The sequence below is a fragment of the Bubalus bubalis genome, chromosome 7, assembly GCF_019923935.1.
Source record: "Bubalus bubalis isolate 160015118507 breed Murrah chromosome 7, NDDB_SH_1, whole genome shotgun sequence".
NCBI classification, from domain to species: Eukaryota; Metazoa; Chordata; class Mammalia; order Artiodactyla; family Bovidae; genus Bubalus; species Bubalus bubalis.
In genome coordinates this window covers 115,517,121-115,661,299 of record NC_059163.1, presented here as the reverse complement: position 1 = coordinate 115,661,299, position 144,179 = coordinate 115,517,121, and the positions used below count along the sequence as shown (strand labels likewise).

At 40.7% G+C, this 144,179-nt stretch overlaps 1 protein-coding gene across 1 annotated transcript; it reads right to left on the bottom strand.

Annotated features, from left to right (window-relative positions):
- Nucleotides 1-71,939: 71,939 nt before the first annotated feature.
- QRFPR (pyroglutamylated RFamide peptide receptor) lies at nucleotides 71,940-132,426 on the bottom strand. Its single transcript, XM_006062151.3, has 6 exons — nucleotides 131,696-132,426; nucleotides 83,599-83,757; nucleotides 80,581-80,642; nucleotides 75,980-76,215; nucleotides 73,634-73,731; nucleotides 71,940-72,893 (listed from the first exon to the last, which is right to left on the bottom strand). Exons 1-6 carry the CDS (start codon nucleotides 132,033-132,035, stop codon nucleotides 72,490-72,492), a joined length of 1,299 nt encoding a protein of 432 aa, XP_006062213.1. The 5' UTR covers nucleotides 132,036-132,426; the 3' UTR covers nucleotides 71,940-72,489.
- Between the last annotated feature and the right edge of the window lie 11,753 nt (nucleotides 132,427-144,179).

The window sequence follows — 144,179 nt, the reverse complement described above, 5'->3', positions numbered from 1 at the left end:
CTGTGCAGCCTCTCATCCAGAACACCAGGCATTCCTCGCTCCCCTTGTCTTTTCTGGCCAAGGTGGAGGAAAGCATTTTCCCTGTCTCTTGCAATTTCAGGGGACCTTGTTGGTTTGAACGCAAGCCCACCTCTTTCTAAACTGTTCCGTCATTGAATTTCCACCAGTTCTACCCCATGACTGTGCAATTTGCTTCCTGACAAACAGCAATTCACTGCAAATCAATAAAAACCCACTTGCCAAAAACTAATTTGTGGACTTACTGTAGTGGTTTTCCTCAAGATTTTCTCTCTGCTCTGGTTCTTCCTCCCCTCTTCCTCAATCCCTCTCCAACCCCTGCATCTGCCCAGCCGCTCCCTCTTCTGCATCTTCAGGCTGTCCTAGACTCATCTTAAATTGTCCTTTGGGGGAAAATTAACTTTCAGTTGGCTGGCTTTAAATAAGTTTGCCTTTGGCTAATTGATTTTCAGTGAACTGAGCATTCAGAATCTTGCTCTTTCTGAAAATTAGCTGTCAGTAAATTTGACTTTTTGAGAACTTCCTCTGAACTTGCTTTGAAAAACATTGTAGAAGGTTGATTTTGTAAAAAAAAAAAAAAAAAAAAAAAAAAGATGATGCTGTTGATGACAATCTTTCTCTTTACAAAGCATTCATTTACTTTTGGCTGTACTGGGTCTTTGTGGTGGCACATGGGTGCTCTAGCTGAGGGATCTGGGCTCAGTAGTTGCAGCATGTGGGCTTAACTGTACCACAACATGTATGATCTTAGTCCCCCAACCAGGGATTGAACCCATGTCCCCTTCATTGGAAGGCAGATTAACCACTGCACCACCAGGGAAGTCCCTAACTTCTCTAGAGCCTGCATTCTCCTCTCCATCCTCATTACTGCTTGTCAGTATCCTGACTTATCTCTTGCCTGGCTCAAACCCAGTCCCCCACATGCTAACTACTTCTTTTTAAATACAGATCTAACTATACCTTTTATCTGCTTTAACTATTCCAATGGGTTCTTAATACCTATTGGATAGATGGTAAATGCTCATACTTGGCAATGAACTCTTCTTTGACATTCTGGTTCCTGATAATTCCTGTCTAATCCCACACCACACCCATACCCTGCGTTACCACCTATTGATCGACTTGCAGCGCATAGCAGCATTTACAGAACTGAAGGAACTTTTTTGTGCTGTTCTTTCTGCTTGGAAATCCTTTATACTCTAACTTCCTGATACCCAAGTCTTCCCTCTTTTGATCATGGATCATCGTGGTAGCCAGGTTTTAGTTGCTATAGGCTAGTAATAAAAAATCCACAAATTTTGTTTGATTGCAACTGTTATTTATCTCAAGCTCACAAGTTTGCAGGTCAGCTAGAGAAGCTCTGTTTTGGGCTGTGGCTTACAGCTACCCTTCATGTCCCTCGTTATGGGACCAGGTGGCTATTTTTCTCCTGGTGGATGCCAGGGCAAGAGAAGCAGTCAATCACTAAAGCACATTTAAAGCTCATTAACATTCCATTGTTCAAGGTGAGGCATATTGCCAAGCACAAAGTCAACGGGATGGAAAAGTTTACTTTGCTTATTTCATAGTCAGAGTTACAGTTATGTCCCTGGATGTGTAATTCTGTAAGAGAGAGGTAGTAAAGACCCGGGGATTATAATTCAATTGGTCCTAATTATCTTGGCATGAAGCTTCCTCTAACTACCCCCAGCCCTCAACAGAAGAGCTGCTTCTTTCTCTGTGGATCCACTCCACCATAAATTCTATGATAGCATCTTAACAATAGACACAATTCTGTGATAGCATCTTAACAGTAAATATCTGTCTTCTTCTGTTAGGTGATAAATTCTTATTTTATTCCTCTTTTGTTTTTACAGTTTATCACAAACCCTGGCAGACATTAATAAATTGTTGTTGAATCAATTATTCAATTTTATCACTAAATACATTGAGCAGAAGAGCATAGAGTCTAAATGGATTATGGCAACCTTCGACCAGACACAAACAAGTTGTAGATCATTTAATCAAGCTCATAAAGAGAGGAGGACTTTTATAACCCATCTGTCTTTGAATGATGTTGCTGCAGCTTAGTCACAAAGTCATGTCTGACTCTTTGTGACCCCATGGACTGTAGCCCACCAGGCTCTTTTGTCCATGAAATTCTTCAGGCAAGAATACTGGAGCGGGTTGCCATTTCTTTCTCCAGGGGATCTTCCCAACCCAGGGATCAAACCTGAGTCTCCTGTGTCTCCTGCATTGGCAGACAAACTCTTTGCCACTGAGCTACCTGGGAAGCCCCTGTCTTTGAATACATACAATAAAGATAGGCAAAGCAAAGAGGTGACACTTGGGAGAGTGTGCTTGGTTTCTTGCCAGGAATGGGGCAAATGTTCAAGATTTTTTTAATCCAGACAGTGGGTGGACATAGTGGAAGAGAGGGTCAGGGAAAATGTGGTGAGGGGCTGTCAGGAGGAGGAAAACTCAGATAAGAAAACAGTCTTGAGACTGTATTTATGAGAACATTTTGTGGAGCTCTTTAAATAGGAAAATAGCTACTTTTAAAGCAAAAATCAGTCTGCTGACAAAAGAAAAATGTTCATTGGTTATAAGGTTTTATAGTTAATGCACAACAAACTTAAAAATATCCCAGAAATATTGTACAGTGTTTATTTGTAAGATGAGATTAAATATATTTGTGAAACTACATTTTAATTAACATAACATTATGTTTTCAACAGGCCATAATATGTCTTCACAGGAATGTAATTTTCAGTGTTTACTCAAGCTCTTTAAAGTGAATATTGATTCTAATTTCTGCTTTTTTTACCAAGTAATCACTCATTATGCCTCATTTAGTTAGATTGTGCAAGATGGGGGAAATATTGCCAAATCGAAAAGAAACTAGAGTTTTAAAACTAAAATATCAAACTCTTCTAATTTCTTATTCATCATAAGACTATTTTTTCACTATCTTCCTCCCAGGTCCAGCAAAAGAGGCATAAGAGTAGAATTAACTTACTGTAATTCTCTGGATTCAGCATTTTTTTTTTTTTTTTCATCATCTCTAAACTTGCAGAGTTTTCTCTGTAGAGTTAGGTCCCCTAGAGGCTAAGAAAGACCTCAAAGTAAGAGTTCAGATTGCCTGACAAAAATCTATTTTCCTTTGAGCTTTAATTTTTAATCTTTCCTGTTGGAAGATAAAAACTATCTTAAAGTCCTAAACTTCTACGAAGGGTTTGCTTGCATTTAGTGTCATTTCTTACTGACCTCAACCTGTCTGGATCCAATTTTCACCACCTTCACTTCACCCAATCTGCTTTCATCAGAATCACCAAAAATCTCCCTGGCCTTCTCCAAGGTCAGCACTTAATAATTAGTGATCCTCATTCATCTGGCTTAGCATGTTTTCTCCTCTACACACTATTTTTCTGATGACTTAACTTGACCCTCAACTGTACCCACATGGCTTCTGTTCCCATCTTTTTGCTCCTATCAAATTCATCATGGCAACTAAGACAACCTCACCCCCGGCTGCCCAGTCCCCCAGTCCCAGATCAAGGTACTTACGGCCTACCAGTCATATCCACGTAGTAGTTTCCAATGAGGAGAAGGCAATGGCACCCCACTCCAGTACTCTTGCCTGGAAAATCCCATGGACAGAGGAGCCTGGTGGGCTGCAGTCCATGGGGTCGTTAAGATTCAGGAACGACTGAGCGACTTCACTTTCACTTTTCACTTTCATGCATTGGAGAAGGAAATGGCAACCCACTCCAGTGTTCTTGCCTGGAGAATCCCAGGGACGGCGGGGAGCCTGGTGGGCTGCAATCTATGGGGTCGCACAGAGTCGGACATGACTGAAACGACTTAGCAGCAGCAGCAGTTTCCAGTGAAACTCATATTCAATTTGTTCCACACTTGGTGATATCACCATCCACATACAGGTCAAGTCACAAATGTGAAAATCTTTCTTGACTCCTTTTTTCTCCTTTGCCCATTACTTCCAATCAATGATTAATGAATTTTTGCCCCTTAACATTTCTTGAATAAACCTATATCTTTTTGTCTTAGCTGCCATTGCCCAAGGTCAGGCTCTCATTAACTCTCACCTGACTTGTAAAGATCAACTCATCCCCAAATCATTTTCTATGCTGCAACTGGGATTTTTTTTCTTTAATACAAATATGACTTTATTACATTCCTGCATTAAGCTTTTCCATAGTTCCCTACTGTCCTCACAATAATTCTTAACAGTACAAAAGACTCTCATGCTAACAACTCAAATATGTCCCTGGTCTCATCAGATATTGTGTCCAAGCCATTTCCACAAAAAATTAATTTATCCAGACATAATGAATGGCTTTCCTTTCCTAAAATGCATCGTCCTTTTCTTTCCAGGCTCTAAATGTGCTGCTTCCTTTGTCCTCCAAACATCACCTCTTCTCGCATCAACTCAAAAACCGCCTCCTTAGGTGCACCTTCTTGACTTCTATGAAAGCTCTTTACCTAACCATCTCCAAAAAGTAGCTTATAGAAATCAATCTACCTTTGCTTAAAACAACACAGGTGGTGCTCTTAATGCATCCCTTTACTTTGCCTTCTTCTCTGTAAAATTTTTGCTTTGATTCTAGATGTGAGATCAATCTTGTGCATTTACCTCTAGTACCTAAGTTTCACTACTGTCTGCTTTGAGCTCCTGAAGTCCTTGTGCATAGCGGCCAATTGATGTAGCTAGTTAGGAGCCCAGACCCTGCAATGGGGGTCTCGCCTTCCCCACTATTGATTTGTAACCTTTCACAAGTTGTTTAAATTCCTGTGTTTACTGTCCTCACCTGTGAGATGAAGATAATAGGGCTGTTTAGAGGTTTTAAGTGAGTCACTAGACATAAATACAGAAGAAAAACAACAGAAGCTCGTACCTGGTAACTCTTTACATGCATTGTTATTATTTATGGACAATTCAGTTCAGTTCAGTTCAGTTCAGTCACTCAGTTGTGTCCGACTCTTTGCCACCCCATGAATCGCAGCACACCAGGCCTCCCTGTCCATCACCAACTCCCTGAGTCCACTCAAACTCATGTCCATTGAGTCGGTGATGCCATCCAGCCATCTCATCCTCTGTTGTCCCCTTCTCCTCCTGCCCCCAATCCCTCCCAGCATCAAGGTCTTTTCCAATTAGTCAACTCTTCGCAAGAGGTGGCCAAAGTATTGGAGTTTCAGCTTTAGCATCAGTCCTTCCAAAGAACACCCAGGACTGATCTCCTTTAGGATGGACTGGTTGGATCTCCTTGCAGTCCAAGGGACTCTCAAGAATCTTCTCCAACACCACAGTTCAAAAGGGTCAATTCTTTGGTGCTCAGCTTTCTTCACAGTCCAACTCTCACATCCATACATGACCACTGGAAAAACCATAGCCTTGACTAGATGGACCTTTGTTGGCAAAGTAATGTCTCTGATTTTCAATATGCTATCTGGGTTGGTCATAACTTCCAAGGAGTAAGCGTCCTTTAATTTCATGGCTGCAGTGACTTTGGAACCCAAAAAAGTAAAGCCAGCCACTGTTTCCCCATCTATTTGCCATGAAGTGATGGGACCGGATGCCCTGATCTTAGTTTTCTGAATGTTGAGCTTTAAGCCAACATTTTCACTCTCCTCTTTCACTTTCATCAAGAGGATTTTTAGTTCCTCTTCACTTTCTGCCATAAGGGTGGTGTCATCTGCATATCTGAGGTTATTGATATTTCTCCCAGCAATCTTGACTCCAGCTTGTGCTTCTTCCAGCCCAGCGTTTCTCATGATGTACTCTGCATATAAGTTGAATAAGCAGGCTGACAATATACAGCCTTGATGTACTCCTTTTGCTATTTGGAACCAGTCTGTTGTTCCATGTCCAGTTCTAACTGTTGCTTCCTGACCTGCATATACATTTCTCAAGAGGCAGGTCAGGTGTTCTGGTATTCCCATCTCTTTCAGAATTTTCCACAGTTTGTTGTGATCCACACAGTCAAAGGCTTTGGCATAGTCAATAAAGCAGAAATAGATGTTTTTCTGGAACTCTCTTGCTTTTTCCATGATCCAGCAGATGTTGGCAATTTGATCTCTGGTTCCTCTGCCTTTTCTAAAACCAGCTTGAACATTTGGAAGTTCACAGTTCACGTATTGCTGAAGCCTGGCTCACAGAATTTGAGCATTACTTTACTAGTGTGTGGGATGAGTGTAATTGTGTGGTAGTTTGAGCATTCTTTGGCATTGCCTTTCTTTGGGATTGGAATGAAAACTGATCTTTTCCAGTCCTGTGGCCACTGCTGAGTTTCCCAAATTTGCTGGCATATTGAGTGCAGCACTTTCATAGCATCATCTTTCAGGATTTGAAATAACTCAATTGGAATTCCATCACCTCCACTAGCTTTGTTCATAGTGATGCTTCCTAAGGCCCACTTGACTTCACATTCCAGGATGTTTGGCTCTGGGTGAATGATCACACCATCATGATTATCTTGGTCATGAAGATCTTTTTTGTACAGTTCTTGTGTGTATTCTTGCCACCTCTTCTTAATATCTTCTGCTTCTGTTAGGTCCATCCCATTTCTGTCCTTTATTGAGCCCATCTTTGCATGAAATGTTCCCTTGGTATTTCTAATCTTCTTGAAGAGATCTCTAGTCTTTCCCATTCTGTTTGTTTTCCTCTATTTCTTTGCATTGATTGCTGAGGAAGGCTTTCTTATCTCTCCTTGCTTTTCTTTGGAACTCTGCATTCAGATGCTTATATCTTTCCTTTTCTTCTTTGCTTTTTGTTTCTCCCCCTTAATTCTGCAATATACTCTCTTATTCTTGAACTGCATTGCCTCTCTAATATTCAGCCTTAATAACTCCTTGTGGAGTTACTATAGCCATGAAATTGAAAGACACTTGCTCCTTGGAAGGAAAGCTATGACAAACCTAGACAACATTGTAAAAGCAGAGACATCACTTTGCCAACAAAGGTCTCTATAGTCAGAGCTATGGTTATTCCAGTAGTCAGGTACAGATGTGAGACTTGGACCATAAAGAAGGCTGAGTGGTGAAGAATTGATGCTTTTGAACTATGGTGTTGGAGAAAATGCTTGAGAGTCCCTTGGACTGCAAGGAGATCAAACCAGTCAGTCCTAAAGGAAATCAATCTTGAATATTCATTATAAGAACTGATACTGAAGCTCTATATTTTGGCCACCTGATGTGAAGAGCTGACTCATTGGAAAAGATACTGATTCTGGGAAAGATTGAAGGCAAAAGGAGAAGGAAGCAGTAGAGGATGAGGTGGTTAGATAGCATTACCAACTCAGTGGACATGAATTTGAGCAAACTCTGGGAGGTAGTGGAGGACAGGGGAACCTGATATGTTGCAGTCCATGGGGTCACAAAGAGCCGGACAAGACTTAGAAACTGAACAACAACAATTCTTTGTAGACAGGTACCATGTTTTAAACTTCTTTATACTCCTAAAAGCACCTAGACCAGGACGAGGTGGATAGCAGCTCACTAAGTCTTGATTCTGGTGTGATTATAACTTCGGCGTACTCATTCAACAACTCAGGATACAAATATATTCATACCTCTTAGTTGTGTGCAGTTTATCCAGGCACCTTCTGTTTGCCCTCAGGGACTGTGCCATCCAGAAAGAGTCAGCTCCCCTTCCAGAAACCATGCAGTGGCTGCCCCATGGCTACTCAGACCCTGCACACTCTGGGGCTAGAATTGCTTTAGTATAGGATATCCTTGCTGGCCCAGGTCCCTGTCCGAGGCTCAGTGGAGCCCAAGATGGGCTCCAAGATCAGGCCTATATGCTCAGTTATCATTCCCAAGCACTGTACCCTGCTTGACTCCACAGGGGCTTCTGATCATGAACAAGCCTTGTGCCAGAATCAATTCCAGGCCATGAGTTTTGGGTCCTCAGCTTAAATCAGTCTTCTTTCCCTTAAAGACTCAAAGATGTTTTTATCTGTCCTCAGGTTCCAGTTAGGGCTACCTCATTCCATCTTGGCCTAATTGTCTAACTTCAGGTTTTAAGGCAGTGAGGGTAGTAGGGTTGGGGAGGGAAGTTGACTCTGTCCTTTCCTAAAGACTTTTGGGATCATTATGCTCATTCATCCACTCGTTCCCTAAGCTTTGTACACCAAAGGTCAGGGCCACATTAAAAATCAAATACAGGAAAAAAAAATCAAAATCTCCAAAAAATCAAAATTAGTCAAAAGACCCTGAATCTGAATCATACACTCCAGGGGCAAAGGGGGTCTCTTGTCCATTTAGAAAATTTTCAACTCCCATTTCCAGAAACGCTCCATCAGAGAAGTTCTAGTCAAGATGACTTGGTAGATTTTGGAGTCAGTGAATGGACTAGGTAGCTGCTAGACCTCCTTTAACGGAGAAGGCAATGGCACCCCACTCCAGTACTTTTGCCTGGAAAATCCTATGGACGGAGAAGCCTGGTAGGCTGCAGTCCATGGGGTTGCTAAGAGTTGGATACGACTGAGCGACTTGACTTTCACTTTTCACTTTCATGCATTGGAGAAGGAAATGGCAACCCACTCCAGTGTTCTTGCCTGGAGAATCCCAGGGACGGGGGAGCCTGGTGGGCTGCCATATCTGGGGTCACACAGAGTTGGACACGACTGAAGTGACTTAGCAGCAGCAGCAGCAGCAGCAGACCTCCTTTAAAGGTTATTTTTTAACAGTCACCTTTTGAAAGGCTTAATGGTTCTGATTCTTTCCTATTTTTTTCCTCATTTAGTCTTTAATGCAACACTAAAGCAAGAGAATTAGAAGAGTTTATAAAATGCTAAAAAGCAATACATACAATCCTGTTAGAACAAGCTGGACCTGACAGGCAGTTCTAGTTTTAACAGTGTGAAATTAAAATGTAATTTTACTTCAATTCTGGGTTTTAAATTAGTCATGATGTATACAAATGAGCATTTGGGGGAAAACATGCAAAGCAAGGAGTCTGCCTCAAGCAGCTTCTCATCTGAGAGGGTCAGTGCCATCTTCCACCAAGAAAAGATCCTGAACTACATTCACTCTATTCACTTAGGAGAATTGAAATTATTATTATTATCTGTATACCACTCACGTTTCTCAAGAGGAGAGCATGGCAACCCACCTGAGTATCCATGTCTGGAGAATTCCATGCCTGGTGGACTACAGTGCACGGGGTCGCAAAGAGTCGGCCACGACTGAAGCGACTGAGCACACACGCACGCACCTCTCTCAAACTGCACTGAAGAAATGAGTTTACAATATCATGTTCCAGATTTGATGACAGAGGGAAGAAAAGCATGGGAAGGCTCTGTTTCCTGTTTCTATTTGCATATAAGAAAAAGCAGGAATTTTCCCTCCTAGAGAAAGAAGGGCTTATAAGACGATGCTGTGTGTATGGCTTTCTCCTTGTTAGTCGTGGTTAAGATGGTTCTGAGCTTGTCTGTGGAAAACCACATCATCATTTATTCTTCCCACTCACGTGCTTATCTCCTCACTCCTCGTATTAAAGTTGAAGTCAGGTGTTATGATGTGGGTGCACGTCTAGGCCCCACGAGGAAGCCAGGAAAAGAGGAGGGGGTGGACTGTGAGCTGGCAGAGGGCCTGGCTGGGCCTGGGTACTGAGAGAGGACCCAGAAGAGACCTGGGGAGCTACTTCCTACTCTTAGAGCAGGGATAGTATTTTTAGAAAAATAGAATGATGTATTTTATTTCTGCCTAGTAATCCTGCTCCGTTGAAGCCTGTAGGCTGAGTTCTGAGGCTCTGTAGGAAAGGAGAGAACAGACCCCTCCAAGAACAGAAGGTCTCCCATCAAATCAACCTTGCTTCTTAAAGGTGGATTCTTTTTGGCTAGAGCAAGACAATAGCACGGAAGCACAGACTTTATCAAAATGCAAAGGAATATTGTAATTTACTCTAATTTAGTCTAATCCTGGCCTGGTAGATCTGATCCTCCAGTTTTCAGGAAGGGAATCTTTACCTGAGAGGAAGAGTGGGAAAGTCTGGCTTATGGGAGAAAGATGAGCAGAGAAGACTAGAAATAGGTAAGGTGACACCATCTCTAGGTATCCTGTCTCTGAGCAAAAGTCCTGGATGTAGAAAGCATGCTGAATAATTTAAAGGCCGTGCAACACACACACACGTACAAACATCACCACCACCACCGACAAGAACAACGGGAGAGCCTTTTGCACCTCTCTTCTTTGAGGGTCCACAGACTGTGGGCATATGGTCTGAGTAGAGGGTCTGATTCTCCATCTAACTCATGGCATGAATGTGTTCAAGTCACCTTGAGTTCATGGGGAGGGGTGTGGAGAGCAGGCAATAGTCCTGGTTGACCAGCTGAGGTGAAGGAGGGGTGTCACTGAAGCACAGGCAAAATGCTGGAGGACCTAAGGCCACAAGCTTGTGCTCAAGTTGGAGTTATTGCCTGACCTCAGGAAGAGCAATGGAACCAGTAGTAGTTGAGTAGGGCTGAGTGAGAAGGGAGGGTCCCTGAGAAAGCTGAGTTCATTGCTTGAAGAATTCAGCTTCATATTCCAATAGGTTGCACAGTAATCAGGTAGAAGGGACACTGTGTGAAAGTCGGAAGAGCTGCAGGCCCTGCTAGGGTCTATGCAGGGACCCCTTACCACCTCCCTCATCTGCTGCTATAAGGTTATGCAAACTCTCCACTCCCCACTGTACGTGGCTGCTGAGTCTGTCTGGTGGAGTCTATCTGTCTAGAGCACTGGGGTGAGGGAGGAGGCAATTTCTGGAAGACAGTTACGTAAGAAAATATTTGTATTATTAGATCAAATTTGGTTTTCCAAGTGGGGCTAAATGGTTTTCACTACAGCTCAGATAAGTAGGAGCTCATGAGAAGGATCAGATGCGTACTGGACAAGGAAGAGACTGTATTTTTGTTTGAACATCTGATTTAATCTGCACCTCTGCTACACCCTTGTGGCTCAACTGGTGAAGAATCTGCCTGCAGTGAAGGAGACCTGGGTTTGATCCCTGGGTTGGGAAGATCCCCTGGAGAAGGGAAAGGCTACCCACTCCAGTCTGCTGGCCTGGAGAATTCCATGCACTGTATAGTCCGCGGGGTCACAAAGAGTCGGACACTACTGAGCGACTTTCACTTTCACTTTTCTGCTACACATCTCTGAAAATGCCCAGAAGGCAGTTCATGTGTTCTCTTAAAGTGACTGACTCTCTGCAAGTAACTAAATTTGCCTCCAAAAATGTCAGCTGGTGGATTGGTGGGCCGACTTAACTCCAGAGAGGGTAACTTCCCGACTCTTTACTTCACATGGTCTAGGCTTCTTTCCCTCTCAGGTGCACCCTGTTGGCAAAGGAGTTAGCTGAATTAAGGAGAAAAGGACTGCTTTTAGTACCACTGTTTCTTCAGTTAAAACAATAAAAAATCTTTAGGAAAAAGTCTTTAGCCCCTTATCTGGTGGGAGCTGAAGTGACAGCTCTCACTGGTGAGGCTGATCCTACGCAGGGGTGAGGAGGGCGCGGACGGGGCTGGGGGTCTCAGCGCGGGGCCAGTGAGGTGGAGGAGCCTGCCGGCCGGGCTGGGGCAGTCCACACCGGCTGGAGCCCGGCCCACCTGCAGGAACTTGAGGACCCTGGCTGATTCCTCCTTTAGTGCCTCATGCTTCCTGCTGCTGCCACTTTTAACTTCTGCAGTGTGGAAACAGCAATCTTGAGAGCCATTCAGATACATTGGCAGAGGTGGGCTTTCCTTTCAGATTTTTATCTGAAAGATTTTGGTTTATTAAAACTCAGCTCCCCCAGCAGTTTTCGTTTGACTTTGGTTGGTTAAGGAGTGAAACAAGGTCAAGGCAATAGACTAAATATAGACTTCCATGGTCTTCATTTCTGGATTTGGTTTTTACAACGTATAGAGGGGTTGAGTCATAAAAAAAGCTCACATATTTGGAAAATTATTTTCTGGGAGGACGTGCCCCAGTAATTGCTTGGTTATCACACTTTATCAGGGCTTGTCGTATGTGTCAAACTGTGTGTGTAAAATTTAACAAGCCATTTTCCTTTCCTGTCTTGTCCCAATAGCAAATAATGAATTCTCCTTTGAATATTTACTGAGCATCCACTATATTCCAGGGATGTCATAAGTAATGGACTTGAAGAGGTCAGCAAAACCTAGTTCTAGGCTTCAAACAGTTCACAGTCTCATTAAGGAGAAAAGTCTTCCAGAATGGAAAATGAACATCGTGCATAACTCATTATAACCAAATGGTGAGACATATGTATGCAATATAGCAGCCTGCAGTGAGTGCCATCTGCGTCTGTGAGCCAGAAATTTTCATTCTGAAAAACTTGTACAAAAAGTCCAGAGGCCATATCTGAATCCATGTCATAATCAGTTCAGTTCAATTCAGTCACTCAGTCATGTCTGACTCTTTGCAACCCCATGAACCACAGCACGCCAGGCCTCCCTGTCCATCACCAACTCCCTGAGTCCACCCCAACCCATGTCTGTTGACTCGGTGATGCCATCCAACCATCTTATCCTCTGTCGTCCCCTTTTCCTCCTGCCCTCAATCTTTCCCAGCATCAGGGTCTTTTCAAATAAGTCAGCTTTTCGCATCAGGTGGCCAAAGTATTGGAGTTTCAGCTTCAACATCAGTCCTACCAATGAACACCCAGGACTGATCTCCTTTAGGATGGACTGGTTGGATCTCCTTGCAGTCCAAGGGACTCTCAAGAGTCTTCTCCAAACCACAGTTCAAAAGCATCAATTCTTCAGCACTCAGCTTTCTTGATAGTTCAACTCTCACATCCATACATGACCACTGGAAAAACCATAGCCTTGACTAGATGGACCTCTGTTCGCAAAGTAATGTCTCTGCTTTTCAATATGCTGTCTAGGTTGGCCATAACTTTCCTTCCAAGGAGTGTCTTTTAATTTCATTGCAATCACCATCTGAAGTGATTTTGGAGCTCAAAAAAAATAAATTCAGCCACTGTTTCCATTGTTTCTGCACCTATTTGCCATGAAGTGATGGGACCAGATGCCATGATATTAGTTTTCTGAATGTTCAGCTTTAAGCCAACTTTTTCACTCTCCTCTTTCACCTTCATCAAGAAGCTCTTTAGTTGTTCTTCAGTTTCTGCCATAAGGGTGGTGTCTTCTGGATATCTGAGGTTATTGATATTTCTCCCGGCAATCTTGGTTCCAGCTTGTGCTTCTTCCAGCCCAGCGTTTCTCATGATGTACTCTGCATAAAAGTTAAATAAGCAGGGTGACAATATACAGCCTTGACGTACTCCTTTTCCTATTTGGAACCATGTCATAATGCCACTCCCCAATTTACCCATACCCGAACAAACCTTTTTGACCAATCTACAAGATATTTTTAGATTACACCCAAAAAAGTTGTCAGTGTTGGGGAATAAGTTCCTCTAAAATATCATTGTCATAAGAACAATCCAGGTGACCATGATGCATGGCAAGAATGACCCTAGTTTTGGTGACAAGTGACATGTATACGCTTCCTTTAAAGCTGTTCCTCAATTTAGTCCCCCTATTCGCCACTGCTGTCTGCCCCTTCCTTCCTATCTGTCCTTATTTTCTAATGACATGCTTTCTTCTTCCACTTCCTAGGTTTTCATCTAACTCCATTTCCCAAATTTGGAAGTTCTGTTTAATCTACCTCACTATCTCCCACTTTTGAAATCTCGGATTAATTTTCCCCCTAAGCACTCCTCCCTTAGCCTCCTTCCACTGCCTTGAACAGGGAATCAGGAGAACAAAGTTTTCATACCAGTTCTGCCTCTGCTTAGCTGTGCAACAGCTTTGGATAACTCCCTAACCTCATGGGGTCTCATTAGCTCCATCTGTCAAGGGAGGGGCCTGCATCACTGGTCTCCAGGCTCTTTTCTATTACTATGATCTCATGGTTCCATGAAATTTCCTAGAAAGGTCAAGTCTCAGATGCTTTGTTAATGTTTTTATAGCCATCCTCTGAAGTTCCTAAGCCCTTCTTCCTCTCATTCTTTGGGTGAAACTTGCAAACACAGAACTACATTGATGATCCTTTATCTTTTGGGAATGTTGACACCCCAGAGCTAAGAAAGAGGAATGAGAGGTTTCCTAGATATTCTCAGACACATGGACATATTGAGTACCAAAGCCTATGCTTCTTTCACTGTCATAGTTCCTGCCATTTTCCCTGGCGTTTTCATATTTTCAGAAATACAGGGCCTACTACATGCCAAGAACTACTTACAGATGCAGCCATGTTCTTTCACGGTGGCTTTGAGGAAAGGACTCAAGTGTCTATGTCTGCCTGAGAGTTCCTTTCTTCCCAGATTCCTATCTTGGTTTTATCATGCCTTTTGGTCTCATTAAACAAAAGTACCACCTAGGCCAGGGCTCCTTTGAGGCCCAAACTGTCCCTTTAGATGTATAATACATAGTAATCCAAGTCAGAGCCTTTCTTGCAGTTCAAAAACTTTTTCTGCATACTTGAATGTTGAGTCCATCAACCTGGGGTCTCCTGAGGATCTTCCTGACATCTCTGACTATTCTGTTACAACTTCTTCACACATGGCCCTGCCAGACCTAGTTCATACTCCTGTGATGGTAGATACTCAGATGGGCCTGTGACTGAGGTGAGAACCCTGAAACATCTGGCATAAGCTGAGCCCCAGGTAGGCTCAGATGTTCCAATACAGTCCTGAGAGTGTCCTCAGGGTTCATGCCCAGTACGTAGGTCCTATTGGTAAGTTCATTCACCTCCTCTGTAAAGTTTATTTTCCATAATAGATTGTACTTGTCCAACTAATGTGAAATGTTACCATCTAACTACTTTTAAAAATTACGTATTTATTTGGCTGTGCTGGGTCCTTGTCGCTGTATGGGCCTTTCTCCAGTTGCAGTGAGCAGGGGCTGCTCTCTAGTTGCAGTGCATGGGCTTCATGGTGGTAACTTCTCTTGTTGTGGAGCACAAGCTTTAGAGTTTTTGAGCTCCAGCAGTTGTGGTGTGTGGGATTTGTTGCCCTGTGGCATGTGGGGTCTTCCGGACCAGGGATCAATCTGTGTCTCCTGCATTGGCATGAGTGCGTGCTTAGTCTCTAAGTCATGTCAAATTCTTTGAGACCCCATGAATTATAGCTCACCAGGCTCATTTGCCCATGGGGTTTCCCAGGCAAGAATACTGGAGCAGGTTTCTATTTCCTTCTCCAGGGAATCTTCCTGATCCAGGGATTGAACTTGCATCTCTTGCATTGCAGGTAGATTCTTTACCACTGAGCCACCAGGGAAAGCCACCACCTAACTATTAGCACTATAGTTTGGTCCATCCTTGTATAGGTCTTTGGGATAGTGTGCAATGAAACAAAAGACATTCCATATCTTCCAGTATTTTTTCCAAGCTTTTAGGGGGATTATAGCTAAAGTCTTTATATATCCCAGTTAACTGGGGATGAAACCAAGGATAGTCATCAGCCAGAACCATGAAATTGTAACTTGATTGATAATGAACTGCAACCCATTTCCCCTGATCAAATTTGTTTCAGTTGTTTTTACAAAGCTTGCATATCCTCCAAGGGTCACCTAGGCTAAACAGTAAGATGTTTGTCCAAGTTATTTTCCAGGAATTTGGAGTCACCTGAGTCTATTTTGAGTTCCAGCCTTTTAAGACTGATTAGGACCACCAACCCTCCCTCTGGGCCTGCATGAGTATCTTTGGTGGCCTTTTGATGGCAGAAGGCCAAAAACTCTACCTTCAGGACACGCTAATATGGCAGCCATTTTCTGAATGTGGGTTTGATGAAGGGGCCTGCAACTTACTTGCAAGTGCCCAGAGAATAATTATTTCACCTTTTCTTGTTTCCAATCACCTTTCCCCATCCTCTCCACACCCTGGCGTTATTCCATGAATATCCCTAACCCCTTGCCTTCAGAGAGGAAGATTTGAGATTCATTCTCTTGTCTCCTTGCTTGGCTGCCTCATGAATAAACCCTTTCTCTGCTGCCAGTCTTGGCATCTCAGGGTTTGGCTTGCTGTGCGATTGGTAAGTAAACCTGGTTAGGTAGTAGGTACAGCCCCAGTTTGTGCCTGTTCTCACTTTTTCTTTGTGAATAGAGGCTCCTTTCACTCTCTCAAAGTATCCAAGTTTAATTTGTCTGTGCCCCATGGCATGTCTGAGTTCCCCAACCAAGGGTCAATCAAACCCATGGCCCCAGCATTGTAAGCTCAAAGTCCTAACCACTGGGCAACCAGAGATGTCCCCCTAAAGTGTCCCAGTTTAGATAATACATGATACAGTTTTCCTAGTTCAGGCAATGAGTGGGTTTTCTGTACATGTGTGGCCAAAATCCTGACTCCTCATCTCCATGCTGCTGTCAAGTGGCCCAGTGAATTATCTGTTGAAGCTGAAGAATGACATGGTCACTTGTGTTTCTGAAGCATATCTGACCTATGATAGAAAGAAAATCAATGAAATGAGCCTTGTTAAATTTATTTGATTCTTTACAGTAAAAACAATGGTAGAACTTCTAACAGTATGGAATTAGTTAAAAAGAAGAGATCGTTCGGTTGAATCTATTCATGATAAAATTACAAAGAAAGTTTTCTAAGAGAATGCAAGCATGACCTGCTGTATTTTCCACCGTCCATCACAACCTCACACACACCCCCACCCAACCCCAGGCAGGTTGTCTATTGATTCGTTTGCGTGCGGATAGATAACTTTTCATGGATTCATGGTCCATAGGTGAGCTGCACATTCATTCAGTCTTGGCATATTTCCACATCATGATGAGGTCAGGAGCCAGTTCCACCTTTGTCAACAAAGTGAGCCATTCCACTGAAAAGAAAAGACCAATTTAAGAATGCTGTTTCAACAAACAATGAATCATACATTCAGGAGAGGATAGATTTTGCTTAACTGAGATAATCGAGTTATCATGTGCAGTTTACTTATGCTTTGGAGAAAGATGGCATTTAATTAATGTCTCATGTTTTATCTGCAGAAGAACACATCAATGTCCCGAGAGATATAGCCATATGGATAAAGCACTGCCATAATATTTATAATGAAAATAATAAAGCTAAAGTTGATCAAGTTTCCTGAATGTAGGACATCACACTAAACAGTTTGTGCGCCATTCTTCAATTAATCCCACAGCAACCTGCATCAGAAGTGCTAGAGGGGACTGCCCTGGTGGCAGAGTGGATAGGAATATGCCTGCCAATGCAGGGAACATGGGTTTGATCCCTGGTCCAGGAAGATTCCACGTGCCATGGAACAACTACTGAGGCTGCTTGTTGCAACTCCTGAAGCCCGGGCACTGAGAGCCAGCGATCCACGAGAGAAGCCACTGCGATGAGAAGCCCACACCGCGATGGAGAGTAGCTCTGGTTCACTGCTGCCAGAGACAGTCTGCGCAGAGCAACGAAGACCCAGAGGAGCCAAAAATTAAATAAATAAAAGACATAGACCCCAAAAATAAAATTAGAAAAAAAAAAAAAGTACTAGAAGGACATTGTAGCATCATATTTCTGGGAGGTCTCAATCTATCTACCAGTGATATATTCTAATGATTTTTTTCATGAATTTTCCAGTGATATACTTGAATGAGTCTCTGTTTCAGGGCTGAAAAAATATTCTTATGAATGTGAATGACTGTACATGGAGATTATAAATTATTTGTATCAGTCAGAAGGTACATAGATGAAGTAATAATAGGTAGGCTATATTAAAGTCTCTCTAATCTCTGAAAGATAATATCATAAAGGTTGCTAATTAAAATTTTGTGAATCTTAATCTGATGACTGAAATATTAATCAGAGGAAAATTGTGCATAGTGTTAAATTAGAATTATTTGTCAAGGTATTGTAGCCACACGTTCTGGGAAACAAACTCACTCAGAAGGACAATGCAGATAGTGGAGTGCAGGTTGTTACACTGCCGGGCCCAAGGCAGGGTCTCCTTTTTGCCAAGGACCCCGACCAGTTTTTGTGAAAACCTTATATACCCCAAGTGTACATGCCCAAACCCATCTCCCCAGATTCCCTGAAACCAGACTGTACAAAGGAAAAGAAACATACAATTAAAGTTAACCAGTGATTCATATGCCTTAAGCCTACATAGTTAACAGTGGACAATTATCAATAGGGCTGTGGTCATACCCCAATAAGCATAATGGAATTTATGATTCTATTCAGCTACTCAGATAATTAGGGTATTCTTCTAGGTGACGGAGAGTCTAGGTGTGAGCCCTGGGGTTCTTCCTTCTGGGGCGAGGGGCAGGGCGGGTGGTGGTGGTGTCTGGTTTTCCAGTTGGTATGTCGTTTCCATAGATACTGGGCATAGAGCTCAAAGTCCACAGTCTGGCCCAAGATGGAGTCCTGCTTTCAGGACGGAGCCTGTTCTGTCTGTTTCCTCCTTCAAAGGTAGGGAACCAGGGTTTAAGAAGGTGGATATTACTGGGAACCCTTAGAAAAATCCCCTACATGGGTCTGAGGCCCTCTTGACACTCCCATGTCCAATTTTTCCTTCTAAAATAACAAGTTAGTTTAGGTAGACAATGACTTTTATCTATTATTAAATAAGATGTGCCAAAGGTATCTATATTTTTTTCAAGAGCAAGGTTAAACCAAATCAATCTTTTATTACATGTAATTTTATATTTACAATATTTTCCCCCTATATAGTCCAAATATGACAAAGAATTGTTTGAATATAATTATGGGTTCATAACGTGGCAAGTTAATAAAGAGGGTCAGAAGACTATCAGCTCCAACCATCTGCAGGAACAGACCCCAGTTACCCTAACAGTGAATTGGCTTTAGTCTCTATTGTTATGGATCTGTCTAGATTCACACTGACTGACAAGTGAGTGATGCCCCGGGAAGGACCCAGAAATGTAAGCATCAAAAAAGAATCATCTCCCTTTGTTTAGGACTACATGCAAGGGAATAATGTAAAAATAAAAGAGAGCCCAACCTTTTAAAGAGCCCATACTCCTTGGTATCTTTTATTTTCTAATATATAGCAATAAAAACAGCTGCCAATATAGCCCATAGGATGGAGGCATCCTTAATTTTGGCAGACTCTGCAACAGTGGGCAGCTCCACAGCCCAGACAAAAGGCAGGACTTTCTTCTTAGCCTAAGGGTCAAGCCCTGGAGATGTAAGGTAGATAATTTAAACTACCACCGTTGTACAATCTGATCACTCCCCATTGTGGGACTAAAGGTTTTGTGTAGCACTTCACATTGGAAGCATCCAATTACAACTTCTGTCTTGAAATCCTGAGAATTTTCTCTTCATCTACTCATTCATGGAGCACAGAGATAACCATAGACTCATTTCTCACCAAAGTATAAATCAGGATGGGCCTCTCCCTCTTCTAGACCTTTTGTTCTCTGGGTTCAATTGACACAGAAGGAATGGGCTCAAGAGGATGGATGAAGTCACTTAGAAGATGAAAAATCCCAGCCCATTTTTTCTTTAGTTTTTCTCCTTGAAAAAATTCTAGTTCTAGGTAAAAATCAAAATTAAGGGGGAAATTTAGGGAAATGTTATTAGTTGTCTAAGGCTCTATTCAAATTCAAAGTATAAAAAAGAGTATCGTTCCTATTTTAGATATGAGAAATCTGAAGCTTATAGTTAAGTGGACTTGCTAACCAGACTTTAACCCAAGTCTGCATTTATTCTAAAGTGAGTCCTGCAAAGCACTCACATTTTTGGCTCTTTATGGGTGTATTTGTCACTTCAGACTTGATGGTGATTTTGGCACAGAGAAAACGTGGCAAATGCTCTTTCACTGCCTCATCTACATAATCAGGATAATTCTCCATGTACAAGCTAAAGGCTGGGATTGCCAAGTCCTTTCCTTGAGCACAAAGGCTAATATCATGAAGGACACCTTTTCCAGCATTTAGCTCCTAGTTGCTAATAATATAAATGGCTCATAATCTAAAACAAATTTATATTAATGTATATGACCTAAAAGGGTATAAAGAATAAATAAATCTAGGACTATCATCATCTCCTGGAATTATAGAAGAGAGGGTGCCTTATAGTGAAGGCATATTCCTGTATGAGATATTCTTGATAGTACAGGCTTCATAAAATCTGATGGAAACAAAAGAAAATGAGTCTATTTAAAAATGTATGAGGCTGGTTTAAAATGGGTTCAGGGATTGCATTGTCTTGAATTTCTTAGATTTATTCCCCTTTCTGCCTTAGAATTAAAATCACCTCAGACAATGTTTGATTGAGGGTCTTCTAGTACAAAGCACATGTAACATTCGCATTTCAGCAGAAATTCAGCTCATAGCTAAATAAACCATTCTGGCTTCAGTCTATAAATAAAGAATATTTGTGTAGTTCATATGGCTTTGAAGTAGCTTAAGTAATAAAAAGTTATAGCTAGAACAGAAGATGTGGACTTGATAAATTAGGAAAGGAAAAGGTTTGTATGTGAGCTATAATTTTTGAAAGAAAGAGATAATCTTTTTCATGTTGGAACAAATCTAGAAGATTTTCTTCCCTTTTTTGAAAATAAACAGTAAAATAAACACTTTTCTTGCCACTAGTAATAATGAAGTCACAGAGAGAAATGTAGGCACAGATAAATGAAGCTCCTCCTGACTAGTAAGTGGCAGACCACATTTTGCTGGGTATATTTAGCAAGAATGATCTTTAGATTCTAGCATTTCATCTTCCATGCATATTCCAGACATAGAAATATAGTGCCTTAAAACACTATTCTTAAGGTGTGACTTTTTGTCATCTTTGAGATACAAAGAACTCAGAAGTCTCTGCAATTGGTATTGAAAGCTATGTTACAAAAAAGTTCTTTTCCAACATAGACCTCATGAGAAACAAATGGTATAGGAAGCAGAAGAGAACCTGAAATACTATAAAAACACAAAATAAAGTGGTGGATATCAAGAGACATGAGAGAAAGTAGACAGTAGACACAAGCTTTAAGATTAGGATAATCTGGAAGTTGTAGTTAGCAGGCAGCACTTTAAGTAGATGTGATTAATAATTGCTTATTTTAAATTTATGCATAAAATTAAACAAAATTATATTGTTAGAAGCATATTGTTTAGAGTTATAGAATCTTAATAGCAAAGAGCTCAACTGTTGTTAAATTTTAACAAAATATATATAAATACTTTTTTTTTACAAAGAAAAAATAAGTTAAATAACAGAATGTAGAGGGAAATATGGACAACATGGATGAAAAGATGGAGGGTTTCAATAGAGAATTAGAATCCATAAAAAGGAACTCCAAAATTCTAGAAATGCAAAATACAGAGCAGGCTGAATTAGAAGTCAGTAGTTATAAAAATTGGTTAATAGAAAACATTCGAGAAGTACAGACAGGAAAAAAAAGGAAGGAACAAAATAAAACACAGAGGAGAAGTAAGATCTGACTAAAATGCCTAACCAGCATGTAACTGGAGTCTGTAAAGGAGAGGAGAAAGATTGAGACTAAAGAACTATTTGAAGAAATTTTGGCTGAAAGCTTTTCAAATCTGATGAAAAATAATTCACAGATTCAACTTCAGTGGACTGCAAGCAAGATACATAACAAAGAAAATTTTAGCTCTTATTATTCTAAAAATTAAGAGAAAAATCTTTAAAACAGAAAAAAAACATCACCTTCATAAAAATAACAGTAAGAAATACCACTGACCAAATCTATATACTAGAAGGCATGATTAAAGAACTGAATGAGGAAAACAAAACAAAATGATACCTTCTAATCTAGGATTCTATACAGAGTGAAAATACCCTTCAGAAAATGAGGAAGCAATTTTTCAGATAACCAAAACTGAGAGAATTGTTGCTAGCAGATCTACAATAGAAGAAATACCGAAGAAAAATTTTCATGTCAAAGGATAGAGTTTCCAGATAATGTTATAGAAGTTCAAGAGTTTATAATTTATGCACAAGAAAAAATGTGACAGCTATAGCAAAAATGATAGTAAGGAATAAATGGAATTAAACTATTATAATCTCCTTGACGGAGAAGGCAATGGCACCCCACTCCAGTACTCTTGCCTGGAAAATCCCATGGACGGAGGAGCCTGGTGGGCTGCCGTCTATGGGGTCACACAGAGTCAGACACGACTGAAGTGACTTAGCAGCAGCAGCAATCTCCTTGAAATATTTAGGAAATAGGACAAGTAGGTGAGTCACTGTTAAAGAATCTGCCTGCCAATGCAGGAGAGGTGAGTGCGATTCCTGGGTCAGGAAGACACCCTGGAGAAGGAGATGGAACCCACTCCAGTATCTTGCCTGGGAAATCTCATGGACAGAGGAGCCTGGTAGGTTACAGTCCATGGGTCCCAAAGAGTCAGACGTCACTTAGCAACTAAACAGCAACAAAAGTAGACTGCAGTCATGGTTACATGTTGAAATTTCAGGCTAACTTCTAAAACAGTATTACAAAAATGTCTAACAAAAAAGCTAATGAAGAAGATAAAATCCAATAATAAAATGAGTTTATTATTAAAAATATAGTACCCCTAGTCAGTAAAGAATAAAACAATCATATGACTCTGACTCTTTTTAATGACAAAGCTGAAATATTTAAATTCTACTTTGGGTTTTTCATATTATTTTAAAACACTGATAGGAGCAACACTTACCTTATTGCAGTCTTTATCTTCTGTCCCACTCCTTATCGGTATGCACACAATCTAGGTCTTTGTAAGTTTAAATTATGCATTTGTGTGCCTTAGCTTCCACCACTTTCTCAATTCCAAGTTTATAACACTAAGATGAATAAGATAAGAGTGCAGTCAAAGAAACAAGCTTATTAAGAATCTGGCCAGCACAAAATTTACTATATTTTTTACCAAAATTAATCTTATTCCTCTACTAGATATCAGAAGGTATTATTCTACTCTTAGTATATTAAAAAGAACTTGAGAGAAAAAACAATGTTGATCAAGGGGCCATTGGAAGTCAGAGTAAAAGGATTTAAATTCCAGAGTTTTGAAATCCAAATCTTCACTTCTCACCTTCAGCCCTTCCTTTTATTCATTTCCAAATTTTGTAAGTGTGGAGTGTTTTTTGTTTTGTTTTGTTTTGTTTTAGTATTGTATCACAAATACTGTGAGTGTAGCTATGCTATTCCTGGTGTTTACCATCAATTTTCTTATTCCTTTTGTACAGGCCAAGATTTATCAAATTTTTGGAGTGATTTATAGAGCATTTATGAATATAGATTTTCAAGTATTGCCTTAGAGCTAACCGCATCATAATCTTCACAGGTAGGATTCACTTCCTACCAAACAAATGTGTTTGCGCTGTATAAACTCTTTTCTCTGAAGCACATAGCAGATCAATGTGTAGGAAAGATGGTAGACTTCCCTCAAAAGGGCTGACACAGAGTCATCATTGGGTGGATCTCTACTGAGTGCTTTTATTTTTGATAGGGCTAGCTATCAACCTAAGTATGTTATTAATGCACCTTCATACTTTCACAAATATGTGACTCAAACTTATTTCTAAGTTACTGAGGTTTTCTAGGAATTATTGTTCTTGCACCTATTTTCAAATTTGCTAGAGGATTTCAAGAGTTGAAGGGAATGCAGTTATATTGTCTGGCTCCCTGAATAGGTCACTGAGCCTCAGAATTTATTTTTATTTGGGCTTTATTACTCACATTCATATTCTACTTTATTATTTCTTCCAAAAATAAAGTTTGGAGGGGATAATTTAGTCCATAAAGCAAAAGTCAGAAAGACACCCAATGTTTTGTTACTAAGATAAGAAAGGGCATTTGGACAAGAGGAAGAAAAAGGAGGAGTTTGCATGAAAATGAGGGTATCTCCACTGTCATGTCTTCCTTTCCCAGGGAGCTGTTCTTGCCCACCTTCCCACAAGTGAAGATGGACTCAAGCAAGGTGGCATGTTTTTATTCCGGCCCAGGTGAGCCCTGAAAGGAGCGAAACAAGACATGAACTGGTCTGTCAAGAGCATCCTTCTGAATTGCATCTTCTCTTTTGCTAACAAACTCAAGCTTGTTTTAGCCTTTAATTCCCAGAGTGTACAGGCACCCCACCAACATCTCAGCACAGATAAAACTCGAAAATACTTAGTTCTGACCCAACCACAAGCCAGAGTTCCAAAGGGATCCTTCAAATTAACCTGTTTCCAGTCCTCTTCAAGGCCAGTTCTTTTGCAAATGACCTGGTGCTGTGCAGCAACGGCGCCACCTACAGAACAATGTGTGAAAAAAAAGGACAAAGCATCGAAGGTCTCCTTTAGGGGGAGGGAGAGGAATAACACAACTTTTGTCAAGTGTAGCACTTTACAGTGTTTTTTACATATGCATTTGGTAGGCTAGTGTTATGGTTACATTTAAAGGGAAGCTCTGGATTTTTCATCACTGATTATTTTAAAGTGTGTAAAAGAAGGATAAATAAATAAATAAGGATAAAAGAAGGATAAATAAAAGAAAGATAAATAAATAAAATAAAGAAAACAATGAAGTTGGAATGAATACATCACAATCATTTAGTGCATGCGTGCTTGCTAATTCACTTCAGTTGTGTCTGATTCTTTGCGACCCTATGGACTGTAGTCTACCAGGCTCCTCTGTCCATGGGATTCTCCAGGCAAGAATACTGGAGTGGGTTGCCATGCCCTCCTCCAGGGGATCTTCCTGACCCAGGGATCAAACCTGTGTCTTTGATGTCTCCTACATTGGCAGGTGGGTTCTTTATCACTAGCGCCACCTGGCAAGCCATGGTGCATCAGTTTCAGTTTCAGTTCAGTCGCTCAGTCGTGTCTGACTCTTTGCAACCCCATGAACTGCAGCACACCAGGCCTCCCTGTCCATTACCAACTCCTGGAGTTTACCTAAACTCATGTCCATTGAGTCGGTGATGCCATCCAACCATCTCATCCTCTGTCATCCCCTTCTCCTCCCACCCTCAATCTTTCCCAGCATCAGGGTCTTTTGAAATGAGTCAGCTCTTCACATCAGGTGGCCAAAGTATATGGTGCATGGATCATGGTAAATGAAATGAGTCTTAAGCCAACAATGGTGGTGCTGGTCCTCTGATTCGTCATCTTCCAGACTGCAGCAGAAGAAGCAGCTTCTGGTCAGGCCATTTATATCTTCTGAGAGTAATCCCTGCCAAGCCAGCCTAGAGCCTCTTCCTCCAGTCCTTTCAAAATTGTTGGGAGTCACCTCAAAACTGCTAAGTAACTTCTTTTCTACATAGCCCACCAGAGGTGCTCTCTTGCCTTCAACCTTACCCTAACTCTATGTGATGAGGTACATGGGGGTGAAATAGGTTACTGATGAAAGTGAGGGTGGAGTCAGGGAGCTCGGCTGCAGCTACCACAGAAAACCAAATGCTCCTGTGAGCCAGGTTCCCTGCAGAGGCAGCACAAGCAGCAGAAATGGGGTGTCCTCTTAGGTCTCATGTATGCTCTTAAATGATTATGACGGGACAGTCAGGAAGGTGATAAATAGGTGCAATTGCTGTGTCTCCCATATCCTGGGCTGATGAGAGATCACGGTGGAGCCTGACTGTGACGGCGTGTGGGAAATGCAGTCTTTAGCTTCTAGACTATGGTGTACAGTAAGGTCCATTCCATGCCCGTGGGCATACAGGTAGTGAGGGAGTACTGGTCTCGCATGCTTTCAGCCTAGAACGTCTTAGGATTGACCAAACTCTTCTTTGTTCTCATTTGACAGGCAGTTTTGTTTAGTAAGGGCAGCTGGTGATACACCATGTTTTCCAAATTTTGCTCATCCTTGCACCATGCCCAAGCCTAATATTTGTTTAATATTTTTAGAAGTCTTTGAATATTTTAACATAAGTGTTTTCCTGTGCAAGGATGCCTGAGGAATCACAAGCTTGATATAACCATTATGTTTTTCTAGGACACATTGTGATAAACCACCCCAAATTCATTTGTGTGCCACTGCTGAGCACATCTAGTGCATGGAAAGAGTGCAGGCTTTGGAGCTAGGTCTTATCCTGCTCTTCTAATAACCTCCCTAAACTTCTGCCTCCACCTTCCCGGGAGGATCTGGTCAGAACACTTGTAAATGCTTGCCAGATCAGTTAGCCACTGGCTCTGGAATTGATACTGCTAGGTATTTTTGAATTTTTTTAAAGGTTCTAATATAGTAATTGATCTCTCTGGAAGTTAAAAATAGTCAAGTTTTGAGTTATTTAAATATATACTCTGTGATGGTAACTTTCTATATGATATGCTAGGATTTCACTTAGTAAGAAAGCATGGGGCATAGTTTATAATAAAACCAACATGGTGTCAGCATAAAACATGCTAAAATCACTTTTGTTCATCTTGCTTCATGCTTAAAGCAACTTGTGCATGCTTCTTTATGTACACCAGAGACGGAAAAGAGTTTATAATGAAAAGAGAGAACTGCCAAGACATTTAATTCAAATAAACTTGGACATAGGTGGATTAAGGTACAGAAAGAACATTTTTTTTTTTAACTAAGAATGCATAATGAATGCAGAGTAGATACCTAGGTAGAATGAAGAGAGCAAGAAAAAAATTTATGCAATTGTGTTCTGTCAATTGTACCTGATGTTATTTTTCAAATCCAAGGGCCTTTTATTTCATGCCATAATACAAATGAATTTAAGTCAAAAGAGAACAAATAATTGAAAATTACTCTTCATTCAAGGTTCTAGGTTGGCAATTTTCCCCATTGATTTAAGAAAAGATAATAGTTTGTTGGAGAAGGCAATGGCAACCCACTCCAGTACTCTCGCCTGGAAAATCCCATGGATGGAGGAGCCTGGTAGGCTGCAGTCCATGGGGTCGCGAAGAGTCGGACATGACTGAGCGACTTCACTTTCACTTTTCACTTTCATGCATTGGAGAAGGAAATGGCAACCACTCCAGTGTTCTTGCCTGGAGAATCCCAGGGATGGGAGAGCCTGGTGGGCTGCCGTCTCTGGGGTTGTGTAGAGTCGGACACGACTGAAGCGATGTAGCAGTAGCAGTATAGTTTGTTATTATAGATTTTCCCCTTGTCATATAATTTTTTTTCCTTTTCTTTTGGCTTCAAGTAAATATTTGTTTCTCTAGCATTATATCATCATAGTCACAGACAGTTTAAAGGTAGATAGATATTCTTCTTTCAAATTCTAAGTACTTTCCATCTCAGAAATGTGTAGAGAGTGAATTGAAGTAAACTTTAATTCAAGGAACAAAATATGCAAACATTAGCAGTTATGTAAAGAGTTACATGAAGAGTACAATAGAAATTCTCTAACAATATGTGAAAGCAGAGACAACACATTTTAAAAGGTACCACTGGAGAGAGAGATTTTCATCTAAAGATAAAATTACTCTTAAAGTGTGATTACATTTCTAAGTGGCTCAAGCTGTGGTGACTAAAATGAATTACAGTAAAACCAGTAAGAAGCCAAAGTGTGTCCCGGCAGTATCATCTTGAGAAAGAATAAAAGTAGGGTGGGCCCAAACCTGGATCCTGCTGGCAAAGATAATCACAGAGGCATTTGACTTTCTGAGGCAGCTCTCGCAGGGGTCCTAAAGCAGAGTTCCTCATTCTCCAGTGTTAAACAGAACACAGGACGTCCATTTTCATGGAATGGATCGTGGTGGAAGTGGCATGGTCCTGGAGCCAGCCCAGTCCCCTGTCCATCCATGTGGGGTGCCAAATATCTGACTTTAAAAAAAGACTTGCTTTGCTCAAACACATTAAGCTAGAGGCTATGCATTATGTATTGGTAACTAAATCCCAACTAATACAGGATGACAGTGCAATAAATCAGATTAATAATATAAAATGTAATTATAAAAAAATTTGAGGAAGAATGTGGTTCATTTTCAGAAAATTTAGAATAAGATCAATAATGATGTACTTTTATATTTCAGTGGATTCTTGTCTATGGCTGGGAAACAAGAAAATGTTAGTGTACTTAGTTCTATAGGTTTATGCAGTAGCATGGAAGATGGGATATTACTATGAATTTACAGAAATGGAAAGAATCATAAGGGCATACTATAGAAAGTATATACCTGAAAATTAGCTAACAGTCAGAATTAATGAATTCCTAAAAAGACACAAACTACTGAAACTGACTTCAGAAGAAACAGAGCATCTGAGCAGACCTATAGTAAGTGAACAGATCGAATTAGTAATCAAAGTCCAGGCACAGATGGCTTCATTGATAAATTCTACTAAATGTTTAAAGAGAAATTAACGTATTTGTTAATGCACCCCAAAATAAAATAAAACATAAACATAGGAAGAAGAGCAACTTCCGAATACATTCAATGAGGCCAGTATTGCCCTGACACCAAAACCAGATAGAAACATACAAGAAAAGAAAATTACAGACCAATGTCTCTTATGAATATATATGCAAAAATCATCAACAAAACACTAACAAACTAAATTCAGCACATAAGAATTATTTACTTATAGCTAAGTGAGATATATTGCAGGAATGCAAGATTAGTTCAACATAAGGAAATCAATGTACAGCTTCATATAATTGAAAAAAGGACAAAAACCATATGAACATCTTAAAGATGTTATAAGAATAAAAGAGAACTTATCCATTTTGATAAAGGACATAAATGAAAAACCTATGATTAATATCATACTTCAATGACATTCTCCAAATCATCCCCCCAACACCCCCACAGAGTCCAAAAGACTGTTCTATACATCTGTGTCTCTTTTGCTGTCTTGCGTACAGGGTTATCATTACCATCTTTCTAAATTCCATATATATGCGTTAGTATACTGTATCAGTGTTTTTCTTTCTGGCTTACTTCACTCTGTATAATCAGCTCCAGTTTCATCCACCTCATTAGAACTGATTCAAATGTATTCTTTTTAATGGCTGAGTAATATTCCATTGTGTATATGTACCACAGCTTTCTTATCCATTCATCTGCTGATGGACATCTAGGTTGTTTCCGTGTCTTGGCTATTATAAACAGTGTTGCAATGAACATTGGGGTACATCATATAAGAAATGTATTGGCAGTCCAGGTTCGATGCCAGATACAGGAAGCTTGGGGCTGGTGCACTGGGATGACCCTGAGGGATGGTATGGGGAGGGAGGCAGGAGCGGGGTTCAGGATTGGGAACATGTGTACACCCATGGTGGATTCATGTTGATGTATGGCAAAACCAATACAATATTGTAAAGTAATTAGCCTCTAATGAAAATAAATAAATTTAAATTAAAAAATTAAAAAAAAAACATACTTCATGATGAAATACTGAAAGATTTCCCCCCAAATCAGGAACAAGTCAAGATGCCCATTCTTATCATGTCTATTCAACAGTATTCCAGAGATTCTATCCAGGGAAATTAGACAAGAAAAAGAAATAAAAGGCATCTAGATAGGAAAGGAAAAATAAAATTACTTCTATTTAGAGAAGATGCAGTCTTATACATAAAATATCCTGCTGCTGCTGCTGCTAAGTCGCTTCAGTCATGTCCGACTCTGTGCGACCCCAGAACGGCAGCCCACCAGGCTCCCCCGTCCCTGGGATTCTCCAGGCAAGAACACTGGAGTGGGTTGCCATTTCTTTCTCCAATACATGAAAGTGAAAAGTGAAAGTGAAGTCACTTAGTCGTATCCGACTCTTAGCGACCCCATGGACTGCAGCCCACCAGGCTCCTCCGTCCATAGGATTTTCCAGGCAAGAGTACTGGAGTTGGGTGTCATTGCCTTCTCTGTAAAATATCCTAGGAATCCACAAAAAAATTCTCAAGCTAATAATTCAACAAGATGGCAGGGTGCAAGATCAGTATGCAAAAATCAGTTGAATTTCTATACAGCAGCAATGACCAATCAGAAAAGAAATTAAAAAAAATTCCATTTATAATCACATCAAAGTGTAAAATACTTGGAAAAAATTAATTTAAAAAGTATAAACTAATACACTGAAAACTATAAAACATTGTTCATCAATTAATCTGTTGATGATGCTGCTATGAACATTCATGTATAAGCTTTTTTATATTTAGTTAATGTTTTAATTGAAGGATAATTGCTTTACAGAATTTTGTTGTTCTCTGTCCAATCGCAACATGAATCACCCATCAGTTCAGTTCAGTCGCTCAGTCGTGTCTGACTCTTTGCGACCCCATGAACCTCAGCATGCCAGGCCTCCCTGTCCATCAACAACTCCCGGAGTTTACCCAAACCCATGTCCATTGAGTCGGTGATGCCATCCAACCATCTCATCCTCTGTTCAGTCTTGGAAGATTGAACTTTTCTAAGAATCAGTTCATTTCTTCTACGTTATCCATTTTATTGACATATAGTTGTTCATAATAGTCTCTTATAATCCTTTGCATTTCTGCATTGTCTGTTGTAACTTCTTTTTTATTTCTAATTCTGTTGATTTGATTCTTCTCTCTCTCTCTTTTTTTTTTCTTAATGAGTCTGGCTAAAGGTTTGTCAATTTTGTTAATCTTCTCAAAGAACCAGCTTTTAGTTTTATTAAACTTTTCTATTGTTTCTTTCATTTCTTTTTCATTTATTTCTGCTCTGATCTTTATGATTTATTTCCTTCTGCTAATTTTGGGAGTTTTTTGTTCTTTCTTTTTCCAGTTGTTTTATGTGTAACATTTGGTTGTCTAATCGATGTTTTTCTTGTTTCTTGAGGTAGGATTGTACTGTTATAAACTTCCCTCTCAGAACTGCTTTTGCTGCATCCCATAGGTTTTGAGTTGTGTATTCATTGTCATTTGTTTTTAGAAATTTTTTGATTTCCCTTTTGATTTCTTCAGTAACCTGTTGGTTATTTAGAAACGTATTGTTGAATCTCCATGTGTTTGTGTTTTTTAGTTTTTTTCTTATAATTGATATCTAGTCTCATAGTGCTGTAGTTAGAGAAGATGCTTGATATGATTTCAATTTTCTTAAATTTACTGAGGTTTGATTTGTGACCTAAGATGTTGCCTATCGTGGAGAATGTTCATGTGCAGTTGAGAAGAAAGTATATTCTTCTGCATTTGGATGGAATGTCCTGAAGATGTCAGTGAGATCTATCTTATCTAATGTATCATTGAAGACTTGTGCTTCCTTACTGTTTTCTGTTTTGATGATCTGCCCGTTGGTGTTAAAGTCTCCTACTATTATTGTGTTACTGTCAGTTTCTCCTTTTATGTCTGTTAGTGTTTGTCTATATATCAAGGTGCTCTTATGTTGGGTGCATAGATATTTACAATTGTTATGTCTTTCTCTTGGATTGATCCCTTGATCATTATGTAGTGTCTTTCCTTATTTCTTGTAATATTCTTTATTTTTAGGTCTATTTTATCTGGTTTGAGGTTTGCTACTCCAGCTTTCTTTTGCTTCCCATTTGCATGGAATATATTTTTCTATCTTGTCACTTTCAATCTATATGTGTCTTTAGGTCTGAAGTGGGTTTCTTGTAGACAGGATATATATGGGTCTTGTTTTTGTATCCATTCCACCAGTCTGTGTCTTTTGGTTGGAGCATTTAATCCATTTACATTTAAAGTAATTATTGATATATATGTTCCTATTGCCATTTTCTTAATTGTTCAGGGTTTGATTTTGTAGATACTTTTCTTCTCTTGTATTTCTTGACTGTGTAAGTCCCTTTAACATTTGTTATAATGCTGGTTTGGTGGTACTGAATTCTCTTAACTTTTGCTTGTCTGAAAAGCTTTTGATTTCTCCATCAATTTTGAATGAGATCCTTGCCAGGTACAATGATCTTTGTTGTAGATTTTTCCCTTTCAATACTTTAAATACATCCTGCCATTCTCTTCTGGCCTGCAGAGTTTCTGCTGAAAGATCAGCTGTTAAATGTGTGGGATTTCCCTTGTATGTTACTTGTTGCTTTTCCCTTGCTACTTTTAATATTCTTTTTTTGTGTGTGTTTAATCTTTGTTAATTTGATTAGTATGTGTCTGGGTGTGTTTCTCCTTTGATTTATCCTGTATGGGACTCTTTGTCCCTATTGGAGTTGATTGATTATTTCCTTTTCCATGTTCGGGAAATTTTCAACTATAATCTCTTCAAAAACTTTTTTGTACCCTTTCTTTTCCTCTTCTTCTGGGACCCCTATAATTCGAATGTTGGTCTGTTTGATATTGTCCCAGAGGTTTCAGAGTTCTCAGTTCTTTACATTCTTTTTACTTTATTCTGCTCTTCAGAAGTTATTTCTACCATTTTATCTTCCAGCTCACTGATTCGTTCTTCTGCTTCAGGTATTCTGTTACTGATTCCTTCTAGTGTATTTTTAATTTCAGTAATTTTGTTGTTTGTCTCTGTATATTTATTCTTTAATTCTTCTGGGTCTTTGTTAATTGACTCTTGCAATTCTTCATCCTGTTTTCAAGGTTTTTTTTTTTAATCATCTTTACTATCATTATTCTGAATTCTTTTTCAGGTAGTTTGCCTATTTCCTCTTCATTTATTTGGACTTCTGTGTTTCTAGTTTGTTCCTTCATTTGTGTAGTGTTTCTCTGTATTTTCATTTTTTTTTTTTGAACTTACTGTGTTTGAGGTTTTATTTTTCCAGGCTTCAAGGCTGAATTCTTTCTTCCTTTTGGTTTCTACCCTCCTAAGGTTGACCCAGTGGTTTGTGTAAGCTTTGTGTAGAATGAGATTTGTGCTGAGTTTTTGTTTGGTTTTCCTCTGATGGGTAAGGCTGAGTGAGGTGGTAATCCTGTCTGCTGATGATTGGGTTTGTACTTTTTTTTTGTTTGTAGTTTGGATGAGGCATCCTGCACAGGGTGCTACTGGTGGTTGGGTGATGCTGGGGCTTGTGTTCAAGTGGTTTTCTTTGTGTGAGTTCTCACTATTTGATACTCCCTAGGGACAGTTCTCTGGTAGTCTAGGGTCTTGGAGTCAGTGCTCCCACTCCAAAGGCTCAGGGCTTGATCTCTGAATGTGGTGGTGAAGTGTTTGTGTTGGCAGGCTCATGGCTCCTCTTATGGGTTTATTTGCATGGGGGTGTTTTCCTGGGGTGAACATGCTAACAAGAAGGTGGTAGGAGTTGTCCTGCAGAAAGAGTTCCTTTTTCTCTTGGCACAGGTCTCCACTGTGTGGCTTCAAAATCAAACCCAAGCAATGGCTTCTGAAAGCCTAGGCTCACTTCACTGTTATTACTGACCATTCTAGAAGAAAAGAGCCTCTGCCTGTTGCCCTAACAGGTGCAACTGCCCATGTATAAGTTTTTGTTTGAATATATATTTTCCATTCTCTTGGATATGTATTCATAGGATGGAATTGCTGGGTCAAGGTAACTTTATGTTTAACTTTTGGAAGAACTGCCAAACTATTTCTCAGCATTTAACATTCCCATCAGCAAAGTTCCATTCAATGGAATATTATTTATCCATGAAAAGGAATGAACTAATGTTAATGTGACTACATGATAATCTTCATAAACATTATACTTTATGGAAGAAGCCAGACACAAAGGTCACATGTTATACAACTTCATTTATATGAAATTCCCAGAAAGACAAACCTATTGAAAGTGAACATTAATTAGGGTTTTCCAAAAACTAGAAGAAAGTCACAGTGAAGAATGGCTGCTAACAAGTACAGGATTTCAATTTAGGGTCATGAAAATATTCTGAAATTAGTTAGTGGCAATGATTGTACAACTTTGTGACTATATTGAAAGCTATCAGATTTTATATTTTCAAGTGTCAAATTTTATGGCATGTGAAATACATTGGAATAAAAAATATTCAGGTCTTCTTTAGAAACAAAGGCAAATGCTTTTTGCTAAGCATTAAGAAAAATAGTTTTGAACCAAATCTAACTATTTACATGCCCTTTTAGAGATATTCTTCCCTTTTTCAGCCAGAAAGGAGTTAAATATTTCAAATTTTTCAGTTCCCAGAAATAATCTTTTGGAATAAGTGAGTTCTTAGAAAAATTCAAGGTAGAATTCTGAAGAAAAGAAACTAGTATCAGTGGAATAGCCAAGTGCTTTCATATGGATCATAACATTGGTGTATTCACATAAATGCTTTCTTAATTTTCACAACAGCATGATATGCTGCATTTATTTATTTATATATTATATTACAATCATTATATAATTATTTATACATATTTATTTATAATATTTATTATATTCATGGAGAATATAAGAAAAAGGCTACACAGTAACATGCAATCAGGAGATTTTAATGAAGTAATCCCAATTGGAAAAGTCTCAGTATTAATTAAAGATTGGATAATGATTCTCATGCATAAAACATAAAGACAAAAATTCTTCAGAAAAGCCATGAGACAGAATAAATAGTAAAGTAATAGAAACTGCTGGAAGACAGGAATAAAACGCATCTGGAGACATTTTTAGGGCATAGAAATTCAATATTTCATAAATCAGCTTCTGACTAAAAGCATTAAGTACTTTTAGAAAATACATCTAGTCATTCAAGGCCTTATTCTTTCCATTTATGGTCAATTCTATCACAGGCTTATGCTTGATTGCCATTTATCACCATCTCCAGCATAGCTTCCTCTTCTGATTCCAAACCAGCTGACTTCTTTGTAGCTCTGTATTGTTCTCTTAACTTGCCCATTTTACCTGAAGTTTCTCTCCCTTTCTTACATCAATACAGATTATAAGCTCTGAGGGTGGGCACTTATTTTGTGTTGCATGCCCCGTGTTTAGCCACTGTTGGCACTTAATAAACACATTAAACAAACAGCTGCATACAGGGTAACTCCCCTGCTTTGGTAAAGTAATGAAAACCTCAACATTATGCACAATCACAACACCAAGTACAATTGTGATTTCAATGCACTTGCACTCTACTACTGAGTGTACGTGGGTTTATCTATTTACCCTTTCCACCCTACCTTTCCAAATGTGCGGCAATAAAGAGCTATCATCTGGGAAAAGTAGTACTTCAGTTTCAGTGGACAAAATAAGAATATCTGGGAATTCCCTGGTGGTGCATGGTTAGGACTTCTCCCTCCTACTGAGGAGGGCCCCAGTTCTATCTCTGGTCTGGGAACAAAACTCCCACAAGCTGCATGGCCAAAAAAAAAAAAATTCCTCTTTCTTTTTAGGTCTTGACTTTTATATTCTCAATGATCTGTAAAAGTAAAAACAATTAGCAGGTAAATGACTCTGAACAGCTACTGGAGATTCCTCACATCTCTATTCTTTTTACTAAAAGGAAGTTTATAGTCTGCCTCTTTTTTTTTGTAATTATGTGCCTACTTTGTATTTTTTTTAAAAATCATGTTCCTGGAAAAACTGAATAGGCATTTAAATTCAACCTATACAATAAGACCAGTTCATGGACATGAACTTGAGCAAACTCTGAGAGAGAGAGGGACAGGGAGACCTGGTGTGTTGGAGTTCATGGGATCCCAAACAGTTGGACACAACTTAGTGACTGGACAACAACAACAAGAAGAAACAAATTTCCATAACAGCAAAATATAAATAAATTACTACTTGCAGTACGAGTTCCCAGTGACTCAATGTTTAAACTAAATTTCTACCAACCTGGTAAAATTGAGACTGTGATGAGATTTAATTTTACTAATTTTTACATGTATTTACTTTTATTTAAAGCAGATAGATTAATAACCACACAATCTTGCTGAATCATCATAATTTAACCTCAATATATAAATAAGAAAGTTAAGAGCCAAAGATATCAGGTGACTGACCCACGTCAATTCAGCAAATAAGTGGCAAAGTGGGATTTGAACTCAAGATATCACATTAGCCCATGTTCCTTCACTATTCCACAGATGACTAACTAGAAAAGAAGCAGGGATGGAGTGCAGGGAAGGTATTTCAGGCCATCATGAATGTTCCTCCTCTCAGATTAAAAGCTTTTTTCCTCCTCTTGGAATGAGCAGAAGACCCCAGGTATTATCAACCCTGGATAAAGTCTTCATGATGACCAGTGGATTAACCAAGACTTCTCCATCCTCCAATTCCTCCTATATACCACCTGTGGCAAGAGAATCTACACTCTGACCCAGAACTTATATTCATCTTCTACCTTTTTTATATTCAGCTTCTTACTTTGACTAGCACAAATGTTTCATTATTGGAAAATCAGAGACCTCCCACTAAAATTTTCAAGGATTTCATAACCAAGAAACATAAAATGTTAGGTAAATTGAGAACTTTATTGCATCAACACTGCAGATGGTGACTTCAGCCATGAAAATAAAAGATACTTGCTCCTTGGAAGGAAAGCAATGAAAAACCTAGACAGCATATTAAAAAGCAGAGGCATTACTTTGCTGACAAAGCTCCATCTAGTCAAAGCTATGGTTTTTTCAGTAGTCATGTATGGATGTGAGAGTTTTACCATAAAGAAAGTTGAGCATCAAAGAATTAATGCTTTTGAACTGGGGTGTTTGGACTGCAAGGTCAAACCCAGTCAATCCTGAAGGAAATCAGTCCTGAATATTCATTGGAAGGACTGATGCTGAAGCTGAAACTCCAATTCTTTGGACACCTGGTGTGAAGAACTGACTCATTGGAAAAGACCCTGATTCTGGGAAAGATTGAAGGCAAGAGGAGAAGGGGATGACAGAGGATGAGATGGTTGGATGGCATCACTAACTCAATGGATAGGAGTTTGAGCAAGCTCCAGGAGATGGTGAAGGACAGGGAAGTCTGGCATGCTGCAGTCCATGGGGTCGCAGAGTCAGACACGACTGAGCAACTGAACAGAACTGAACCGAAATTGAGAGCTTATTATAAAGTTCTCAAAAGCAATGATTCAGTATCAGGTTTTATGTACTTGCAATTTTATGTAGAAGAATGCAATTCTCCTACACTGCATTCCTATCTTTAGTAGGGCTTTAATATGTATCACATATCACATGCATTTTAGAACTGCTACATTTCCTCTGTGCCATATGGATCAGGTTGTTGATAAATACAGAATGAAAATAAACTCATGTGATCTATGCTGGAATAAAAGGATGCATATCCATTAAAATAAACAAATAAATATTTCATCACCATGAGGTACAAAGCACTGTGCTTTGTGTATGAAATACATGCATGTGTATATGTGTATATATAATATATATGTGCAAGCATATGTGTGTGCATGTAATACACACATACACATATGTGTTTTTATATATAAAATGTACATACCTATATATGTATGTATACATTAAATGCTTATACATATATATTCCCTTGAAAGGAGTCTATAAAATAAGGCATAAATGCAACTCATACAGTACTGAGCATGAAATAATTAAACATCAATTTCTTAAGCCTTTGGCAAAGAAAATATTTAGTACTTTTACCAATATATTCAACTGGCTTTTTATGATTTCTTGGAAGCTTCAAAAACAACTCAAAATGTCTTAGAGAGGATTTCCATGCTTTTCTCTAGGGTCTTACATCTCATTAAATGATACCACCATCTACTCTTACATTATGTGGGAACCTGGGATCCATCCCCCTATACCTACTCCTCATAACCAATGCACCAATAAATCATGTCTAGTCAGCCTACAAAGTCTCTCTTCAATCTATTTAATTCTTCACATCTTGATTCGATGTGTGTCTTTAATAATGTCTGGCCTCCCCACTGACAGTAAGGTCCACTGATCAGGAACCACATCTCCTTTTGCTCACCAGTTTATTCTCAGAATCCAGCAAAATATCTGATGCTGATTATGACCTCAACCAGGCAAGAGTACTGGAGTAGGGTGCCATCACCTTCTCCAAGTAAACACATAGAAAATATCAAAGCATTAGTAAGTCAGGGATCCATTTTCATTTTGAACTCCAAGCAGTCAGTAATATATTCATTAAATGGTTTTTGAAAATATGTATATACACAAACACCTTCAAATAGATATTTTAAGAAGCTTTACCCATCCATGGCTTATATTTTTTCAGTTGTAAGTGACAAAAAAATGCAAGTAGCTTAAGCAAAATTGAATTTATTGAGACATGTACTTGAGCATTCCAGGGGCTGATTTCTTTCAGTGAGTCTTGACCCAGGTCTGGTTTCTCCTTTTTTTGTTTTGTGCCTTCACTTCCTCAGTGAACATTTTATTCTTAAGTCACCGTTTGTCTTATTCACAGGATGGCTGCACCAGCACTTGCTCTGAGTCCAGCAAGAAAGTCAAAGCTTTTTCTGTTTCACAGTTAGTGAAACTTCCCGTCCTAGGACTGACTCTCATTGGCCAGAATGGGACCGTATGCCCATCCCTAAACTCATCATTGTGGTTAACAGTAGTCATGGAACATTACTGGAGTTGTGAGTAGGGACAATTCCAGTCAAATATCATAATCTAAGCTGGAGAAAGAGTGATTTACCAAAGAATTTTTTTTTCCATAAAAAAGGATGAATATTTTCAATATGGCAAAACCTACAAACAATGAATGCCCACCTCAGGGTTTTTCTATTTTTCAGTTACTGCTGTCACAAGGAAAGAAAAATACTGATATCTATAATATTTCTATATTATAGAAATAATTAATATACTCAGATGGGAGAGAAAGAACAGTAGCATACACCACAACTCTTCAATGGTATAGGTGGCAGGGTAGGGCAGGAATATTAAAATATGGAACTAAGTATTTGTAAAAAATGAAACAAAACAAAGTCCCTAAATATGGGCCTCAAAACCAGACTGGGAAAGCCCTCAGCAGACCCAACCATGAGAACAGAGCACAGGGCAGAGTGCAGGACGCATCTCTTTATCCCCCACAGACAGGGTTCCTACTGGCCGACTGAAGATTTAATGACTTACTGAAAAAAAAAAAAAATAAATAAAGCTGCAATACTTTGGCTACCTGATGCAGAGCTGACTCATTGGAAAAAACCTGATGCTGGGAAAGATTAAGGGCAAGATGATAAGGGGGCGGTGGAGGATGAGGTGGTTGGATGGCATCATTGACTCAATGGACATGAGTTTGAGAAAACTACGGGAGATAGTGAAGGACAGGGAAGCCTGGTGAGCTGCAGCCCGTGGGGTCACAAACAGTTGGACACAACTTAGTGACTGAACAACAGCAACTGAAAAATACTGTCACACTTACTTACATATTTATGGTCATTTAGATTCTGGTATCCAGAGTGGGCAAAACTGGGTAAACAAGCCACCTGCTCCTTACTTTTACAGAAATCTGTCTATATGTATCCATGTTACAGGAGGATGCAGAAACTTAAGTCCTCAGTCAACAACAGAAGGCAGAGCAGGACAAATTGCCAGATAAATGTGTTACAGGCAAAGATGCTTTTAGAGTTGGGAGAGAAATCAATTCAAACTGAGCTCTTCAGAAAGAAATACAGCCAATATTAGTTTGTCCTTCCCATAATGAAGATGACACAGGAAAAATAAAAATATGTGCTTTTACTTCCTTCCTTCCCCTGGTAAACATTTATATGAAATGACTCAACCACATATTTTGACTTTGTCTCTCTTGTGACATAGGCATGTACTGATGAAAGGATACATATGTTATATATAACCATGGAAACACAAAGCTTTAATCAGTTCCCAGGTACTCTTAAGACGTAACATTTCTCCTACGCAGTTCTGAAAGCCTCAGTGAGATTTCATTTTCAGAAGACCTTATTATGAGCAAGGCCAGAGCCCAAAGGGGAGAAGCATCTTTCCCCTTCTCCCCCAAGGCTGGTGGCGAGGGAAAGAGGCTGTCTGGAAGCTCAGCTATATCAAATTGTCAGCTGCAACACTGATGTCAGACAACCCTCAATCTCAGCTGTTCTCAAAAATCTGTCTTACCAATGTTTTTGGGCCACAACTAACACTTCTTAACCTCTAACCTCCTCCTGTATCCACTCTGTCTGTGCTTGATGACAGAGGGTTAACACTTCATACCTACTCATTCCTTTATACATCTTTATCAGTTCTCTGCCTCCTTCCTATCTGTTTTCTTCTGCTTTCTCATCATTTTCTCCATTATTAAAAGTAGAACAGCTGTTCCATTTTCAGGAAAACCCCTCTTAATTTGTTGTTCTTTTTGTTTCACCTTCTCTGCTGATCTGAATTTCCCAGACAACGCTATTTACTCTTTGACCTGGTTAGAAAATGTAACTAGATCCTGCTGCTTCCATTGATCACTAAAACTTGTGTGATTTTGCTTTAATCTGGCCCACTTTGTCACACAGAAACTTTCAATCATTTCCTATTGACACATTCCCCATAGCTGACTATTCTAGCCAATTTCTACACATAGTAGAGGCCTTTCCTTTAAAACCATCTTATTAGAATTTCTACAAAATTCTCCCTCACCACCTCCAGGAACCTAAATTTGCACTACTTTCCTTGTACAGTGTTCCTTCTTCCCCTGGTCATTCCACTCCACATCTGCTCTAAATACTTCAGATGCGAGCTACCGTTTCTCTCCTGTTTCCTTGACTACTCCAAGACCTTCTCCAAATTTCTCTCATTTAACACAGCCTTTGCTGTATAGTGTTGTCTAAACCTCCAGACAGGAATCCTAACTCTTATTTCAGTATCTTACAGTTTACACTTAACTGGGCTGTATAAATTATTTTTTACAGATATAAATATTTTATTTTTGGCAAATTTTATAAATTATGGTTTTATCACATTCTTGGAAATTTAGAAAATGGCCACTAGTAATGTTATGAGCATGTACTTATATTCAAGATGATAAGTTAGTTTTTTTTTTGAAGACCTAGCCTATTTCATGGACAGAGTCAGCAATAACTAGAATTAACTATCTTGAATATGCAAATTTGGCATATAGAAGTCATTCAACAAGTAGATATTGGATAGATACATAAATGGATAAGGTAAAAATGTGTGTGGATTCATCCTCACTGAAAAAAGGAACTCAGCTGACATCATAGTGAGATGGCCAGGTTTGCCTGAGGATAAAAGGAACAACCCAGGATGGCATGTCTAAACTGGGGCACTGATCTGCCCCCTGTAGCACATTCTTTCTGCAAACTCACTAAGAGGGCAGTATTCAGGTCTTTTAAGTTCTCTGCATATTACTAACCAAGATCTCTAATACTTTAAGAGGGAAATAAACTCAAAGGGTAAATTAAGGAGACATCTAAAAAACATAGCTACTATTAAATGAAGATAATAGACTGAACAATCTATGCAGTAATACAAAATAAAAGGAATGAGGAGATGAAGAATTTAAAATGCAGCATCATAAGTATCCTTCAAGAAATGTTAAGGAAGATTTTGGTGACGTGAAAAGGAAATTTAGCAGTTGCAATGAAAAGTCAAGTGGATACACTGCATATAAAAAAAATTTGAAATAAAAGTATTATAAAGCAGAGTAGGTTTAGAGCAAGAATGAATTAAGGAGCAGGAATATTAAGAAACTCTCTGAGAAGGACATCAGAGAAGTTTTAATGGTTGAAAAAAATCATCAATTGAAACTTCAATGAGAAGGAGAATAGAAGTGTCAAATACATACAGTAGAAATCCCAAATGGAAAAATAAATAGAGGAAAGGAAATACTTGAAGAAATAGTAACTGGAACTTTTCAAAAATATAGATTAGAAACCTCAGACTGAAAGTACTCAAATGATATAAAAAAATACACATATAAACACGTGATAGTGAAATTTCATAGGATCAAAGGGTTGAAGAACTAGCCTTAAAATACCAAAGAGAAAGAGGGTATGTCCGACTTATATCAGAATTCTGAACAGCCACACTAGAATCAGAGACAAAACATTATAGGCTTAAATGTATTGAAGGAAATGAACTTAGACCTTAGACCTTTTACATCCGGCAAAGCACCATTTAAATATGAACGTGTGACTATCAAATGTTCAGGGACACATGTACTGGATATCTTGTTTGCCTGCTCTGAATCATCTACCCTGCATTACTTTGCCCAATGCTGGGGTCAAGGGACTCCCTAGGCATTTGATTGTGTTGAAGAACAGAGACCACTTATAGATCAAAGAGACGGGGAATCAGTTCACTTATAAAGAGTCACAGGACCTCCCACGAGGGCAGCATGGACTGGCTTCCTGCTTTTGCCCAAAGTCATAGCTCCAATTCAGTTTCTATTTCCACATAGCTCTCTCCCTCTCTATCTCTCTGTTTCCTCTTTTCCTTCTTCTGCTACTCCTTTTCTCCCTCCTCTTGTTTGTTTTTCTCCTGCTTCTTGTCATCCTTCCAGGCCCAGGGATGGGAAGAGAGCCTTGCTTTTAGCAGCTGGTACTGCACTAATGGAGAAGGCAATGGCACCCCACTCCAGTACTGTTGCCCGGAAAATCCCGTGGATGGAGGAGCCTGGTGGGCTGCAGTCCATGGGGTCGCTAAGAGTCAGACACGACTGAGTGACTTCACTTTCACTTTCCACTTTCATGCATTGGAGAAGGAAATGGCAACCCACTCCAGTGTTCTTGCCTGGAGAATCTCATGGACGGAGAAGCCTGGTAGGCTGCAGTCCATGGGGTCGCACAGCGTCGGACACGACTGAAGCGACTTAGCAGCAGCAGCAGCAACTGCACTAATGCCTCTGTTTTTATGTAGCCCGTTCACTCCTTTGTGAATGGTCCCTTTGTTAATCTCACCTCAAGGTACTTGGTTTGAATGTGCCATCTGTCTCCAAACAGCACTCCAAATGATAAACATGCTCACTGAGGTTGCCATACAAACATCCTTTAGAAAACACTTTTGCAGAGGCTCTTATTAAATATATGGGAAATAAAGATGAGTAAATTATCTGTTTTTAACCTCAGGAATCTATTTCTTAATTTCCCAATGTTTTATGAATCCAATTGTTCTTTTTCACAGCATGCTTGTTTTTTATTTTATAAAAGCAATATTTTCTTAAATCTTTATGAGAATAGTAATTAAATTTATGTCCGAGTTCTCTTTGGTTATGTTGTATTTATTTGATTATTCTAGAGTTAGTTTTCTACTTATCTTAATCTTATTCTTTTACTTTTCAGGTTTTCTTTTTTTTTTTTTTAGAATGTCTAACAGTCCTTTAAGAATGCAGAAATGTGAACTGACCAAGAGCTCTGTGGAACATGGGCTGGTAATTGGGTGTGGATTCAATCATTACAGTTGGCCATTCTGGCATTCCAGAACACTGCAGTTTCTGTCAATATTAACACTAAATGCTGTGGTTCACCTCTAATTTCTCGCAAGAGGAAACCTGTGCACCTGTGCGTGCATGCGTGTGTGTTTGTGGAGGGAGGAAGTGTCGAGGCCTGAGGGGTAAATGCCTTCCTGATGCCCATTCTGTCCATGGTGAGTGCTAGAGTGGACTGGGGGGGCTAACTGTTCTGTAGACAAACCATCAGTGAATCTGCCCTCTTCGCCCATCTCTTTCTCTCACTCTCCAATTCAGATACTATCTAAAATTTCCCGAGTCTCTGTAGGATTCTGCTGAAGAGACTAATTCTTGCTCCTGTGGTCTTCTCTGAGTTTATCCTAATCTCCCACTTCCACTGTTTTTCTTCATAGTTATGTTATTGATCCAGGCTCATTTGCTTGATGTGCAGCAGGCCAAACTCTGAGACACTGAGATTTGCAGCAGTGCACTCTTGTGTGCTCAGTCACTTTGCTCGTGTCTGACACATTGCGACCCCTGGGATTTTTCAGGCAAGAATACTGGAGTGGGTTACCACGCCCTCCTCCAGAGGATCTTCTCGACCAAGGGATCAAATCCACGTCTCCTGTGTCTCCTGCATTTCAAGCGGATTCTTTACCACTGAGCCACCAGGGAAGCCTAAAGTTTGCAGCAGAGAAAGCGTTTATACACAAAGCAGCTGAGTGAGGAGACAGAACAAATCTCAAATCTACCTCCCTGAAGGTGAGAGGCTTAGAACATTCATGGGTAAAGCTGAGGAGTGTGGGGAAAGCTGACTGGAAACAAGAAAAAGGTGAGGTGATCATCCTTCTATGCAGGGGCAACTAAGCTAAATGCTTCTCTATAGGGTGCATGTTCAGAAAAATGTCCTGAAGATGGAGTTTTGGCCCTCTGATGTTCAAAGGTCACCGAGGACACTCACACATGCCCAGATGGAGGGCTGGTGGCCCAGTCTTAACTGGCTGGAGCTCAAACTAGACACAGCTGGCTCCAAGTCCCTGGAAAATAACTCAGGCAAACATCTAACTGTTTAGGTTAGGGGACATTTGGAGGATATGCAAGCTTTATAAAAACAATTACAGCAAGCTTGATCAGGGAAGACAGTTACAGTTTGTTATTAATTAAGCAAGTTACAGTAAATGGATCTAACTGATGACTACTCTCAGCTTCAACATGATGTTCATAATCAGCAGCCCATTTTTGTTTTCAAGAAATGTATAGAAAATTCTCATTCACTGTGACTATTCTCTTTTTCTTTATTGTTGTGGATTTATACACTTTGTTTTCTTTCATTGTCACTCTGGTAGGATCTTGGGAGAAAAAATAAATGTTTGGACAGTCTACTATCTTAAGAAATTATTCCTTAATTAGTTTTTAAACCACTCATGTTGGTGGAGTCTAGAGTTTGTCACACTGAAATGCCCACTCCCTACAGAGAAGGAATATAAATTGAAGTTTCTTGGATGCTCTTTTCCCTTGTGATGTCCCCTTTTAATTGCCTTTGCCAATTCATTAAAAGTTAATTTTAAAAATAGCTTCTTCATATCTATTTTCTAGGTTTTGCCAAGGTAACATCATTTTATAAGCATATCAGTAGTCAAGAGATCTGGCAGAGTGACCAGAAGCCAAAGGAGTCGGAACAGTAGCATTTCCCCATACCATCTCATGGGGTGTTGCATTCATATAGCAGCATTTTGATCTTATTTTATCTCATTTCTTTCAGATTTTCTTCTTATATACAGAACTCATATTCTGTTCTGGAAAATGAGGTTTTGCTGAGCAAGAGGAAAAGGAATTTGAGATCTAAGCTAGTAAAACTCTGTATGTTTTTAAAAAGTATAGATTCAACTGATTTTTATGACTCTCTCCACCCACCCCACCCCCCATTCTCTAATTTGCCACCCAACTCTTTTCAGCCTCATCTGATTCAGAATAGAAATGCTTTTGCTGATCCCAAAATGGAAAGAAGGTGTCTAGCTCTGACACTCAGTAGGAGATCCAAAAATATTTGTTGACTCTGTTCTCTGGTGGTGAACAACACTTTTTGATAGGTGGGTCTGTTTTGTTTCAACATTTCGAGTCATAGCTTACAGTGTCGGATTCTTGATCTCTGAAGAAGACTTAGCTTTGGGACCAAGGACCAGTTTTGATCACTCAAGAGCTTTTGTGTGGCGGAGTTTTATTAAAGTGTGAAAAGGGAGAGGGAAAGGTTCTGGCATGGACATCAGAAGGGGGATGGAGAGTGCCCCCCTCTGTAGTGTTAGCAAGGTAGTTATATACTTTTTTCATTAGTTATTACAATAAATAAAAAGAATGTCTCAAGGTTGTGAAGACCTTATTACATTCACTCCCATAATTTACATTCTAAGATAACAGGATTAGCCAGAAGGTTTTCAGGAAGGGGAAACTGTTCTCAAGAAGGATACATTGCTGTTCTATAATCCTTAGTACAGAGTTTAAACTGAGTTGTTTGTTATGTAATCATCAGTTCTGGGCTTAAAGAAAAAAATGTTTTATGTGACTAAGACTAAGGTATGTAGATAAAAAAAGACATTTGTCCTTTTCTCCTCCTTGAGAATTCCAGACTCTTATCTCTGCTTTGAGAGCCCCAGACCCCTTTCTCCTCCTCAGGGACCCGGGATTTCTTATCAACCTGTCTAGGAATTGACTCTCTCATCCCCCGCCGCCACCCCCCCGCCCCCCCCCCCCCCCCCGCTCCTTTTCTTTAGGAGAATTATATTGCCAAGGAAAAGGGGCATTGTTTTCATTCCATAACTACTTCCTGCTGTTGAGGGGCATTGTCACTAAATTGTTGAGGCAACATATTCTCCTCACCCTCATATGGAGGGTCTCTGATCCAGGGGCCACATATAATAGTTGGAGGAGTCTGTGGCACTCATAGGAGCCTAGACAACCATTTGTAACTTAAAAGCTTTCAAACAGTTAGAAACAAACCAAGTTACACAGTCACAGATGCATGGAGCAAAGAGTAAAAACAGAACAATTAGAATTGTTATGATTAAGATAGTTTTCCACCATGGGGAGCTAGTTAAAATTTCCCAAAGTGAGGTGACTGAGGGTTCAGGAGAATCCATAGCCTGAATCATCTTATTCACGTGTTTAGTAAAGTGAGTGACATTAGTACTCATATCTGGTAGATATGTACAACACTGGGCATGAATAATAGCACAAGTTCCTCCTTGTGTGGCCACTAGAATATCTAAGGCCAATCTGTTTTGTAAAACCACCCTTCTAATTTGCATTTGTTTAGCTAATAGGGCCTAATTTTGAAAATCTTGTAAATCCTGATGAGTAAACTTAGAGCATCAAGTCGTAGCATAACATCTGTAGTTCCCAGAGAGGGAACAAATATTGCTGCCAGATAATCATACCAGTGAAATACAGACCTTGTCCAGTGAGTTTTAAGGTGTGGCAGATGAGCAGGCTTCTCTGGAAGCTCTGGAAATATGAAGCCATGAGTAAAAGGTAAACCTAGGGAGCATCTCCCTATCCAGGAGCGGGGGAAGCCATGCCCATAGGTAAGAGCCACATTTGGAGTCGACCAGCATGACTGAAGGATCCAGTCCCAACGAGTTCCTGGCCAGGAAAAAGGAGGACCTGAGCTGGGATTGGAAAACACAGGAATGATTACATTGCATATTTCTTGAGGCAAAAACCCCAATTGTTCCCAATCATTATAATTAAGTTGTCAGCTAACTTCTGGGTATGGTTCTTTTGTTCCCAGCATATGGGAGCATTAGATAGTAGGCATCCATTTTCAGGAGTTAGCCATATGATCTCATCCCATATCTCATAAACATCAGGTAGGAAACCAGCAGATCTAGACCCATTTACCTTCTTATGTGCAGCAAAATAATCATTAAACCAAGATAATGTGTATAATCAAAGTTGAAAGTCACATTATGTCCATCGTTAAGGTACAAAGTGTTACACCAATCCTTCTTAGGACTGCTAGATGTAATCAGATTAAAGTGATTGTTGTTGGTGAAGATATTGACAGAGTTGAAAAAGGTCTTTTCCTCGAAGTGGAGGAACCCACTATGGGAAGTCTTCAATTGATGAGGAGAGGGAGCGCTCTGCAGACCCAGCAATTATATGATTGTGGAATGCAGTGTAAGAATGAGCCCAGGACAGGAAGGCGTTGTCTTAAGGGTCAAACGGCAGACTCAGGACTTTTGGAGTCAGCAGAAGCAAGCCCACATAGATTCTCTGGCCCATCTCAGTTCCTGGCTCAAATACTAGCTTGTTTGATTCAAAGGCTGGGTCAGGAGCTAACCTCCTGGTAATGTCTTTTTGAAAAGGCTGAAAGCTGTCACATAGTTAAGTCTAAGGTTTCAGGGTCTATAACAATGTCTGTGCACAAAACAGTCTGTCAGACAGTTCTGGGGGGTTAGTTTGAGCCCTCATTAAAGCTATGGGTAGAACTGTGAACCAATTGTCTTGTGTTTCCTGAGTTAGCTTACATGGATGTCTTTTAACAACGTCTTTAGCCTTTTCAACTTTTTAAAATAACGTCCTTGGCCTTTTCCTAGTCTCTAGGAACAGTATAAGTGATATTTTATTCCTAGAGCTTTTGACACCCCTTGAGTTACAGCAGCTTTAAAGATGGAGCCACTCTTACTCTGAACTTTAGAGTTTAAGATCCCACTTACATCATGAGAAGTCAGTACAGTAAGATTTTGTCCATTAGTAAACTTATGAACTTTAGACATTAGCAAAACAACAGTAGCAATTACCCTTAAGGTATGTGGCTATAGCCTTTCTTTAAGTAAGGACCAAACGTGGATCCTGTGGGCAAGCTCAAAGTTGGAGCCTGCAGGAGAGCAGTATGAAGAGCCTTAAAAGTTTTTGAGTCTCTGAGGACCAAACCAGTTTGTTGGTTTGGGCCTGCTGAGTCTCAGTTATAAGTTTATATAAAGGCTGGCAATTTCCCCATAAGCCAGAATCCAAATGCGGTAATAGCCTATAACGCCTAAGAATTCTCTCAATTGTCTTAAAGTCATAGGAGGAGGATGATTTAGTGTAGGTTTAACTGTAGAAACCATCCTTCCATTTATCATTTGACATTTTTATACCCAGAAATAGCAGTGTTGCATGGACTGTTATAGGGAATTAGTAGCCCTTGTTTCTTTAAATTTTCAATGATGGATTTTAACCCATCCTTAACCTCAGGTTTTAATGGATACTGCTTTTGATGTGGAAATAGGTGAGTCTTTGAGCTTGATAATGACAGGAACAGCATTTTGTGCTTGACCCACAGTTTTTCATCAGCCACACTTTAGGATTTGCATTTTGTTCCATTAAAAAGAGTAAGTTCCATATTCATGAAAACAGAGGCCTGGACCTTGCTCATTATATCTCTTCCCAGAAGGAGTGTGGGAGACTCTGACAGTATCATAAACTCATGAGAAAACAGCACAGAGTCCCAGTTGCAGCTTAAAGGATGCTTGAAATAACAGCGTTTGGCTCATCCAGACAGCCCCGTTACAGTAGTGGATTGGGAGGAAAGCAGACCAGGGGCTTTAGTGAGCAGAAAGTTGCCCCAGTGTTCAAAAGAGATCGACTGATTGGCCCCCCAGAGTTATTAATACCTGGGGCTTCTCAGGTGTTATTAGGATAGGGGCTTGTGTGGGGACCCTGAGGCACCTTCAGTCCTGATTGTCCTGAGAGCCCAACCCCTGGGGCCTACACATCTGGGGGCAGTCTCTCCTCCAGTGTGGTCCTTTATGGAGCCGGGGGTGGCTTAGACGTCGAGGGCAATCTTGCTTGAGATGCCCCTCCTTTCCACAGTAATAACAAGTCTGTCTCATTTCACCTGGGTTCCTCTGGGCATTTTTCCTCAGCCTGTTTCAGAACAGATCTAACTGCCATGCTGGGGCTTCAGTCTTTCCCTGGTCTTTTTTGCCTCTGATTTTCCTCCTTGTATTGTCTACCATAATATACCATATAAGCCAGTTGCAACAGATTATCTAAAGACTGATTTGGTCCATACATCTGTTTTTGTAACTTACAGCAGCTATCTGGAGCTAACTGAGTGAGCTATCTATTTTTTAAGGTTATTCCTCCTCTGAACTTTGGGAACCAACATCAGTAAACTTGTAGACAGCCTCCTGTATTATCTAGAAATTTACCAGGAGTTTCCTTCTCTCCCTGTTCTATGTCAACCAACTTAGCATAGTCTAAAGCTTTAGCGTGCACTTGCTTAAGTCCTTCAAGAATACATCAGGCAACGTGGCTCTGTTATGGGAACTGCTTGATTCCCAGTAGGGAGGAGGGCTATTTTGTGTTCCCTCTTTCCCCTTGCCTCATGTTCAAGCCATTCATCTCCAAAAGTAATAGTTTTCCCCCAAACTTGAGCTCTCGAGTCAGGAGTCAGCGTCTGTTCCAAGACATGCATTATATCTCTTCAAGTAAGCTCAAAAAGTAGTCAGTCCTGTAAAGGCTTCTATGTACCTTTTGGATCCACTAAATAGTCTCAACCACAATTGGTACTGTTTGAATTTCTACCTACATTGAGGCAACCCTTCCTGGAAGGGTACCCTGATTCTCAGCCTGTTCAGTTGGGAGCCCCAGATAAAGGGGCAAAGTACAAGAATAGGAGGCAGCTGAAGGTTTCACACCCAAATCTGTACCCTTAGGACATAAGTCTGGCACGTCTCACAGAGAGATAAACAGTAACACATATGTCACTTCTTCCATTTTCCCTTATTTTCTACAGAACTGATCTAGTTGTTAAAACAGTAATAATTGAGCTCCTTCAACAGGTAAGCGTTTCCTGTCTTCCAAAGTATACCACGGCCATTCTGTGTCACAGAAGAAGATCAGGAATGTCTTTTTTAAATTCTGGGGATCAAACTTGTCCCAGTATTTAAAATACATTGTAAAGGAATGGTTCTGGAAATGCTAGCCCTCATCTGTAAGAGAGAAAAAAGTGGCATCCACAACCATGGCTTTTTTCCACTGGAAGCATCCTTCCCTGCTCTAGATGTGGGTGTAGACAGACTTTGCACTGAAGCTTTCCTTCCCTGCTCAGACTTAGTCTATCCCTTACTGATGCAGGCACCTTACTCACCCATCTTGGTTCTACCACTGAGGTGAGATGGAAATACACCAGGGGTAGACCTGATGGCACCTCAGATTGATTTAGTTCCATACCACCAACATTTGATTTGCCCTTTTCTCTGAAACTACCCGGCATGGAGTAGAGTAGCTTTTTGGAATGTTTCTCAAGCTAGTACTATCAGGGGGAGCATCCATTTTACCTGTGCCCATGCACATTCCTGAGTACAGTCTTAACTGCAGTAGAAACGGTGAGTTATAAAGGGATGAACAACAACCAAGGTGTCCCTTCTGAGTGTCACCAATCCAGTAAATGTGACAGCATAAGAGGTGGTGGAGGATTGGCCAGTGAGGAAAAAGTGATTTTTGTCCTTGAGCTTAGGACCAATCCTTCCAGTTCATTTCCACAGATTCCACAAAAGGACTATTTAAGGGGTTGAAACAGAAACCACTGGAGAGTTTCCTCTGGTCCACTAAGAGCTAGTGCTACCAAAGGAAGAAGCCCATTGCACTTCAATCTACCAGATCCTTCAATTCCCAATCTGTGTTCTCAAAAACCTCATGGTCACCAGCAATGCGTATATCCACATAGATAGGAGACACAGCCATGACAAAGACTCAGTTTCAGGCACTGGCCCCTGAGGCAGGCAGCCAAGACCTCTAGCCTGAGAGACATTCCTGGAGCTAGAGTTCTGCCTCGCTTCCAAATGTGCTCCTGTAACTTTCGGCTCCTAGCAAGGCTAGTCACTTCCATACTTGGGGTCTAAGTAAAAGAACACAGTAACAGCATGGATCACAAGTCCATTGAAAGTCTATGATTCAACAGATTATCTTAGTAGTTCTAATTCCCCGGGCAATTACAAAATTGTCAAAGAGACCAGGAAAAGATGACAGAGAAGGGAGAGATCAGTCCACATGCTTTGCCCGTCTCTGGCCGCTCCCCTTGCAGGGACACTGGGTGTCTCTTGGCATTGGCAGGTCAGTATAAAGCCCTGCCAAGGCGCCCCTTTTGGGGGCTGCCTTCAGTCATTTCAAGGCTCTGCAAAACCACAGAGCAGGGTTCAACTCACTTCACGCAGGGCACATCATCCATTCAAACAAGCACACCGTAGAGTTAGTAAAGTAAAGCAGAAAACGTGTGTATTGAGAAAGCAAAGACCTACAGCTCTGAGTGTTCTTACCTTGTCCTGAAGATCCTGGATAAGCCCCCAAGATGATAGTTTATAGTGAGCAGTGTCGGATTCTTGATCTCTGAAGAAGATTTAGCTTTGGGTCCAGGGACCAAGTTTGATCACTCAAGAGCTTTTGTGTAGCAGAGTTTTATTCAAGTGTGAAAGGGAGAGAGAAAGGTTCTGACATGGACATCAGAAGGGGGATGGAGAGTGCCCCCCTCTGTAGTGTTAGCAAGGGAGTTATATACTTTTTTCATTAGCTATTACAATAAATCAAAAGAATGTCTCAAGGTTGTGAAGACCTTACTACACCCGTTCCCATAATTTACATTTTAAGATAACAGGATTAGCCAGAAGGTTTTCAGGAAGGAGAAACTGTCCTCAAGCAGAATATATCTTGTTGCATAATCCTTAGAGTTTAAACTGAGTTGTTGTTGTGTAATCATCAGTTCTGGTCGGTTCAGTCAGTTCAGTTGCTCAGTCGTGTCTGACTCTTTGCAACCCCACGAATTGCAGCACGCCAAGCCTCCCTGTCCATCACCAACTCCCGGAGTTCACTCAAACTCATGTCCATCGAGTTGGTGATGCTCTCCAGCCATTTCATCCTCTGTTGTCCCCTTCTCTTCCTGCCCCCAATCCCTCAAAGCATCAGAGTTTTTTCCAATGAGTCAACTCTTCGCATGAGCTGGCCAAAGTATTGGAGTTTCAGCTTTAGCACCAGTCCTTCCAGTGAACACCCAGGACTGATCTCCTTTAGAATGCACTGGTTGGATCTTCTTGCAGTCCAAGGGACTCTCAAGAGTCTTCTCCAACACCACACTTCAAAAACATCAATTCTTTGGTGCTCAGCTTTCTTCACAGTCCAACTCTCACATCCATACATGACCACTGGAAAAACCATAGCCTTGACTAGACAGAACTTTGTTGGCAAAGTAATATCTCTGCTTTTGAATATGCTATCTAGGTTGGACATAACTTTCCTTCCAAGGAGTAAGCGTCTTTTAATTTCATGGCTACAATCACCATCTGCAGTGATTTTGAAGCCCCCCAAAATAAAGTCTGACACTGTTTCCACTGTTTCCCCATCAATTTCCCATGAAGTGATGGGACCAGATGCCATGATCTTCGTTTTCTGAATGTTTAGCTTTAAGCCCACTTTTCGCTCTCCTCCTTCACTTTCATCAAGAGGCTTTTTAGTTCCTCTTCACTTTCTGCCATAAGGGTGGTGTCATCTGCATATCTGAGGTTATTGATATTTCTCCTGACAATCTTGATTCCAGCTTGTGCTTCTTCCAGTCCAGGATTTCTCATGATGTACTCTACATATAAGTTAAATAAGCAGGGTGACAATATACAGCGTTGACGTACTCCTTTTCTTATTTGGAACCAGTCTGTTGTTCCATGTCCAGTTCTAACTGTTGCTTCCTGACCTGTATACAAATTTCTCAAGAGGCAGGTCAGGTGGTCTGGTATTCCCATCTCTTTCAGAATTTTCCACAGTTTATTGCGATCCACACAGTCAAAGGCTTTGGCATAGTCAACAAAGCAGAAATAGATGTTTTTCCGGAATTCTCTTGCTTTTTTTGATGATCCAGTGGATGTTGGCAATTTGATCTCTGGTTCCTCTGCCTTTTCTAAAACCAGCTTGAACATCTGGAAGTTCACGGTTCATGTATTGCTGAAGCCTGGCTTGGAGAATTTTGAGCATTACTTTACTAGTGTGTGAGATGAGTGCAACTGTGCGGTAGTTTGAGCACTCTTTGGCATTGCCTTTCTTTGGGATTGGAATGCAAACTTACCTTTTCCAGTCTTGCGGCCACTGCTGAGTTTTCCAAATTTGTTGGCATATTGAGTGCAGCACTTTCACAGCCTCATCTTCCAGGATTTGAAATAGCTCAACTGGAATTCCATCACCTCCACTGGCTTTGTTCGTAGTGATGCTTTCTAAGGCCCACTTGACTTCACATTCCAGGATGTCTGCCTCTAGGTCAGTGATCACATCATCGTGATTATCTTGGTTGTGAAGATCTTTTTTGTACAGTTCTTCTGTGTATTCTTGCCACCTCTTCTTAATATCTTCTGCTTCTTTTAGGTCCATACCATTTCTGTCCTTTATCGAGCCCATCTTTGCATGAAATGTTCCCTTGGTATCTCTAACTTTCTTGAAGAGATTTCTAGTCGTTCCCATTCTGTTGTTTTCCTCTATTTCTTTGCATTGATCGCTGAGGAAGGCTTTCTTATCTCTTGCTATTCTTTGGAACTCTGCATTCAGATGCTTATATCTTTCCTTTTCTCCTTTGCTTTTCACTTCTCTTCTTTTAACAGCTATTTGTAAGGCCTCCCCAGACAGCCATTTTGCTTTTTTGCATTTCTTTTCCATGGGGATGGTCTTGGTCCCTGTCTTCTGTACACTGTCATGAACCTCCATCCATTGTTCATCAGGCACTCTATCTATCAGATCTAGGCCCTTAAATCTATTTCTCACTTCCACTGTGTAGTCATAAAGGATTTGATTTAGGGCATACCTGAATGGTCTAGTGGTTTTCCCTACTTTCTTCAATTTAATTCTGAATTTGGCAATAAAGCGTTCATGATCTGAGCCACAGTCAGCTCCCAGTCTTGTTTTTGCTGACTGTATAGCGCTTCTCCATCTTTGGCTGCAAAGAATATAATGAATCTGATTTCAGTGTTGACCATCTGGTGATGTCCATGTGTAGAGTCTTCTCTTATGTTGTTGGAAGAGGGTGTTTGCTATGACCAGTGTGTTCTCTTGGCAAAACTCTATTAGCCTTTGCTCTGCTTCATTCCGTATTCTAAGGCCAAATTTGCCTGTTACCCCAGGTGTTTCTTGATTCCTACTTTTGCATTTCAGTCCCCTATAATGAAAAGGACATCTTTTTTGGGTGTTAGTTCTAAAAGGTCTTGTAGGTCTTCATAGAACCGTTCAACTTCAGCTTTGTCAGCATTACTGGTTGGGGCATAGGCTTGGATCACCGTGATATTGAATGGTTTGCCTTGGAAATGAACAGAGATCATTATGTCGTTTTTGAGATTGCATCCAAGTATCAGACTCTTTTGTTGACCATGATGGCTACTCCATTTCTTCTAAGGGATTCCTGCCCACAGTAGTAGATATAATGGTCATCTGAGTTAAATTCACCCATTCCAGTCCATTTTAGTTCACTGATTCCTAGATGTCAACATTCACTCTTGCCATTTCCTGTTTGACTACTTCCAATTTGCCTTGATTCATGGACCTAACATTCCAGGTTCCTATGCAATATTGCTTTTTACAGCATTGGACCTTGCTTCTATCACCAGTCACATCCACAACTGGGTATTGTTTTTGCTTTGGCTCCATCCCTTCATTCTTTCTGGAGTTATTTCTCCACTGATCTCAAGTAGCATATTGGCCATCTACTGACCTGGGGAGTTCCCCTTTCAGTGTCCTATCATTTTGCCTTTTCATACTGTTCATGGGGTTCTCAAGGCAAGAACACTGAAGTGGTTTGCCATTCCCTTCTCCAGTGGACCACATTCTGTCAGACCTCTCCAACTTGATCTGCCCATCTTGGTTGGCCACACAGGGCATGGCTTAGTTTTAGAGTTAGACCAGGCTGTGGTCCGTGTGATTAGATTGACTAGTTTTCTGTGATTATGGTTTGTGTTTCTGCCCTCTGATGGCTCTTGCAACACCTACCATCTTACTTGGGTTTCTCCTTACCTTGGACGAGGGGTATCTCCTCACAGCTGCCCCTCCTCCTACAAGAGGAGGACGTAGCTCCTCTTGGCCCTCCTGCGCTCTCAGTTGGTAAATGATCAGCTTACAATGCAGGATACCCCAGTTGGATTCCTGGTGGGGCATATCCCCTGGAGAAGGGATAGGCTAGCTATGCCAGTATTCTTAGAATTCCCTGGTGGCTCAGATGGTAAAAAACCTGCCTGAAATGCAGAAGACCTGGGTTCGATCCCTGGGTTGGGAAGATCCCCTGGTGATGGGAACTCCCACTCCAGTATTCTTTCCTGGAGAATTCCATGAACAGAAGAGCCTGTCATGCTATAATCCATGAGGTCCTACAGAGTAGGCACAACTGACCAACTTTCACTTTCACTTTAACCAGGGAAAACATACCCTCTTCCCTGATTGGTCCTGGATGTAACCAATCAGGCACATGCTGGCTCCATCCCAGATTTGCATAGGGCCAAACCTGGGAAGGCAATGGCACCCCACTCCAGTACTCTTGCCTGGAAAATCCCATGGATGGAGGAGCCTGGTAGGCTGCAGTCCATGGGGTCATGAAGAGTCGGACACGACTGAGCGACTTCACTTTTCACTTTCATGCATTGGAGAAGGAAATGGCAACCCACTCCAGTGTTCTTGCCTGGAGAATCCCAGGGACGGCGGGGCCTGGTGGGCTGCCGTCTATGGGGTCGCAGAGAGTCGGACACGACTGAAGCGATTTAGCAGCAAACCTGGGAAAGCTCAGCTAGTAAAGCATCAGCCTACAATGCAGGACACCCTGGTTGGATTCCTGGATCAGGCATATCCCCTGGAGAAGGGATAGGCTGCCTATGCCAGTGTTTCTAGGCTTTCCTGGTGGCTCAAAGGTAAAGAACCCGCCTGAAATGCAGGAGACCTAGGTTGGGAAGATCCCCTGGCGATGGGAACTCCCACTGCAGAATTCTTGCCTGAAGAATTCCATGAAGAGAAAAAAACCTTTTATGCGACGAAGACTGAGGAATGTAGAGAAAAAAAAAAAGATGCTTGTCCTTTCCTCCTCCTTGAGAATTCCAGACCTTTATCTCTGCTTTGAGGGCCCCAGACCCCTTTCTCCTCCTTGGGGGCCCTGGACTTCTCATCAACCTGCCTAGGAACTGACTCTCTCACAAGGACTCCTGTATTCCCAATAAAACCTATAAATACTACATTTGAAAAGTAGCTAAACTTCTTGTTTACCTCTACTCATAGTAATAACCTCTCAATATTGTATTTAAAGAGCCTGTTAGCCTTACAGATAATTAAATTAAATGACTCCAGGTTGAATTTTAGAGCAGTAAAGCAGAAAAACACATTAAGGCTATTCAGTGAGCTGAGAATGTAAAAAGAACTCTTTATGGAATGATAAAGAAAGGAATTTTAGTCTTACAGACTGCATGCGGAGTAGAGAGGGTCAGATTGAGTATTAGGAGGAAATTCCTGAATGTGCAGTTTTCACTTTTTATTAGCATTACTTCACCTGCCACACATGACGATAAACATTCTTTGAAAATATAGGTTATGTGGATGTAACAATTTATTTGGCCATTCTCGTATTGGTAGGCACTAAGGTTTTTTCCTATCTCTGAATTGTTTCTATTGATAAACACCAGTACAAGTCATTTTATTAAATATATTTAAAGATGGACCTAGAGACTGTCATACAGAATGAAGTAAATCAGAAAGAGAAAAACAAATACATATTAACATATATATGTGGAATCTAGAAAACGGTACAAATGAACCTATTTGCAAAGCAGAAATGGAGACCCACAAAGAGAACAAAGAGGGGAAAGAAGGGAAACCAAGAGGGACACCAAGAGGGGAAAGAGGGGTGGGATGAACTGGGCAATTGGGGTTGACATCTATACACTACTTTGTATAAAACAGATAAGCAGTGAGAACTTACTATACAGCACAGGGAGCTCTACTCAATGCTCTGTGGTGACCTAAATGGGAGGGAAATCAAAATAAGAGGGGAAACATGCATACACATAACTAATTCACTTTGCTGTTCAGCAGGAACTAACACAACATTGTAAAGCAGCTATAAATTTTCTTTTTTTGAGATTTCTAAATTTTATTTTATTTTTTAACTTTACATATTTTGATAATTTTTTTTTCTCTTTGAAAACTTCCTTGTTGCTACTGGAGATAGAAAGGAACATTTCATAATGATTAAATAGCCAATCATAATGACATATGAATCCTAAATGTCCGTGTACTTGACAGCATAACCTGAACAGATTAGCAAAAACTGGCTGATGTAAAAGAGGAAATAGATAAATATAACAGCAGAGTGGTAGAATTTGAGACATCTCTGTCAGTAACTGATACTGTAACAAACAGGAGAACATCCATGTGAGCTAAGGAAGAGACCTTGGTGCAGGACTGTTGAGGGATATGGAGGGTGTGCCACCTGTTTGTGCCCTCTGGACCTGCTCTAAATGATCTTGGATGTACTACTTTCCTTTTATTATGCATTATTTATGGGACTGCCCAATCTATGACTTAGTAGATGAGACTTCCCAGCTCATGATAGGCAGTTTTGGTCACGTGGTGACTGGATGATATGACACTTGGTCTGGAGCGACGTTTTGATGGTGAATAGATGACAGAGCTTTGCTCCAGAAATTCAAGGGTATGCAGCAACAGTTTAACTGCAGTTTGCTAGAGGCTCCACATGACATCTGTATCTCACACAGATACTTTTCTATGGAATTTTGTGGGGCATATGATCCAGGTGACCACATTTCTCATACTGCAACCTAGGCTATTGGATCTTCTAGGTCATCTGGTCCAAGTGACAGGTCTGCTTGTGTGTAACCTAGATCAGTTACAGAGCCCCTTCTGGCTCTGGGACCCACTCAAAATTAGCAATCTACCATATTACCAATAAATGGGTCAAAACTAGAGGAGAATATAATGCCTCTGAAACTTAGGAGAGGTCTATTAAGTACTGTGCTTTGTTAGTAGTGGGATGTTCAAGGTACAAAAACCCATAAATTACTTTGAAAGCTATGTCCTAAAACTTCCCAGAACATAAGACACCCTAAAAACTTCACCAAGGTGGCAGCCTCTAAATGTTTTAAAGTTTTATCACTATTATTTTCTTCTCTCTGGAGCACATGTGATAATGAAAGCAGAGCCCTTGCCAATTTTTTTCCTTCTTATCAGATTTAAGTAATGTGATAAATATAATGGGCCAAAATGACCTTCTAAGGAATATCCAGACTGTTCATTTCCTTTTGGATTATATTATGAAGAAGCAGGAAAAGTAACATAATCTTGGTTAATGCAGTGGAATGTACATTATTGTCTATCTCACACGAATGTAAACTGCTGATTCTCCTTATAAGTGGGCATTGAAAACAATGCATTTGGTGATCCACAGCTGCATGAAATGGACCAGAGGATGTGATAATCTGCTCTACGAAAGATACTGCACCTAACACAGCAGCAGCACTTGGAATTATGACCTAAATTTGTGTAAACCCACTGTCATTCATTAAGATCTGACCAGCTCTGGGGGATTTTCCTGGTAGTCCAGTGGTTAAGAATCTGCCTGCCAGTGCAGGGGACATGGGTTCAGTCCCTGGTTCTGGAAGATTCCACCTGCCACAGAGCAACTGGGCCCATGTGCCACAACTGCTTAGCTTGTGTGCCCTAGAGCCTGTGCTCCCCAACCAGAGGCCATGCAATGAGAAACACGAGCACCGCAGTAAGAGATTAGCCCCTGCTCTCCGCACCTAGGGAAAGCCCGTGGGCAGCAAGGAAGACCCAGTGCAGCCAAAAATAAATAAATAAATAAGTTAAAAAAATTAGTTTTAAAGGCCAGCTTTTTCAGGGGTCTGATTGGTGAGTTAAATGGGGATATGATGGGTACTTATGTGCATCATTTAAACTTTGAGAGTGGCACTAATCTTTGTTCATCCTGGGAAGCAATATTGTTTTTGGTTTACTCTCTTGGTTGCTGGAAGTGAGGAGGGGTAGTTTCAAAAACTTTCCTACTGCGGCAAATCTTGTGCTACCAGTCAAGGAACCAATATAAGGATTTGACATTTTTGCATTGCAAAATGAAATTCCCTTATGTATTTTTTAAAATTGAGGTATAAGTTTCATACAATACATTCATTCTTTTAAAGTATACAATTCAAAACATTTGGACAAATGTATAAAGTCAACTAACCATGATCAGAATCAAGATATGGAACATTTCTATCATTCAAAAAAGTCCCTCATGGCCTTCTCATTCAATTGTCTAGACTTAGCTAGCCCCTGGGGCTTCCCAGGTGGCATTAGTGGTAAGGAACCTGCCTACCAATGCAGGAGACATAAAAGATGTAGATTCCATCCCTGGGTTGGGAAGATCCCCTGGAGAAGGGCATGGTAACCCACTCCAGTATTCTTGCCTGGAGAATCTCATGGATAGAGGAGCCTGGCAGGCTGCATATAGTCCACAGGGTCAGAAAGAGTTGGATATGACTGAAGCAACTTAGCACACATGCAAATAGCCCCTAGCGACCACTTGCTTGTTTTATATCCCTACCTACTTGCCTTTTCTGGAATCTCACATAAATGGAATCATAGAGTATATATTCTTTACTGCATCACCTTTTTCATTTAGCAAAATACTTTTGAAATTGATTCTTGTTGTTACATGTATTAATAGTTAACCCTTTTTATTGCTGAGCTATATTCATTGGGATAACATTACAAAAATTCGTTTATTCATTCACTAGTTGACAAGTATTGGGGTTGTTTCCAGTTTTTTATTATTTTGAATTAAGTTCCTATGAACACTCCTGCACAGATTGTTTTAATATTTAATTTATTTATTTTAATTGGAGGCTAACTACTTTACAATATTGTAGTGGTTTTGCCATACATTGACATGATCAGCAATGGGTATACATGTGCCCCCATTCTGAACATCCCTTTCACATCCCTCCCTATCCCATCCCTTAGGGTTGTCTGAGTGTACTGGCTTTGAGTGTTCTGTTTCATGCATTGAACTTGGACTGATTATCTATTTCACATATGGTAATATATATGTTTCAATGCTATTCTCTCAAATCATCTCACCCTCGCCTTCTCCCACAGAGTCCAAAAGTCTGTTCTTTATAGTTCAAAAGTCTCCTTTGCTGTCTTCCACATAGGGTCATTGTTACCATCTTTCTAAATCCCATATATATGTGTTAATATACTGTATTGGTGTTTTTCTTTCTGACTTACTTCACTCTGTAGAATAGGCTCCAGTTTCATCCACCTCATTAGAACTGATTCAAATGCATTATTTTTAATACCTCAGTAATATTCCATTGTGTATATGTACCACAGCTTAGCCATTCGTCTGCCAGTGGACATCTAGGTTGCTTCCATGTCCTAGCTATTGTAAACAGTGCTGCGATGAACATTGGGGTACACGTGTCTCTTTCAATTCTGGTTTCCTAGGTGTATATGCCCAGCAGTGGGATTGCTGGGTTGAATGGCGGTTCTATTTCCAGTCTTTTAAAAAATCTCCACACTGTTCTCCATAGTGGCTGTACTAGTTTGCATTCCCATCAACAGTGTAAGAGGGTTCCCTTTTCTTCACACCCTCTCCAGTAATTATTGTTTGTAGACTTTTTGATAGCAGCCATTCTGACCGGTGTGAGATGGTACCTCACTGTGGTTTTGATTTGTATTTCTCTGATAATGCTCTGATGTTGAGCATGTTTTCATGTGTTTGTTAGCCATCTGTATGTCTTCTTTGGAGAAATGTCTGTTTAATTCATTGTATTGAACTGCAGGAGTTGCTTGTATATTTTTGAGATCAATTCTTTGTTAGTTGCTTTGTTTGTTATTATTTTCTCCCATTCTGATGGCTGTCTTTTCACCTTGCTTATAGTTTTCTTTGTTGTACAAAAGCTTTTAAGTTTAATTAGGTCCCATTTGTTTATTAGATGGGGAAACAGTGGAAACAGTGGCTGACTTTATTTTTCTGGGCTCCAAAATCACTGCAGATGGTGATTGCAGCCATGAAATTAAAAGATGCTTACTCCTTGGAAGGAAAGTTATGACCAACCTAGATACCATATTCAAAAGCAGAGACATTACTTTGCCAACAAAGGTCCATCTAGTCAAGGCTATGTCTTTCTCAGTAGTCATGTATGGATGTGAGATTTGGACTACAAAGAAAGCTGAGCACTGAAGAATTGATGTTTTTGAACTGCACTGTTGGAGAAGACTGTTGAGAGTCCCTTGGACTGCAAGGAGATCCTACCAGTCCATCCTAAAGGAGATCAGTCCTGGGTGTTCATTGGAAGGACTGATATTAAAGCTGAAACTCCAATACTTTGGCCACCTGATGCAAAGAGCTGACTCATTTGAAAAGACCCTGATTCTGGGAAAGATTGAGGGCAGGAGGAGAAGGGGATGACAGAGGATAAGATGATTGGATGGCATCACCGACTCAATGGACATGGGTTTGGGGGAACTCCAGGAGTTGGTGATGGACATGGAGGCCTGGAGTCCTGTGGTTACTGGGGTCACAAAGAGTTGGACACGACTGAGCGACTGAACTGAACTGACTATTTTTGCTTTTATTTCCATTACTCTGGGACGTGGGTCATAGAGGATCCTGCTGTGATTTATGTCAGACAGTGTTTTGCCTATGTTTTCCTCTAGGAGTTTTATAGTTTCTTGTCTTACATTTATATCTTTGATCCATTTTGAGTTTATTTTTTTGTATGGTGTTAGAAAGTGTTCTAGTTTCATTCTTTTACAAGTGGTTGACCAGTTTTCCCAGCACCACTTGTTAAAGAGATTATCTTTTCTCCATTGTATAGCCTTGACTCCTTTGTCACAGATAAGGTGTCCATAGGTGCATGGATTTATCTCCGGGCTTTCTATTTTGTTCCATTGATCTATATTTCTGTCTTTGTGCCAGTACCATACTGTCTTGATGACTGTAGCATAGTCTAAAGTCAGGCAGGTTGATTCCTCCAGTTCCATTCTTCTTTCTCAAGATTGCTTTGGCCATTTGAGTTTTTTTTGTATTTCCACACAAATTGTGAAATTATTTGTTCTAGCTCTGTGAAAAATACGGTTGGTAGCTCGATAGGGATTGCATTGAATCTATAGATTGGTTTGGGTAGTATACTCATTTTAATTATATTTATTCTTCCAATTCATGAACATGGTATATTTCTCCGTCTATTTGACTCATCTTTGATTTCTTTCATCAGTGTTTTATAGCTTTCTATATATAGGTCTTTTGTTTCTTTAGGTAGATTTATTCCTAAGTATTTTATTCTTTTTGTTGCAATGGTGAATGGAATTGTTTCCTTAATTTCTATTTCTGTTTTCTCATTGCTAGTGTATAGGAATGCAAGGGATTTCTGTGTGTTGATTTTATATCCTGCAACTTTTACTATATTCATTAATTAGCTCTAGTAATTTTCTGGTGGTGTCTTTAGGGTTTTCTATGTAGAAAGAGGATCATGTCATCTGTAGACAGTGAGAGTTTTACTTCTTTTCCAATTTGGATTCCTTTTATTTCTTTTTATTCTCTGATTGCTGTGGCTAAAACTTCCAAAACTATGTTGAATAGTAGTGGTGAGATTGGGAACCCTTATCTTGTTCCTGACTTTAGGGGAAATGCTTTCAATTTTTCACCATTGAGTAATGTTTGCTGTGGGTTTATCATATATGGCTTTTATTATGTTGAGGTATGTTCCTTCTATGCCTGCTTCCTGGAGGTTTTTTTTTTTTTTTTTTTAAATCAGAAATGAATGTTGAATTTTGTCAAAGGCTTTCTCTGCATCTATTGAGATAATCATATGGTTTTTTATCTTTCCATTTGTTAATGTGGTGTATCACATTGATTGATTTGCGGATATTGAAGAATCCTTGCATCCCTGGGATAAAGCCCACTTGGTCATGATGTATGATCTTTCTAACATGTTGTTGGATTGTGTTTGCTAGATTTTGTTGAGGATTTTTTCATCTATGCTCATCAGTGATATTGGCCTGTAGTTTTTTTTTTTTTTTTTTTTTGTGGCATCTTTGTCTGGCTTTGGTGTTAGGGTGATGGTGGCCTCAGAGAATGAGTTTGGCAGCTTTACCTTCCTCTGCAATTTTCTGGAAGATTTTGAGTAGGATAGGAAGGAGAGTAGGAGAGCTCTTCTCTAAATTTTTGGTAGAATTCACCTGTGAAGCCATCTGGTCCTGGGCTTTTGTTTGTTGGAAGATTTTTTATTAAAACTTTGATTTCCATGCTCGTGATGGGTTTGTTAAGATTTTCTATTTCTTCCTGGTTCAGTTTCGGAAGGTTATACTTTTCTAAGAATTCGTCAATTTCTTCCAAGTTGTCCATTTTATTGTCATATAGTTGCTCATAGGGAGAAGGCAATGGTAAACCCTCTCCAGTACTCTTGGCTGGAAAATCCCATGGACGGTGGAGCCTGATAGGCTGCAGTCCAGGGGGTCGCAAATAGTCGGACACGACTGAGAGACTTCACTTTCACTTTTTACTTTCATGCATTGGAGAAGGAAATGGCAACACAATCCAGTGTTATTGCCTGGAGAATCCCAAGGACAGTGGAGCTTGGTGGGCTGCCATCTATGGGGTCGCACAGAGTTGGATGCTGCTAAGTTGAAGTGACTTAGCAGCATCAGCAGCAGTTGGTTATAGTAGTCTCTTATAATCCTTTGAATTTCTGTGTTGTCTGTTGTGATTTCTCCATTTTCATTTCTAATTTTCTTGATTTGATTCTTCTCGCTTTTTTCCTTGATGAGTCTGGCTAATGGTTTGTCTAAAATAAATGTATCTTCTCAAACAACCAGCTTTTACTTTTGTTGATTTTTTCTATAGTCTCCATTGTTTCTTTTATGATTTCTTTCCTTCTACTAACCCTGGCATTCTTAATTTCTTCTTTTTACAGTTGCTTTAGGTGTAAAGTTAGGTTATTTATTTGATTTTTCTCTAGTTTCTTGAGGTAAGCTTGTATGGCTATGAGCCGTCCCCTTAGCATTGCTTTTACTGAATCCCATAAGTTTTGGGTTGTTGTGTTTTCATTTTCACTCGTTTCTATGCATATTTTGATTTCTTTTTTTATTTCTTCTGTGATTTGTTGGTTATTCAGAAGCATGTTGTTTAGCCTCCATAAGTTTGTATTTTTAATAATTTTTTTCCCTGTAGTTAACATCTAATCTTACCACATTGTGATCAGAAAAGATGCTTGAAATGATTTCATTTTTTTTTTTTTAATTTACCAAGGCTAGATTTATGGCCCAGGATGTGATCTATCCTGGAGAATGTTCTGTGTGCCCTTGAGAAAAAGGTGAAATTCATTGTTTTGGGGTGAAATGTCCTATAGATATCAATTAGGTCTAACTGGTCCATTGTATAATTTTAAGTTTGTGTTTCCTTGCTAATTTTCTGTTTGGTTGATCTATCCATAGGTGTGAGTGGGGTGTTAAAGTCTCCCACTATTATTATGTTACTGTTAATTTCCCCTTTCATACTTGTTAGCATTTGCCTTACATATTGTGGTGCTCCTATGCTGGGTGCATATATATTTATAATTGTTATATCTTCTTCTTGGATTGATCCTTTGATCATTATGTAGTGTCAGAAAGGCATCTATTTCTGCTTTATTGACTATGCCAAAGCCTTTGACTGTGTGGATCACAATAAACTGTGGGAAATTCTGAAAGAGATGGGAATACCAGACCACCTGATCTGTCTCTTGAGAAATTTGTATGCAGGTCAGGAAGCAACAGTTAGAACTGGACATGGACCAACAGACTGGTTCCAAATAGGAAAAGGAGTTCGTCAAGGCTGTATATTGTCACCCTGTTTATTTAACTTATATGCAGAGTACATCATGAGAAATGCTGGACTGGAAGAAACACAAGCTGGAATCAAGATTGCCGGGAGAAATATCAATAACCTCAGATATGCAGATGACACCACCCTTATGGCAGAAAGTGAAGAGGAACTAAAAAGCCTTTTGATGAAAGTGAGAGTGGAGAGTGAAAAGTGGGCTTAAAGCTCAATATTCAGAAAACGAAGATCATGGCATCTGGTCCCATCACTTCATGGCAAATAGATGGGGAAACAGTGGAAACAGTGTCAGACTGTATTTTTTGGGGCTCCAAAATCACTGCAGATGGTGACTGCAGCCATGAAATTAAAAGACACTTACTCCTTGAAAGGAAAGTTATGACCAACCTAGATAGCATATTAAAAAGCAGAGACATTACTTTGCCAACAAAGGTCCGTCTAGTCAAGGCTATTGTTTTTCCTGTGGTCATGTATGGATGTGAGAGTTGGACTGTGAAGAAGGCTGAGCCCCGAAGAATTGACGCTTTTGAACTGTGGTGTTGGAGAAGACTCTTGAGAGTCCCTTGGACTGCAAGGAGATCCAACCAGTCCATTCTGAAGGAGATCAGCCCTGGGATTTCTTTGGAAGGAATGATGCTAAACCTGAAACTCCAATACTTTGGCCACCTCATGTGAAGAGCTGACTCATTGGAAAAGACTCTGATGCTGGGAGGGATTGGGGGCAGGAGGAGAAAGGGACGACAGAGGATGAGATGGCTGGATGGCATCACTGACCCGATGGACGTGAGTCTGGGTGAACTCCGGGAGTAGGTGATGGACAGGGAGGCCTGGTGTGCTGTGATTCATGGGGTCGCAAAGAGTTGGACATGACTGAGCGACTGATCTGATCTGATCTGAGTGTCCTTCTTTGTTTCTTTTCACAGCCTTTGTTTTAAAGTCTATTTTATCTGATATGAGTATTGCTACTCCTGCTTTCTTTGGTCTCCATTTGTATGAAATATCTTTTTCCAGCCTTTCACTTTCAGTCTGTATGTGTCCCTTGTTTTGAGGTGGGTCCCTTGTAGACAGCATATATAGGGGTCTTTTCTTCTTCTTTTTTTTAATCCATTCAGCCAGTCTTTGTCTTTTGGTTGGGGCATTCAACCCATTTACATTTAAGGTAATTATTGATAAGTATGATGATGTTGCCATTTACTTTATTGTTTTAGGTTCGAGTTTATACACCCTTTCTGTGTTTCCTGTTTAGAGAAGATCCTTTAGCATTTGTTGGAGAGCTTGTTTGGTGGTGCTGAATTCTCTCAGCTTTTGCTTGTCTGTAAAGCTTTTGATTTCTCCTTCATATTTGAATGAGATTCTTGCTGGGTACAGTAACCTGGGCTGTAGGTTATTTTCTTTCATCACTTTAAGTATGTTCTGCCATTCCCTCCTGGCCTGAAGAGTTTCTTTTGAAAGACCAGCTGTTATCCTTATGGGAATCCCCTTGTGTGTTATTTATTGTTTTTCCCTTGCTGCTTTTAATATTTGTTCTTTGTGTTTGATCTTTGTTAATTTGATTAGTATGTGTCTTGGGGTGTTTCCCCTTGGTTTATCCTGTTTGGGACTCTGGTTTTCTTGGACTTGTGTGGCTATTTCCTTCCCCATTTTAGGGAAGTTTTCAACTATTATCTCCTCAAGTATTTTCTCATGCCCTTTTTGTCTTCTTCTTCTGGGACTCCTATGATTCAAATGTCGGGGCATTTAACATTGTCCCAGAGGTCTCTGAGGTTGTCTTCATTTCTTTTAATTCTTTTTTCCTCTCTGCTTCATTTATTTCCACCATTCTATCTTCCACATCACTCATCTTCTGCCTCAGTTATTTTACTGTTGGTTCCCTCCAGAGTGCTTTTGATCTCAGATATTGCATTATTCATTATTGATTGACTCTTTAAACATTTCTTGCATCTTCTCAATCCTTGTCTCTAGTCTACTTACCTGTAACTCCATTTTGTTTTCAAGATTTTGGATCATCTTGACTATCATTATTCTGAATTCTTTTTCAGGTAGACTCCCTATGTCCTCCTGTTTGGTTTGGTTTGGTGGGCATGTATCATGTTCCTTTTACTGCTGACTATTTCTCTGCCTTTTCATTTTGTTTAGATTGTTGTGTTTGGGGTGGCTTTCTGTAGGCTGAAAGTTTGTGGTTCCTCTTTTTTCCACAAAAAAGGTTGCTCCCTGTGGGTGGGGTTGGATTAATGACTTCTCAAGGTTTTCTGGTTAGGGAAGCTTGCATCTGTGTTCTGGTGGGTGGAGCTGGATCTCTCCTCTCTGGAGTGCAATGAAGTGTTCCGTAGTGAATTTTGGGGTGTCTATGGATTTCACATGACTTTGGGAGGCCTGCATATTAATGCTTACGGTTATGTTCCTGCATTGCTGGAGAATTAGTGTGGTATGTCTTTCTCTGGAACTTGTTGGCTCTTGGGTACAGCTTGGTTTCAGTGTAGGTATGGAGGCTTTTGGATGCGCTCTTGTTGATTAATGTTCCCTGGAGTCAGGAGTTTTCTTGTGTTCTCAAGTTTTGGATTTAAGTCTCCTGCCTCTGGCTTTCAGTCTTATTCTTACAGTAGCCTCAAGACTTCCCCATCCATACAGCACAGATGATAAAACATCTATGTTAACGGTGAAAAGATTCTCCACAGTGAGGGACACCTGGAGAGGTTCACAGAGTTACATGGAGAAGAGAAGGAGGAGAGAGATAGAAGTGACCAGGTGGAGAAGAGAGGGAGTCAAAAGAGGAGAGATCAATCTACCCAGTAATCAGTTTCCCAAGTGTTCTCCACAGCCCAGAAAAACCAGAGTGATTCACAGAGTTATGTAGACAAGAGTAGGGGGAGAGAGGAGACTGAGGTGACCTGGGGGAGAAAAGGGAGAGTCAAAAGGGGAGAGAGCAATCAAGCCAGTATTCACACCCCTAAGTAAAAATAGGTACTGAAGATTAGATTCTTAAAGGTACAAAATTGATAACAAATACCAAAAAGCAAAAATTAAAAATCTAGAGTAGAGGTTAGACTCTCAAAAATACAATATTAAGACTACAAAACAAAATCAATCACAAAAATTAAAAAAAAAAATCAATCACAAAAATTATAAAAAATATGAAATTTGCATTAAAAACAGGGTCTCTTTTTTTGCAAGATAATAGTAGGTTATAAAAATGAAAATTAAAGGAGTAATAAAGAACTTAAAAATTTTAAAAAGTGATAATAGTAAAAATATATCTAGGAAATTCTCTGGAGCTGTTGGGGGCAGTGTGGGGTCAGTTCAGTTTCAGATAGTTCCTTGCTCCAGCTTATACTTGTTCTCAAGGTCTATAGGCCCTTTCCAATGCTTAGTCAATGTTAACTACAGGGTTTTAATCTGTTGCACCTGTCACTTCCAGAGCAGGTCTCTCTTTTTTGTTTATTTTGGCTTCCACTGTTTGCAAGTCTCTTCAGTGTCTAATTTCCACCCTGACACAAGGGCAAAGGTGGTCACTTATTTAGGCTCACTTGTTCAGTTCTGTTGTGGGGAGGGAGGAACACTGCAAACACATATCACTGGCGTGTGCAAAGAGTGCTTGCAGTGTATATGGACCACACTGGGTTTTCCCCAGTTCATGGCAGTGTGTACTTTCCCAGTCTACACTGCTCAAGCTCCAGGTTCCTGAAGCCTGCTCTGCAGGGGTGCTGTCCAAATTGGGCCCTGCGTTTCATGCACTTCCCAGGTCTAAGCTGCTCAGGTTCAGGTTCTCAGGTACTCCACAAAGGCACAGACATGGTTGGGCCTGTGTTTTGTGCCCTACCCAGTTCCGAGCAGCTCAGGCAACCATGTGCTTGGCAAGTGCACCTTCCCAGGTGGGCTGTGAGTGTTAATCACCACCCACTCCTGGCCACTTGGTTTCCTGGGTGCTCCATGAGAGTGCCATCTCAGGTGCTGTGTGTCTCCTCTGGGGAGCTGATCTCAGGCTGCAACCCTCCTGGTAGATGTCAACCGTCTAGGATTCCAGGAAGACACGGTTAGCAATTGGAAGCCTGCTCACAGTTTGGTGGAGGATGCCAGTCTCTGGGGTTGAAACTGCCCCTTGCCTTCCAGCTCTGGCTATTGCTTGCCTGCCTCTCTGCCTCCGGTGGGGGGATGGGCTGGTCTGCAGCCAGCTAGCGCTCCTTTGGTGTTTGTGCAATCCTTTGTTTTGTGAGTGGGCCAGTCTGCGCCTTAGGTTAGAGCTTTTTGCGGGGAAGTACTCTCTGTCTCTCTTCTTTTCTCTCTCTGGCTATCCCACAGTTTGGGTTGCTGTCTCACGTGAGCTCCCTCAGATTGTCCTCAGGGCATTCAGGCCTGGTCCTTACCCTAAGCAATGAAGCCTGTACCTCCCTGTCCAGCGGTGGCGGTTGAGTATCTGGGCTAGTTCTCCACTGGGAGTTGTGGTTAGGGGCATATTCTGTGTTTTGTTTTGTTTTTTCCCCTCCCAGTTATGTTGCCCTCTGAGATTCCAAAACTCCCCACAGGCTTGCCAGTGAGAGGGTTTCCTGGTGTTTGGAAACTTCTCTGTCATGACTCCCTTCCTAGGATGGGTCTCCTTCCCTTACTCTTTTGTCTCTCTTTTTGTCTCTCATATTTTGTCCTACCTCCTTTTGAAGAGAATGGGCTGCCTTTCTGGGTGCCTGGTGTCCTCCGCCAGTGTTCAGAAGTTGTTTTGTAGAAGTTGCTCAGCATTCACATGATCTTTTAATGAATTTGTAGGGGAGAAAGTGGTCCCCCCATCCTACTCCTCTGCCATCTTAGGACCAGCTCTAGAATTTTGTTTTTGATGGAGTTCATTTTATCAGTTTTTTCTTTTAGCCTTTCTCCTTTTAGTGCTCTACTTATGAAATTCTGACCTTCTCTAATCTAGGTTGTAAAGATTATCTTTTATATTTTATTCTAGTATTATAGACTTAGCTTCTATATTTAAGTCTATGGTGCATTATGATTTAATTTTCATGTGTGATATAAAGATCAAGGTCCTGTTTTTGGCACTTGGGTATTCAGTTGGTTTGGAAGCATTTGTTTGAAAGATTTTCCTCTCCCTTTTTAATTATGTTGCCACATTGGTCAATACACAGAGATCTTTTTGGCACAGTGTTCCAGAGTGAAACAAAAGACTTAAGCATCTGAACAGGGGTACAGATCTTTTCACTGATTTCATAGACATTTTACCCAAAGGCTGGTAAATGGAAGAATAGTTTTCTTTACCCCTCTTTAACCATGGGCTTCCCAAGTGGCTCAGTGGTAAAGAACCACTGAGCAACCAGAATTTGTGTGGCTGCCATTTCTCTCTTACTTACCAGCTCTTTCTCTTCATCATGGTGATTAATAATCAACCTTTGGGAATTGGGCTTCCCTGCTGGCCCAGACAGTAAAGAATCTACCTGCCAATACAGGAGACACAGGTTCAATCCCTGGGTCAATACGATTCCCCTGGAGATGGGAATGGCAACCCACTTCAGTATCCTTGCCTAGGAAATCCCATGGACAGAGGAGCCTGGCAGGCCTCAGTCACTGGGGTCCAAAGGAGTTGACATGACTTAGCAATTAAATAACAACAGTCTTAATAATTAAAGAGTCAGGAATAGTATTATTTGTTCTTCATTGACATATTAGGAACATGTGTAACATCAAATTTAGGAAAAGTCATATGGATATTGGCCAAATAACTATAACCAAAAGTCAGTGAATATGATTTATTTTTGATGGCATAATGATAATCACTGTTTTGCTACAGAGTAACTAGGGAAAACAGAACAGTATATATAAATAACCCACGGTGAGGCCATTTTAACACAACCAAATAATCAGTTTTTCCTCTTGACTATTAATTTTCTTCTGTCATATTAACATTTCCCTCAGTACCACAGTTTCATCTGTTTTTTTTTTTTTTTTAAACCATGCTCACATTAACATACATATAAAATTAAATGTCTATATCTTGAAAGGTATCAGGGGCCTGCATTCATTGGTTCCCAAACCTGAAAGCTCTACAAGTGAAATACCTTAAGAATTTTTGAGCTTCCCTTTCTTTCTAATACCTGGCTGGAAGAAGAAGTGTTGGAGGCAGAAGAAACACTTTGGTCATGAGGCTGTGACGAATGGAATTTGGGAAGCTCAGATAATAAAGGGGACGCAACAGAGTATGATGAGGGTGACCATTGGAACCATGACATTTGGGAGTAAGAGGAAAAGACAAAAAGGAGAGGGGTTGTGTTCAAGGGAGAATTAGGTCAGGAATACAGGTGAGGAACTCTGTTGTTCTTCCTGACCCAGCGCTCTTGAGGGTCAGTTTGGGGCATGATAAAATGTCATGGATTTGCAGCTGATTCTAACTACAACTAAAAGCCCTTTAACATGACAAAAAGTCTTTCATCCCACTAGTGAAAATAAAAGTTTTAAAATTTAAATATTTGATATAGCTAGATTGGCCTAAATATATTATGTGCTTAGTCATTCAGTTGTGTCCAATTCTTTGTGACCCCATGAGCTGGAGTCCACCAGGCTTCTCTGCCCATGGATAAACAAGAATACTGGAGTGGCTTGCCTTTTCCTTCTCCAAAATATATTATGGTCAACTTATGAATGAGGATCCCAGGAATATTCTTTTGATGAAAGAAACTAGCTACAAAACAGGGACATGTGAAAGGTTGAATAGGGTTGAGGTCAAGTCTCAGAAAGGAAAAGAGAACAGATACAGGGTGGGGCGGTACCGAGACATGAAGAACTACAATAATGCTTCAGAACTTGGGTGCTTCAGAATGCAAAGTGCATTCCTACTGCTATCTCATTTTGTTTTGGTAGCAACTTCCTCGGAGAAGGCAATGGCACTCTACTCCAGTACTCTTGACTGGAAACTCCCATGGACGGAGGGGCCTGGTAGGCTGCAGTCGATGGGGTCGCTAAGAGTTGGACATGACTGAGCGACTTCACTTTCACTTTTCACTTTCATGCACTGGAGAAGGAAATGGCAACCCACTCCAGTGTTCTTGCCTGGAGAATCCCAGGGATGGCGGAGCCTGGTGGGCTGCCGTCTATGGGGTCGCACAGAGCCGGACACGACTGAAGTGACGCAGCAGCAGCAGCAGCAGCAGCAACTTTCTGGAGTTGGAGGAACCACCCCAGTTTATGCAAGAAGGAAAGGAGACTTCAAGAGGTTGAGTGGCTGGTCAGTCATTACAACCATGGTGATGGGTAAGAAGCTGAAACCCAGGCATCTGGCTCAAAACCTAAGCTGTCACTCCGCTGTGTCTTCACTGTCTTTGGCTTTATGATTATTGGACACACTTCATTTGCAAGAGACTATCACCAACCTTCAATGGTGCAATAAAAATTACATTATAGTGTTCAACTGTTAAACCTAAGAAAAAATATACAAGTGTTAAACGGTCTCATCCAACTTAGCAATAAATAGAAAGCCACATTACACTGAATGCACATGGAGAAGGCTTCTAGATAAAAAGCAAGTCTTTAACTCTTGTTCAAAATAATTTTCAGATTCAGCTATGAATAGCATGAAGTATGAAGACAGTTATAATTAATGCCCACTGCCTAAACCAGAATTCTCAGAAAGTTCAGATTTAAAGAGGGTAAGGTGTCGTTTGAGATGCTTCTTCTCTTCAGGTTGTTCACACAACTTGACTTCAATGTTGCCATCACTGAAGGCTTCTCCTTTGGTCTCCTCAACTGGGTTCCCTTTCCGGGAAAACACTGCTTTCTTCTGCATCATCGTAATCCCTGCTGAATTTCCATGCCTTCGTGCTGGGGATAAGGTTTCTTTTACAATGCAATAACAAACTGCAGATAAAAAATTCTTTTTGAAGTTTTCATTCATAAATGCATAAACAATTGGATTACAGATGGAATTGGAGAATCCAATTATTTGCACTATAGCAAAAATCATCTTGATTGTAACATCGTCATATTCCTTCTCAAAGTTGCCTGAAATAAAAAAGTAATGCTTTAGAATGGACATTTGTTTGAATGAATATAAAACAACATTTTTGTTTATCTTCCATCTTTATGAAACAGTTACACTTGTACAACTATGTAAAATTCTCTGTGAAAAATTCTCCAAGACTTTGGGGAGAGCCATGTGATGTCTGAAGAAGACCCACCTTTGTGATGAGTCCTCCTTGTTAGAGAATCTAGGGTTACAAGCCCAGCACATGTTAGAGGGCTTATTGCATTTCAACATGATTTCAAGCTTCACATAAACTGGAAGATGCAGTCACCCTTCAAATGTCCACTTGTCTTACAGAAACATGATCATCTGAGAACCATTAAGGCTCAGATTATCAGAGATGATATATTAAGGGTCTAGCTGAAATCCTAGGTGTTATGAAATTCATGTGGCTCACGTGTGGGTTCCAAATAGGAAACACTCACAGGATGTCACACCTCTTTCAGGCTTTAAACGGCTTAGGGAGACCAGAAGGCATAGCATGGGAGATGCATCTCAAACGTTTTTCTTTATCTTCTATAATTACTAAAGCTTTGATCACACTCATATATAATTACCCATCACATAATGATCTGGTTATCTTGTAAACTTGAAAGAAACCTAGTAAATGTTTGCGATTTGATTACCCAAGTGAATGGCTAAACATTTCAAGGATTCACCGTCCATTCTAGCAGGGAATGAACCAGAACTTCAGGAAATGAGAAGGACAGTCACTCACTGTATTCGATCATCATGTGAACAATGTGGAAAGGTGCCCAGCACACAGCAAAGAGGGCCACCACTGTCACCATCATAGCCACGGCTCGCTGCTTCTTCCTGGGTCCACAGGATACACTGTATCAGTTAACTCGTCCTTGGCAGATGTGTCAAGTTTAGACCTCTCCGTGATAATTTTCAAATGTAAATGAAGCTTGTGCATGCTCAGTCTCTTCAGTTGTGTCTAACTCTTTGTGACTCTGAGGGCTGTAGCCCGCCAGGCTCCTCTGTCCATGGGATTCTCCAGGCAAGAATACTGGAGTGGATTATCACGCCCTTCTTCAGGGGATCTTCCCAACTCGGATCGAACCTCTGTCTCTTGCATCTCCTGCACTGCAGGTGAATTCTCTACCACTGAGCCACGAGGGAAGCCTCTAATGAAGCTCATGACAAGCTAACTGTGAACTGTTTATCATCTTTCCCCATTGTTACTACCCTCATCCCTATATTTCTAATATTACAAATATCCTTAAGATACGTGCTCATTATGAGCCTAGCAGCATGCTGGATGCTTGGCACAGATTAATCTTCCTGACAAGCCATTGGACAGATGCAGGAACTGAGGCACAGAGAGTGTTACTCCTAAGTCGCTGCAGTCGTGTCCTACTCTGTGCGCCCCCTTGGACGGCAGCCTACCAGGTTCCTCCGTCCCTGGGATTCTCCAGGCAAGAATACTGGAGTGGGTTGCCATTTCCTTCTCCAATGCATGGAAGGGAAAAGTGAAAGTGAAGTCACTCAGTCGTTTCCGACTCCTTGCGATCCCATGGACTGCAGCCCACCAGGCTCCTCCATCCATGGGATTTTCCAGGCAAGAGTACTGGACTGGGTTGCCATTGCCTTCTCCTCAGAGTAGGTTAAGTAACTTGCAAAGTCAGATGGCTTTGCAGATCAGAAAGTTGAGAATTTAAACGATAAAGTTTAGTTTGGATCTAAATGTAGGCAGTCTAACTTCTGTGCCAAAGCTCTTATTCATTTTATATCAAACAACACTCATGCCTGTGATAGGAAAATATGGGAAGTCCTCAGGACAGAATTAAAATGTAATCTTCCATTTTATAATTAAGTAATATGATTAACCAGGGATTCAGAGTTTTCTCTATTAGCCACGATTAACGTCTGCAAGAGATCTGTACATTTTCAAATTTTAACGAGTCGCATTCATTATTATCTAAACCTGTTAGCCTTTTCTTCGGAGGAAAAGAGAGAGCTAAATCAGCAATAAGTCCCAAGATGCTGAACAGTGTAGCACCCTGTACATGGAGCCGGAGTACGTCTTTATACAAATCGGGCACTAGAGGTCGCTGCACACTTCAAGAAATGATAAACCGCCACACCACTAGACTTCTAAGCTGGAGCCATGCAGTGTAGGTTATAAAATAAACCAAATGGCCCACAAGTACCGTAGCAGTAATTGTGTTTTTAAATTTCTGCTAGTCCATATGATCAGAAAGTAAAGCCCTTAGGTAAAAATAAAATATAAAATAATTAAATTATTTTAATTTTTATTAATAATTAAATTATTTTAAATTAAAGAAATAACATACTCTCACTTCCAAAGGACTTTCATATGTATCATCTCACTCTTTTTAGCATCATTCTTTGGGTGTGTATGTGTGTGTTAGTTGCTCAGTCGCGTCGACTCTTTGCGACCCCATGGACTGTAGCCCACCAGGCTCTTCTGTCCATGAGATTCTCCAGGCAAGAATACTGGAGTGGGTTGCCATTCCCTTCTCCCAATCCAGGGATTGAACCCAAGTCTCCTGCATTGCAGGCAGATTCTTTACCAACTGAGTCAGCCATCAGGGAAGCCCAAAAATAAAATATAAGATAATAATTTAACATAAATAACGTACTCTGGTTTCCAGAGTATTTTTATACATATCATCTCAAATCTTTTAGCATCATTACTTGTATAGGAGGAAGTATGGATGGATATTTCGATGCTTTCTAGTACATATGAGGAAAGACGGGGGCTTGGGAGTAAGGAGATTTATCTACATCAAGTGGCTGGGGAGTAGCAGAAAGGAGAGAGTCACAGCAATTTGCATCAACATGCAGATGAAAATATAACAATTAAAAAAATTTCAGGCAATTATCTGTAACAGTGACCTCCCCCTCTGACTTGGGAGCTGGTGATCTTGCTCTTTCTTTCTGTCATATGTAAAATAAAAAGTTCAAAGTCAGCACATGTGCTCGACATAAATTACCAATGACACTTTGATTACATTACCCAGGCATATGAGATATCTGGCTACTGTCTCTAAAACAGGTGAATGTTTTAAACAGGTGAATGTTCCATGCAACACACCTGGCTATTTTTGACATTTCTTTTCCATGAATAGTTCGAAGCACAGAGCCATCCCCAACTCTTTTCTTTATCCAAAGTTCATAGCCAATCTTACTGTACAGGATAAGCATCACCATGAGAGGCAGGAGGAAAAGGATGACAAGGATGAAGGTGGTGTAGATTTTCTGGTGCACAGGGCTGCTCCACTCTTCCAAGCAGCACACATGTTCTTTCTCATATAAGAAGTCATACTTAATCTTTAAAATAAGTATAATTCAGTTAGAAGAGCCAGAGGCAACATCAAAGCACACAAAGCAACCAAGACTATTGTCAGGCAGGCTTCTCAGAGCTTCACATGTTTACTGTGGGTACATATTTCAAATGAGATACAATTTTGCTTCTTTTTTTGTTGTGAAGTGTGCTTTCTCGCCTTCACTGCTTAGATACTTGACAGTTTGATATTTTCTTTTCGATTTTAAATGGAATCGAGGTCCATAGCCTGTTCACTTAAAAAAAAAAAAAATCTTTTCTGCCTTCTTACATGATAGTCAAGGAAATGGCAGCCCACTCCAGTGTTCCTGCCTGGAGAATCCCAGGGATGGAGGAGCCTAGTAGGCTGCTGTCTATGGGGTTGCACAGAGTCAGACATGACTGACACAACTTATCAGCAGCAGCAGCATTAAATTTTCAGTTGAGTGAAAGAAAGAACACTAGAATGACCAAAGTATGTATGAAAAAAATATTTTATTCTAGCATGCCAGCATGCATGCTCCATCACTTAGTCACAGCTGACTCTTTGCAACCCTCTGGACTGTAGCCCACCAGGCTCCTGTGTTTATGGGATTTCCCAGGCAAGAATCTTGGAGTGGGTTGCCATTTCCTTCTCTAGGGGATCTTTCCAACCCAGGGATCAAACCCTGTCTCTTGCATCTCCTGCACTGGCAGGTAGATACTTTACCACTGTGCCACATGGGAAAGCAACCAGCTAGTTTGCTGTTACATGATTTTGCTTCCTCAATTGTTGATGAGATCAGTTTTGACAAGGCATCAGACGTCTTCCAATTGAATAAGTACCAAAAGTCTGCATTTTGTTTCTGAACTGAAATTCTGTATTTTGCTACTGCTGTTTCAGATTGTAGTGATCATGCTGTTCACAAAGATTTTAGAGAGGAAACTTGTAGCTTTTAGATTTTGAGATGAATGAGAAATTAGGATTTGAACTATTGCCAGTGTACTAATATTCAGACCCAATTATAAGCCTTTGAGGTATATATTATACAGAAAGGCAATTTCTATTTATAAATACTATTTCTAAGAGACTGACTTATGAGTTCAAAAATTAATAATAACAATTACAATTTGTTACTGTTGTTTAGTTGCTCAGCCAACTCTTTTGCGACCCCATGTACTATAGCCTGCCAGGCTCCTCTGTCCATGGGATTTCCCAGGCAAGAATACTGTACTGGAGTGTGTTGCCATTTCCTTCTCCAGGGGATTTTCCTGATCCAGGGATCAAAGTTGTATCTCCTGCATTGGCAAGTGGATTGCTTACAACCAAGCCACCAGGGAAACCATAGAAAATGCTAATATGAGAAAAACTAAACATTTACAGTACATTCAAAAGTCATATATCTGGATAATAGGAATTAAAGTTAGAGAATCGATCAAAATTCTTGTCATCTGAGTCACTCTGGAGCTTTACAGATGAGGAATACTTAAGTCTTAACACATATTTCTGCCTCCATTCCCAGAGTATTATCACCAATCTTCAAAGCCAATTGAATGGCAGGGGTGGTGGGTGGGAAGCTTTCTGGTATTGTTATCTAAAGTATGACAATTCAAATTTTGATCTAGGCATTACTTTTCAAATGCAATGAGGAATGAAAGTATTAAACAATAACTCCAAGGTCTGTACTCCCTGGGAAGAGGATATGAAGGTGAAACTCATTCTGACTTATGTAAGCAGAGCCCACAGGGCCCAAAACTATGGAGGTCACATATTGATGCGTTCTAAAGCATAAGGAGAGGCTGACAGCCTCTGAACTATGCACGTTCCCCTGGGGACAAGCAGAGACCTTCTTGTCTCTGAGAAGAGACAAGAGGGTGTGCTCAGATGGTTTCATGGGAACCAATTTCAGACCTTCTTTGTCTAAACTCACAATTCTCCAAAAATCTCACTGCCTAAGAGAATGTGTGGGGTGGGGTTGAAGTGTCATGCTGGGTCTACATTCCCAGTTCCTTTTTCATAATCCCCCTTCTTTCAGTCTTCACAAGTCCTATCTCTCACCCAACTGCAATCTCACTCTGGACCACCAATAAGAGGTAGTCCAAACTATGGATGTCAGTGAAGCCCCCTTGATCAAGGCACCATAAATCCAGGACAGGGTTTTGTGCCTTTCCCTGTATTAAATGGATTTCTATTCAGGGGAAACGACATTAGAAAAAGAAAAAAAGGTGTTTTGACAGTTGATGAGATGTGAATTCCCATTATCTGCATAGTAAAGGGCAGAAGTGATGACAACTTTAACTTAACCACCTTGTTGCTTCCAGCCCCTGAAAGCTGTCAGATACATCACTCCTGGGAGAGAGCGCAGTTGGAGCAAAGCAAAGAGAACATCAGTGCAAACGGTGACATCACTGGCACTTCATTTCAGCCGGCCGAGGAATGAAAGCGTCTTGCATGCTTGCACTCTTGCTAATAGAATTTAGGAGTGAGAAGGTGGCCGTGGGAGAGCATATTAATACATTTATTTGACTTGAAAAATGAAATCATACTTTTTCTTGACAGAAAGCAAATCTGATTTGGCTGATCCGGCTGACAGAGGGAACTGGTTTTGCCAATTAGATTTAATTAATTTTCTACAAAATAAATGAGTTATATTTTAAAATATATTTAGAGCATATGATAAAATAATTTTATTTTTAAAAATGGACATATCTCCTTGTGTTCTGTGAGCCAGAATTAGACTCCCTATGGGAACTGGGTTGGGTTATTTTTAAAAGTATGGGTTTCCTGCTGGAGATAAGGGCAGCCTCAGAGAAAGGAGTTGGCTACTTTCAGCTGTGTGTGAAAGCTTAAAGAAGGGAGTAGCCATTGGAAGCCCCAGGGATATTATTTGTGAGGAACCCATGAAATAAAGAATCCGTCATGAGAAACAGTAATATGCAGAATAAGGGGATCAAAGCTCCTCTCCATACCCTAGGATTCTAGGCCTAAAATGGCTCAAACTGGGGAAAGGGAGATATCTTAAATTGATTTGAAAGTATGGACTTGAGGGATTGTGACACTGGACTGGATATTTTGATAAGGGAACTAACAATATTCAGTGACCAGTTACTGTTCTTGTGACTGAAAATGACCAGAGGAATTTTATTCTCTGAATGACCACAAGAGTTACAGGACCCATTCAAGGCTTCATCCATCACATTTTTAGAGGTGGTAAGAGAGAATAAAACTGCCTTCTGTTGTTACCTGCGCAGTCAAGCTCATTTATATACAGGTTGCATCGAACATCAAAGTGAAAAGTGAAAGTGTCAGTCACTCAGTTGTATCTGACTCTATGCAACCCCATGGACTGTAGCCTGCCAGGCTCGTCTGTTCATGCAATTCTCCAGGCAAGAATACTGGAGTGGGTAGCCATTCCCTTCTCCATGGGATCTTCCCAGTACAGGGATCAAACCTGAGTCTCCTGCACTGCAGGTAGATTCTTTACCACCTGAGCCACCAGGCAAGCCCTAAGTCACTTTTTAAAATGCACTCTTGCCTGAGGGCTCATTTGATATCCTTGCCAGGGGAACACTGAGTGTCCAGCAGCTTCCTGTTTACCTACACTAATTTAAAAACGTACAAAAGATAAGTAATTTAAAAAATTATCTCAGAGGCCATGTGAGCACCCCCTAGTGTCTTTGAAGACCACTGTCTACACTAGCTCTCCCAGGCAGGACACATTCAAGTAGCCCCAGTAAAGAGACCAGGTCACCAAAAATGGTGCAGTGTTTTCTTCACTGTGAATCACCACTGCAGGCTGGGCCCAGCTGACAGAGGTGTGAGGGGAACAGAGAGGTTTATCTTTATTATAAAGATACACACAGACTGACACCACGTATAGAAAGTTATTAAGAATCAATCATTTAAGGTCATTCTCAGGTTCACAAATCAATGACTTACATGTTCCAGTTCAGATATTTGTCAGTGACTAAAAGGCAGCGGAAGCGCTTATGAAGGAAAATCAACCAATAAGTAGATAAATGGTTAACATTTTTTTGTGACTTAAAAACAAAAGAAAAATCTAGAGCAAGCATCAAACTCTTAGGATGTAAGAAGACACTGAACAACACCAGGAAAGGCATGTTTCTGTTGGCAGGCAAATGCAGAAAGTGACCCTGGAACATTTTATTTTAAGCATTCAAGTCTTAACAATATAAGTTCAAGGAAGAGCTGAAAAAAGCAGAGAAAACTATCTTAAAGCAAATTATTTTATTCCACTTGAAAAACCTCCAGTGAAAAAATTGAGATCACACAAATTTGCAGTAATGTGCTTGCAGGGAGGAAAATGATTACAAGTAAGAGGGGTGGAAAAACATTTCAACAGTGTGATTACCAATCCCAGCCCCCAGTCTACCTCAAGTCGTTGCACATGCCACATGGGAGCTCCCACGATGATGGCCACCAGCCAGACCAGCCCTGTAAAACGTTAAGATTATTAGAATGCAACTCAGCAAACCAAAATCCACCTGTGCTTAATTCTCTAACCATAAAGACTCCTTATGTTCAAGGGACCGCATCATATTTTCCCTGGCACAGGGCAATGGTCTCCTCACATTTTCCACTCTACCCTCCAAATCATCACTGGAGCATAAGGAACAGACTTTTGGACACATTGGGAGAAGGAGAGGGAGGGATGATTTTCGGGAATAGTGCTGAAACATATCGGTAAAATAGGTAGCCAGTGGGAGTTTGGTATATGCATGACACAGGGAACCCAACCTGGAGGGAAGGAGTGGGGAGGGAGGTGAAAGAGGGGTTCAGGAGGGAGGAGACGCGTGTATGCCTATGGCCGATCCATGCTGATGTACGGCAAAAACCATCACAATAAAAATTATCCTCCAATTAAAAGTAATTAAGCAACTAATTTAAAGAATAAAAAGCTGTTGCTGGATAAAGCGCAAATTCCTTAAAAGGGTCCCGGAGGTTCTCTACAATGTGGCTTGCCTCTCTGTGTCCTGTGACATTTCTGTTCACGTTCTTCACGCCCGAGTCCTCTCATGAGGAATTTACAGAATTGGTCTCAGCTCCCATTTCCCTTGGCAGGAACAGATTGGGCACCTACTGTTTGTTTTTTGAATGGATGAATAACATAAACATGATAGAGTGAATCCTCTATAGCTTCTTAAAGTTGAAATTATATTTATTTTAAGCATAATTATATAAGCATTATTTTCTTGTTTACAAAACAAACATATATAAAAAAAAACAGAGTACTTTTTCCAAATTTCCCATTTTCCATGAGTTTGTTGAGGGGATTACTTCAATGATGCATTCCTTAGCAAAGAACAAAAGAGAATCTTAACATACCAGGGCAAGGCCAGAACCAAGAGTACTGTTTTTGAAGAAAATTTCCCAGCTTGCTCTTTCTGTATTGAGTGGGAGCTTTTAAAAAAAACACTGCATAGCTGTAGATCTCAAGGAACCCACTTAAACTGTGATTGGAATTTATTATAAATATACACACGGACTGACACCACCTATAGAAAGTTATCATGAATCAATGATTCAAGGTTGTCCTCAGGCTCACAGATCATTGTCTCTGTTTCTGCCCCCCACTCTCTCTTCATTTCTACACACATCCATTCTCTCCTAGTCCAATCATTATTTTATTGTTATCTCATATCCAATCATTTTTCCAGTCTTTAGTAGAAATTTTGGAGGAATTGAGCCTACCTGGCTTAGCTCATTGCCAGTTCTCTTGACTCCACTGTCTGCTCAGTGATAGAAGGGCAATAAGTGGTATAATCTAGGCAAGGAAGCCTAGCAGGTTCTGCCGGCTGAGGCATGGGGGTGGGGGATTCATCTAGAGGGCGGACCCAGTGAGGGGGCGGACCCAGTGAGGGGACAGACCCAGTGAGAGGACACAGCTGGTTTCCCTAGTGACAGAGACAGAGGTAGACGTGAGTCAGCGCTGCGGAAAGCCTCTTGGGGAGATGAATCTTCTTCATTTAAACGCCTTTCCGTCTCCTACGACTTTTTTGAGTAGGAACTGCCTTGGCTGCCTATTATCAACTTTGCCTTCAAATGTCAAAACTCTCTTTCCTTCTCTGTCTTTTTGAAAATAACTTCCGCCCTCCATGTATTTCTTTCCTAACCCTCTTTCCACACCCACATGCTATTTTCAGATGTTCTGATGGTGGAAACATGCCAATTATTAAAAGCCAAAAGGTCTTTGAATTCTTTTTCAGGGAGAATGTGACATAAATTTGAAAATAATTAACAGTTTTTTCCCTCTATGGGCCTATCTATTCGGTTCAAATTATTTCAAAGAGTTTAGTGTAGCAAAACCTTCAGGAGTTCTTTCTGTAACTCTACTATCCCATGCTGGCTAAATTCTTACAGCAGAAATACATGTTTACTCATTCCTCTCAAGTGAGATATTAGTAAAAATTCCTCTCTTTGATTATCATATTTGTTGTTCTGAAACCTCTGGTTATTCAGCTATAACGCATTCAAATCGCTGAGAACCACACTGAAGTTTTAAATGGCTCAATTATAATTACCAAATAAAGAAATTTTTCCATTTCACTGTGCTATGCTTTATGACATTGCTTTCGGTTTACATACATCACAGGACACACGGTGATTCAGAAATGGTTACAGCAAGCTGGGGATTCAGGAGTGCCTGAAGCACAATTAGGATGTGAATGAAATCCACCTTTGTCAGGCATCTCCAGCCCTTGGGGCCCAGTGTCCTCACAGGTCTTGCTGCCTTCTGCTGTTGTACACTTCGCACTGAGACCCGTCTAGGCAGCACCCGTGTTCCCCACTCTTCTAAACACACCTTCCTGGCCTCTGTCAAAACCTACCTGTTGAAATCTGCTTGCTTCTTACCTCAGGACAACAGCTGATTCATCTAATGAATATTAATATGGAGATGCCACTGACAGATTTTAGATCAGCTGTGTGCCCATGCGCCTTAAGTCGTTTCAGTCCTATCCTACTCTTTGCAACCCTATGGATGGTCGCCCACCAGGCTCCTCTGTCCATGGGATTCTCCAGGCAAGAACACTGGAGTGGGTTGATGTGCCCTCCTCCAGGGGATCTTCCTGATCAGGGATTGAACCCGCATCTCTTATGCCTACCTGCGCTGGTAGGTGGGTTCTTTACCACTAGCACCAGCTTAAAAAGTTAGGAACAGCAACTCAGGGAAATCTGAGAGAAGAGATTTTCAGAGCTGAGCTAGGGCTCAAGGAGAGAGGGGAGGGGAGCAGTAAGTTCGGAGATGACTGAAACCGTGAAATGACACCCCAGTGCTTCCAAGACAGACAGGAGGTTCCTCCTCTAGTTCATAAACATGGTTCACGTTACAGAAATTCTCTTTGTTCTGTAATGAAGCACAGCTTTAATGCTGCCAGGGGCATGTCCTCACCCAGCATCGTGAAAGCCCTTTGGTTGGTGTACTGCCATTTCATTTTAAAAGGATGCACCAGCCCCTGGTGTCTCTCCACAGCAATGCAGGTCATCGTGAGGATTTCTGTCACGACAGCGGTGGACTGGACAAATGGCACCATCTTGCAAATGAAGGCACCTGCAGCAAGGAACCAGGACAAGTTAAGCAGCAACAGGAATCGAAGTGTTATCTCTCTTTGTCATTTTCACAGTGAATTAGTTCTGAGCCTCTGTTTAAAAGTTTTATGACTATAATTACACAGTAGATACAAAATAATTGAAAAAGTTTGCACTGGCTGATATTTTCTTTCCTTAAGTGGATTTCAAGTTACTAAATGATGTGTAATTATGTATAGTGGGATGATGAAAGGACAAATAAGTATATGGCCGTTGACAATAAGCAGAAGAAAATCAGTGTGACCCTTCCTTGAGAATAAGCAAAGTTGCTATTAACTGATTTCTTGGGGTCTAAACCACAAAGTGGTTCTTGATTCTTTCTTCCTTTTTGGTTCCCTGTCAAATCATAACAAAGGAATAATTTTCACCAAAGACTCTCTGATTTCTTCTTTTATCTTTTATTGTCCTTTGACTTCCTGTCCAAGACTTAATATGCAGATTATACCTTTATGCTCTTAACTGATTTCACATTCTCTAATGCAAAGTCTCAAAGTCTGCGAGCATACTTCATTTGATATACATAATAGTTTAAATAAAAATATCTGAATGCATTGTCTGCATTTATAAATTTCTTACACTGTGTGTCCAGCCCCCTCACCACTGGTATTTGTGAGATACGGTCTGATATCTCTGCTCTTGAATCCACCCTGCTCATCAAAACCAAATTAATTACTTTGAACTATCTGAAAAACAGAAGCTCAGAGAGTATAAAAAGTTGGAAGAGACTTCGATCCACTTGCTCAAACCAGAGATCTTCTTTTCACCTCCTCTCCCAAATGCTCTGTCTGGCTCTGCTTAGAGACCTAAGGAAGCCCTCCTTGCTGGCACATCCTCACTTCAGGTCTTCACATGTCTTTTCCTTCTGCTTGGAATGTTCTTCCCCAGGAGAATACTCCTCACACCTTTCACCGAAGTCTTTGCTCAGATGTCACCCTCTCAATGAGGCTGACCTACTGAACAACCCTGTTGTCACTACAGCATGTCCCTTGCCACCTCCTTTCATTCCTCCTCTCTTATTCTACTCTTTCCCCATAACTCTTCCAATTCCAACATGCTATGTAATTTACCGACTTGCTTTATTGTTTATTGAAAGCTTCCCCACCCCTGTGCATGCATGCTTAGTCGCTTCAGTTCATGTCCGACTCTTTGTGACCCAGCTCTTCAGTTCATGGACCTTAGCCCAGCAGGCTCCTCTGTCCATGGGATTCTCCAGGCAAGAATACTGCTGTGCCCTCCTCCAGGGGACCTTCCTGACCCTGTGTCTTCTCCTCCTCCTGTGTCTCCTGCATTGGCAAGTGGGTTCTTTACTGCTAGTGGCACCTGGGAGGACCTTCCCCAGCCCTACTAGGATGTAAACACTTTGAGAGTAAGGGTTTTTGTCTCTTTTCGCACTGACGTGTTCCAAGCACAGAGAATGGCACACGGAAGGCACTCAACTGGCATTTACTGAGCTGAAGAGGATGAGTGACTAGCAAGCTCTTAACCTTGTTAAACTGACATCATTCAACTTTGCAGAGGCTCTCTCTGGGAAAAAGATCTTTCAATAATTCCATCCACTTCTAATTTTTCTTTCTGAGAGTTCTAGAATTAACCAACTATCTTTCCCAAAGAGCAATTCTTCATATATTTAAAAGATACTTTTATGTCACTCTTAAGTCTTTTCCAGTTGCTCCAGCTATTCCTCATGACATGCTTTTCAGATCTTGCAACTCTCTGGACACCTTCCATTGAACTTACTCAGGTTGTGACTATGTGGCCCAGAAGGGAACCCACCATGCTCAGGATGTGGCCTGGACAAGGCAGAAACTGTAGGGCTGTACTGCTTCCCTGGGTCTGAACATCTTCTTCTGTCAGTTTAACTGAAATACACATCAGCCCTTCATGCTAGAATTTTCAAATGGTTGCTGTCTGTTGAACTTGAAGTCAATTTGAAATGAATTGGGTCCATTTAACATGACACCATCCTTATGGCATAAAGTGAAGAGGAACTAAAGAGAATCTTGATGAAAGTGAAAGAGGAGAGTGAAAAAGTTGGCTTAAAGCTCAACATTCAGAAAATGAAGATCATGGCATCTGGTCCCATCACTTCATGGGAAATTGATGGGTAAACAGTGGAAATAGTGTCAGGCTTTATTTTTTTGGGCTCCAAAATCACTGTAGATGGTGACTACAGCCATGAAATTAAAAGACGCTTACTCCTTGGAAGGAAAGTCATGACCAACCTAGACAGCATATTGAAAAGCAGAGACATTACTTTGCCAACAAAGGTCCGTCTCGTCAAGGCTATGGTTTTTCCAGTGGTCATGTATGGATGTGAGAGTTGGACTGTGAAGAAAGCTGAGTGCCGAAGAATTGATGCTTTTGAACTGTAGTGTTGGAGAAGACTCTTGAGAGTCCCTTGGACTGCAAGGAGATCCAATCAGTCCATTCTAAAGGAGGTCAGCCCTGGGTGTTCTTTGGAAGGAATGATGCTAAAGCTGAAACTCCAATACTTTGGCCACCTCATGTGAAGAGTTGACTCATTGGAAAAGACTCTGATGCTGGGAGGGGTTGGGGGCAGGAGGAGAAGGGGACGACAGAGGATGAGATGCCTGGATGGCATCACTGACTCCATGGACGTGAGTCTGAGTGAACTCCAGGAGTTGGTGATGGACAGGGAGGCCTGGCGTGCTGCGATTCATGGGGTCGCAAAGAGTCGGAGATGACTGAGCGACTGAACTGAACTGAACACAAAATTTCTGTTAACTCAAGATATCCTTAATTTCCATCCTGTGATTTAGTTTAAAAAAAAAAAAAAAGACCTAATATCGCTAGAGATACTTTCATTCTAATCCTTCTTGGAAGCTCCACATGGCAACCTAAGAGCCTGTCCCACACACTCCCAATCTCTGTTCCAGCTCCTCAAATTCCAACCCTGTTCAAAGTTAAGGTGCTTCCTTTCCAGCAAGATAGTTTTGAGCTAAATGCATTAATTTATCAATACTTTCAGTACCCTTATATTTCACTACTTGAACACTGACCATATTTTGAATGAAATAGCTTACCTCAAATCCTGTTTTGGATGTGACATTTGAATAAATGAATATGTGACCAAATTATTCATCTGGGTATTTCTCCTGCTTTTTTTTTTTGGAAAATTTGATCAGAATTTCCTTGATTCTTTCAGCCAAATTGATTCTTTCATTTTTTTTTAAATTTTATTTTATTTTTAAACTTTATATAACTGTATTAGTTTTGCCAAATAGAACAAAAGTTGGACAGGCTAAAGCTAAAGAAATACCAGAAGAGACTTTCCATGAAATGGACATGGATCCATTATCAACACATTTTATGTATAACTACCCAAACAAAGATAGGCTTGATAAAGGACAGAAATGGTATGGACAAAACAGAAGCAGAAGATATTAAGAAGAGGTGGCAAGAATACACAGAAGAACTGTACAAAAAAGAGCTTCACGACCCAGATAATCACGATGGTGTGATCACCCACCCAGAGCCAGAAATCCTGGAATGTGAAGTCAAATGGGCCTTAGGAAGTATCACTACAAACAAAGCTAGTGGAGGTGATGGAATTCCATAGTCGGACACGACTGAGCGACTGAACTAAACTGAACCCAAACAAAAATGATTGTTGTAGTGTTATCTCATTGTAATGCTATCCATCCTAAATCTACTCAACATGTCCATCACAACAGTATGGAAAATTGGTCAGCTGATTGCCTGATACTAGGATACACTCTGATCTTGATTCATCTAATCTATTAGTTAGCTACTCTAAACTTCCATTTCATCACTTTTGTAAAAAAGAATTAATAATACCCATCTGTTACAGGACCGATGTTTGTACTTCATAAAATGACATAAATACCCAGTAAAAGAATAAATGGCAGCCCGATTAAAAGAATAGTGATAAATTCAGTGCACATGGAACTGATAGATTCTTTGTGGCTAAATGTCCCATTAAAGAACATATACTTTAAGAGCCTATTTTGCAGATAAATATATTGCAGCTTAAAGGAGTTGTGATTTGCTCATGTCCAGAGAGCTGTTTAGTGACAAAATGAAGGCATGAATCCAGGTCGTCTGTCTCCAGCTCTTTCCACTATGTCACCTTCAGTTATCTGAACACTTCCATGCTACATGGCTGTTTTCTTGTCTATATGCTCAAAATTCATCTGTTTAATGATCCACTTGAAAATTTTGTACCAAGAGGAGTTCTGTAATCTGTCATTGTAACCTTTTTATGAATCTAGACAGCATTTTCCCAACTCATTACTTCTAATATTTCTCCAATCAACTTTCTAAGAAATTACTGAGAAGTTTTTTTGATCATATCTCCAACTGTCTTCAGTGTTGTGGCATATAATTTATCTGCATGGAAGATATAAGTTGTTTTAAAAATAAGTAGAAGCCTTTTGCTATTTACTCACCTATTAGTTCAGTTCAGTTGCTCAGTCGTGTCCGACTCTTTGCGACCCCATGAATCACAGTACGCCAGGCCTCCCTGTCCATCACCAACTCCTGGAGTTCACTCAGACTCACGTCCATCAAGTTGGTGATGCCATCCAGGCATCTCATCCTCTGTCATCCCCTTCTCCTCCTGCCCCCAATCCCTCCCAGCATCAGTGTCTTTTCCAACGAGTCAACTCTTCACATGAGGTGGCCAAAGTACTGGAGTTTCAGCTTTAGCATCATTCCTTCCAAAGAACACCCAGGGCTGATCTCCTTCAGAATGGACTGGTTGGATCTCCTTGCAGTCCAAGGGACTCTCAAGAGTCTTCTCCAACACCACAGTTCAAAAGCATCAATTCTTCAGTGCTCAGCTTTCTTAACAGTCCAACTCTCACATCCATATATGACCACTGGAAAAACCATAGCCTTGACTAGATGGACCTTTGTTGGCAAAGTAATGTCTCTACTTTTCAATATACTATCTAGGTTACTCACTTATACTGGATCTTTATTTTCATTTTAGCCATTTTTGTTTTGCCCTTTTTAATTTGGAGGTCACTTTTCAAGATCTAGAAGACTGAAGCAAATACAGGCATTGAAGAGCTTTGTTTTTTCCCTCTGCCTTTTATTAAATTTCTGTCAATGACTTTCCCTTTTGTTTTTAGCTCCTTGTTCTAATGATGAATGTTTCTGATGACTCTACAGTCAGCCTGTTCTACACTGCAGCCTTCCCAATGTTAACTGAATAGGTCTGTTATTTTGTGAGAATGTGTCCCTTATGACACTTCTTCCCACAAATGGCAGGTCAGGTGGTCTGGTATTCCCATCTCTTTCAGAATTTTCCATAGTTTATTGTGATCCACATAGTCAATGGCTTTGGAATAGTCAGTAATGCAGAAATAACAACAGACTGGTTCCAAATAGGAAAAGGAGTACATCAAGGCTGTATATTGTCACCCTGCTTATTTAACTGATATGCAGAGTACATCATGAGAAACGCTGGGCTGGAGGAAGCACAAGCTGGAATCAAGATTGCTGGGAGAAATATCAATAACCTCAGATATCCAGATGACACCACCCTTATGGCAGAAACTGAAGAAGAACTAAAGAGCCTCTTGATGAAAATGAAAGAGGAGAGTGAAAAAGTTGGCTTAAAGCTCAACATTCAGAAAACGAAGATCATGGCATCTGGTCCCATCACTTCATGGCAAATAGATGGGGAAACAATGGGAACAGTGGCTAACTTTATTTTTCTGGGCTCCAAAATCACTGCAGATGGTGACTGAAGCCATGAAATTAAAAGACGCTTACTCCTTGGAAGGAAAGTTATGAACAACCTAGATACCATATTCAAAAGCAGAGACATTACTTCGTCAACAAAGGTCCATCTAGTCAAGGCTATGGTTTTTCCAGTGGTCATGTATGGACATGAGAGTTGGACTGTGAAGAAAGCTGAGAGCTGAAGAATTGATGCTTTTGAACTGTGGTGTTGGAGAAGACTCTTGAGAGTCCCTTGGACTGCAAGGAGATCCAACCAGTCTATCCTAAAGGAGATCAGTCCTGGGTGTTCATTGGAAAGACTGATGCTGAAGCTGAAATTCCAATATTTTTGCCACCTTATGCGAAGAGCTGACTCATATGAAAAGACCCTGATGCTGGGAAAGATTGAGGGCAGGAGGAGAAGGGGATGACAGAGGACGAGATGGTTGGATGGCATCACTGACTCAATGGACATGGGTTTGGGTGGACTTTGGGAGTTGGTGATGGACAGGGAGGCCTGGCATGCTGCAGTTCATGGGGTCACAAAGATTCGGGCACGACTGAATGACTGAACTGGACTGTGGCTTGTGGGTTGGTTTTTGACCAGGGATCAAAACCTGGGTCCTGGCAGTGAAAGTTCTGAGTGCAAACCTCTAGACTGCTAAGAAATTCCCTATTTTTCACATTTTGATTGTTTACCATCTACCTTCACTTTCTAATAGAAGCACAATTTCCTCTGGTGCATGAACTCTCTATGCAGGAAGGTTAGGGAAGAGGCCCTACTAGAGAAGACAAGGCAAACACAGGATGGAGTCTCTCAAAGAATCTATCGGCTCCAAATGTGCCAAATTTATCTCAGTTCTTTTAACTTGCTGAGAGAGTGCAGTGAAGATGGAAGGGAGATTTGAGGTGGTGGGCCCTGTGCTCACCAGATCATGAGCATGAACAGAACACTCCTTAGTTGTGGCTGCTCACCTCTGTGCACCCTTGGTCCCTGCCTGTTGCAGGTCCTTCCTACAGATTCATGATCCTGTGAGCCTCCAACATCTTTCTGGTATATCCCCTTCTCTTAAGCTACTTAGCCATCAACTGCAGACCAAGTAAACTTATTTGGCTACTTCTCTTTCATCACTTTTTCTCTGGAAGGTAGATTTCCTAAAATGTAGAATACTCCGGTCAGCATCCTCCTGTGTGTATTGTTAAGGCTTAGATAACAGTTCAAATCCTACTATTATAGTTTGCTTCCATTGTTCTATTTCTACTACATCAAATTCTTTCCCAATAATTTACAATAATTCTCCTTTGCCTACTGGATTAGGAACAAATGCTTTGATTAAATATTTATTTCCTTCTTTATTTATTGCCTTCTTTCCTGGTGGATCCCACCTGCAATGCGGGAGTCTTGGGTTCAATCCCTGGGTTGGGAAGATCCCCTGGAGGAGGGCATGGCAACTCACTCCAGTGTTCTTGCCTGGAAAATCCCCATGGACAGAGGAGCCTGGTGGGCTACAGTCCATGGGGCCGCAAAGAGCTGGACACGACTGAGTGACTAAGCACCGAAAGCCTTCTTTTTACCACCTTTTTATACAACTCAATTTTCCAGAAAATGAACTCTTTGCTCTGCATATGAATGACATCCACTCTTCTACCTACCCACACCTGTCCTCACCTCCTATTGTATGCAGTGTAGGTCTCAATGATTCAAATCGAAACAAGATCTCATTATTTCTAAAAATGATACTTGGAAATTGAAAACAACTTGGCTAGTATTTGTTTTCATGCTTGGGTAATAGTGACTTTAAAAATGATCCAAGTGGAAAGGACAAAGTGAAAAACAACCAGAGTTTTCATACTTAGAAAATATTAAAAACATTCCTTTATTAATTTAGAAAATGGTAGAATGAACTATGATTTCAAGAAATGATAACTATGATGATGTCTATGAATAATTTGTTCCAAGGTTGGTAATAAACAAAATGAATAGATATTTGCAGTTTTAAAGGAAAGATTACTTTATACAACCATTATTTGAAACAATAGTCTAACAAACTACAAAACAATCTGGCATTTAATTTCCTGTACAGAAAAATTAAGCCATATTCAAACAACTGATGCATCCTGCCCCATTATGGCTGTTAGTTTCTAGTTTTTTTCTACAGCATTTCTTAAGCAGCTAGCTGCTAATAAATTTACCAAATCCTGAATCCTAACTGCATTTCCCTCAACCACATCCAATGGTTGGGAACAAACTAAATACAGTCAGAGTCAGAATTGCTATACAACCTGTGGGTGAGAACCACAATGGAACAGAACTGTGGAATTCCTTGGCAGGAAGGCCCTCCCAGCAATGATCCAGGCTGAGGGTTTCCATCAGTGGTCCATGGAGCCCTGTGCTCCTGCAGGAAGGCTCTAGGAACTTCCAAGAAAGGAGAGGAGGCTCTGAGCTCCATTCCTGCTGCAGCTGGATCAGCTCCATCTGCACCCAGTTTAACTTAACGTGGCTCCAGCACATAAGTCACTGGCAATTTCAAAGAAGTTAGAACTCCAAAGTGAACTGGGAGATTCTGCCAATTCAAACCATAACAGACTAAATTTTAAAACAGTGCTCCATGGAACACTGATGGAAACCCTCAGCCTGGATCATTGCTGGGAGGGCCTTCCTGCCAAGGAATTCCACAGTTCTGTTCCATTGTGGTTCTCAGCCACAGAAGTCTCCTAGAATTTCAGCCCTCCTGATAATTACAGTTGACGCTTGAACAACATGGGGGTTAGGGCATTGACTAGGGCACAGCTGATTATCAGACAGTAACTTCACAGTCAGCCTTCCGTATCCAAGGATTCAATCAACCTTGGATTGTGCAGTACTGCTGTGTTTACTGTTGAAAATTTTCATATAAGTGGACCCTTGAAGTTCAAATCTGTGTTGTTCAGGAGTCAACTGTATCCCTAATTAGTGTAAGACCTTTACAAAGCAATCTAGTAATTATCCTCTGATTTACGAACTTTCTGATAATGCTGCATCTGTGCAGCAGAAAAGAGGGAGGAACTGAGCTGAGGGAAAGGAAAGTCCGGCTCCCAGTGAAAGGGGAAGGCTCAAAGGAGGCAGAAGGCACCTTGACTCCTGCAGGGTAGAGGAGCAAGGAGAAAAGTCTTACAGTTCCCAGGTGCCAAGAAGAGAGAGTCTCTATTGAGAGACAGTAGGAGGAAACTGACAGCAAGGGAGATAAGCCACTTTTTTTTTTTTTTTTTTTTCAGAATTCTTGTTATACTTAGGGAAGGAGACAGAAGGCCCCCAGCTGGCTCTGAGAGGAAGCATGTCCATTTGGGATGCTATAAGAACATGCTATAAGAACATCCCATGGATGGGATGACTTATAAAGACATTTACTTCTCACAGCTGTGGAGGTTGGAAGCCTGAGGTCAATGTGAACAGCATGGTTCAGGGAGGACCCTTCAGGGTTGCAGACCTCTCACAGTGTCCTCACCTGGCAGAAAGGACCAGAGAGCTCCATGGGATCTCTCTTACAAGAGCACAAATCCCACTCATGAGGGCTCTGCTCTCCTGACCTCTTATTTCTTCTTTCTTTTTATTAATTGAAAATGTCATAATTGTAGAGTCACATGCAGTTGTAAGAAGTAATACAGAGAGACCCCTTGTATACTTTGCCCAGTTTTCCCCGATGGTAACATGTTGTAAAACTACACAAATATCACAACTAAGACATTGACATTAATATAACCCACTGATCTTATTCAGATTTTGCTTGTACTCATTTGTGTTCTATGGATTTTTATTAATAGGTTCATGTATCTGCCACCACTGTTAAGATACTGAATAGTTCCTCCCGTTGCCCTTTTATAATCACATCCATGTCCCTCCTGTCTCTGCCCCTCCCTGTCCCTAACCACTGGCAACCTTTAGTCTGTTTTCCATTCCTAAAACTTTTCATTTCAAAAATATTATGTAAATATAGTAATATAGTAAATAACATTTTGGGATTGGCTTTTTTCTTCTAGCACAAACCCCTGAACACACATCCAAGTTGTTGCATTTATCAATAGTTTGTTCCTCTGTATGCTAATACTCCACAGAATGCATGTGCCACAGTCTGCTTAATTCATCCACTGAGGACCATCTGGGGTATTCCCATTTTTTACTATTACAAAAAAGAAGGTATGAATATTCATGCAAAAGTTTTGGTATGAACAAAACTTTTCATTTTTCTGGGATAAATACCCAAGAGTTTAATTCTCTGACTGCATGGTAATTGCATATTTAATTTTATAATAAATTGCAAAATTATTTTCCAGAATGGCTGTGTCATTTGACATTCCTACTGGCAATATATAAGTGATTCAGTTTCTCCATATCCTTGCCAACATTCAATGTTGTCACTATTTTTTATTTTAGCCATTCTGATTTATGTGTATTGGTATTGTTTCAATTTTCAATTTCCTGATTTCTATAAGGCTGAACCTCTTTTCATGTATTCATTTGCCATCTGTATATCCTCTCTGATGAAATTTCTCTTCATGTGTTTTGCCCATTTTCTGATTACACTGCCTTTTCACTGCTGAATTTTGAGAGTTCTTTATATATTCTAGATACAAGTATTTTGTAAGATATACATTTTGTACATATTTTTTCTCTATCTGTAGCTTGTCCTTTCATCTTCCCAACTGGACTTTAACAGATCAAGTATTTAATTTTAATGAGGTCCAAATTATCAGTTTTTCATTTTACGCACTGAGCTTTTGGTATCAGTTAAGAATCCCAAGAATTCCGTGCTCAGCTGTGATCATTGTCTACGGTTTTCCCCAAAGTTTCATAGCCTTACATTTACTGTTAGGTCTATAACAAATTTTGAGTAGGCTTTTGTATAAAGTGTCAGATTTAAGATGAGTAGTTTTTGTTTCGTTGGTTTATTTTTGCCTACAAATGTCAACTGCTCCAGCACCATTTGTGAAACAGGCATTCCTTCCTCCACTGAGTCACACCTTTGTTAAAAATCAGTTGAGCATATTTGTGTAGGTCTATTTCTAAGTTCTCCATTCTGCTCCATTCATGTGTGTTTATCCCTCTGCCAATACCACATCATTTTGATTATTTTATCTACATAAGAAGTTTGACAACAGGCAGAGGAATTCCTCCCACTTCATTCTTCTTTGTCAAGATTATTTTAGCTCTTCTAGTCTCTGTGTCTATTATGAATTTCTGAACAAACTCATCTATGTTTTAACAAATCCTTGCTAAGATTTTGATAGGAATTACTTTAAACCTATTGATCACTTTTGGGAAAACTGACATCATTAATATGCTGAGTATTCTAAACCATTAACACAGTATGTCTCACCATCTATTTATGTATTCTTTGATTTTCTGTACCTGCATTTTGTCATTTTCAAGTACATTGAATGGAAAACTGTGCTGTGTTTACTGTATACCTAAGTATTTCATTTTCTTGGAGTAGTTGGAAGCAGTGTGGCATTTTTAATTTCATTTCCTGCATGTTACTTGTTAATATAGAAATACCATTTAGTTTTGTGTTGATCTTGTATACTTTGACATTGCTGAATTCACTTAATTCTCAGAGATTTTGGTAGATTCCCTGGGATTTTCTATGCCAAAAATAATGTCATCTGCAAATACAGGCAGTTCTATATTTCCTTTCCAAACTTAAAAATGTCTTTCATTTCTTTTTTTTTTTTTTTTTTTGCCTCCCTGCAGTGGCTTGAACTTCAAGCACTATATTACATAAGAGTGGTGAGTAAAAGTCTACAAGCAATAAATGCTGGAGAGGGTGTGGAGAAAAGGGAACCCTCTTACACTGTTGGTGGGAATGCAAACTAGTACAGCCACTATGGAGAACAGTGTGGAGATTCCTTAAAAAACTGGACATAGAACTGCCTTATGACCCAGCAATCCCACTGCTGGGCATACACACTGAGGAAACCAGAACTGAAAGAGACACGTGTACCCCAATGTTCATCGCAGCACTGTTTATAATAGCTAGGACATGGAAGCAACCTAGATGTCTATCAGCAGATGAATGGATAAGAAAGCTGTGGTACATATACACAATGGAAGATTACTCAGCCATTAAAAAGAATACATTTGAATCAGTTCTAATGAGGTGGATGAAACTGGAGCCTATTCTACAGAGTGAAGTAAGCCAGAAAAAAAACACCAATACAGTATACTAATGCACATATATGGAATTTAGAAAGATGGTAATGATAACCCTGTATGTGAGAAAGCAAAAGAGACACAGATGTATAGAACAGTCTTTTGGACTCTGTGGGAGAGGGTGAGGGTGGGATGATTTGGGAGAATGGCATTGAAACATGTATATTATCATATGTGAAACGAATTGTGAGTCCAGGTTTGATGCATGAGACAGGGTGCTCAGGGCTGGTGCACTGGGATGACCTGAGGGATGGGATGGGGAGGGAGGTGGGAAGGGGGTTCAGGATGGGGAACACATGTGCACCCATGGCTGATTCATGTCAGTGTATGGCAAAAACCACTACAATATTGTAATTAGCCTCCAATTAAAATAAATAAATAAAAAAAAAAACAGTGGTGAGTATAGACATCCTTTCTCTGTTCCAAGTCTAAGGAAAAAGAAAACTGTCTTTCATTATTACAGGTGGTGTTAGCTGTAGGTTTTCATAGATGTTCTTTATAAAGCTGAGAGGCTCTCTATTATTAACCTGCTGAGAACTTTTATCTAAATGGATGTTGGATTTTGTCAAATGTTTTTGATGTGTAATTTGATATGCTTCTATGACTTTTCTTCTTTAGCTTGTTGATGGTGGATTGCATTGATTTTTGAATGCCGAGTCACACTTTCAGACCTGGGATAAATCCCACTCGATCATGTGTATAATCTTTATTATACACTGTTGGATTCTGTCTGTTGATACACTGAGCATTTTTATGTCTAAGTTCGTGAGAGACATTGGTTTGCAGTTTTCTTTTTATTGTACTGTCTTTGTCTAGTTTATTTACCAGAGGAAAAAATGCCGCAGAAAATGGGTTAGGAAATACTCTTTCCTCTTCTATTTTCAGGAAGAGTTTGTGTAAAAGTAGTAATTCTTCTTTGTATATTTGGCAGAATTCTCCAGTGAAACCATCTGGGCCGGGAGATTTTTTGGGGGGTGGGGGAAGCTTGGTGGGTGCAAACTAATTGTGTCTCTTCCTTTTAAGAATATCTTTTTAGTCAAAGAATTATGAGCAAATGTTTCAAAATCAAAAGGGCTACAATAAAAAAGAATGGGTCTCTCCCACCCCCACTCACCTGCTGTCTCACTTCCAACATCTACTTGTGTTGCATTCTTCTGTCAGGCACCTTTACATCTCTAATCAAACTGCTTTTGGTTTTTGATTTACGGATTTTAGATGGTCTGTTTTGACTTTCTTCTAGGAAAGATGGGCTTTTAGTTCACTTTAATCACCTCCTATGTCTGCTTCTCCTTTTAGTTTTCTTAGAGTTAAAACACTTTCTTCAATAATTTCTTTGAAAAGATTTTGAGAAGTGTGCTTCCTAAATTTAAGTATGTGTTTTCCCCTATCTTTGCCTCATGAAGTAATATACTTAACACGCTTTTCCTTGGTTTCTCAGCTTCCAACAGTTTATCTTGCCCCTCACTTTGTAAGATGATAATACCTCACCTCCTCGCATCACCTCCTTCCTCCTTTTCTTCCTCTCTTCTTCCCTATAACTTCTATCAGCCATACCTTTACATGTACTTTATTGAGACTAATAGCTTTTCATTCTGTTTCATAGCCATGTTAAGTCTTCTGCACTTGGCCTACATTTTAATTATGAAAGATTAAAACTATAAGCAGCATTTTCATCAGTATGACTATGACTATTTAGATACTTTAAGTACAAAGCCAGTAGGTATGCTCTAAATACATTTCTCTTTCTCTGATTTTATAGTCATGATACTTGTGAATTTATTACTGCCCTAAAGTATGTCATAATTTAATGTGTTTTTGATCAAGGCTGTGAGCGACTTAACTTTCACTTTTCACTTATATGCATTGGAGAAGGAAATGGCAACCCACTCCAGTGTTCTTGCTTGGAGAATCCCAGGGATGGGGGAGCCTGGTGGGCTGCCATCTATGGGGTCGCACAGAGTCAGATACGACTGATGCGACTTAGCAGCAGCAGCAGCATGCTCTTTTGTACAGCATTTTGATTTATTTCATTTTTCCTAGAGTTTTCTTTTTTTCCTTGCATTTCTTTCTTTCTTTCTTTCTTTTTTCCCTAATTTGAAGAAGAAACATGAACCTTCTTCAGCAATATATAGCAGTCTACAGTATGAGCTCTGGAATTAGGGGCTTCCCTTGTGGCTCAGCTGGTGAAGAATCTGCCTGCAATGTGGGAGAAGAAAAAATCAAGTCGCTCAGTCATGTTCAACTCTGCAACCCCATGGACTGTAGCCCACCAGGCTCCTCCATCCATGGAATTTTCCAGGCAAGAGTACTGGAGTGGGTTGCCATTTCCTTCTGGGTTCAATCCCTGGGTTGGGAAGACTTCCTGGAGAAGAGAAAGGCTACCCCCTCCAGTATTCTGGCCTGGAGAATTCCATGGACTGTATAGTCCATGGGGTCGCAAAGAGTCGGACACGACTCTTTCACTTTCACTTCACCTTCTGGAATTAGACTGCCTGGGTTTGAATCTTGAGTTAATCAGTAGTTAACTGTGTGTCTGTCACTTCTCTGGTGGCTCAGACAGTAAAGAATCTGCCTACAATGTGGAAGACCTGGGTTCAAGCCCTGAGTTGGGAAGATTCCCCTGAAGAAGGAAATGGCAACTCACTCCAGTATTCTTGCCTGGAGAATCCCATGGACAGAGGAGCCTGGTGGGCTATAGTCCATAAGGTCACAAACAGTTGGATACGGCTGAGCGACTTCACTTACTTTCACTTTCACTTTAATGGTGTGTCCAAATCTTTGAGACTCCATGGAGTAGAGTTCTCTCTGCTATATAGTAGGTCCTTATTTGTTACCTATTTTCTAACATTTTTTCTTTTAAAACTTTCCCCTAGAACACTACTGATTTCCAATTTAGATGACTGCAGGCAGCTCTTTATTTATTTAAGATTGTTCTATAGCCATAATTTTGAAATTCATTTAGAATGGATACCTTCTCCACTGTTCCTTTTATTTCATGGCTACTTAATTCTTGCATATCATCTTCATTTTGCATGAAGCTTTTTCACATAACTTCTTCAAAATAATGAGTTTAAAGTAAGTTCTTGTTTATCAGAAAGTGGCTATAATTTGACTTAAATTCAATATCATCTTCCTTTGGAATCTTGAAAATATTGCTTTATTGATCTCTAGCATCCACTTTTGGTGTTAACATATTTATACCATCAGACTGATTTTTTTCTCCCTTATGAGTACCCTGCTTACTATTTGGAAGCTTTTATTGATCTCTTTGTAATTGGATTCTGAAATGTTACGGCGATATGTGTTGAAGCATGGCCCATTTATTCTTCTGCTCTTTGTGCGCTTGTGGAATTTGGAGACTTTTGACTCCATTATCTCTGTGTTTTATCTCTGTTTTGCTCATTTTTTTGAGGGGGGTGAAACTCTTATTAATCAGATTTTGGAATTCCTGGGTGTATCCCCCATGTTGAATATCTTTTGTTTATACATATTTTTTACCTTATAAATTCTCTTTGTCCTTTGGTCCACATTATAAAAATTTTCTTGTCTTTATCTTCCAATTCTTATATATAAATTCAGTAATCATATTTTCACTTTTAAGAGCTTTTCTTATTCTCAAATTGTTTCTTTTCAGAAATGCTTGCTCTTGAATTATGAAGTCAATATCTTCTTAAATCAAGACACCTCCCACTTATCATCAGTAACTCATTCATGAAAATGAAACATTCTGTATGAAAATGTGCACTTGGAGCCTGCTCCCTATTATTTAGAATTCCAAATTAAACTTCCAACAGAAATCATCATTTAGCATGCAAAAGTGCTTAAAATATTGCTTCCAACTGCAAAAGCAATTACAATGTTTTTATCAAATAGTTTGTGTGCATGTTGTTCTGTATGCAGCATTTTCATGGTATATCATGAATATTTTTTCCAACAAGTCACAGAAATTAATGAATATGTGAGAAAAATTCAGGTATAATTTGCAACAAAAGCAGGACAATCACCTTGGATGACCTGTTACCCATGAAGAAAGGAACAGACTGGAAATTTGAAGAAAGTTGAGAGGCGAGGCGGGTTGCAGTGTAATTATTGTCATTGGTTGTGGAGAGTGATATCATGGGTAAGTGGGGTGCAAAGGTGCAATTTCAAGCAAACTATAAAATTCAGAAGCTGTCAGTTTTTTTTTTTTTTTTTAATATCACCTCTGTGCTCAGGTAAAGACTCCTGAATGAATCTTCAGGGGAGACAGTTGATGTTTTAGGATGAAAAATCTCAGAATAAAGTTTTACTTACTCTCCTCTAGTCTTATTGCATGGTGCTATAAGAAATATCTGGCAATAATATCTCCACCAAGTTCAAAGATAACGATTATCAGTGTATTTGCCAATTAGCAAGCAGTATCTAGTGGTTTAATTGAATACCTACCTTCTGGTTACAACTGTGATTAAATTTTTCAGACTAATATTCTGAACAACTTCAGTGCTTGTTAATTTCTCATCATGCAATTAAAGAATTCAATATCTTTTCCAGTGACCTCTTTGCAAAGTGAGTCTCCTTTTCAAGACTAATGATTGCAAAGAATGGCTCAGTTGCAAAGAATGTGTGATGTGTTTAGTTGCTCGATCGTGTCTGACTCTTTGTGACCCCATGGACTAGCCTGCCAGGCTTCTCTGTCCATGGGGATTCTCTAGACAACAATACTGGAGTGGGTTGCCATGCCCTCCTTCAGGCAATCTTCCCAACCCAGGGATTGAACCCAGTCTCCTGCATTGCAGGCAGATTCTTTACCAGCTGGGCCACCAGGGAAGCCCAAGAGTACTGAAATGGGTAGCCTATCCCTTCTCCAGGGGAACTTACTGATCCAGGAATCAAACTGGAGTCTTTTGTATTGTAGGCGGATTCTTTACCAGCTGAGCTACCTAGGAAGTCATGGGAATATGTGAAATGGTGTGGTTTCTTTTATTAGTGTCAGCAGCATTCTGTACACACATCCCTTTGTGGACACTAGGCATGCTGTTCAAAATATCCATGATTTTGATGTGCTACCAAGTGTATTTGGAATATAGCTTAAGAATTTTTATTTTATAGATAAATCATTTTGTTTAAAATCTCCTATTAAGTTTTGGGACATAAATTTTTTCTTATGTAACATCAACTAAAAAAAAAAAAGGTGTATTTATTGTAGAAGTTTGAGACTTAAAAACCAATTGGAATTCCACTAGGAAAATATCAAATGAGGAGACATTCTTCAGAATATGTAGGTATAAACATATTACTTAGAATTTTTCTAATCTATAAATCACCCATTTATTCTAGTTACATTTATCTGTTTGTCTTATTCCCTTTTATTCTGCAAACTTTCTTCAATTGCCTAACAATCCTGGGTTGCCTCTACACATTTAAGGATGGAGCAACATGAAAGACTTCTGGCTTCTCTGTGTGCATGAGCTGGAGTTGTCCTCAGAAAGACTTTGATTTAGGATGAATGGGCTTCCTCTAGAGGTCATACAAATTACAGGACTCTGAGGTTTTTCCCTTGTGGAGCCAAGTTGGTACTAGTTCTGTAGTCCTGCTCAGAGTGCTTCCTTCAACTATTCTACAAGAAGAACCTTCTGCCTGTATATTTGTGCTAGAAAAAACAAGTAGACTGAAGTAAAATTCTATCTCTTCTGGTAGTTTTATTTTTATTTGCATTACTCTAATAGGTACAAATACTATTTTTAAAAAGTAACTGAATTGGCTTTTTACTTTCCATTAATAGCAATAGTCAGATTTTCAAATAATAGAATAAAATAAGCCCAGGTTGAACATCAGGGTAATAAAACAGAAAGCAGAAACAATGTGGCTACATCATGCTAAAATGTTAAAATAACTTACTATCAAACAATGAAGGAGGGATTTTTCTTTCTTTCCTTCCCCCCTTTTTTTTTTTTTTTGTATACGAGGAAAGAAATACAGAAACCCATGTTAGGCATTAGGGAAAAAATTCTTGAATTTAAAGGTTATCATGCAAAAAAAGTGCATTATAAAGTGTTCTTCACAGAAAAGCTTAATAAAAATATTAAACATTCATGTAATTTATATAGATCACCAAACATAAAACAATGTCAAATTAGTTTAACATAATGCAAAAAATAGCTGTATGAGTAAATAATTTATGTGTCAATATAGTGTAAATTATTAAACCATCTTTAAATGGATGATTTAAAATGAAAACTAACTGAAATCAAGCAGTAAACAAGTGATATATACATTTAGACATACAGACACACACACATACACTCAAACACTGGAGTTTATATTTTGTTAAAAATATATTCAGGAGAAAACTAAAGTGTAACACACTAAAATTCTCATTATAATTACCTCTGGATTTGAAATACATAGATTTTATTTTCTTTATATTTCTGCATGCATATGTGTTTGTTCTGTATGTTAATTAGGATGTTTTGGACTGCAAATAAAAGAAAATTCATCTCAACTGGCTGAAACAATAAGGGAGATGTACTACTTCACATGAAAGCGATTCCAAAGGTAGAGCAATAATGGGGCAGTAAACTCTCTAGCTGAGTGATTTCACCATGGACTGGCGTGCTCTCCTTTCGATTACTTCATCCTCCTTAGCAGGGCTCTGCTTTTGTTCTTAGCATGCTGCCTTTGTGCAAATAAGATGACTATGCTATCTCTAAGCACTGCAACTCAATCAATATTCAAAAGCCAAGAGAGGAAAGGAAAATATATACTTTTCTCAAACCTTTTATGAAAGTGAGGAAAATCTTAGACTACCCTCCAAACCCCCATGGCCAAAATGGGTTGTATGCCCATTTTATAACTCATCATGGACAAGGGGAATGAAATTTAAAATACTGACCTAAATTAATGAAATCCAATCCTAGAGCTGAGAAGGATCCTAAACATCCCTGAAGACCATGTCCATCCAATACCTAACATACCAGGTTTATGCTTGGAAGGAATAACACCCAATAATACCTAAATAAATAGAATTATTCTATACACAAAGGGTGATATTATTAGTTCTCTACTGCTGGTATAACAAATTACCACAATCTTAGTGGTTTAAAAGAACACACATTTATATTTTACAGTTCTGGAAGTCAGGTGTTTAAATGGGTCTGCAGGGCTGCATTCCTTCTGAAGGCTCTAGAAAAGAATTTGTTTCCTCGCCCTTTCCAGTTTCTAGAGATTGCCTACATTCCTTGGCTCAAAGTTCTGCATCATTCTGACCTGTGACACAGTTGCCACATTTCCTTCTCTGCTTCTGACACTCCTGACTATACATACCCTTGTGATTAAGAAAGTCCAGCCAGATAATACAGGATGATCTCCCCAGCTCCCGATCCTCAACTTGGTCACATCAGCAAAACCCCTTTTGCCAAGTAAAGTAACATAATCACAGTCTGTAAGGATTAGGATATAGACATCTTTGAAGGACCACTATTCTGTTTTATCACATAGAATTAACACGACTTAATATTGCACAGTGACTTATCATAAAAATGCCAATTATCTCCAAAATGACACATAAATTGAATACAATACCAATGGAAATTCCAGGGGAACAAACATTTTTTGGGGGCTTCCCAGGTGGCACTAGTGGTAAAGAATCTGCCTACTAAGGCAGAAGACCTAAGAGATGCAGGTTCGATCCCTGGGTCAGGAAGATCCCTTGGAGGAGGGCACAGCAACCCAATCCAGTATTCTTGCCTGGAGAAGCCTATGGACAGAGGAGCCTGGTGAGCTATGAGCCACAGGGTCACAAAGAGTTGGACACAACTGAAGCAACTTAGTACACACAAACTTATTTTTAAACGCTTATGGAAAAATAAAGGTTCCTACACAGCTAAATCAACTCTGAAAGAGAAGGTCAAAGGAATGAGGGGCTTTCCAAATACAATATTTAGATATCCTAAAAAGTCTTTTCAATAAACACTATAGCACTGGTGTGGGCTTAGACACTAAACAATTGTTCAAAATAGAAAGAAAAGAAAATGGGAAGTGGATTTATAATTTTTCTTTTTTCCCCCACCCAGTTTCATTGAGATAAAATTGACATATAACCTTGCATTAATTTAAGGTGTAAAACATGACTTGAAACAAGTATATATTACAAAATGATTACCACAATCACTATAGTTAACATCTATCACCTCACAAGGACCTACTGTATAGCACATGGAACTCTATTCAATACTCTGTGATACTTTATGTGTCAGCTTGAATGGACCATGGGGTGCCCAGATGTCTGGTTAAATATTACTTCTGGGTGTGTCTGGGTGTGTTAAGCATTACTTGAGGGTGTTTCCAGAGGTGATTAGTATTTGAAGTGATGAACTGAGTAAAGCAGATGGCCCTTCCCAGTGTGGTAGGGCATATCTGTCTTTTGAGGGCCTAAATAGACAAAAGGCTGGAGGAAGGTTGAATGTTTTCTCTGCCCGACTGCTTGAGCTGAGAAACTGCTCTTCTGTCCTCAAGACTCCTGGTTCTCAGGCCTTCAGATTCAGACTGAAATCTGCAACACTGGTTCTGTGGTTCTCTGGATTCTGAACTACCAGCACCACACTCTTTCTTGGTCTCTGACTTACAGACAACTGACTGTGGGACTTCTCAGCCTCCATAACTGTGTGTGTGCCAATTCTTCACAATAGATCATATATACACACATGTACTATTGGTTCTGTTTCCCAGCAGAACCCTGACTAACATGCTTGTCTTTCAACTCTTTCCCTACACTTCTCTCATTGACTTTTGCAGCTCTGCAACATCATGAAAGTCTCTCTCTGCTCGCCTTCTCTTTGCCCTGTTTAATGCCTTCTGGGCTTCCCAGGTGATGCTAGTGGTAAGAACGCGCCTGCCAGTGCAGGAGACACAGGTTTGATCCCTGGGTCAGGATGATCCTCTGGAGGAGGGCATGGCAACCCACTCCAGTAATCTTGCCTGGTAAATCCCATGGACAGAGGAGCCTGGCAGGCTACAGTCCATGGGGTCACAAACAGATGGACACAACTGAGCGAATGAGCACACACAAACACACGCACCATATTTTCTAGGAACAGCTCTGATTTTACTGCAGTAATAAAAAGTTAGAGAGCTAGGTGGCCTGAGGCAAAAAACCATGTAAGATAGCCATTTTTCCATGCAGCCACCACTTGCATCTTTTGGCATAATCTCATCTCAATCTCATCTCATCTCTTTGCCTTTGTCACGGTCTATTCCACACTTGCTTGCTCTTTAGAAGAAAAGCTAGGACAAACCTAGACAGTGTATTAAAAAGCAGAGACATCACTTTGGCAACAAAGGTCCATCTAGTCTAAGCTCTGGTTTTTCTAGTAGTCCTGTATGGATGTGAGATTTGGACCATAAAGAAGGCTGAGCACTGAAGAATTGACACTTTTGAACTGTGCTGTTGGAGAAGATTCTTGAGAGTCTTTATTTCCTTGGACTGCTAGGAGATAAAACCAGCCAATCCTAAAGGAAATTACTCCTGAATATTCATTGGAAGGACTGATGGTGAAGCTGAAGCTCCAATACTTTGGCCACCTGATGTGAAGAACTGACTCATTGGAAAAGACCCTGATGCTGGGAAAGATTGAAGGCAGGAGGAGAAGGGGACAACAGCGGATGAGATGATTGGATGGCATCACCAACTCAATGGACATGAGTTTGAGCAAGCTCCAGGAGATGGTGAAGGACAGGGAAGCCTGGTGTGCTGCAGTCCATGGGGTCGCTAAGAGTTGAGCACGACCGAGCAACTGAACAACAATTCCACACTCACACATTCCAAGATGAATACAAACTTCTACTTTATTAGCAACTCAAATCAATTTTTAAAAATTAACTGTGTTTCATAGAAATTGCATCATCAATTCCTCCAGTTTAATAATTCAATTCTGAGAGTTGGCTGACACAGAGTATTGCCACGTGTAGCGATGGAACATAACCATGACACTGCTGAGTTCTGATGGGTTTGGTTTGCTTGTGGGTAACTGTACTTGATCTCCTTTACAGTAGCAGTTTTGACCATGACCTACAATAGGAAATATCTTTACATTATTTACACAGATGTGAAATTTAATTTCTTACTACATGTGTGTATACATACATGATTATACTTATACATACACACACAACTAAAATTTTACTATGTAAATGCTCTTTGAAATTTTCTATTCTATTTCAGCTTTTTTCAAAAATTGCTAATCCTGATGCACAAATGACTAATTAACAGGTTGCAACTTCTAGTTTGAAATTCACTGCTCCAGAATAGTGATGTCTCTGCTTCAGAATAAAGTTCAAACTCCTTCCTATAGCACAAGAAGGCTCTTCATGATTTTCTTTTCCTCTCCAGCTTCATCTCTCACCGCTTTCTCTTTGCATGCTAAACTTCAAGAATACAGAGCTACTCACATTTTCCAGGAAAACTGCTGTTTCCTCAAAATCTTACACAACATAAATTGTGTACTGTTCACCCTTGTATTTGAGTTCAATATAATGACTAGCATAAACTGCTGCTGCTGCTAAGTCACTTCAGTCGTGTCCGACTCTGTGCGACCCCATAGACGGCAGCCCACCAGGCTCCCCCATCCCTGGGATTCTCCAGGCAAGAACACTGGAGTGGGTTGCCATTTCCTTCTCTAATTTATGAAAGTGAAAAGTGAAAGTAAAGTTGCTCAGTCCTGTCTGACCCTCAGCGATCCCATGGACTGCAGCCTACCAGGCTCCTCTGTCCATGGGATTTTCCAGGCAAGAAAACTAGGGATTCAAAAAATATTAGGTGAATCCGTAAGTGAATGAATAAATGAACCAAGGAAAAATTATATAAAAATCTATTCAAAGAATGTACTTTGACAATAACAATCCACAGATTTCACTCTGCAAATGCAGGTTTAGGCTACAGAAAGGCAAAAAAGCACTCAATAAACTAGAGGAAAATTATAATTTCTGGAAACTAGAGTGAACAGTTTCATAAAAGCTTATTTACTTTGAGGAAATGTTCCCCATTTAATTTGGTTCAGCTGGATTTTGGCCATCAACGAATCAGACAGACAAATGAAGTTGATTGTGTATTAAATTCCATCCCTCCTTGGTATAATGACGACTTGGAAAACAGGAGCTGTAATAGCGTAAGTCCTGGTTACTGTAGTAACTGCTTCTGTGGTATAATAGACAATCAAAGAGAAATATTTAGCCTATTTGCTAATGAAAAATGCTTCAGTTCAGTTCAGTTCAGTTGTTCAGTCGTGTCGGATTCTTTGCGACCCCATGAATCGCAGCACGCCAGGCCTCCTTGTCCATCACCAACTCCCGGAGTTCACTCAGACCCACGTCCATCGAGTCAGTGATGCCATCCAGCCATCTCATCCTCTGTCGTCCCCTTCTCCTCCTGCCCCCAATCCCTCCCAGGATCAGAGTCTTTTCCAATGAGTCAACTCTTCGCATGAGGTGGCCAAAGTATTGGAGTTTCAGCTTTAGCATAATTCCTTCCAAAGAAATCCCAGGGCTGATCTCCTTCAGAATGGACTGGTTGGATCTCCTTGCAGTCCAAGGGACCCTCAAGAGTCTTCTCCAACACTACAGTTCAAAAGCATCAATTCTTTGGCACTCAGCCTTCTTCACAGTCCAACTTTCACATCCATACATGATCACTGGAAAAACCATAGCCTTGACTAGATGGACCTTTGTTGGCAAAGTAATGTCTCTGCTTTTCAATATGCTATCTAGGTTGGACATAACTTTCCTTCCAAGGAGTAAGCGTCTTTTAATTTCATGGCTGCAGTCACCATCTGCAGTGATTTTGGGCTTAGTGGTGGCCTATTACCATCAGGGAAAATAATCTGTCCCAAAGTGGAACACAGGAATTGTGCATTAGAGATCAATGGTGTATTAGAGATCAATAGTGTATTTGAGACCTATGGGTCTTAAACTTCCTTGTGAATTTGGTTCTTGTTAAAATGCGCATTGTGATTCACTAGGTCTGGAACAGAATCTGAGACTGCATTTCTAACAAGGTTCCAGGTGATACAATGCTACAGGTCTACTGCCCAGACTCTAAATAGAAAGTTCAGTTCAGTTCAGTCACTCAGTCATGTCCAACTCTTTGTGACCCCATGGACTGCAGCACACCAGGCCTCCCTGTCCATCACCAACTCCTGGAGTTTACCCAAACTCATGTCCACTGAGTTGGTGATGCCATCCAACCATCTCATTCTCTGTCATCCCCTTCTCCTGCCCTCAATCTTTCCCAGCATCAGGGTCTTTTCAAATGAATTGGGTCTTCACATCAGGTTTCCAAAGTATTGGAGCTTCAGCTTCACCATCAATCCTTCCAATGAATATTCAGGACTGATTTCCTTTAGGATGGACTGGCTGGATCTCCTTGCAGTCCAAGGGACTCTCAAGAGTCTTCTCCAACACCACAGTTCAAAAGCATCAATTCTTCGGCGCTCAGCCTTCTTCACAGTCCAACTCTCACATCCATACATGATCACTGGAAAAACCATAGCCTTGACTAGATGGACCTTTGTTGGCAAAGTAATGTCTCTGCTTTTAATATGCCGTCAAGTTTGGTCCTAACTTTCCTTCCAAGGAGTAACAGTCTTTTAATTTCATGGCTGCAGTCACCATATGCAGTGGTTTTGGAGCCCCCCAAAATAAAGTCTGCCACTGTTTCCACTGTTTCCCCATCTATTTGCCATGAAGTGATGGGATCAGATGCCATGATCTTAGTTTTCTGAATGTTGAGCTTTAAGCTCAACAAGCAAGAAAAGCATTATTTAAGCCCAAATAGCAAGAAAAGCACACAATTTTTATTATTTTTTCGCAGACATCTATATTTAATGTCTACATTTTAAAGGTGGCAAGTTTGAGAAACAAAATTACAACAATAAAAGCCTCACATTGGCATTACTGACCTGAAATACTAGCGTTTCTAATACAATAGTTTTTGTAAGACTATGGGATCATCTTGTATGAAGCATTCACGAAAAGTACACAGTTTACTGAAGACATTCTCTTTTGATCCTAGGCAGCATTATTACCATTTCAAATATTTGTGTTACCAAGGTAACTGGGCCATAAGCCTATGACCACTTGACCTAATGACTTGTGCTGGAGGAACTGTTTCAGGCAAACAGCAGCCCTTCCTCCCGCCACAGGATTCCAAATTAAAGGGAACCAGTAGTATTCTTCCCAGAATAAGATATCTTCCAGTTACCAGTGAAGCAGCCATTTTTCATTGACATCAGGAACTTCAGTTGTCATCAATTCTCTACATTGCTACTACCTAGAACTGAAACATCTTGAAAAGATATATAAAAGTCACATGGAACCCAAACAGCTCACTATACTATTTTGGCTCATATTCCTCTAACTTAACTTTTTTTTTTTTTTTCCTGTTAGATTTCCTTCAAGTTTTTAATGGAAGATAATCAAATCCCAGTCTCATAGAGTCAGCTTCCCATGTGTCACTAACATCTATAAGTCGAGAGTTTTTGACAATAACAGAAAAATGCGGGTGTAGTTTTCCCCAGTTCCTTTCCTTGATTAAAGTTTTTTTGTTTTGTTTTATTTTTGCTATATACCTTTTTCCAAGGAGAGAAAAAATGGGGACTATGTATAGAGATGCTTTAACTAAAGAGAAAGTCTTTCTCTGGAATGTTTACTACAATAGACTATTTAAAGTGAAGTCTGTCAAGGATAAAAAGCAAATCCAATTTAGATAACTCACCAAGGTTTATACTTATCTGACATGAAATTCCCATCATAATTATTGAAATAACTCTGCAAATTATCACAGAGAATAGTTCTTCCAAAGACTTGAGAATTTCATAGACAAATTTAAAGGAAACAGTCAATTAACCTCTTTGAAGTCCACACAAGCCTAGTGTATTTTGCAGCCTCCAGGAATTTCCCAAGGAAGGAGCCCAAACTACATCCTGCTTCATGTGTAAATCTTGCCACACAACGGCACTGCCCTTTCTCTCCAAGTCTGCCGAAGGAGATGCCCTGTGTGGGTCTCATGACCTTGCCCCTTCTCCCACAGCCCTTTGCTGACTGGATATTGGGCCCAAAGTCAAACTCAAGGCCAAAGTCAAAGCATATTGTGCCCAAAATCAAAGCTTCTCTTTGGGCTAAGACCTAATAAATTAAATAAAGATACAGTGTCAAATAAAGCTAGAGGATACACAGAAGAGACATAAGCAAGAGTGAAGACCACAGGATTTTGAGGAAATAGAAAACTTAAAGATGAATAAATAGAATAGGATGAGTTTTCCTAGCTTTGTTCTCTCCTCAACACTTCACTTCTTAACTAAGGAAAATATTTGCTAGATATTTCCCTCTAGGGGCCATTTTATTAACCAGATTGTGTGGGATAAGTGTGGGGGGTAGATATTAGGATGGGGTATTTGCATGATAAGACTGAGATTTAAAGGAGAGAGAGAGGAAATGGGAGAAGGAAAGGGACAGAGGAAAGGGAACAGGTGGAGAGAGAGAAAGAAAAAAAGAACAGGAATAGGAGAACAGCAGAGAAGGCGATGGCACCCTACTCCAGTACTCTTGCCTGGCAAATCCCATTGACAGAGGAGCCTGGTGGGCTACAGTCCATGGGGTCCGAAGAGTTGGACACGACTGAACGACTTCCCTTTCACTTTTCACTTTCATGCATTGGAGAAGGAAATGGCAATCCACTCCAGTGTTCTTGCCTGGAGAATCCCAGGGACGGGGAAGCCTGGTGGGCTGCCGTCTATGGGGTCACACAGAATCGGACACGACTGAAGTGACTTAGCAGCAGCAGCAGCAGAAGAAGAAAGGAAAAAAAGAGAAAAGACTGACCAGGCTGGCTGGAGAAAGGAAAGGACCTAAAGAGCAAGTATGTCCATAGTATAAGTGGAACATACTCAAGATAACTGGAACGTAATCAAGGGAGCTTCTCTTGGGGAAGGACAGGGAGTGTAGCACAAAGGAGTTGAGGAGTCTAGAGGTCCAGGATTACCAAGGGGGAGGGCAAGAGTCAGTGGGAGGGCTTTGCACTAATACAAGATGGCAACATTGTGTCTGCAGTACAGATGGCCTGAAAAGACACCTGAGACTTGCAAGTTGAGAAGAGTCTTGTGGGACATGACAAATTGTGACAGAAAACACCTGAGTGGAAGAGAAGAAAGGGGTTTTAAGAAAAAACCTTGTGAAAAGTGAGCTAAAACCTTAGAATTTTTTTGAAGTACACAAGTAAAATTTTAAATTATTTTACATGAGTGTTGGTTACTGGACTATGTTTTTTAGAATGTGATGCTGTACCTAGCCTGGGCTACCTATAACACTAGGATTTATTCAGGCTACCAAGAGTAAAGCAGAAGGCAGAAGATATGAGACAGGAAAGACTTAATAAACCAAAGATTAAACACTGTGGTAGTAAAAAGCAATCAGATTTAAATAGCAGGCCTTTCAATTGCTGAAGGGAAGCAAAGTCACATTTGTGGCTAAGCTCTGGAGATTCATGACTTCTCATGGTGTGTTCCACACAGCTGCCTCTTTCAGTCCCACTTCAGTTTCCATGAGATCTACTTGTCACCATCCTTAAATTCATCACAGAAGCCCTTTTCCTTTATTGCTGAAAAACAGCCTCACCAAAACTCCAATTATTTGAGGTAAACTGAATCTTTGCTCATTGCAACCGAAAAAGCAAAAGTCAATGCAATCTCATTCTTCTGCACATCACAAAAATAAATACAACTTATTCCTTAAAAGCCTCAAACATCAGTGCAATGATAGATAAGATTATATACATTAATTCATTAAAAGTATTTATTGATAACCTCTTATATGATATCAAGAACTTTCTATTGCCAGGCAACAAACTAAGTGCTGGATAAACAAGACAGATGAAATCTTTGACCTTATGGAACTTACATTCTAGTGAAAGCATTAGTCGCTCAGTAGTGTCTGACTCTTTGCAACCCCATGGACTGTAGCCTGCCAGGTTCCACTGTGCACAGAATTCTCTAGGAAAGAATACTGGAGTGAGTTGTCATGCCCTTCTCCAGGGGATCTTTTGGATCCAGGGATCGAACCCAGGTCTCCTGTATTGCAGGTGGATTCCTCACTGTCTGAGCCACCAGAGGAGCCCATTCTAGTGAAAAACACCAAATGCACACACACACACACACACACACACACACACACACACACACGTATGCTTGCTTGCTAAGTCGCTTCAGTCATGTCTGACTCTTTGTGACCCTATGGACTGTAGCCCATACCAGGCTCCTTTGTCCATGGGATTCTCTAGGCATAGTGGGTCGCCATGCCCTCCTCCAGGGGATCTTCCCGATGCAGGTATTGAACTTGTGTCTCTTATGGCTCTTGCTTTGGCAGGTGGGTTCTTGACCACTAGTGCCACCTGGGAAGCCCATATATATGTAGATAGATAGATAGATATACACAAATAAAGTGTGTCTTCAAAGTCATAAAGTTTAGATATGTTATTTCTCCAACACTGAAAATCTAATTTGAATAATGTGCTGGCTGAATCTACTAGCTGTTTTAGCATCCTGCAGACACAGTGTGAAGATCTACATTTTAAACCTAATGATTCTATTTATAGGTAATGTGAAATTTTCAACAGGATCTACATCTTACTCAAAGTGTTATTTTATTTCATTAAGTCTCACTTACTTTGCTTTAAGCGTTAGATCAGTGCTAATTTCTAAGCCTCCATCACTGTTTTTGCAAAGAAAGTAAAACTGTTCTCTTAAAATGAATTTACTACTATTTCTTTCTCAGAGTCTACTTAAGACAATCCCTGCTTGGATTAGTTTCATATTGATACTAAGACTACAGTTTGATCCAATAAAATTCTTCCTCATAAAAAGAAGTTATTATCTGTGGATATTACAGCAAAGGGAAAGTTTTAAAAAGCCAAGCATGGGGTTTCATCTGTAGATTAACCTGACAGTTCTTTCTGTATCTCAATCAGCATGGACTCTGTGTGTGTATTAGTAGTCCAATTATTAGTGGACTGGTGGGAAGAGCTATTGAGAGTCATTTTGCAGGAGTTTAAGCATGAGTTTTCATGAAAATGAGTTTGAGCAAGCTCCAGGAGATGGTAAAGAGACAGGGAAGCCTGGCATGCTGCAGTCCATGGGGTCACAAAGAGTGGGATATGACTGAGCAACTCAACAACAACTTCTAATCAAGGTTTCTGAGGAAAAGATGATGGCAATTTTTTCATTTCAAGAAATGTGTCCTCCAGGTCCCAAAACAGTATCTGAAATCTAGGGGTCAAACTGTGTAGGCCAATACCATAGGCAAATGGTGCAGAAGTAGATGATGAAGAATAATGCATTGTAGAAACTGTGCCTCTTTCCAGTATAGCCACTGTGTTAAAACCTCAACACTGAAGCAGATACCTTCAGATCCTGGAACCATCAATTCCTACCTATATGAGTTTGGGCAATTTATTTAATGTGATAATGACAAATTGTAAAAAAAAAAAAAAAAGGCTACAGATTTCTTCCATGACTCTCTGCAACTCCCTGGACCCACACTTAGCAAAGTGACTATGCCACTTCCCTCATCAAGTTGAGAGATCTCTATTTCTCCATTCTTTGAATCTAGGCTGGTGCTGTGACTTGCTTTATCATAGAAGTGACATCTGCACAACTTCCAGTCCTGGTCTCAAGGAGTCTTCAAGCTTCTGCTCTCACTCTCCTAAAACATGATGCTTCTGCACAAGGAATTCTGGGTTATCCTACTGGATAAGGAAACTGCATGGCCAGAGATGACCTGTCTCCACTGAGGCCATCTAAATGGTGAGCCTCCATTAGGCTACCAGAGGACTGGAGTCTTATGAGTGACCCCAGGTGTGTGCTGTGTGCTCAGTCACTCAGTCATATCTGACACTATGACCCCATGGACTGTAGCCCACCAGGCTCCTTTGTCCATGGGATTTCCCAGGCCAGAATAATGGAGTGGGTTGCCATTTCCTATTCCAGGGGATCTTCCTCACCCAGGGATCAAATCCAAGTCTCTTGCATTTCCTCCTTTGTTTGGCAGGAGGATTATTCACCACTAGTGCTACCTGGAAAGCCCAGGTGAGACTAGCAAAAAACTGCCCAGCTGAGCCAGGCTAAAACTACCAACCCACTGAATCATGAGCAAATAAACAGAGTGTTACTTAATCCACCAGTGTGAGTAGTTATGCAGAACAGATAATTGATACATAGCACCATCCCTTTGTCCCTTCATTTTCTCCCATGTAAAATGGGGATAATAATAGACTTGCCACATAGAAAGCTCTATATTAAGAGTTTGGTATTCATTTCAGTAATATTCTCTCTTCACTACAGAGCCGATGAGATTCTAGCATCCAGAATTGCCTGTGTTAAGTTGCTTCACTCGTGTCCAACTCTTTGTGACCCTAGGGACTGTAGCCCACCAGGCTTCTCTGTCCATGGGATGCTCTAGGCAAGAATACTGGAGTGGGTTGCCATGCCCTCCTCCAGGGGATTTTCCTGACCCAGGGATTAAATCTGCATCTCTTACAACTCCTGCATTGGCAGGTGGGTTCTTTACCACTAGTGTTACCTGGGAAGCCCCAGAATTGGCCAGATCCCAGCAAATCTCACATGCCAGTAAGAGAGAGTAAAGGACAGCAGTCATGAAACTGACATCATTGCTTCACCACGGCCATGATTCTGGTCATGTTCCTGTCAAGTTGAGGTGCCTGATGCACCTTTTCATGCCATCAGCTGGGCAGCAGGGATGTTCACAAGGTAACCAGCAGCACATATTCATAATCAAGGGAGGTTCAGTTGGGGTGGGATGGGGAGGGTGGCACAGAGGAGTTGAGGAACCTTAAGACTCTGCATTATAAGACGGGGCATGATTCAGTGGGACAGCTTGGCATTGACATGGGCATAGCAACACTGTGCCTACAGCCTGGAGTGGCCTGGAAAGAGGCATGAGCCTTGCAAGGAATTACAAAAATCTGTATCAGCCCCAACAAGTTTTTTACCACTTAATTCTCCTCTAGGGATATATTAAATATTATTGCTTCTGAGACAAAAGTAATCAAGCACTCTTTTATTTTCTGAATACAAATGATTATTTTGAATTCTTATAATAGTCTCTATGTGGAAGTGAATATCTTCAAGATTTTAATAACAAAAACAACAATGGGCCAGATTATTTGTAGTTGTTTTATATAAATACATTATCATATGTATCTGAGATATTAGTAACATGGTACATACAGCATTTTAATTCTATCATCCTTATTGATTATAAAACCATTCTACACACAAATGCACCTAACATTTTTAAAGAATTTATTGAAGACACTGGCTTATATCATTATATAAATTCATGTGTACACTATATTTTGACTTCTGAATACACTACAGTGTCTGTGTGGTGTGGTGCTCAGTCGCTCGGTCATGTCTGACTCTTTGCGACCCCATGGACTGTAGCATGCCAGGTTCCTCTGTCTGTGGAATTTTCCAGGCAAGAATACTGGAAAGGGTTGCCACTTCCTTCTCCAGGTAATCTTCCTGACCCAGGGATTGAAACCGTGTCTCTCTCTCTTTTTTTTAATTTTATTTTATTTTTAAACTTTACAATATTGTATTAGTTTTGCCAAACATCGAAATGAATCCACCACAGGTATACCCGTGCTCCCCATCCTGAACCCTCCTCCCTCCCCATACCCTCCCTCTGGGTCGTCCCAGTGCACCAGCCCCAAGCATCCAGTATCGTGTCTCTTGCTCCTCCTGCACTGGCAGGTGGACTCCTTACCACTGTACCACCTGGGACGCCCACACTACAGTGTGCTGCTGCTGCTGCTGCTGCTAAGTCGCTTCAGTCGTGTGAGACTCTGTGCGACCCCATAGGTGCAGCCCACTAGGCTCCCCAGTCCCTGAGATTCTCCAGGCAAGAACACTGGAGTGGGTTGCCATTTCCTTCTCCAATGCATGAAAGTGAAAAGTGCAAGTGAAGTCGCTCAGTCATGTCCGACTCTTCGCGACCCCATGGACTGCAGCCTTCCAGGCTCCTCCATCCATGGGATTTTCCAGGCAAGAGTACTGGAGTGGGGTGCCATTGCCTTCTCCAACACTACAGTGTGCTCACCACCAAAAGCTTAGTTTCCATCCACCACCATAGAGTTGACCCCTTCACCCTCCTCCCTTCCGCTTTGGTAAACACTATTCTCTCCTATATATCTATGTGTTTGTTTTTTGTTTGCAACTGTGAATAATAGTCTGCTTCATCTCATCAGGTAGCCAGGAAGTGCCAGGTTTTTTAACGTGAGGTCATTCATTCTCGCAGCAGCCCTGTAAGGTGGGCCTAGGTTTTCCCAAGCCTATAGACGAGGAAACTATGGCAAACAGAAATTAAATAAATCTTCTAACATTAAACACTGTGTTTGGCAGCCTATAATATTTGCAAATAGCTCAATTTCATAAGGAAAAGGGTTTTTAAAAATAATGTATTTTGCTAAGGATTTTTGCATCTATGTTCATCAGTGATATTGGCCTGTAGTTTTCTTTTTTTGTCAGTCAGTATGGTACTGGCACAAAGACAGAAATATAGATCAATGGAACAAAATAGAAATCCCAGAGATAAATCCACGCACATATGGACACCTTATCTTTAACAAAGGAGGCAAGAATATACAATGGATTAAAGACAATCTCTTTAACAAGTGGTGCTGGGAAAACTGGTCAACCACTTGTAAAAGAATGAAACTAGAACACTTTCTAACACCATACACAAAAATAAACTCAAAATGGATTAAAGATCTAAACGTAAGACCAGAAACTATAAAACTCCTAGAGGAGAACATAGGCAAAACACTCTCCGACATACATCACAGCAGAATCCTCTCCTCCCAGAATGACCCACCTCCCAGAATATTGGAAATAAAAGCAAAAATAAACAAATGGGACCTAATTGAACTTAAAAGCTTCTGCACAACAAAGGAAATTATAAGCAAGGTGAAAAGACAGCCTTCAGAATGGGAGAAACACATGAAAATATGCTCAACATCACTCATTATCAGAGAAATACAAATCAAAACCACTATGAGGTAACATTTCACATCAGTCAGAATGGCTGCGATCCAAAAGTCTACAAGCAATAAATGCTGGAGAGGGTGTGGAGAAAAGGGAACCCTCTTACACTGTTGGTGGGAATGCAAACTAGTAGAGCCACTATGGAGAACAGTGTGGAGATTCCTTAAAAAACTGGAAATAGAACTGCCTTATGACCCAGCAATCCCACTGCTGGGCATACACACTGAGGAAACCAGAAGGGAAAGAGACACATGTACCCCAATGTTCATTGCAGCACTGTTTATAATAGCCAGGACATGGAAGCAACCTAGATGTCCATCAGCAGATGAATGGATAAGAAAGCTGTGGTACATATACATGATGGAGTATTACTCAGCCATTAAAAAGAATACATTTGAATCAGTTCTAATGAGGTGGATGAAACTGGAGCCTATTCTACAGAGTGAAGTAAGCCAGAAAGAAAAACACCAATACAGTATACTAATGCATATATATGGAATTTAGAAAGATGGTAACAATAACCCTGTTTACGAGACAGCAAAAGAAACACTGATGTATAGAACAGTCTTTTGGATTCTGTGGGAGAGGGAGAGGGTGGGATGATTTGGGAGAATGGCATTGAAACATGTATAGTATCATACATGAAACAAGTCACCAGTCCAGGTTTGATGCACGATACTGGATGCTTGGGGCTGGTGCACTGGGACGACCCAGAGGGATGGTATGGGGAGGGAGGAGGGAGGAGGGTTCAGGATGGGGAACACATGTATACCTGTGGTGGATTCATTTTGATATATGGCAAAACCAATACAATATTGTAAAGTTAAAAAATAAAATTAAATTAAAAAAATAAAAAAAAGTGAAAAAAAAAAAAGAAAAAAAATAACCAATGTAAACACTTCATAAATGTATTCGAAGGCACTGTGAAGTTTTATAGGTGAAAATATGTAAATACTAGCTGCTTCATGGAGAAGGCAATGGCACCCCACTCCAGTACTCTTGCCTGGAAAATCCCATGGATGGGGAGCATGGTGGGCTGCCGTCTATGGGGTCACACAGAGTCGGATACGACTGAGTGCGTTCATTTTAACTTTTCACTTTCATGCATTGGAGAAGGAAATGGCAACCCACTCCAGTGTTCTTGCCTGGAGAATCCCAGGGACAGGGTTGCCTGGTGGACTGCTGTCTATGGGGTCGCACAGAGTCGTACACGACTGAGGCGACTTAGCAGCAGCAGCAGCAGCTGCTGCTTCATACTGAAATCCAATGGGAAATCACAAGAACTGGATATACATTAACGTTTTTGTTAAAATATATCATGATGTAAAAACTCCATCTTTGTTGTAGTTTCGGGGGCCACACTGACCATTGTGGCGTAGCATCATCCATTATTAACTTTTTCACTTGGTCTACTAATAGGAGGAAATAGAATGGAAAGAAATGCAACTTATAATCTAGTTAATACAGGAACTAATAAACAGTGGAACAGAATTAGAAACAAGATAGCGTGGCTCTAAACTACATGCTTATTTTCACTACACCAAACTACCTCATCTATTTCTGCCAGGATACGAGAACATGTTATCTTTTAAGGAGACTTCTATTAGTCCTTAATAAAGTTCAACTCTTCTGGAATGAAAGGTAATGTATTTCTCAGAAACCCAGCCAAAAGAACAACAAATTTAGTTTTGCAGAGATAAATATAATAAACACTTCCTCGAGTACTTCAGAATCCAGTCATTAGAAGTCTTTAGCTTTAAGACAGGAAAGGAGATAAGTTTAGCTTCTGCTGAATCCTTTTGAGACACTGGCTGAGGGGGAAATGGCCAAGATGAAGACCTGTTCACTGACCTTTCAATAATTTCTTAGCAGGACTTCCCTGGTCGTCCAGTGATTGGGAATCTGCCTTCCATTGCACGGAATGTGGGTTTGATCCCTCATCAAGGAACTAAGACCCCACATGCTGTGGAGCAACTAAGCCTGTGTGCCACAACTGCGGAGCCTGTGTGCTCTAGAGCCCGTGCTCCAGAACAAAAGCTAGCCCATGTGCCGCCAAGAAGACACAGTGCAGCCAAAATTAAACAAATCAGTCTTGTAAGAAACTCCTTAGCAGCAGAAAGTGTCACTCCAGTACGGGGTGGGGGATGGGGTGAGCAGCCACATGGAGGCTGGTCCATCAGGGAGCACGTGAAGGTGATGGCAGCAGCGGAGAGAGACGTGAGAGGTAAGCAGGCGGCAGCGGAGAGAGACGTGAGAGGTAAGCAGGAGAGGCTATTCACAACTCTGATTGAGCTTGCTCTCACAGTACCTAGTCCAGAGCTTATGCCTGTGGGAGGGCATCAAAGAAACTAAAGACAGAGGTCTCATGTTCGGGAGCTCATAGTTCCCATTAGCTGGACTCAGTCCAGTAGACACAGGTTAGGCAACCCTGTCAAGTGCGTTTATCTGCCTCACATGTCTTCCTTCAGGACAACATCCTGTCAATAGTCTGGTGTTCCCAAGCAGCAGTGTGGTGGCTGAGAATCCACCTGTATTCCCATCACAGTTGTTAGGTTGGCTTGTCACACTCATTGATTCCGTCATTAAGATTCTGTCAGACAATTCACAGAAGTAAGCGACAGCACAAGGTCAACATGGCGCCAGCCCCCTATGTCTCTAGCCCCACAGGAAGACCTCAAACCTGAAGGGCCAGTGACCAATGGTACAGACAGCGGGCGCTCTGCGGGGAAGGATGCCCCCAGCACAACTTAAAGTACAGCCAAACAGTTTTTACAGACTTCCACAAAAGCCCGTAGCTGAACGTTAAGTGGGAACATGGAAGGAAGTCCTGTGTTTAACTAAAACCAATCTAGGGTGATGGATGAGAAACAGTCAGTATTCCATGAGACAGAATGAAACCACCTCACGGCTACTTACTAGGCTTTTCTCTTTCCCAAGAGACGTCACCCAGCATTCTGCCAAGACTCACGTCAGACGGTGGTTGCTGTGCTGTGCTCAGTTGCTTAGTCATGTCCAGCTCTTTGTGACCCCATGGACTGTAGCCCGCCAGGCTCCTCTGTCCATAGGTTTATACAGTCCATGGAATTCTCCAGGCCAGAATACTGGAGTGGGTAGCCTTTCCCAGGGGATCTTCCCAACCCAGGGATTGAACCAAGGTGTCTCCCATTGCAGGCGGATTCCTTACCAGCTGAGCCACAAAGGAAGCCCAAGAGTACCGGAGTGGGTAGCCTATCCCTTCTCCACTGGATCTTCCCAACCCAGGAATCGAACCAGAGTTTCCTGAATTGTGGTGGATTGTTTACTAACTGAGCTATCAGGGAAGCCAAAAATACTGGAAAGGGTGGCTGTTTCCTCCTCCACAGGATCTTCCCAATCTAGGGATGGAACCCATGTCTTCCGCGTCTCCTGCCTTGCAGGTGAATTCTTTACCACTGAGCCACCTAGGAAGCCCCAGATGGAGGTTAAGCCTTGCCTTTGTGTCCTGTGTGAAGACCTATGTGCAAGGTTGCCAGGATGCCAGGGTGTAGCTGTCCCTGAAGCTCCCCACAGTGGTTCTACTCAATCCAAGTCATTCAGGTAGGGCTGACCCCACCCTTCCGTCCTTCCCTCTCCCCAGTGGCATGTGTATGTGACTGATATTTGAGCAGAGGATTTTGAAGCCTGGGCCATAATGATTGATTCTATTGGTAAGAGAATGATGCTAAGCTGCCTCAAGTCCTCAGAGCATTTTGCAGCTACCAGGAAGGATTCTCTCTCATCTTCTGATATAGATAGGATTTTTGTTTTGTTTTGTTTTTTTGTTTTTGAAAAGTTTTTTATTGTGGTAAAATATCTGTAACATAAAATTTGCAGTTTTAACAGTTTTCAAGTATACAGTTCAGTGGCATTAATTACCTCACAATGTTGTGTGACCATCACTACTGTTGCCAAAACGTTTTCATCCCCTCAAACAGAAACCTGTACCTATTAAGCAATAACTCTCTTTCCTTTTCCTTTCAGCCTCTAATAATGTCTAATCTATTTTCTATCTGTATGAACTTGCATATTCTAGATAGGCAAATAAAGTGCTTCAGTCGCTCAGTAGTGTCTGACTTTTTGCAACCCTTTGGACTGTAGCCCCCCAGGCTCCTCTGTTCATGGAATTTTCCAGGCAAGCATGCTGCAGTGGATTGCCATTTCTTTCTCCAGGGGATCTTCCCAGCCCAGGGATTGAACCCATGTCTCAGGTCTGCACTGGCAGCTCCTGCATTGTCAGGTGGGTTCTTTACCACTAATGCCACCTGGAAAGCCCAGGCAAATATAAATGAAACCATATGATTTATCTTTTGCGTCTGGCCTATTTCACTTAGCATAATACTTATTATCAGAATTTGGCTCATTTTATATATATATACTATATTTTGTTCATTTATCTTGAGATAGGGAGTATAAAAAATGAAAGCCTATAGCTCCAAGGACCATTTTACACATACTTGACAATAGACATCCCAAGAATGAAACCACAATGTAGAAGAAAGTGAAGCTGGGCACAGAGGGAGACTGCCAATGCCCTGGAGCCATTGTCGGAGGACCTAGGTCTAGCTGTGCCTGAAGCTAATCCTAATCCCGAGATTTTCAGTTCTGTGAAGAATATTCCCCACTTTTCTTAGTTTAAATTGGGTTTCTCTGCTTGCAAACAAGAATCCTAATAAACCAACCACTTGTCAAAGAACATGCTGAGCTTGTTTCATAAAAAGCATGCTGAACATGCTTTTATGTTTCAGAAAAGCAAATTATAAGAAGATTCTTTTTATTCTATGTGAACAATAAAGTTTTTCAAACTCTCTGATTATTAAATCCTTTCCTTATTTTAACTGTAAAATGTTTTTGTATTAAGTAGAGAGAATATTTTATACAAATCCCATTGCTGTTACTGCCAATCTCACCGTCTGAGAAAATTTAGTGATTTTCTGACCCCTGGCATCTTTCCTTCTCAAAGTGTGCACATAACTGATTCCAGGGAAGATCACCCAGAGGCCAGCCCCATGGCACAATTTTTTACTTTATTTCCAAACTGCTGTTGCTGTTGGGCCTCCTTTTGATTTATTTCTTTTATACTTTAATGAGGCTATTCCTCATCAATAGCTTTTTCATCATCCCTCTGAAAAGATTTTTTAAAGGCCCATAATACTGCTGATTTTACATCAATTTCACCATATTTAAATTTCCCCTGGGACTCTGAAGTTTCTGAGCTGTTCTAGAACAAATTATTATAATAAGTACAAGTGATAATTTCTAACCACTAATCAATCAATCAATAATAAAACAATAATATAGACCTGAAGAAGTTCAGTCTAATCTCTCTGTTCTGAACTGGCCCAAAGAATTAAGATCTTATCATCAAATAAAATTTTCACAACTTCTTTTAATAACCCACTTCACAATCCATCAGCTCAAAATCTCTAAAAATTCACCTAAATTTGTCATACTGTGTTCAGTGAGGGCTCTTTCTTTTCCTCCCTTCCTCCCTCCGGTCCTCCTTTCAGTAAAACTGTTCTTTTTCATATGAAATCTTATGCAAAACCCTATCTATTAAAAAGAAAGAAGGGAGTTGTTCTGATGAAGCTTGAGAGTTTTACCTCATCTGTCACAAGTCACCCACCCCCACCAGCCACTATGGCTTGGATGTGCTAGTTTAGTATTAGAGTTCTATTCTCCAGATGAGAGAAAACTTCTTCTAACCTTTCCTTGCATAACTTAGATCCCAACATTTTTTTTAAATCATTTTTTACTTTTTAAAATCCATTGGGAAAGACTCCAAAAAAAGTTAAGGGCATCAGTATAGATGAAATTGGCTGTGTACAATAAAAGACTTGCCTCAGAGTTCCTTGTTGGACTCAATTTTATGCAACCTACTTCTGTATTTTCTGAGCATTCTGACTGCAACTGCTATTAAAAATATATAATAGCTACAATATATTACACTGGTACATGTGACTGGTATCGTGCTATTTAAGCACTTTACATACATCCTTTCTTTTCACCTTTATAACAGTCCAAGTGTTGGTGCATTTATCCTACATCAGTGGTTCTCAACCTTGGTTATAAATTACAATATTTTCTATCAGGAAACTTGAAAATCAGATACCCAGGGATGACACTGATACTCAGGGATCAATTAAATCAGAATCTCTAGGGTAAAAGAATCAGGCATCATTTTCAAAACTGCAGGTGATTTCCTGTATTTTTCCAAGACTGAGAGCCACTACTCTAAGAGGAATTCTGATGCTTTACATTTTATCGCCCAAGGTGGAAGTCCTCAAGTGTAGACAAGGATATACACTTCCCTCACTGATGCAGCCATCACCTAGGATATTTTTGGAATTCCTTTTTTTAGAAGAGCTTTTACTCAATTTTCCAACAACCATTAGAAAATTCTTTTCATTGCCCTAAGCAGGATTGCAGGGAGAGCCACGGAGCTCTTTGTACACCTGGGGAGACCATCCTTGCTCCCAGCTGTGACTACACCCACAGCAGGATTAAAGTGGGCACAGAGCCCTGCCAACAAGGGACCACTCCACCCTCTCCCCAAACACTCCCCACTCACCTTATTAATGCTGAGAGCCATAAAGAAGCCTAGAATTAGAACTGACTTTCTACCTCCAATAAAGACCAAAGATCCTGCCTGCCTCAAGTAAGGCATGGTGCAGCCAAATAAATAAATAAAATAACCCCTTGGGCCTCAAGTTCACATGTACCTCAGTCACCATGAAGCCTATTCTCTTTGACCATCCCTTGCTCCTGGTCCCAATCCAGGCTCACCCCAACTTGACTCAAGCCCCTGCTGCCCAACACTTCCACTGTGCTTTCTCACACTATGCACACTGGAACCCTGACATCAACAAAATCCTCTGCATTATCCATCTTTTCTTTGAATGCTTCCTTCACCATCTCGCTCTAACTGAAACCTGGCTATTCCACCAGGGCACAGCTTTCTCAACACCTACAATATCCTAATAAACAGAGCACATACCTAGGAAATGCTGAATACAAGAATGACTCATAGTACTATTAATAATAACTTAGACCCTGGGCAGAGGAACAAAGTAGGGTGAGAGAATGTTGGAAACTGATAAGATATTCATGTGTCAGTCCAGTTCAGTTCAGTTGCTCAGTCGTGTCCGACTCTTTGTGACCCCATGAATCGCAGCACACCAGACCTCCCTGTCCATCACCATCTCCCGGAGTTCACTCAAATTCATGTCCATTGGGTCAGTGATGTCATCCAGCCATCTCATCCTCTGTCGTCCCCTTCTCCTCCTGCCCCCAATCCCTCCCAGCATCAGAGTCTTTTCCAATGAGTCAACTCTTCACATGAGGTGGCCAAAGTATTGGAGTTTCAGCTTTAGCATCATTCCTTCCAAAGAACACCCAGGACTGATCTCCTTTAGGATGGACTGGTTGGATCTCCTTGCAGTCCAAGGGACTCTCAAGACTCTTCTCCAATACCACAGTTCAAAAGCATCAATTCTTCAGCGCTCAGCCTTCTTCACAGTCCAACTCTCACATCCATATGTGACCACTGGAAAAACCATAGCCTTGACTAGATGGACCTCTGTTGGCAAAGTAATGTCTCTGATTTTGAATATGCTATCTAGGTTGGTCATAACTTTCCTTCCAAGGAGTGAGAGTCTTTTAATTTCATGGCTGCAGTCACCATCTGCAGTGATTTTGGAGCCCCCCAAAATAAAAGCTGACACTGTTTCCCCATCTATTTGCCATGAAGTGATGGGACCAGATGCCATGATCTTCATTTTCTGAAAGTTGAGCTTTAAGCCAACTTTTCACTCTCCTCTTTCACTTTCATCAAGAGGCTTTTTAGTTCCTCTTCACTTTCTGCCATAAGGGTGGTGTCATCTGCATATCTGAGGTTATTGATATTTCTCCCAGCAATCTTGATTCCAGCTTGTGCATCTTCCAGCCCAACATTTCTCATGATGTACTCTGCATAGAAGTTAAATAAGCAGGATGACAAAATACGGCCTTGATGTACTCCTTTTCCTATTTGGAACCAGTCTGTTGGTCCATGTCCAGTTCTAACTGTTGCTTCCTGACCTGCATATAGGTTTCTCAAGAGGCAGGTCAGGTGGTCTGGTATTCCCATCTCTTTCAGAATTTTCCATGGTATAGTCAATAAAGCAGAAATAGATGACTTGACTTCCTTGGTGGCTCAGACGGTTAAGCATCTGCCTACAATGCGGGAGACCCGGGTTCAATCCCTGGGCCAAGAAGATCTCCTGGAGAAGGTATTGGTAACCCACTCCAGTATTCTTGCCCCTGCTCCCCAAAAAGGGGCTCAAAGAATATTCATGTGTAAATGCCTTCAAATTGAGTGAGGAACTATGGCTTAAGATAATGATTAGATATTGATTTTAGAATCATCAGGAAAGTAAGGAAGAGCCCTGGCTGTAGCCTCAATGCAGAAATGAATGAGGGAAAAAAAAAAAAAGACTGCATACTAGGCTTCAGTGGATACACATGCAAAAAAATAAGGGTAAATGAGAATCATTCAAAGGGAAAGCATAAAGAAAGAGACAGAGACATAAAGGAAACAAAGGTAGAAGGAAAAGAGAAGTTTACGGGAAAGCTAGAAAAGAGAGCAAAGTGTCCCAGAGCATTACTTAGAAGCCCAATTTATTACACTGATTTTAGCTGGAAAAAAAATTGAACACACTCAGTGAATGTGGAGGTACATGTAGATATTGTAAAGAAAGATAAAAGGAGGAGGAGGAAAGAGACAAAATGAAGAAGAGTAGGCGACAGATAAGGATGGGTAAATTCTCTGGCCCCAAGAACACAGTGGGCAAGCTTACTGCTAGAGTCTCATCAAATAAATCAGAGTAGATCGGAGACTGAACTTTCAAGGCCCTACTGTTGTTAATTACTATAGTAATAACACAACCCCATCTTTGTAATAGTGATCAAAGAAAAGTTAGGACCAAATGTCATTTATTATTTTGGGGGGAAGAGAATCCTCACTCCATGTGGGAAGAAGTTCTGGGGAGTAGCCTGGGAACAAGTCAATCAACAGGTCAAAGACAGTGATATCAGGATGGTAAGACACAGTATATAAACAGGATTGTACATCAGCTTTGCCACAATGCTGGACAACACCCAGATGCTGAGGATCAGTTGCATCTTGTAAATAAACTAAATGTTTATGGCTACACTTTGTCTTACTGTCATGGATGTGTCATCACTGGGCAAAAGGAAACTCAATACCTCTGCTCAGGGGTATGCTGCAAAACAAGTGTCCAGGTTTTTTTAAAGGACAAATATATAGCTAACACGGTTCAAATACTCCTGCCATGACCAGTGTCAAGGCAACAACATCATGTCCTGCAGCAGGGAGGTGGGTAGAGATGCACACAGTGGCTCTAAGTCAGTATTCCAGAGTGTCAGATGCAACCAGTCTGGACTGGGGCTGGCCCAGCTCAGCTTTCACACTACCTCAGGAGATTCTCTGTGCAGCCAGGTCTGAGAACCATTACCTAAAGCGGTACCTCTCAAACTTTCATGTGTGTGTGAATCACTTGAGGATCTTATCAAAGCATAGGCTTTAACTCAGAAGGTGCTCTTGGTCCCGAGCAAGGGAGAGAGTAGACTAAAAGAAGAAACACAAGTCATTCCCCACCCTTCTGTTCTCAGAAATGTCTTAGAGGCTTTGCAGAGAAGTCACAAACTGGAGGCCTGTGTTGTTGTTGCTCAGTCCCTCAGTCGTGCCTGACTTTTTGCAATCCCATAGGCTTCATCATGCCAGGCTTCACTGTCCTTCACTATCGTCCAGAGTTTGTTCAAACTCATGTCCATTGAGTCAATGATGCCATCCAACCATATCATCCTCTATCACCCCCTTTTCCTTCTGCCCTCAACCTTGCCCAGCATCAGGATCTTTTCCAATGAGTCGGCTCTTCACATCAGGTGATATGTGGCCAAACCCACAGAGAGGTTTGCTTTCACCTAACTGTATTTTATTTTTCAAATCTGAATTAATGCCAACAGCATAAAAATCTATATTTCTGGATTCTCTGAAATGCCTTCCTTAAATAGTATTCTCAAGAGGCAGGTCAGGTGGTCTGGTATTCCCATCTCTTTCAGAATTTTCCACAGTTTATTGTGATCCACACAGTCAGAGGCTCTGGCATAGTCAAGAAAGCAGAAATAGATGTTTTTCTGGAACTCTCTTGCTTTTTCGATGATCCAGCAGATGTTGGGAATTTGATCTCTGGTTCCTCTGACTTTTCTAAAACCAGGTTGAACATCTGGAAGTTAACGGTTCACGTACAGCTGAAGCCTGGCTTGGAGAATTTTGAGCATTACTTAACTAGCATGTGAGATGAGTGCAATTGTGCGGTAGTTTGAGCATTCTTTGGCATTGCCTTTCTTTGGGACTGGAATGCAAACTAACCTTTTCCAGTCCTGTGGCCACTGCTGAGTTTTCCAAATTTGCTGGCATATTGAGTGCAGCACGTTCACAGCATCATCTTTCAGGATTTGGAATAGCTCAACTGGAATTCCATCACCTTCACTAGCTTTGTTCGTAGTGATGTTTTCTAAGGCCCACTTGACTTCACATTCCAGGATGTCTGGCTCTAGGTGAGTGATCATACCATCGTGATTATCTTGGTCGTGAAGCTCTTTTTTGTACAGTTCTTCTGTGTATTCTTGCCACCTCTTCTTAATATCTTCTGCTTCTGTTAGGTCCATACCATTTCTGTCCTTTATCAAGCCCATATTTGCATGAAATGTTCCCTTGGTATCTTAATTTTCCTGAAGAGATCTCTAGTCTTTCCCATTCTGTTGTTTTCCTCTACTTCTTTGCATTGATCGCTGAGGAAGGCTTTCTTATCTCTTCTTACTATTCTTTGGAACTCCGTATTCAGCTGCTTATATCTTTCTTTTTCTCCTTTGCTTTTCACTTCTCTTCTTTTCACAGCTATTTGTAAGGCCTCCTCAGACAGCCATTTTGCTTTTTTGCATTTCTTTTCCATGGGGATGGTCTTGATCCCTGTCTCCTGTACAACGTCATGAACCTCCATTCATAGTTCATCAGGCACTCTATCTATCAGATCTAGGCCCTTAAATCTATTTCTCACTTCCACTGTATAATCATAAGGGATTTGATTTAGGTCATACCTGAATGGTCTAGTGGTTTTCCCTACTGAAACCTATATGCAGGTCAGGAAGCAACACTTAGAACCGGACATGGAACAATAGACTGGTTCCAAATAGGAACAGGAGTACATCAAGGCTGTATATTGTCATCCTGCTTATTTAACTTCTATGCAGAGTACATCATGAGAAATGTTGGGCTGGAAGAAGCACAAGCTGGAATCAAGATTGCTGGGAGAAATATCAATAACCTCAGATACTCAGATGACACCACCCTTATGGCAGAAAGTGAAGAGGAACTAAAAAGCCTCTTAATGAAAGTGAAAGAGGAGAGTGAAAAAGTTGGCTTAAAGCTCAACATTCAGAAAATGAAGATCATGGCATCTGGTCCCATCACTTCATGGGAAATAGAGGGGAAACAGTGGAAACTGTGCCAGCTTTTATTTTTTTGGGCTCCAAAATCACTGCAGATGGTGACTGCAGCCATGAAATTAAAAGACGCTTACTCCTTGGAAGGAAAGTTATGACCAACCTAGATAGCATATTCAAAATCAGAGACATTACTTTGCCAACAGAGGTCCATCTAGTCAAGGCTATGGTTCTTCCAGTGGTCACATATGGATGTGAGAGTTCGACTGTGAAGAAAGCTGAGCGCTGAAGAATTGATGCTTTTGAACTGTGGTGCTGGAGAAGACTCTTGAGAGTCCCTTGGACTGCAAGGAGATCCAACCAGTCCATTCTGAAGGAGATCAGCCCTGGGATTTCTTTGGAAGGAATGATGCTCAAGCTGAAACTCCAATACTTTGGCCACCTCATGTGAAGAGTTGACTCATTGGAAAAGACTCTGATGCTGGGAGGGATTGGGGGCAGGAGGAGAAGGGGACAACAGAGGATGAGATGGCTGGATGGTATCACTGACTCGATGGACGTGAGTCTTGAGTGAACTCCGGGAGATGGTGATGGACAGGGAGGCCTGGCGTGCTGTGATTCATGGGGTCACAAAGAGTCAGACACAACTGAGAAACTGAACTGAACTGAACTGAAATAGTATTCTTGGACTACATCACTTTCTTTCTTTTCTCCACACTTTGAAGCCCTGTTCCTAAAATGCACTCCATCCTTCTTTTCCTTCTGGAAACAGTCTGAATTACCCTTCGAGATCCCTGCTTTGGTGAAACCTTCCTGACTTTTCCATTCTGCAGGGCTAAATAAATTCTCTCTTACCATACTCACCTTTTGCCCAGCTTAGGTTATTTCCTATTCTCTGACGCCCATAGAGCCGCTGCTGCTGCTAAGTTGCTTCAGTCCTGTCCGACTCTGTGGGACCCCATAGACGGCAGCCCACCAGGCTCCCCCGTCCCTGGGATTCTCCAGGCAAGAACACTGGAGTGGGTTGCCATTTCCTTCTCCAATGCATGGAAGTGACACATAGAGCCACACTTGGGCTTTATTCATTTTTGTATTCTTATAGTAAAATGCTTTGCCAACAAAGGAGATCCTCAATAGCTTTATAAAGTAAAAACCTGTGAACTGATTTCAACTGTTAGATTACATTCCCTTTAACTCTCTTTTTGTAATTCATCAGGGGAGTTTTGCCATTATTATCCTATCCTGTGAAATACAAGTTAATTCTCCTTGTACTACTATCTCCAGTTGGCCTACAAGCTTTTTTTTTTCCTTGAACTTCAATTTTGGTGTTGCTTATTCAATTTATAAGAACATTTAGTCTAAAAGTCTGGTTCCAGATGAACATAGATTATCTTTAAACACTTCTTCATAGAATTAATTCCTTACATATTCATGGAATGATAAATTTTTTCAAAGCACTTTTTATAATATACTTTACCCTCACATTAACTCTGAAATATATGTAAGCAATGTAGTATGCTCTTTCAGCATTTGAAGTTAAAGTGAAATGTTCACCATGAACTAGGAAAACAGGAAGTTCAAAAAAATCTTTGCAATGCCCACCTAAATCCTCAGGGGGGATGGTCCACCAGGTACTCTTCCCTAGGCATCATTCTCCAATGACAGGGGCTAAAGATTTGCCCCATTCCACTTCCAAGCTTCTAGAATCCCTAATACTTAATTGAAAAACAGGTCCAGACATGTTGCATTAACCTGAATTAATGCCAAAGTAGTAATCCAAGTCTTTTGATTCCCAGTGTAAGAACCCACTTTGCTTAATTACATTCAACTTTATAAATGCTGCTATCATCATCCAGCAATACAAAGATGCTTCACAAATCTGTCTTCACAAACATTTAGAAATGAAAACTCCTGTGCCTTTTTCTCAAAAAAAAAAAAAGCTATATGTGATGGTCAAAAGTTTTTCCATTAATGCTGTGGAGTTAGTTACAACGGGCAACTTTAAAATACCCAAGTATAATGATTTAAATAAGAGTGCATAAGAAAGTCAGTAATCCATAAATCAATGTATGACACTGCATTATGTCTCACTTTTAAGCCAATGCTGTGTATTCTAGTGTTTGATGCGTTTCGGGAAATACATACATCATAGATGAGATGGGAAACAAAGATTTTAGCATCCTGATCCACTAACAATAAATCCAGTACAAATTAATGAAAGACAAAAAACAATACCAGAGACTTAAATTGAGGATCTCAAGTTGGTAATGGTAGGATGAAATAAACACCCGCCATAAGAATAAAAGGGATTAGCTCAGGAACGGGTGGAAACAGCAGAGCTTCTCTCTGTTCTCCCTATATTTCCAACCACTTTCTAAGAATTTTGATGTGGTCACAAGAGTACAGCCACCCATGAAAATACAGGTACAACCAATGCTTCCTCCTTAGGGCACTCCATAACCATTGGTAAGAATACAACCCACTACCATTTAGAATTACAAAACACATGCTCTAGCTATGTGTCTTTGGAAAGACTGGATCATTTAGGGGCAGTTCAGTGTCTATTTTTCCCTACATACGACTCTCAACAATGGTTCCAAATGGTTCTCTTCCATTTCTGCTCTCCTAAGGAAGAGAAATTAATCTCTTCTCTTTCAGGGGGACTATGTTTTCTGTATTCCTTCTCCAAGTATGACTCTGTCTATGTTTTCTTTCTTTTTTTTTTTTTTTAAGAGGACTAGTTTTTTGTTTTTTTTTTTTTTCCTGCTAATGCATTAGGTTTGTTTTAAAGTTTTAAGTCCATAAATATACTTGCACTACAAATATCTGTATAAGCAAACCGGGGAGTGAGGCTGGAGATTAGAGGAATGAGATGTTGGGGCTTTTATTATTTGAAATTATCTCACTTTTATTCAAAAAATAGGAAAAAAGTTCTGATAATTATGGAAGTGTGTGTTTGCCGCTCAGTCCTGTCCGACTCTTTGAGACCCCATGGCTTCTCTGTCCATGGAATTCTCCAGGCAAGAATATTGAAGTGGGTTGCCATTCCCTTCTCCAAGGGGCTCTTCCCCACCCAGGGAACTATGGAAAAGCAAGCTGAAATAACTGATGTGACTTCCCACCCCACTGCCCTGAGCCTCTCCTAAGCGCTTCCTAACTTGAGTTTCTAAGCGACAGGAAGAAAAACGGTGCAACGGAAACAAAACCAGCAAAAACTTACCTCCAAATCTCCAAGTGAGAGCAGGTAAGGAAGTTCTGAGAAAGGGCGCTGGATTCATTTAGTAGAGGGAAAAAAAAAAAAAAAGTAAGAAAGTCAAAAGCGCAGAGTGTGTGTTGTGATGAGGGATTCCCTGGAAGGCTGGGGATTAGGGGAGAAGGAAAGGGCGCGAACTCACCCCCCAGCCAGTTGTCGGAGATGTTCTGGAGCATAGTGACCGGGATGCAGAAGAAGGCGATGAGCAGGTCGCTGAGCGCCAGGGAGCAGATGAAGATGTTGGTGACAGTGCGCATGGTCTTGCTGCGGGTCACCACGTAGACCACCAACGAGTTGCCAAAGAGTGCCAGGGCGAAGATGAGCACGCCGGTGAGCACGAAGGCCAGCTTGGCGCGCCCGGGCAGCTCTGGGGTGTAGACGAGCGGCCGCAGCCCGTAGAGCGAGATGAACTGCTCCCGCGTCAGGTTGTGGTCCCGCAGCAGCCGGGAGAACTGCTCCGGAGTGATGTTGAGCGATTGCATGCTGCTTGCGCCCCGAGCGTCATCCACCTCCGGGGCACGGACTCCCGCGCAGCGGGGCGCGGGCTCCTGGAGGACCGGCCCGGCGGCCGCCTCCCGCCCCTGGAAGCCTCGGCAGCCTCTGCTCTGCGTTCCGGCGCGCGGGAAGGCTCCCGCCAGCACCTCCGGAGGTTCGGGGGAGGGAAAACAGTGCAGGGCTTTAATTCATAATCGAGAGCCAAAGCGAGGGAGATTATCCCATTGACCAAAAATGTTCCTAGTTCAAAGTTCTCCTCTTCTCTGAGACCAGGCGCTGTGGCCGTCCGGAATGCCGGAGCGGCACTCCCCGCGCCTTTCGCTCCCAAGCCACGCGGTGAGGGCGCCGCACCGGCTCCGGAGCGGCGGAGGGCGGGGCGGGAGCTCGGTTGCGCGCCGCTCACTCGCAGCTTCAGCTCTGAGACCCCGCCTCCGCACCCTCCCGGCGGGAGTGGGAAACTCCTCCCTGCTCCGCAGTCTCTGGAGCGCAGACCCTGTCTGGTGCCCCAGGTCCTGCGTCTGTGTAAAACTGAGTACTGTGGTTTTCCACAGTCTCACGGTTTCTCCTCTTATGAGATAATAGGGCTACAGCCAGCCAAGGCAAAATGAGATTTATTTTTAATTATTCTCCTGTGTTAAAAAATAAGTACAGCTCCTAGGAAATCACAGATAGTACAGAGAGGTCTCCTGTATCCTGCACCTGGTTTCTCCTATTGATTACATCTTGTTTAACTATAGTACAATACAAAACCAGGAATTTGATATGTGTGTGATACATTGTGTGTGTGGGTCTGTGTCATTTTATACCAAGTGTAGATGCCTGTAACCACCACCAAAACCAAGATAGAAAACTCTTCTCTCACTACAAAGATTTCCATAAAGCTATCCCTTTACAGTCACACCCAGTAGTCCCCCTACCTCTAAACCCTGATGATCACTAATTATTCTCCGGCTCTGAATTTTGGCAGGTTTATAAACAATCCTACAGTATATAATCTTTTGATACTGATTTTTTTTCCCCACTCAGCATAATGCTCTTAAAATTCATCCAAGTTGTTAGGTGTATTGGTAGTTGCATTTTTACTACTGAGGATATGTCACAGTTTAACCAGTCACCCATAATAAGATATTTTAGTTGTTTCCAGTTTGGGGCTATTACAAATAAAGCTGCTATGAAGAGCCAGGTACAGATTTTTGTGTGAATGTTTTCATTTCTCTGAGAAATGACAAAATGTTTGCTTGTCCAGTCTGGGCTTTCCTGATGGCTTAAATGGTAAAGAATTTACATGCAATGCAGGAGACCCAGGTTTGATCCCTGGGTCAGGAAAATCGCCTGGAGAAGGGAATGGCAACCCATTCCAGTATTTTGGCCTGGAAAATTCCATGGACAGAGGAGCCTGGCTGGCTACAGTCCATGAGGTTGCAAAGAGTCACACACAACTGAGCCACTAACACTTCTCTTCACTTTGCTTGTCCAGTCTATGGTTTGTATATTTAGGTTTTTAAGAAATTGCCAAGGAGTACATCAAGGCTGTATATTATCACCCTTCTTATTTAACTTATATGCTGCTGCTGCTGCTGCTGCTGCTAAGTCGCCTCAGTCATTTCCGACTCTGTGCGACCCCATAGACGGCAGCCCACCAGGCTCCGCCTTCCCTGGGATTCTCCAGGCAAGAACACTGGAGTGGGTTGCCATTTCCTTCTCCAATGCATGAAAGTGAGTACATCATATGAAATGCCTGGCTGGATGAATCACAAGCTGGAATCAAGATTGCCGAGAGAAATATCAATAACCTCGGATATGCAAATGACACCACCCATATGGCAAAAAAACGAAGAAGAACTAAAGAGCCTCTTGATGAAAGTGAAAGAGGAGAGTGAAAAAGTTGGCTTAAAACTCAGCATTCAGAAAACTAAGATCATGGCATCTGGTCCCATCACTCCACTGTAAATAGATTAGGGAAACAGTGGAAACAGTGGCTGACTTTATTTTCTTGGGCGCCATAATCACTGTGGATGGTGCCTGCAGCCATGAAATTAAGATGCTTGCTCCTTGGAAGAAAAGTTGTGACCAACCTAGACAGCATATTAAAAAGCAGAGACATTACCTTGCCGACAAAGGTCCTCTACTCAAAGCTATGTTTTTTCCAGCAGTCATGTATGGATGTGAAAGCTGGACAATAAAAAAGGCTGAGCCCCAAGGAATTGATGCTTTCAAACTGTGATGCTGGAGAAGACTCTTGAGACTCCCTTGGACAGCAAGGAGATCAAACCAGTCAATCCTAAAGGAAATCAGTACTGAATATTCATTGGAAGGACTGATGCTAAAGCTGAAGCTCCAATACTTGGGCCACCTGACACGAAGAACTGACTCATTGGAAAAAAACTTTGATGCTAGGAAAGATTGAAGGCAGGAAGAGAAGGGGATGACAGGGGATGAGATGATTGGATGGCATCACTGACTTGATGGACATGAATTTGAGCAAGCTCCGGAAGTTGGTGATGGGCAGGGAAGCCTGGTGTGCTGCAAAGTCCAAGCCTTCCAATGCTGGTTGCAAAGTTGGACATAGCTAAGCGACTGAGCAACAACAAGAAATTGTCAAACTACTTTTGGGAATAGTTTTACATTTTAACTTTCCACCATCTACATATAGAATTTCAGTTTCTCCACATCCTTGGTATTGTCATTATTTTTATTTTAGCTGTTTTAATAAGTGTTCAGTGATATCTCATTGAGTCTTATTTTGCATTCCTCTAATAGCAAATGATATCGAATATCTTCTCATGTATTTATTTGCCATCCCAGTATCTTCTCAGTGAAATGTTTTTTTAAAATATATTTACCCATTTTCTAATTGAACTGTTTGGCCTATTTGCTGTTAAGTTTAGAAGGTACACTTTGTATAAAGTGAAAGTAAAGTGAAGTCACTCAGTCGTGTCCGACTCTTTGCGACCCCATGGACTGTGGCCCACCAGGCTCCTCCATCCATGGAATTTTCTAGGCAAGAGTACTGGAGTGCAAGATGCTAATTCTTTGTCAAATAAGTGGCTTGTAAATCTTTCCTTCTGTTTGTACCCTGTTATTTATCCCTCTCATGGATCAAAGTTTTCATTTTTAAATTTTTTATTGGAGTACATTTGCTTTACAATGGTGTGTTAGTTTCTGCTGTACAATGAAGTGAATTGGCTCTATGTGTACATATATACCTTCCTTCTCAAAGGTTTTAATTTTGATGAGGTCCCATTTATCCTTTTTAAATTTTATTAGTTATACCCTTGACGTCCAGTCTAAGAACCCTTCACCAGATTCGCTGTCCCTAGGCTTTTCTCCTGTGTCCTTTTCTAAGAGTTCTGTGGTTTTACATCTGACATTTTGAGCTCTCTATTCTGTTCCACTGACTGAAGTGTCTCTTTGTCCTCCAATCCCTGACAGTCATGAATACTGCAGCTATGTAAGTCTTGAAACCAAGTAGGGTGATTTCTGCCACTTTCTTCTTCTTTTACAGAAGAATTTTAGATATTCCTGGGCTTATGCCTATTTATATAAATTTTATAATATATTTGTGTGTCTCTACAAAATGCCTTTCTAGGATTTTGATAGGAATTGAGATCTCTACTATGAACAAATCTGTGAATAGAGTAGATCTCATTGTATATTTAGGTCTTCTTTGATTTCTTTCATCAGCATTTTCCAATTTTCAGCATATAAGACCTGCATATATTTTGTTAGATTTGCACTTAAGCTATTTTTAAGCATCTGTGTGTGGTATTGTAGTTCTAATTTTCAGTTCCATGTGTTCATTGCTAGTAGATGGAAATGCAATTATTTTGTATGTTGATCTTGAAACCTATGATGCTACTGAATTTACTTATTAGTTTTAGGCAGTTTGTTGTTGTTGATTTCTTGGGATTTTCTACATTGACAATCATGTCATTTGAAAATAGAGTCATAAAGAGGATGAGATGGTTGGATGGCATCACTGACTTCCATAAGTCAGGAAGAGAAGAACAAATGTAGTGTATTAATGCATATAGGTTGAATCTAGAAAAATGGTATAGATGATCTATTTGCAAAGCAAAAATAGAGACACAGATGTAAAGCATTAGTCACAATAGGCAAAAAGTGGAAACAACCCAAGTGTCTATCAATGGATAAATATATATAAAAATGTGGTATTATATGTGTGTATATATATATACACATATATAAAAATATATATGTGTGTATATAAATATATGTGTATATATATAATGGGATATTATTCAGCCTTAAAAGAGAAGGAAATCCTAACATGTGATACAACATGAATTAACCTTGGGACATTATGCTAAGTGAAATAAACCAGTCACAAAAAGACAAATGCTGTATGGTTCCACTTATCTGAGGTACCTAGGGTAGTCAAATTCACTGAGCTAGAAAGTAGAATGGTGGCTGCTAGGTGTTAAGTGTTGGAGCAGATGGAGAGTTGTTGGGGTATATCAAGCTTCTCTGTCTTGCAAACTGTAAAGAGTTCTGGAGACTGGTTGCACAATGAAATGGATGTACTACACACTGAACACTTAAAAATGGTTAAGATAGTAAATTGTATGGTTTGTGTATTTAACCAGTATTTTTTTAAAGGGAGTGAAAGCATTAATAATAGCATCATTTGAACTACACATTGCATTATTTTATTTTTACAACAACTGTATGAGGCAGGTGCTTTTATTATTCTCATTTTATAAATGAAAAAGGGAGGCATAGGCAATATTATGAAACTCACTCAAGTTCACACAGCTCAAAAACTGTTAGTTTCTTAGAATTCCAGGAAGTAAGGTTCTTAAGCCCATGCTGTCTTTACTATCCAGCAAAAATCTATTAAACTTACCAGGACAAAACAAAAAGAAGGAGAGGCAGGGAATGGAGGCTTGGGGTTGGTAATGAAGAAAGACAAGCAGGCACTTATACCAGTGAATCTAGATTATAAGAAGCTACAGCAACTGAGTAGAACATTTAGCTACCAGCTTCCTGACAAGAAGGGAGTCAGTCTTCATTACTCAAAAGAGAGAAGAAGCATACCTGTATGTCAGAAGAGACCAGGCTTTTTCTGACTCTGAACTGCAGCAGGAATTGACCACACCAGCCTTTATATAAAAAACATGAAAGTACATGCTGATGTGTCTTCAGCAGTAGTGGACATTCGGCATGTCGCCATTCATAGGACAAATGATGCTGGCTGATGGCATAATTCGAGTCATAGCCCATAAAATGATGTGTATGGAAAGCCAGAGTAATAAAATGCAGGCATGCTGCTTTCTGGCGATTTGACTGGGTAGGAGAAAGCTTAGGAAATGTATTACTATTCACATCTCATAAACTACCAGACCTGAATATTAATTGTATTTGTCAGGCTTTGGACAGGAGCTGCATATAGGAAATGGCTCTAAATTGAGATAAATGAGTTAATTTCTGCTGTTGATTGAAAAGAGACCCATATGCTCTGGACACAGCATATCTACCAGTTAGTGGATTTGTTAGGAAAGTTAAGGGATCAGCTGCACTGTCCTACTGTTCAAGTGGACCCCTCTGATTCTGCATGCGGTCAGCAACAGACTGTAGAGCTGTTGTTGTTCAGTCAATAAATCATGTCTGACTTTGTGATCCCATGGACTGCAGCACACCAGGCTTCCCTGTCCCTTACTATCTCCCGGAGTTTGCTCAGATTCATGTCCATTAACTCAGTGATGCCATCCAACCATTTCATCCCCTCTTGTCCCTTCTCCTCCTGCCTTCAATCTTTCCCAGCATCAGGATCTTTTCCAAAGAGTCAACTCTTCACATGAGGTGGCCAAAGTATTGGAGTTTCAGCTTTAGCGTCAGTCCTTCCAATAAATATTCAGGACTGATTTTCTTTAGGATTGACTGCTTTGATCTCCTTGCTGTCCAAGGGACTCTCAAGGGTCTTCTCCAACACCACAGTTTGAAAGCATCAATTCTTTGGCTCTCAGCCTTCTTTATGGTGCAACTCACACATCTGTACATGACTACTGGAAAAAAACCATAGCTTTGACTATACAGACCTTTGTCAGCAAAGTGATGTCTCTGCTTTTTAATACACTGTCTCTGAGGACTAACTTAACCCATGGGGCTGAAGAACTGCCACTGAGAATCTTTAGAAAATAAAAAAACCAATAAAAATAGTGTGGACTAGACGTGGGTAAATTCTCCATTTCCCCAAGAAGGAAAACAGTGATTTTTAAACCATAAATTTAAGGTGAGCTCCAGTAAAACTATAGAGTAATTTAATAAAAGGAAGGAGATTATCAACACAGGCTTTTATTAAGAACAAGGTTTGTCAAAGTACTACATTTTATTAGGTGCTGCTAGACTAGCAGTTGCTAGACACAAGTTTATTTTCTTGGGCTCCAAAATCACTGCAGATGGTGATTGCAGTCATGAAATTGAAAGACACTTGCTCCTTGGAAGAAAACTATTACAAACCTAGAGAGCATATTAAAAAGCAGAGATGTTACTTTGCCAACAAAGGTCCATATAGTCAAAGCTGTGGTTTTTCCAGTGGTCATGTACAGATGTGAGAGTTGAACTGTAAAGAAAGCTGAGTACTGAAGAATTTATGCTTTTGAACTGTGGTGCTGGAGAAGACCCTTGAGTGTCCCTTGGACTGCAAGGAGATCCAATCAGTCCATCCTAAAGGAAATCAACACTAACTATTCATTGGAAGGGCTGATACTGAAGCTGAATCTCCAATACTTTGGTCACCTGATGTGAAGAACTGACTCATTGGAAAAGACCCTGATGCTGGGAAAGATTGAAGGCAGGGAGAGAAGGCTGAAATGGTTGAATGGCATCACTGACTCAATGGACATGAGTTTGGGCAAGCTCTGGGAGTTGGTAATGGACAGGGAGGCCTGGGGTGTTCCATGGGGTCGCAAAGAGTCAAACACGATGAGTGTCTGAACTGAGACTAGCAGTAGAACACTGTGGTCAGGGGAGCCCCTTCTCATCCCTCAATCCCAGCTCTGTCACTCACTAACTGCAGAACCCAGTTGAACTTGTTAACCTGTCTAAGCCTCAGTTTCCTTATTCATAACCAGGGGATATAATACCTACTTAATGGTTCTATTGTGAGCAATAAGCAAAACAGTTTACATAAATTGTTTAGTACAGTGCCTAACAAAAAAGTGGTTGATAAACATTAGTCATTGTGATTTTCTTCTGTCAAAATAAAAAAGCAAGCGTAGGTTTAAAATAATGTTATGAGTTTAAGATTTGAAACCCTCAGGAATTGTTTTCATTTTTATTAAAAATGTTCTCTTTGTCCCTATATGGTAGTCACTGGAGAGTAACTTTCTCTACTTCACAGTCACCTAAGGTTCATTTTTTCAAATACAAATGTCATTTACCGACTTGACTAATAAGAGAATACAGGCATGGGCTACACTGTTGGCTCAGATGGTAAAGAATTTGCGAGAAATTCAGGAAACCCAGATTTGATCCCTGGGTCAGGATGATTCCCTGGAGAAGGGAATGGCAATCCACTCCAGTATTCTTGCCTGGAGAATTCCATGGACAGAGGAGCCTGGCAGGCTAATAGTCCATGATGTTACAAAGAGTCAGACATGACTGAGTGACTAACACACACACACACACACACACACACACACACACATTGAACATAAGAATGTAGCCAAATGTTAGAAAGGTCTCAGTGTCCTTCTAGGGGATTTATACACTTAAGTTTTAACCTCCCTAATGTTTAGCTGACTTGTCTCCAAGTTACTTTTAATGAGACTAAGGTTTTACACAACATATTGCTGAAGGAATAATGTATGATTGAATTTAATATATGCAATAGTGTGTGGGCATAGTAAATGAGAGATGATAAAGGGTTAGCAATGATGGTATAAGCACAGATGTTATTTAGTTTATTTTGATTGGAAGTGTTTTCTGTTTTTTCTACAATTAACATATATAAAAATGGGAGAAATATTTTGAATTTTAATATAGTGATGAGGAATGTCAAAATCTAAAATTTTTATAATTGGATGAGAACATGCTTGGAATGTGTTTGTTCAAATTTTCTAGCCAATTTGGCTTAGTGGATATAAATCATAGCCTCCAGGCTTAGGACAAAGTTGTAAACACATTTCAGAATATCCATTTATTTTTTCATCAAACACACATTATCCCCAAGATATGCCACATGGTATGTTATATATGAGGAGTAAAATGATAAGTTAGATAGAGATTAATTCTTGGTGGCGGAGCTTATTGCCCTTCCTGGAAAAGAACTGAAGCCTAAATTTTCCTGTCAGAAGTTCTCATGTTTGAAAGTGAATTAGAATCATCTGAGGAGCCTTTCATAGTGCCAATGCCGGGCCCCACCTGCAGAGACTGTAGTTTAATTGAAGGGACTCAGGTAACTCTAATATGCAGCCAGAGCCTGAGGAATGGGTATTGAAACTGATGGTTGAGGGATATGAGGAGGGACGTGCAGAGACAGAGAGAAGGAGGAGCCTGGGTGGAGGCTGGTCAGTGATGGATGCAGATGAGGGATGCAGGGGGCACGGGAAAACATGATTCCCAGTGAAGCCCCCAGAAGCTACTGCACACCTGCTTACAGGTATGCCCCGTGTACATGTGCTTTTTAAATGTTTTATGAAAAATGACCTGGCCCCTTTAAATAAAGGGAAATCTGTGCCAGCCATCTTGAGACAGGTGGGGATGACTGCTAGAAGCCGGTGACACAGTTCAGTAAAAACAAAATTCTGTGTGCATATGAATAATTTATCATAACCCCCAGCTCCCATAGAGAGAAAGCTGCCACACTTCAGTTCAAATGGCATGTGGGGTGGGTCAGGCTAGAAAAGGCCAATAAGCAGAGACTCCATAGAACCCCAAGGACAGAGGAGGTCACTGGACAAGTCTCCACAGGCATTGACAATAAAGCAGAGACCATCCAGGGAGACTGGCACATGGATTCCCAGAGGCCTGGCAGAGTCATAAGGCCACAACAGCAGACCGTGGGCATCAGTGAGATGTGGCAGCATGTGGCCAGCCCAGGCTGGGGCTGACGTTTGGGGCTTAAACTACAGATGCCAGAGGGAAGAAAGGGAGTAAGAAAAGGTGGTTATCTCGGGTCAGGGGCAGCCTCAGAGGCTGGAATGTGAGTGTAGAGAAGAGAAAAGTAGAGACGTAATGCTGAGGGTGGACTAAAAGGCAGACAATAACCAACAGCTATGTATGTGCCCACTTTAAGAGGGACTCGGCACTGTCCCAGAGGTCTGGTTCAGCCCACGTCAGGCTTAGCTGGCGGCAGCTGCAGGACCTCCATGGCCTCTGTGGGCAAACCTCATGGGCCACCGTGAAGCAGAGTGGAGCTAGACACGAGGAGAAGGGAGCAGCCAGAGAGCCCCTTTCTTGGGGCCTGAGGCTGGAGGAGCCCCTCTCTCCTGCAGGCTGCATGGCAGAGAAAGGGATGTTCTGCCTGGAGCCAGAGGGCCCCAGAGCTGCTTGCTTCTGTGCTGAACTTGGGTGTCAGAAACTCTGAGAGGGGGTAAACCAGGAATGTCGGGAAGGCAGTTACCAGGGGTAAGAATGCCTGAAGCATAGGAGACGGCTCCCAGGAAGGACTTTAAGTAATCTGGGATGATGGTACTGCAGGTAAGAGCAAAAGAGGCGTGCTTGTTCACTTGTATGGGGAGAGGAGAGTCACTTTATTTATTTATTTATTTCCCTACTGCATTTCCTAGATGGGGAAACCAAGGTCTGGGAACAGTGGAGGGTCTCATCTAGGTCTGGAACCCTGCTGCATGCACATTCACAAGCATTATATGTATTCCCATTTTGTAGAGGAGAAAACTGAGGCTCAGAGAGGTGAAGGAGCCCAGATATAGCCAATGGCAGAGCTGGGATTTGACTACAGACCTGACTTAACTGCAAGGCCCATTCTTTCTTTCACTTTATAATTTATATGTTTTCAACTAAAAACATAAAAGGTTCAGAACTTTTTAAAGAGAATGAAAGGGAAGACAATTACATGAAGATTTTCATAGGAATGTGCATTGTCAATGTTAACAAATGGTTTTAAGCTAACATTCCTGGTACACGGTATATAGCTTAATTTGTTATATAACATTCCAAAAGAGGTTTGTCTGAGTAAAACAATTAAAAATAGATCAAGCAGTTACTAATAAGAACTGGCATTTAAGAAGTATTCTTGGGCTTTCCTGGTGGCTCAGATGGTAAAGCGTCTGCCTGCAATGCAGGAGACCTGGGTGTGATCCCTGGGTCGGGAAGATCCCCTGTGGAAGGAAATGGCAATCCATTCCAGTACTCTTGCCTGGAAAATTCCATGGATGGAGGAGCCTGGTAGGCTACAGTCCATGGGGTGGCGAAGAGTCGAACACGACTGAGCGACTTCACTTTCACTTTCTTTCTTTCTTTGTTATCAGTGTATTTCTTTATATAAAGCACTTAAAAGTGTGCCTCTGAGTGCCTGACACCACCGCTGTAACTACTATTAAGTGTTTGTTTTCAAACTCTATTTAAAAACATAAACATTTAACAGACAGAATAATGGTTATGAGCCAAACTGCTGCTGCTGCTGCTAAGTCACTTCAGTCGTGTCCGAATCTGTGCGACCCCATAGATGGCAGCCCACCAGGCTCCCCCGTCCCTGGGATTCTCCAGGCAAGAACACTGGAGTGGGTTGCCATTTCCTTCTCCAATGCATGAAAGTAAAAAGTGAAAGTGAAGTTGCTCAGCCGTGTCTGACTCTTAGCAAACCCATGGACTGCAGCCTACCAGGCTCCTCCATCCATGGGATTTTCCAGGCAAGAGTACTGGAGTTGGGTGCCATTGCCTTCTCTGATGAGCCAAACTAATAGAATAAAAATTATGACTGCTACTTACAATGTGAGTTACTTTGAACAAGTCTAATTTCTGTCTCTTTTTTCCATCGATTGTAACATGGAGATAATAATACCATAGGGTTGTAGTGAAGCTTAGGTGTGTTTATATTCATAAAGGTTTACAGCAGTGCCCAGTACATTAGCAGGCACAATATTCCAATGTTTGCTATTCAGTTCAGTTCAATCACTCACTTGTGTTCCACTCTGTGTGACCCCATGAATTGCAGCACACCAGGCCTCCCTATCCATCACCATCTCCCAGAGTTCACTCAAACTCATGTCTATCGAGTCAGTGATGCCATCCAGCCATCTCATCCTCTGTTATTCCCATTACCTCTTGCCCCCAATCCCTCCCAGCACCAGAGTCTTTTCCAATGAGTCAACTCTTCGCATGAGGTGGCCAAAGTATTGGAGTTTCAGCTTTAGCATCATTCCTTCCAAAGAACACACAGGGCTGATCTCCTTCAGAATGGACTGTTTGGATCTCCTTGAGAGTCTCCAAGGGACTCTCAAGAGTCCTTCTGCCATAAGGGTGATGTCATTTGCATATCTGAGGTTATTGATATTTCTCCCAGCAATCTTGATTCCAGCCTGTGCTTCTTCCAGTCCAGCGTTTCTCATGATGTACTCTGCATAGAAGTTAAATAAGCAGGGTGACAATATACAACCTTGACGTACTCCTTTTCCTATTTAGAACCAGTCTGTTGTTCCATGTCCAATTCTAACTGTTGCTTCCTGACCTGCATACAGAGTTCTCAAGAGGCAGGTCAGGTGGTCTGGTATTCCCATCTCTTTCAGAATTTTCCACAGTTTATTGTGATCCACACAGTCAAAGGCTTTGGCATAGTCAATAAAGCAGAAATAGATGTTTTTATGGAACTCTCTTGCTTTTCCCATGATCCAGCAGATGTTGGCAATTTGACATCTGGTTCTGCTGCATTTTCTAAAACCAGCTTGAACATCAGGAAGTTCACAGTTCATGTACTGCTGAAGCCTGGCTTGGAGAATTTTGAGCATTACTTTACTAGTGTGTGAGATGAGTGCAACTGTGCGGTAGTTTGAGCATTCTTTGGCATTGCCTTTCTTTGGGATTGGAATAAAAACTGCCCTTTTCCAGTCCTGTGGCCACTGCTGAGTATTCCAAATTTGCTGGCATATTGAGTGCAGCACATTCACAGCATCATCTTCAGGATTTGAAATAGCTCAACTGAAATTCCA

Excerpts from the sequence above, each read along its gene's own strand:
- QRFPR (XM_006062151.3), bottom strand. The coding sequence starts at position 132,035 with ATGCAATCGCTCAACATCACTCCGGAGCAGTTCTCCCGGCTGCTGCGG. Across the intron at positions 80,643-83,598 it reads AAGGGCTTTCACGATGCTGG|GGCTGGTCTGGCTGGTGGCC; the intron begins GTGAGGACATGC and ends AACGTTTTACAG. Across the intron at positions 76,216-80,580 it reads GGCATGTGCAACGACTTGAG|ATTAAGTATGACTTCTTATA; the intron begins GTAGACTGGGGG and ends CTTATTTTAAAG.